Below are 144,179 nucleotides of genomic sequence, written 5' to 3' on the forward strand. Positions count from 1 at the left end.
ATTTTAAATACACATTGATGCTTAAGAAGCAAAAAGTAAATGATTTTAAGAAAGTTTGAGTTCTCCAAACACCTTTTTTTTTTTTTTTTTTAAAGAGAGCTCCTCTGGAGAAAGGGAACATGTCTTATTTATCTCTGTTTAGTACCTAAAATATGATTGACCAGGGTCGAATAAATGAATAAATGAATGAATGAATGCATGAAGATCTTACTCTCACCCACTATCTGGAGCTCTTTACCCAGTATTTCTCCTGCTATAATAGCAGGACCTGTACACGGTGAATGTAGCTGCCTTACAACCATGGATGCCAACCACAGATGCAGACATTTTAGTATGTGATTAAGGACAGAATAATCCACTTAATGTGGGTTATGGGAGATATTTTGCAGGAACCAAGGGACAGGGGTTGGATTTTAGTTTCCAAAGATAATGTCTTTCCCAATTATTTAAAGCCCTCAGTTCCTTGGATCACACCCAGACAGAAATAAGCCTTCTTAACTCAGGATTGTCTCTTGCTCACATTTTCAGCAGAATCCTGACTCTAGTAGTCTGTTCAGGTGCTTATGTAACAGGACACTGTGGGGTTGTCCAGCTGGATCTTTGTTGAGTAGAGACCAACTCAATTTCTCCATCTATAATGGAGAAGTGCTTTTCATTTACTAGATTTTTGCCACCAGCTAAGTTGATTAATCTATCCCATCATTCAACAAATGTGCTTGGCTTGGGGTTACCATAGTGCTAGCAATCCTCGCTTCTATCAAGTCATTGCTGCCTAGTGAGGTTGGAATATGAAGCAAGCTATTATAGTGAGGTTTCAGGGAGTACAGACTGATATGGGAGAGTGTGGCAGGTGAACTTAGCCTAGAGGAGTAGAGGTGATGGACAGAAGTGACCTATATGTTGATACCCAGGGTATGAGCAGGAGCTAAACATTTGGGATAGGAAGGAAGAAATGAAGCTGGCACAAAGAACAGCATGGATCAAGGCCCGGAAGCAAGAAAGAATATGCTCTACTGAAGGAAGAGAAGCAGTGAGTGTTTGGATCGGTGGAGTGCCTTTGTGGGCTGCTTGTGGGTATATATGTGGGATGGAGTGTGATGGGAAATGGGGCTAAAGAGGCAAGCAAGGGTGGGACCCCCATAGGGGGGTGTGAATCCTCCTAGGAAATTTGCATTTATCCCCAGGTCACTTGAGGAAGTCTTTGAAAGTATTAGTGGGTCTGATACATTTTCCAGTTTCCTTCTATCATACCAGTGAACTCCCTCATCACTATGTGTGTGCCTTATCCTGACCTAGCATGTCTCTGAGCAAAGTGCCTGCTTCTTACTTTGTATCCTTTAATGCTAACCACAGGAGGGTCCTAAGTGTTGTTTTATGTACTTCTTCAAAGAATAGTATTTTTCTACCAAGACTTCATCAGTTAAACTCTCCTGGTCACTCTGCTTCAAACCTCATGCAAGGGTCTACTCATTATACTGTCTTCATCTGGGTTCTTCCTGCCTAGAGCCGAAAATACAGCCTGAGCTGAGAATAGCTGCCCTGCTGGGCCTCACCAGTGGTATCACAGTGGCAACCACCCCAGCAGCCATGGGTCAAGCCATTATTATGTACTTGTTCTATTCCCATTAGTATATTGGCTACATTTATACTTCATTGCCAAGGCTCTTACCATGAGCTGTCACTCACAAGGAAGGCTTTTGAGGGGCAGTGTGGCTAGAACATGGGATTGAGGGTCAAAGGAGCTGGTCTGAATCATGGCCCCTTCCTGCCCTCTTTTTGTGACCTTGGGTGAGTCACCTGAATCTTAGTTTCCACAACTGTAAATGAGGACAAACAAGAGCACCTGCCCTGTCTGTTTTCAGGGCGGTGGTAAGATCAAAGAAGATCATGCGTGGGAAAGTGCTTTGTAAAGTTCTATGAAAGAGTGGGTTTTCATTGGCACTCTGGGCATTGCTGGCCTCATCAGTGGCTACGCCACCCCTTTCTGTCACATCTGAAGGTAGATAGGGCTCAGGAGTTGTGCATTTCTCACCTTCCACAGCTAATCACTGCCCTCCTGTCTGAGGCTTGCAAATTAGGTTTCATTTTTCTCGTGACTTTTGCACCCGAACACTAATGGATAACCCAATTAGAAACCATTAGTCCCAATGTAAATATTATTTTAGGTCAAAATTGTTGAGAGTAAATAACTTTGTCGACACAATCCACTTTAAAACACTTTCTGGTGGACCTGTGGTGTACACACCTGATCTTCTTCCCTTGTATGTAATTATGTTCTCAAGCTTCTGTTGGCATTTTCTGAAAAGTTAATGGAATGATATTAAATTCTAGTTCCTATTTTCCTCTAAAAAGTTTTTGCCAGGAAATCTTTAAAAATAGATGGATGGATGGATAGATAGAGATAGATAGATAGATATAGATTGATAGATAAAGCAGAAGAAAAAAGATTGTCCCTCTTCAAATAATTGCCCTCTAAAATCCAAAACACTGACACAACAGCACAAAGGGGAGATTAAAGGTTTGAAGCATTAGGATAAACATGAAATTTAGAGATTTTTAATCCTCTAATCGTATTCTCAAAAGGGATTCTCACTGTGTCCTATTCCCATCCATTATACATGCTGGGAGTTCCTCTCCTGGCAACAATGGACCATATTAGAATGTCCAGGCATTTCTATCTAGGTCACCCTAAAGAGAGCACAAGGGACCCTTCAGAAGAGATGGAACCCTCACAGGGCATGTCCTCCCTAAAATCTTCCTCGAGCATTTCCCTCCCTGTCAGCTGCAGAGGGTGCTTCTCTCTCCTTGTTTCCAAGGAGTCCCTATTCCTTTTCCCATTATTCTGCGTTGACTGCACATCCTTAGTTATCTCTCTGCCTCCCTACAGTAGATTGTAGCTTCCGGCAGTCAGTAGGATTCATCCACCTTACACACTGAATGACTAGCTTCTGGATAGAATGCATTTCACAAGTCATGCAGGGCCACCACCTCAGACACTCAGCAGCCCTCACTAGGGTGACTCTAATGGTCTTCTAACTTGTTTTTCTGACTTTCCCTAATCACTCTCCCCATGGGAGCCAGGAAAGACTTTAAGATGTAAATCAGATCAGTCCTGCCCCTGCTTAAAACCCTTCCATGAATACTCTTGTCCTCCTGGTATATCCATACTCCTTCACCAGGCTTAGGGGACCTTTCAACACCTGGGCCTAGCTTAACTCTCCAACCTTATCTGCACAACTTCTCTGCTCCACTCACAAAGAAATCTCCACCTGCCACTGAACCACAGTAACTCCCTGAAACATCCCACCCTCTCACGTGATTGGAGTAACTGATATTTACTGAACATTTGCTATGCCAGGTACTTTCTCTTTGCTCAATCTGCATTCCTTTTTTTTTTTTTTAATTAAGATTTTTACTTTTAAGTAATCTCTGCACCCAACATGGAGCTTGAACTCATGACCCCAAGATCAAGAATCACATGTTTCACCGACTGAGCCACCCAGGAGCCCCTCAATCTGCATTCTTTTCTTTCTTTTCTTTTTTTTTTTTGTGCTACTATAGCTTTTTTTTTAAAATTTTTTTAAAAATTTCTTTTCAGCATAACAGTATTCATTGTTTTTGCACCACACCCAGTGCTCCATGCAATATGTGCCCTCCTTAATACCCACCACCTGGCTCCCCCAACCTCCTACCACCAGCCCCTTCAAAACCCTCATGTTGTTTTTCAGAGTCCATAGTCTCTCATGGTTCACCTCCCCGTCCAATTTCCCCCAACTCCCTTCTCCTCTTCATCTCCCCATGTCCTCCATGTTATTTATTATGCTCCACAAATAAGTGAAACCATATGATAATTGACTCTCTCTGCTTGACTTATTTCACTCAGCATAATCTCTTCCAGTCCTGTCCATGTTGCTACAAAAGTTGGGTATTCATCCTTTCTGATGGAGACATAATACTCCCTAGTGTATATGGACCACATCTTCCTTATCCATTCGTCCATTGAAGGGCATCCTTAATAAACCCCATAGTAACCCCATATCATAGTTATTATTATGCCCCTTTTGCAGATAAGAAAACTGACACCTGGAAAGGAAAGGAAAGGAAATTAGTCCATGCCAGACAATTAAAGGCAGTTAAAGGGTTAGAATTAGGTCTGTGACTCTAGGGTCTGAGATTTTGCCTACCATGTTTTGTCAAAGATGTGGTTCTTAGGCGGAAAGAACTTATATCTCCCTGAGATGTGATTGTGCCCAGAGAGATGAGTGCCGCTGAAGAGAGATCTGCTAAGTGTCCTATCCAAAGTAAATTTCAAAGGTGCTGTAGGAAGTCAGAAACAGCACAGCAATTTCAATTTCAAGAATCCAAGAAGGCTTCACTGTTACATTTCAGAGGATAAAAAAAGATTTGCACCTAGAGAGAGAAGAGCCCATTCTGAGCAAGGGCATCACTAGAGTAGGGTTGGCAGAAGGGAAGGAAGGCCTCAAGTATGTCAGCAGGGGAGAGAAAGCCTCCCTCTGGCTCTGGCGGAAGAAGAGAATCTGGGGGGAGGCCTGTTGGAAGAACGTGAAAAGGGCTGGGAATATTGGGGGGAGGTCAGTTACAAGAGGCTCTCCAAAGCCGGGCTGAGAAGCATCTGGTGGATGGTCTGAGAGACACTGATCACCTTGCAGCAAAGAGCTGGTCTGATTCTGTGTTCTTTGGGGGAGAAAAAAAATACAAAATTTGGGGTGGGTGACCAGGGGGAAGGAACACCCAGTGAGGATGCTTTTACAAAAATTCTGACTTGGGACAGGAGCAGGGGCAGTGTAATTGTAAACCAAAGGCCTGGTCCTATAGGTATTTAAAGCCACCTTGGGCTATAATTTGTGTTTTAATGACATTGCTGATTCTGCTGTTACTGATGTCTGGGGACCTCAGAGGCACTTCCCAGTGCCTGGGTGACCAGAGGGCTCTGTGGTACTTAAAAGCCCTCTGTTAGGCTCAGGAACCTCAGGTCTCAGACCAGGCCTTGCCCCACTGGTGGGATAGCCGTGGGCACCTCTTACAGCTTCCTGGGGCAACTTTCTGCCTGGGCTTTTTTCTGTTTGTCATACCCAATGACTGGCTCATGGAACCCACCCAATCAAACAAGAGTTTTAATAGCATAGAAATACTCTTTGAGGACATTTGAGTGACTACCATGTACACAGTGCTGTGGGTAACAGTGAGATAAGATCCAGGGCACCTGGGTGGCTCATGGGTTAAGTGTCTTTCTTTGGCTCGGGTCATGATCTTGGGGTCCTGGGATTGAGCCCCTCACTGGGCTCTCTGCTTGGCAGAGAGCCTGCTTCTCCCTGTCCCTCTGCCTGCTGCTCTTCCTGCTGTGGTCTCTCTCTCTCACTCTCTCTCTCTGTCAAATAAGTGAATAAAATCTTAAAACAACAACAACAACAACAACAACAAAACACTGGGGTAAGATCATGCCACTCATCACTGCTCCCACTGGAGTTAGAGTGGTGTGCATGTGTAGTAGAGGCTTTACTTAAAAGCAGAGAGGAGAGAGAGGGGCATCTGATGAGCACCCTGGCCAACAGCAGGGGTGAATCAGTTTCCACAACAGCACCTGAAAGAAAAAGCCCTCTCGATGCTGATTTGCTCTTCAGGTCCTTTGTACCAGTACACTCCACCTGTTCAAAACAAGTCAGGGGCCTCCATAGTCTTTAGCCAGGAAGAGAAGGAATTAGAATCTTCCATGGGAGGATTTGATCTAAGTGGATCCGACAGCACAAAACAAACACATAGTAGGACTTCACCAAATACCAACAGAATCAATCTGAAAAAATTCAGCTCTTTTTTCTTTTCTTAACTTTCATTCACTTACTCATTTACTCTACATTTTATAAGCAGCCACTCGCAATGTGGGTTTACTTGATTGTTGAATTGAATAGACTCTTAGCTCCTTCTTGGGAAGACATAGCTCTGGTTCATCCATGGATCAGTAGGGCTGACCTAAGCAGTGGTGCAGGACTGAAGGAGGAGAGCACGTGCAGCTGAATGAGTCAGGGCTGAAATCCAGCCTCTGCTTTGCTGATCCAGAGCGGCTTGAACCTGGAGGACTTTGTCCTTAAAAAGCACAAGGGTCCTGTCTATGTGTGAAGTTGCAGCCCAATGAACTGTGTGTTCCCAGAGGAAGCCTGTTTTCTAATTATGCAGGTCAGAGGAACAGTATTCTATGCTATGTACTCTTTAAAAAAAAAAAAAGATGTATTTGTTATTAGAGAGAGAGTGAGGGGAAGGGGCAGAGGGAGAGAGAGCATCTCAAGCAGACTGAACACAGAGCCTGACACAGGGCTCAATCTCACGACCCTGAGCTCATGACCTGAGCCAAAATCACGAGTCAGATGCTCAACTGACTGAGCCACCCAGGGGCTGCACGTGTGTGTGTGTGTGTGTGTGTGTGTGTGTGTGTGTGTGTGTTTCTTTTAAGATTTTATTTATTTATTTGACAGAGAGATCACAAGTAGGCAGAGAGGCAGGCAGAGAGAGAGGGGGAAGCAGGCTCCCCGCTGAACAGAGAGCCTGATGTGAGGCTTCATCCCAGGATACCAGGATCATGACCTGAGCTGAAGGCAGAGGCTTAATCCTCTGAGCCACCTGGATGCCCCATGTATGTTCTTTCTGCTATCAGGAGCCATGTGCGTTATGGGTCTGATGTGGCATTGCTCTAGCTGCGTACTGGGTGTACTATTTAGTCCTTCCCCATCACTGAAAGACAAATAGGGCAAAATGCCGACTCCCAGTCTCATCAGTCATTTAGGTAAATGTATGTTAAAGACACATGTACAGAGAGAAGGGACACCTCCTCCATGCAGGGTAGTGAGGGAAGGCTTCCAGGAAGCAACTCCTGAAGTTTTGAAAGATGAGTAGGGTTTGCCCAGAAGTGGAAGCGTGGGAACATATTCCAGCTCAGGACTAGAAACCTGCCTGGACATGATGGAAGTTGGGGAACTAGAGGACGTGGGCGTGAGAGGAACCTGAGCCCATAGCCTTCTAGATGCAGGTGAGATGCATCTTTCCTGGGAGGTCTTCCAGAATCCTGGCTGAAGATGGGATTGTGATTTCTTCTTTACTGCCTCTGGACCTGTGATCAACTCCCACTGTTGTATTTGCCACACAACACAGCACACACTTCTAATTCAGGACTTGCCCCCATCCGTGGGGAATACATCCCCAAACCTCCCGTGGATGTCTGAAACTGCAGGTGGTACCAAACACTACACATACTATGTTTGTTCCCATACATATAGACCTAGGATCAAGTTTAATTCAAACATTAGGCACAGTAAGAAATTAACAATAACTAATAATAAAATAGAACAATTATAATGATGTACTGTAATAAAAGGTATGTGAATGTGATCACTGTCTTAAAATATCATCCTTCTTGTGATGATGTGAGATGACCATGCATGTTGAAATGAAAGGGGGTGAGTTTTGCAGGTGCTGTGAGGTAGTGGTAGGTGACTATTGACCTTCTTACATTAATTATGTCAGGAGGATCATCTGCTTCCTGGCAGTCGCTGACTGTGGGGACCTGAAACCTCTGGTCATGGGGGGCTACTGTATAAACAATTCCATGATAGACCAGAAGCTTGCTGAGACCAGAGAGCCTGTGTCTTCTTCATTTTTGCTTCCTCAGTAAATAGTATAGGCCCTGGAATAGCATAGATGCTTAAAGCATATTTGCTCAAATGAGTTCACACATGGAGAAGGTGCCTACCTCTTTAGAACTGATCTTGGGGACTAATTATATCTATTACATTGATTTATTATTATCTTTTAAAAAGATTTTATTTATTTATTTGTCAGAGAGAGAGAGAGAGAGCAAGCAAGGGGAGCAGCAGAGGCAGAGGGAGAAGCAGTCTCCCTGCTGAACAAGGAGCCCGACGTGGGACTTGATGCCAGGACCCCAGCATCACGATCTGAGCCAAAGGCAGACACCTGACTGACTGAGCCACCCAGGCATCCTGATATATCTATTACATTAAGGCCTCTAAAAACTTTCTTGAATTTTCTCATAAAGACATTTGTACCTAATCATATGATCATGTATGGACGTATAGATATATGTGTGTGCATATATACATATATATGTAGGTATACATATACTGGAAGAATTCATATTAATGACTTCTGGGGAGTGGATTCAGAAGTGTATGGGGATGCTATTTCAGGATGATTGAATATGGCTGTCCATGTTGTGCACTGAACAATTCTAGGGGACCATTCATTTAGATGTGAATCTGTACTTTATAAATTTAAACGAAGAGTAGCAAAGATGGAGAAATTATGACACTGTAAGTGATATTTTCTTTCTTTCCAGGATTTTTCTGTATTTTGCCAATATGTTCAAAATGGGTGGGCATGGCTTTCATATTCAAATATTGCTAAAACTATTGAGCTGTGGACAATTTCAAATGCTGAAAGTATAAAGAAGAAAATAAAAATGAGCCACATTTGCCAACCAGAGGGAGCTACAGTTAACATTTTACTTCATAAAGTTTTATTATATAATTTTTTAAAATTTTAAAGTGGTGTTTGTTCTTTGAATAATTTTGGATAATTCAGAAATGTACAAAGAAGAAAGTTAAAATCATTTCTACCTCATCACCCAGAGATGATCCCTTATTAACATTTTGTATGTTTTCTTCCACCATTTTTCTTTCTCTCTCTTTTTTTAAGATTTTATTTATTTATTTGATGGAGAAAGAGACATTGAAAGAGGGAACACGGGAGAGGGGGTGGGAGAGGGAGAAGCAGACATCCTGCCGATGTGGGGTTCAATTCCAGGACCCTGGGATCATAACCTGAGATGAAGGTAGTTGCTTAACCGACTGAGCCACCCAGGTGCCCCATATTTCACCATTTCATGATTGATACAATCATAACTCCCATTTGGTGTTTCATTTGAGCCAAGCAATGTGCTGAGTGGTTGGCAGACATTATCTCATTTAATTCTGACATAAACCTGAGGTGGGAATTGTCAGCTTCATCTCACAGAAGATATAAACCAAAGGTTAAGAAACTTGGATCAGTTGTAATTTGAACCTAATGTTGCTTGACTCCAAACATTCTTCATGATTCTCTCTTCTCTTTCAGAGTCATGTGTGTAGTTACACACTCACACACTCGTGCGGGTGTATACATATACACCCCTACATATACATGCTACACCTACAGACACATACAAGTTGTGATTACACTGTGTCTTCCATTTTGGTGTCTTTTATTTATCTATCTATCTATTTATTTATTTATTTTAAAGATTTTTTTTTTTTAAAAGATTTTATTTATTTATTTGACAGAGATCACAGGTAGGCAGAGAGGCAGGCAGAGAGAGAGGAGAAAGCAGGTTCCCTGCTGAGCAGAGAGCCCCATGCGGGGCTCGATCCCAGGACCCTGGGATCATGAGCTGAGCCGAAGGCAGAGGCTTTAACCCACTGAGCCACCCAGGCGCCCTATTTTAAAGATTTTATTTATTTATTTGACAGACAGAGATCACAAGCAGGCAGAGAGACAGGCAGAGAGAGAGGAGGAAGCAGGCTCCCTGCTGAGCAGAGAGCCTGATGCAAGGCTCAATCCCAGGACCCTGGGATCATGACCTGAGCCAAAAGCAGAGGCTTTAACCCACTGAGCCACCCAGGTGCCCTTATTTTTTAATTTAATATTATATGGTGAGCATTTTATGAGGTTAGTAAAAATGCTTTTAGAAAGTATTTGATAAACTTTGCTTTTTTTTTTTTTAAGTTAAATCTTAAGCAAATCAGTCTTGAAGCTCCATTTTCACTGACTGCTGGCCTTTGTCATCTGGCCTCCAGACCACCTCCCTGTGCAGTCCTCATGGTCCCACTGGGACTTATCCTTTAGTTTTTCCTCATCCATTTCTTCCTCATCAACCTGGGAGTAGAGGAAGCTAGGTATGCTGTGGTCACTGGGCTCAGAAGCTGCAGAAGAAACAAAGTGTCACAATGCTTCATTTCATGGTGGAACCTCATACAAGCATTACTCCACAGTCTGAGAGCCTTCCTTGCATGTATGTGTGTTTGTGTGTGTGTGTGTGTGCACGCGCGTGTGTGTGTGGTTTCATGTGAATAACTGTCTGGCTGAGAAGGCATTTTTCAAATCAAGAAATTTAAGGACAGGTTAAGCAATCGGGATAATATAAAATCTTCAGTGAGGGTTGCAACAAAAACTAGGGCATAAGGCACCAAACTTTTAGTAGAGTGCAAACTGTTCACATCTAAAGTGGAACAGATCACTGCAGGCTTCTGCAGCTCCGATATGCTAATGATATATTGGCATTCCCAGGGGGATGCCGAGTATGGAGTGATTCTCTCCACTGGAATAAGTGGAATTCTTATTCCACTGAGAACCTGTTGGTGTGGAGGCAGCCTCTTTAGCTGAGTCTTGTTCTGTGCTACAGTTTGGGAAATACTATTTTATAGGGTTTTTTGGTACAATGTTAATTTGGTAATTTAATGTCATTCAATAACTAACTAGTTCCTTGCTACATAAAGTATCGTCCATGGACTGGTGGCATCAGCTTCTAGGCACACCTTAGGAATACAGACTCTGCTCTCCCCTGCTCCTCCCCCCACTCCAATCCACAGATTTGGAATCTGCCCTGTGATAAGATTCCCAGGTCATACACAAGAGTATTCAAGTTTGAGACAGATGCCCTGCTATGAAGGACACTAAGTTCTTAATGAAAGGGAAGTCGCCTTACAGAGTTTCTCTGATGTCATAAAGTGTGTTTTATGGACATGTTAATTTAAGGTGCGTGAACACAGGAAGTAGAACATGTATTTGAATACTGCCGGCCACAGAGCATGGCCTTGGCAGGCATGTGCTGATGCCCTTTCAACAAGGACCCCAAACAACTGTGAGCCCCCTGGTTTCTAAGCCCTTTTTCTTTTCCTTTTTAGGAGAGCATGCATCCATCCCCTAGCATGTCCACATTTGGAATCAGAGCGATCCATGCAGCCACATCCCATTTAGCTAATAGCGAGGCCTCTAGAGAGGGGTTTCAGCTGGGAACACACAGCTAAAGCCCCTTTAATGGCCCAGTCAGCTGTCAGGGCTGTAAACACATTTCTTCCCATTCAGAGCCATTTGCCCCTCTCTGTGACCTCCTGTGGCTCTCGGACCCTGGCCACGTGGCCCAGATGGCATAATCCGTCAGGCCAAAGCAGGTGACAGTGGGGCTTGCTGTTAGGTAATCAGTGACTATAATTAGCTGGGGTGGAAGCGATAATGGGACCAACTGCAGGCTGGGGCCGGGGGAGCCCTGGGTGGGTGGAGTAGCGGCAGAGAGAAAGGCTTGCTTGCTCCACTCCCCTGTCTTCCTTTCCCCCTCCAGATGATGTTTACAGCACATGGAGTGGGTGCATGTTTGGGCGAGGCAGACACTTCATCCTCAATGACGAAGGTCAGGGCTGAGCGCTAGCAATTTAGTAAGTGAGTGGTCTGGCAGCTGACCAATTTTATTTCAAAGAAGCCATTTCAGAAATCTATGTTTCAGTTTGATAATTACTTGGCTACAAGGACCTTGTGGGACCAAGGGCAGGGGAGGTTTGTAGAGGACTGGAACATGAGTCTTGGGGGTCAGACACAGGCATTCTGATCCTGCTTAGCCACCCACCAGCTGGGGAGCCTCAGGCTGGTCAACCAGCCTCTCTCTGCCTCCAGCAGAGCAGGTCACACCAATCCCCTCGTGGGTCCTTTGTTGGGGTTAAGTCAATAGCACTGTCAACACAATATGGTCTGAAACACACCTGACACATCACCTGACACGTGGTTGGCACTCTGAAAATAGTTTTCGTCTCCTCTCCTTCTCAATAGGTATGACTGTGTACGTGATGTCAGTAAAATAGAACCAACCAACTAAAAAAATCACTCATAACAAGCCAAATAAGGTCTCTTTGATAATAGATGACATTTAGTTATGTTTATCAAAAAAGCAGCTGATAAGTGAAATTGGCTTTGGTTGGAACTTCTATCAGGAGAACAGTCCCTGTATTTTGTAAATCAAAATGAAAGAGATGGGGGAGGGTGGTCAACTAAGAAACACTGAAGCATTGTTTGTTGTTTGCCATTGTGTTGCTGGTAGCTGGTGGCTGCTTTCTGACACAGCACATCTTGTGGGGTTTACCGGAAACGAAAACATCCTGGAAGCTTCTTCACTTTGGGTTAGTTGAAGTCATAAAATAAAATGTATCCATCTGTCATCTATCCTGCCCCTTCCCCAGAATTATTGTTTTCTTCTTTTCCCTCCCTTTATTAAAAGAAAAAAATATATATATAAATATCCTCAGAGAGGCAAAAAGGAAATAAAACCACCTATATAATTCCAGAAATGACCAGTTAATCATTTGGATATCTGTTCTTCTACATCCCTCTAAACACATATACACGTATATCATTTTTTTCATCAAAATAGGTCACCTGGTCTCCTGGCACATGGTTTTTTCTTCCTGACTTGATATTTTGAATCTTATTCTATACGTATAACTATTAATCTATGTCAATAGGCATAGTTCTAGAACATAATTTTTTCCCAGATTTTCTATTAGTGACTCAATTAGCAAAGAATTCTACTCATCTTTTTCTACTACCTTTTTTTTTAATTGGGATAATTCACATACTATGAAATTTACCCTTTTAAAGTGTACAATTAATTCAGTGGTTTTTAGCGACAAGTTTGGACAATCCTGTTTCTGATTCAAGAACACTTCCATCACCCCCAAAAGAACTCTCTTTATTCGTTTGCAGTGACTCCCTGTGCCCTCCTTCCTCTAGCCCCTGGCTGGTAGTAGCTAGTACTGTAGAGATGGCATAAGTGATTGAACCGCTTCCTCGCCATTGCATTTATACATTGCTTATGACTACATATGACTTCAGACAATACTGTAATGATCACTCTGGAAATTTTGGTCCAATTAAATTATATTTCTGGGCTATGTTAGAAGTAATATACAGACACTATTTTAATTTGAAAATGAGTATTACATTTTTGGATGATGTGGTTTTGGGAAAATTTAGAATTAAATCTCAAAATCTGCCGAATTTATAAACATTCTTTGGGGATTTCCCGAGTGTGGTCATTGCAAAACTGCTTTTGCAAATACTGCCTGTGGAGTTTGCCAGTCGTTGGAAGTTGTGAAATGCTATTACTCCGCAGTTTCACAGCAGAGGCTGATTCCTGACTCCCCCTCCTAGAGTGACAAAGCTGTGTTTTGTTTTGTGTCTCTCTGAGCAGCATTAGGACCTTGTAGAAAGAGGGCAGGCAGAAGAGCATGGGCTGGAACCAAGTCTGTTCTCAGTTTCTAGGAGGGATTTTTAAAATTTGATTTAAAAAAATAGAACTTAATCTGATATAAAAGGAATTTGGAAACTATATTTTAAAAACCTTACATACATTTGTATATGTAGACCATATTTAAAAATTCAAAATTCATTCCAGTAACAATAATGATAATTATTATAACGACTCCCATGAATTAGGAAGTCATGCGTCTTTGAGGACCAGGTGTGGTGCTAAGTATTTCATATGCATTATTTCATTCAACAACTTGTGAAATCATCCATAGGATTGTTTAAAAAATGGAGGTTGGAAGTATTACACAACCTAATGATGGTCAAGCAACAAGTTATTCTGGAATCAGTTTGGCCGGTCCATTGTCCCTCAGTAATTTATCCCTTCCCAGAGCTTGACTCACACTCCCTGCACAACCTGCCCCACCCTGTCTCAACGCCAAAGCCAAGTTCTGCAGATCTTCCCTGAGATCCTACGCTTAGAAACAACCAGGGGAGTCCTGTGCCCTAGTAGAGAGAATGTTGTTTGGGTCTTGGTTCTGTCACTTACCTTGCCACTATGGGCAAGTTACTTAACCACTCTGTGGCTCAGTTTCCCCATTGCATGAAGTATGAAATGAAACTGTTAATTGTGCTCATGTGCTTCAAGATTGCCATGGAAGAGTTGGCTCAGCCTTGAGGTGACAGCACTGAGCCTGTCCCCTGAGGTCTTTACAGAAGAGGCAGTGGTGTTCAGCTAACCCTACCCCATTATTTCACACTGGGGAAAACAGAGGACTAGAAAGAGGAAACACATGCCAGCAACAGAATCTTTATAGTGATTTTACAAAATGATCTGTTTGGTTTCTGGTTGTTTGTCCAAAGCAGAGACTATGATGTTGTAGTAAGCAAGCCTCCAAGCCTCTTTTCCTGCAGTCCATGCTCACTGGATTCTTTTATTTAGTCCTTGGTCTCATCCATAGCATGGAAATTACTGGGATCCACTGTGTGTTTGAGCCCCAGCTAGTTAGGCACTGTATTCTCAGTACATTCTGAAAATTGTCTTGCAAGGGATACCGACTCTTACTCATTCTACAGATGTGGAGAGTGAGACAGAAAAAAAGAAGCCATGCCAAAACCCAGACATATATGAAGGGACAGAATTGAGGAAAATTGCATCATGGTCAAGAGCTCCGCATTAGCTCATTGCATAGCCTTGGGCCCGTTCCTTAACCTCCTCCTGTCTCCATTACTCCAAAATGGAGTAATGACAGGAACTATCCTAAAAGGATGTGGCAAGAGTTATTAATGCTTGTAAAGTGCTTCAGAGAACGTCTGGCACATAGTATGAGCTCAATAAATGTCAGCCTTACACAAAACTAAACAAAACACGGTATGGTTTCATCAGCTTCCAAACCTTGTGTTCTCTGCTACTCCCAGATGCATCAAAAGAAACTGGGGGAATTGAATTCATACTAAGAAACCCCAAAACGATTCAGGATTGCAGGGCATTCGAAAGTGTGGCCTAGTTAGAAAGCACACTCACCCACATACACACACACAGTTACTTTTAATAGCTGGTAAGAGCCAGAGAAAATCCAATTACAGATGAATCAATCGATTAAAAAGAAAGGGGGCTGAAGAAAGGAAAGAATGCTGGAGAGACACAGAGCCAAATTACAGCTGGGTAATAGAATTACGGGTCTGTAGAAGGAACTGGGAGAAATCACAAAGGCATAAGGGCTGAGGACTCCTCCACAGCTCTGTAATGATTTCATTCTTTCTGGACCCCTTGAATCCAAAGAGCCCTGACTGGGCCAGCACCCCCAACAATGAAGCACATAGGAAATGACCAGAATTGTATTTGGCAAATCATATTTTTGCAAAGAAATAAACCATGTGTGGCCTCTGGAACAAGAGGATTATGTTTGGGTTAAACAGATGTTCAGGGTTAAGGATGAAAGCACAGAACCCAGATAATCAGTCCTGGGAGGGGAAGGTGAGAGTTGTGTCTTTGGTTTGGTAAAGATGTAGCTTTAGCTCCCGATTTTCTGTTTCCTAAGAAATTTTGTCTTTGCTCTCAAAGAAACATCTCATTGTTAACAGAATCTCCCTCTTGCATGCAAACACTTAAAAAAAAAAAAAAAGAATCCCACGTGCATTTTAAACTTTATTTCCTATTTTGGTGGGAGGGGGTGCAGAGAGGGAGGTGGGCTGTTAATCCAGCAACAATCTCTACAGCTGTGTCTATTATTGGTGGGTTCTAGAATAACATCCGTTTCTATGTATTTATGGAAAGGCGTCCTTAACTAGGCCACATAAAGAGCCAACGCATCTATAAATAAATTAAGGCGGCTGCAAGGCGCGGGCGGCTGCCCCTCTGGCTGTGGCCTCTTTGGCCCTGGCGCGCAGCTGTCGCCTTTGTGCCCGGCCAGGCTTGTCCCACCAGGATGGGATGCGCTCACTCCGGGGCGGGCGGGGCCGCGCGTGCGGGGCGGGGCGCACCTTCCCAGGCCCGCCTTGGGCTTGACACCAGTGCGGAGGGTGGTCTTCTGGTGGCCCAGGGTTGGCCACACTGGCTCTCGAGTCTCTGGCTCCGCTAGGCCAACCAGCGCAGGTGACCAGGCAGCAGTCCGTTCATGGGAGCAAGGTGCACCCAGCACCGGCTCAGGCTGTATTTAACAGATGGTGGTGTTGAGATTGGGGGTGGGGCTAAGGGCGGGGGATGGTACAAAACAACTCAACTCCAGCCACAAAATAACCCCGGATTTGTAAAATTAAAAGGTGGGAAGAGTCATGGGAATGAGGAGAACTTTTTTCCAGAATTTGGCAGCCCCATCCTTTCTTCCTACCCTAGGATGCGTGCTCCTACCAGGCTACTCCCTCCCAACAGAAATGAAGAACATAGAGTTATAGGGGCAGGTCTTTCCTGTGCACTCACTTGGAGACTGGAAAAGAAGAAAGCAATCCTTGTCACAAGAGAAATGAAGCAAAGAGCTTCTATTTACTTCGTAATCCTTTGTGGATTTCCTGGGAATCTTGTGCTGGGAATGACCTCACCAAAAGCACCAGTCCTTGGACCTGCAACGACAGTAATTCCTGTTCAAAAAGCAGAATCTCAGGTTCTCCAGCTCCACTGAATCAGAAGCTGCTGCAATTCAGGATTCCCAAGGGGTTATATGCACAAGCCGTTTGAAAAGCTGTGGTCCACTAGTTCTTACCCTGGCTGTGCATTAGAATCACCTGGAGTTATGGGTTGAATTGTGTCCTTGAAAAAGATGTTGAAAGTCCTAACCCCCAGTACCTGTGACTGAGAACTTGTTTGGAGATAGGGTCTTTGCACATGATCAGTGTCATTAGGGTGGGCATTAATCTAATATGACTTATAAAAAGGGGGCATTTGGACACAGAGGCAGACATGCATACAGGCATAATGCTGTGCGATGATGAAGGCAGAGATTGGAGTGATACATCTATAAGAAAAGGCATGACAAATATTGTCAGTAAACCATTAGAAGTTCAGAGAGAGCCATGAAGATTCGTCCTAACACCCTCAGTAAAAACCAACCTTACTAATACCTCCATCTCAGATTTCTGGGATCCACAAATGGGAGACAATGAGTTTCTTTTCAGTTAACCCATACAGTTTGTGTTACTTTGTTATGGCAGCCCTAGCAAACGGACATACCTGGATACTTGTAAGACAAATCCAGGTTTCTGAGCTATATCTGACATGTTTGCAGTCAGAATACACAGGGGTGGAGCTAAAGGACCTGCATTTTTTTTTTCAAGATTTTATTTATTTATTTGACAGAGACAGAGATCACAAGTAGGCAGAGGCAGGCAGAGAGAGAGGAGAAAGCAGGTTCCCTGATGAGCAGAGAGCCTGATGCGGGAATCGATCCCAGGACCCTGGGATCATGACCTGAGCTGAAGACAGAGGCTTTAACTCACTGAGCCACCCAGGTGCCCCTGGACCTGCATTTTTCAAATGTCCCTTGGATAATTCTGATGTAGTTGGTAGTGTGGGAATGAGTGGGCGTGCCCACATATCTTGTAGTAGTTGCTTCATTCTTATAGCATCCTTCCCAAGAGTAGATGCTTTTGTGTACCAGTCTTCTTGTAAACTTCTGGTGATGGGGAGCTTATTACCTGACAGGGCAGGCTGATCCATCATGGAATGTTTCAGTTGTTCAGAGAAATCTTTAAATAGAGCTAAAATCTCCTCTGATTTTCTCTATTATAAAACCTGAATGGAACCCCTGAGAGATTGAGTAACTTGCCCAAGGCCATACAATCCGTATGGGACCTATGTGGATTTGAATCTAAGCAGTTACCAGAGTTCATCCTTCTGTGATCACTTCAGTGACTCAGATGGCCCAAAGGCTTATGAAGGGCCATGACAGCTGTGGTGGTAGCAAGACCTCCGCCAACCCTGAGAGACTCAGAGACCCAGTGTCCCTCCCTGATACTTACCCCTAAGATGGGAAGGTGGGGTATGAGGTTAGAGGAGGGAACTGGCTTATGGGATTTGCTATATGTATATCCAGAACCTAGGCGAATTGAGTGGGGAGGCCAGGGTGTGGATTTCATTCTTATGTCAGGGCCTACTTCTGATCCTAACTCCCTGCATGACTTTGGGCATGTCTAGTGCTCTCTGGCCCTTAGTGTTCACATCTGTGAAATGGGGATAATAGATGATGCCTTTCCTACTTTGAAGCAGCCTTGAGGGGTTCCAGTAGGATCACACACAGGAAAATGCCTTATGAAGCACAGATGTGATTATTATTAGCATGAGAAGAGAAGTTAGGTGTTTCCATGAAAGACTCTTCTCACTAGGGCAACTTTGGCAGTTGCTCTTCTTAATCAACCATTTGACTTCTGCTCAGTTTCTAACAAGCCATATCTAGGCTTGAGTGGAAGTGTGTGTAGGGAGGATTATTCAAAGGTAAGGCCTTGTAGAGAGCCATAAGTCTGGCCATATATTTCCCTCTTCCTGGATGTATCCCATAATGGACCCATTTTCCAATACCAAGAAAGGCATCTCCTTCTCTTTTGAAGACATTGCAACTGAGTGGCATTTTCTTGGGGTCAGGGCTCCCTGTCCCTTTCCCTAGAAATCTAGATTACCCCCACTGTCTGGACCTGGCTCATTGATCATGGTTCAGTAGTCTTGATACTGTTATTTTTCTCATCCCCACTTTTTCTCATCGATTTCTTTATCAGTTGTTTCTGCAAATATTCCCTTAGGGCTTACTTTGGCCCAGACTTACTGCTGGGCACTGGGAATATGGAATGGATTAAGATGAGTTCTGTGTTCCAGGAACTCAAAAGCAATCCCATCTAAGGTCTGTATGTGGTTCAGCTTCCCAAAGCTGTTCACAGGGCCTCACAGTGAACATTTTCCTCCTTCTCCAATTCCTTTGCAATATGGTAGACCAGGAAGAGATCACTGCTGAGGCAGAAGCTCTGTTTGCCTCCTTGCTCTGTGACTTTGGGCAAGTCACAGCTTCTGTGAACCTGTTTGGTCCTCTGTAAAATGAGTTCAACAATAGCAATGTGAAATAAGATTCGGTAAGAATTTATTATAAGCCAGAGACCATTCTAAGTGCTTAACTTATATCAACAATTAACAACTATAAGAGGTAAATGTTATTGGTGTCTTCATTTTTCACATGGGGCCACTGAGGCACAAAATCTTTACTAATTTCCTAGGTCAAAAAACTAAGTCTTTGCAGAACCAAGAGATAAGTACAGGTTCTCTGGTTCAGGAGGTTGAGTTCTTAACCACTGTCCTATCCTGTCTCCCTAAGCTGACCATCACCAGACTTTGCCTGAGGGAGCATGTGAACAGGCATAGCACTCTGTGAAGTGCTACCCAAATGAACACAGGATGAGGCGAAGGTGAAGAAGATGATGATGATGATGATGATGGAGAAAAATAGACTTCGTCTTCAGTGAAGGAATGAAATTTCTTACAGGGTCTTATCTATCCACAGATGGATTGAGGGAGGGAGAGAGAGAATTACACACAGATGACATAGTCCTGTATAACACAAATTGGTATGCCAGTACAAAGTTGAGGAAATGATGCTGCCATGTCTGTTTTCACCCCAGCAAAAGTCTAAGGTTTTATTCTCTGGAGAGGTCTCTGAACTTCAGCATACCAGGCACATACCCTAACCTTAGCCCTAACATGGACACTAACCCTAGATCTGAGAGGAAAAAAGGTCGATGTGGCATGAATATATATATAATGGGATGTTGGAATATTCCTCAGTCATATAAAACTGAAATCTTGCCATTTGCCATGACATGGGTGGGGCTAGAGAGTATTACATTAAATGAAATAAGTCAGTCAGAGAAAGAAAAATACCACATGATTTCACTCATATGTGTAAATTAAGAAACAAAACAAATGAGCAAAGGAACAAAAACAGGGAGAGAGAGAGGCAAACCAAGAAACTGACTCTTAACTCTCTTTTTTTGTTGTTGAAGATTTTATTCATTTATTTGAGAAAGAGAGAGGGAGAGAATGAAAGAGAGAGAGCATGAAAGGAGAGAGGTCAGCAGGAGAAGCAGACTGCCTGCTGATCAGGGAGCCCAATGTGGGACTCAATCCTGGGACTCCACGATCATGACCCAAGCCAAAGGCAGTCACTTAACCAATTGAGCCACCCAGGCACCCGAAACTGACTGTTAACTCTTGAGAACTCACTGCTGGTTACCAGAGGGGAGGCAGGTGTGGGGTGGGGGAAATAGGTGAAGGGGTTTAAGGGGGGCATTGTGATGAGTACCGGCTGATACATGGAAGTGTTGAATCACTATATTGCACACTCAAAACTCATATTACACTGTAGGTTAACTAGTTGGAATTTAAATTAAAGTTAAAAAAAAAAAGGTGAGGGAATATAGGCTCCGAGAGGTAATATGCCTTGTCCAAGGTCAGTCAGTGACAGAGCTTGGATTTCACCCAAGGACTGTCTGATTTTGAAGCCAGTGCTCTTCTGACATCTCTCTACTCCAGGGCAGACAGAAGTCAGCAGTTCTGGTCTTTAGTTGAAATTCAGTCCTCTCTCCTGTTCCTGCCTCCATTTGTCAGCTAATTGTGAAGCAATTTCTATACTCATGGAGAATTCAGCAAGAACAAGGCCATAATTCCTTCCTTTAGGGAGCTGAAGCCTTAAAGTATTATATAATCTTATCTCCTGTGAGGAACAAGACTTACCTAAGGAGTCCCCACTTTCAAAGAGAAGGAGAAGCTTCTCTCCTCTTCCCCCCTCCCACTCTCCTATTTGCTAAAATCTGGATTTATTGGTGGCTTCCACCAAATGGACTTGATCTGTACAACCTGAAGGTCAGTTTAGCAAAGCCAGACAGGCTGTCTCCTTTCAACCTCAAGGTCTCAGAGGAATAGGTAAAGTAAACATAATGTTATTCCCAATTTCTTTGTTGCTGAAGAAGATTGGCTTTACACTATTATGTCCTGGGCTACTTCTAAGACGTCACATGTTACAAATCAGAATCAGGCCAGTGTGTGTGAAGTGAATGATAGTGGAAAAAAAAATGCACATCAAACAGGTCAGTATAATAGTGATCAAAATAAAAGGGACTTTTTTCCTTCCAAGGGGGACATGTACAGATTTAACTAAACACAAGCAAACATGTCCAGGGAAAATTTAGGGCTCAAGATAGTCAGGCAAGCTTCATTAGAGAGTAAAAGGAAAACAGGACCTATTCATCCCTATGTTGTGCTAGGCAGTGAGGCTAGACCCTACCCCTGCATCATCTCATTTAATCTTCCTGGAAACCCTAAAATGAATATATTATTATAAAACAGAGATGAGGATTATTTGAGAGGATGTATGTAAGACACTTGGTCCATTGCCTGCTCAAGCCCATTACTTGTTCAGTAGTGATGGGCGTTATTACTTCTGCTTAAATTCATTTGACAGACAAGGAAGCTAAGGCTTGGAGAGATTTGGAAAATTGTCTGTAAAATTATGAGTGTAAGGAGTGGCAGGCAGGAGTCCGACACAGACCTATTGGGTCCCAAGGATCACTCCAACTCTTCCTGCAGTGCATGGTGCCACCAAGCTGCATTTTTTTGGAGGAAGGACAAAAACAAGATATTTCTTTTACTAACTTTTCTAAAAAAGACCTGCAGTTCTGATTCCCGTGGTCTAGCTCTGTTCCTGACCTGTGTTTTTCTTTTCTCCTCTGATTATCTAGTCTCAATTAGAAGCCACCATATAGTTTCTTTTGTGATCCCTGGTTAGCTCCAGTCTTAAAGGAAACCAGAAGACCCCATCACTATCAACCATTGTCATTATCATCTGCTACATGGCTTTTCTCAATCCCCAAGCTAAGCGGGTCCTTCTTGTCATTGTGACTCATACCTATCACCTGTCCCTCGCCCTGGGGCCAAACAGGGTTATGAGTCATTCTGGCTTCTGACAGTCTCGAAAGAACTATAAATTTAAGTCCAACCTTTCAAGGTCAAGTAGCACCATACTTTTTTAAGCCACACCATTGTGGTTGGCACACGCCTTCTCCTTCAGCCAAGGAGAGCTCCATGCCTCTATGGGTTTTTCCTTTTTAGGTAATTGCTCCCTCTTTGTCCCACCCTGAGATAATCCTCAGTCAGTCAAGGGGACACTCCTGGATCAGAGGTCAGGTCACAGATGTTCTAGGGCTGAGATCACAGGTGTTTTCTGGGTGTTGGAGAAGAATTAGAGACTGGAAACCAAGTCCTATGTCAAGTGCAGCTTATTAGGAGTACCAGCAAAAGCAGGGACTCCCTTAGTGCTGGGTCATTAAAGGCCATTGGCCCTGTGGCTTCAGAGACAGGTTATAATTAGCAGACAGCTCATCCTGGAGGGAAGCAGAGAATGAGCCTCAGAACCGGTCCTCCAGCCTCTGGTTTGGCATCCCTCCAGCCTGCCCCATTGTCATGTCACTCTCATGCTTAGGATCTTTAATAACTTCCCTTTAACATCTATTTAACAAGAGGAAGAATATTTATATGGTTTAAATGGGATGGAAAACGCATACACACACACACACACACCTTCTTTCCCCCTCTGCCTCCCTGCTTCATCTGACCCACTTCTCTTGGTCTCTAAGTTTCAACTCTGCTGTTGTCTCTTCTGATTTCCCAGGCTGAGCTAGGCGTCTGCTCTGTGTATTCCTCACGCCCTCTGGGCTTCCTGCAAGCCCAGCCCTCACTGCACTTCCTTGCACTTTGCTTTTCTATTTAATCATCTATCTTCTCAACATTGCAGTAAGCTTTTCAAAGGACAAGACTCTGCACAAACTACATAGTAGGTGTTAGAAATGATGGGTTGATATCACACAGTAGGATGATGGAGAAAGTTACCTGTGTCTCTTTTTATGCCACTGTAGATTTCATTAAAAATGAAGGAAAGATGTCCCTTTCTGTGTTATTGAAGATCTGAATTTTCTTTACCCTTAATGAAGGTAATAAATAGATTTTTTGGGCTTCAGGGCTAAAAAAAATAAAGCGGGCATGCCCTTCTTTAATTCAGTTTCATGAAATTTAGTTGAAGGTACAGACCCATTGAAGTATAGTCTAAAGTGGAGAAGGACTTCTTCAAGGTTCGAAGAGAGTGGAAGCCCAATCAATGTGATGGTTTTGTCTTCTCAGATATTGTCAAGGCCAGGGTTGTGGGCATGTTCGGTGAGTTGCTCCAACTAAAAGACAGTTGATGGCCTTCATGGTGATCTGAGGCCTGAACGTTAAGAGCAGTGATCTCAGGAGCCCTGGCAATATTCCTTGTGATTGGGGTGGTGTAGAGGGAGAGTGGCTACTTGCCCAACCACCACTTTCTAGTGGGACCATGATAGTTGATCAAAGAGTTACAAATAGTAGCATTAGAGATTGGAAATGAAGTTGTGGTCTCCTTACCAGCCCACTCTCTGCCCACCATTTTCTTGGGTTTAGTAAGCTCATTATCCAAATGAAAGGGAATGATTGAAGGTGGGGATGACTGAGATTGAATTTCATTGAAAAGTAAGGGTTTTATGGGGGTATTTTTGGATCACAAAGAATCCTCATGAACAAAGAAAGCGAACCACTAGTCTTGCAAATGAATCAGCTGGAATGATCCAGTCCAGTAGGCATATATGAACACTGGCTTTAGGTTTGGGGCTAGGAATATCATGGTGGATAAGCCATGGCCCCTTTTCATGGTGTTCACTTACAGTCTATGGAGTAGACTAGATGGCCACACAATCAGGGATTTCACTATAACTTGGTCTAAGTTGAGGAAGAGAGAAGCACTGAAGGGAGGAAGGCTTATCCTGGGCTAAAGAAGCAAGGAAGGTTTTCTGGAGTATATGGTATTTGAACTGATCCTCTGAGGTAAAAATGAACTAAATTTGTGATAAAAAATAAGGAGGGTATTCCAAGCATGGGTGACAGAAAGAGATGGAAATGTGAGTGAACAATCCTCAGTATGAGGAGATCTATATGTAGTTGGATGTTGCTGGAAGATGAAATGTGTGAGCTTAATGGTGAAAGATGAGATTAGAAAGTTGACAGGTCCTGAGTCAGATAACCCTGTTCTAGATCCCAAGGATGATGAGCAGAAATCACAGAGGGTTTTAAGCAGGTCACATTTCAGCTTTAGAAAGATAGATTAATTAATGCAATGCTGTGTTCTATTATAGATAAATCCTAAAACCTCAGTGGTTTAAACAAGATTATTTCTCCCAAGTGTCTAAGCCAATTGGTGGCAGTAAGGAGTCTGCTAAGGGTCTCAGGTTGACACTGAATCTGTCCTTTTTAACAGAAGGGTCCCAAAGCCATTAACAATGGCTTCCAAGTCATTAACATCATTTCCAGCAGACTGAGGAAGGAAGCTGAGAAGGTTTTTGCAGAAAGTTTTTAAGGATTAGGCCAGGCATCACTCCCGTCCATATTTCACTCTCCAGCACCCAGTTAGCTCAGTCACATCTCAGCAGCTAACAACAAGGCAGCCAGGCAGGTGTTACCAAGGTTTTGCCCTGGAGGAAGGGATACCAGTTTGGTGAATGGCTAGTCCATCTCTGCTCCAAAGCATCTCTTCGGATCAGCAAAAAATTGATTTAAAGGACACCAAACAAAGACTGTTGCATTCACCCATGTTACAGAGGATTTTAAAGGGGTAGAAATAGAGATTAGAGAGATGTTATAAGAATCCTTATAGAGATAGAACTGCCAGGCCTAGAAGTGTGGACTGGGGAGGAAGGATGAGAAAGAGGAAGGAGGTGACCCTGGGATTTCTGGTCTGGTTGATGATGCATTCTGGAAAGACCAGGAGTTACAGGAGGGAGGTGTGGAAGTGGGTGGAGGGATGGAAGTGAGTGGAGATGGCAAATATGGTTTTAGGCATGTTGAGTATGTATAGTTCATGGAACGTGTAAGTGGCCATCCAAATGACAAGCTGGGCTCAGAGAAAAGACCAGATTAGGGAGATGGAGGAGTAGGAAAGGTTAACATATACAAAGTCAAATTAATATGGGTTCCTTCACTAAGGCAGGGAAGAGACAAAAAGAAATGGCAGACAGGGAGAAGAACAGAACAGATTCTCCAAAAGATCCAAACCATATAAACATTCTGGACAATGTCACATGCATTTCTCCTATAGAGTGTCTTTACTTGAGTACATGTGTGTTAGTCCTCGCCAGGGGCCAGGAGCTATGCTTTGTGCTCTCAAGGAGCTCAAAATTTGCTGAAGGCAAATGGTTGGTCTCTCATAGATGGATCATCCCCACAAACAGGGAAAAGTTTCCTATCCAAGGTCAACTGTGGGTCACCAAAGTTGTAGTAGTAGAAAGATGTATGATGTAGTAGAAAGAAAACAGGCTTCAGAGGCAAGAAGTAAAATATGCTACCTAATAGTGGTAGGCCTTGGGTGATAATATAGATTCTCTGAGCTTTGCTTCTTTATTTATTAAACAAGAGCAATAAGAGTAACATTGGGTACACTAGGGGTAACCTGCAATAATGGGAGTTATTGATATTAAATATGCAGTGTTCCATAATAATGGCAAGATGATGATGATGATGATGATGATGATGATGATTGCAGCTAATAGTGGCTACTATGTGTTAGGACTATCTAAGCACTTTACAAATACTCTGTTAATCCTCTTAACAACCCTGTGAGATAGAATTATTATATTTTTTCTTTTGACAAGTAAGAAAACTGAAGCAGAAGAGGCATCGGGCTTGAAGATATAACTGCTTCTGGATGGGCAACATTGAACACATCTCTGAGAATAAACAACTGTAGGAGATGGGGGGTGGATCAGAAAGCACTCACTGTCCACTGGGAAGGAGCCTGGAAACAGAAAATGATGTGAGGTGTTAAAGTGTGTGGAAATGGGTGGGAGAGAAGTAGGAGACAAATGTCACTACTTAATATTTGGTCAGGGATGGCACAGACACCAAATGGCTCATGTGTTCATTCAGCTATTCACTGTCCTCTTATTGATCATAACTCTGTGGCAGGCCATGGGTTGGGCTCAAGAATGCCCCCCACCCCCGACTTCCAGAAGCTTCTAGTTGATTCCAGGAAGGGCAGAGTGATGGGTGGGCAGAAATCTATAAGAACTTTTCTTTTCTTTCTATCCACCCTATAATGGATGCATAAGTAGTTTTTGTTTGTTTGTCTGACATCCATTTTCTTTCTTTTGTTTTTTTTTTAAATATTTTATTTATTTATTTGACAGAGAGACGAGAGAGCACAAACAGGTAGAGCAGCAGAGGGAGGGGGAGAAGCAGGTTGCCCACTCAACAGGGAGCCCGGTGTGGGGCTTGATCCCAGGACCCTGGGATCATGACCTGAGCCAAAGGCAGTCAGTCACGCAACCAGCTGAACCACCCAGGTGCCCCTTAATTTTTCTTTGGGGAATTACTCCTCAGCCATGCTGTGTAGACTCATAGGGTTGGCCAGATAACTCTCTCTAAAATTTGCTTTTGAATGGAGTGACATGGTGATGAGATGAGTCTGTACCTCCTTCCTCTAGACTCCAGCACTTTGAAGAGACTTTCCTTTTGTTCTTGGAGCTTCAAGGCCCTGAACTGCCCACTTTCCTTTCTTCATTGTGTGTTTACCCATATCACATCTCTATGTATACAGGTATATGTAACATACACACACACACACATTTTTTCCCCTTATATTGGACAATTGCTTTCTATTGCTTACAACCAAAGACATTTAATATACCCTTTTCTGACCATCTTTCAGCCTCGGTTTTCCACCTGTAAAATAGGAATGGTGAAACTTGCTACTTACCCTCTGGAGGTTGTATAGATTAAAGGTGTACGTCAATAAAATGCTTTCAGATGCTTGGATAAAAGTTGCTGGGGAACTACAAAGTCTCCATTCCCATTTTAGCTGTACTTTGAAACGGAGACTTTCTTTATACATCATAAGACAGCTTTTACCCCGAGAGGATATGTTCCTCATTTTACTGTCTCTGTAAACAGTTCAAGGATTGCTCCATACTTGCTGCGTTTCCAAAGCTACCACTGGAGATGAAAGCCCAGCTTTATTGAGCGTGCTATGCTACGGGGAGGAAATGTTTTCATTATTGCTATTGTATTAGTTAGTGATAAGGAAGTTGGCTCAAATTTTCAGGTTGTTGCTCTGTTAGTTCTTTAGGGTAAATATTTACATTCTTTCCTCAAATTAAAAAAATGTAAAAACCCCACCAATTTTAGAACAGAAAGAGCTGTATCATCTTAGAGTACTTGACAATTCTGAAAGTATATAACATTATACAAAACCATAACACCTTATAGGTTCTATGATATTTTATGATTTTCAAAACACTTATACTTTCCCTTGGACTGGTCTTGATTCTAGAGTATCCAACAGATGCCAACTACATATAAGACTTCTGAGTAATTAGTTTTAAGTGAACCATTTTTACAACATGCCAACATGAAAGTTGTACATTCTCATCAGAAAAAAATTGGAAATGCAGAAAGGTAGAAAGATAAAGAAAAATATATCAATATTTCAATGGGTTTGCTGCCCTAAAACAACCATTCATTAAATTTTCATGTGTACAATTTTCCTTTTTTTGTCACAATAATTTTATAAGTATTTCATGTTAGTTGATAAATTTGATATTCTGTGGCTTTTTTTCCTTTTATATAATATCATAATTCTAGCAGTTTTCTATTGCCACCCCAAGGCTCATCAGATTAAAATAAGAACCATCTATGATTGCTAATGAGTTCAGAGGTTAGCTGGAAGGCTCTTCAGGTCTGCTTGCACGTGGGCTTACCCATAGGTCTGTCATCAGGTGATTGTGGTGGAGTAATCTAACTTCTTTGGGGGTTCACAGCTACCTTACACTTGGTCTGTCATCCTGTAGGAGGCCAGCCTAGATTTGGATGTGTGGTAGTGGCAAGATTCCAAGAGAAAAAGAGAGAGACAGAGAGAGACAGAGCACAGAAGAGTGAGAGGTAGGTACAGCTTGTTGCTGCTGACATAAGTCATGAGGCCAGCCTGGATTCAGAAGCAGGGAAGAAAGCCCCTGCCTCTAAGGGGATCCCTTGTCATTTGTAATGGTCAGAGATACAGGAAGTGCTGAAGAGCCGTATCGAGAGTTTGCAGTCAATCCCCCGTAATAACAGAAGCACACTTCTATATTACTTCATAGACTTTTTAATGACTTTGTAGTATTACAAATGCCATCTGTGATGGCACCATCACAGATAATTTGAACATTTCCATATTTTAAGACATTTTGGACTTATCATTTTGTTTTCCAGGGTACAACACACAGGTTTGTAGAGAGAAAAGCCTTTCCACTTGAGCTTATTAATTTAAAAAAAAATCCCAATATAGAATCATAGAAATTAATATATTGTTTAAGAGTTTATAAATATTTTTATCCCTTTTTCCTTCATTATTGCAAAACATTTTGTGAGGGGCTCATACACATTACAGTCCACATCAGTAGTATACAAGTGCTCATTTCCCTGGCCGGCCACCAGGATTGAATACTTAAACCAAAAAAACTCTGCTAAAACAAATAAAGAACTTCTCCACCCCCAGCATTTTATTGATGTAGTTGGCATTTATTTAATTGCTAATAAAAGTTAAGAGGAGGAGAGCCCGAGAGAGAGAGAAAGAGAGAGAAACAGATTTCTCTACTCAAACAAGCTTAGGAAATGCTGTGTCGTGCTCCCATCTTCATTATTCACAGTGGACACGCTCTGAAGATTCCCACTGTAAAATCTCATGTTCAACTTTCATGTCGAGTCACTGTTTTCCTAATTATGTTGATCACAGAACATTCATTTTTTGCATAGCTACAAGCAGCCCCTTGGAAAAACCTTTAGGGGGATATTTCCTGAAGAAATGTTGCCTTAATAAAATAGAGTAAGTTTTCTTCACGGTGGGAATTTGAGAGACCATGGAAAAGCAGGAGTGGTACTAGACACCAGCTTTTGGTCACTTCTACAATCATGCTAAACTTCACGAAAGAGAAATGAAACTTGTCAACAAAAATATTCAGCTTCTCCTTCCTCCTGCTTGTTCTTTTTGCAGTGATAACCTCAAGAGCATTCAGGCTTTGTTTTAAGGGATGCATTCTTTTCCAGAAATAGCAGGCTACCATTTTTCTCCTCTTCACATTTCTACAGCTGGACATATCTGACAAGTGGTGCAGAGACTAAGGAGCTGGGACCTCGGTGCTCCAGGTGTGGTCTGCAGAGAGGAACAGCCTCTGTACCACTTGGAAGCTTGGTAAAAATGTAGGATCTCAGGCCCCACTCTGATCTCCTGCATCAGAGGCAAAACAAAGAGAAAGGAAGGAAGGGAGGAAGGGAGGAAGGGAAAAAAAGAAAATAAAAGGATTGAACCACGTGTGGGAGGCATGATGCTGTTTCCTGCTCCTGTTCCAACCCTTGTCCTTGTCTTGGGTTCCAGATTCCCAAACCTTGATCCATCCCTAATTCTGCCTTGGGAGTCTCGCCCTCTAGTCCCAAATGGCTGGTATAGCAGCTCAGGCTCCTTTCGTGTCCTGGTCACCTCTTTTGTCCTGAGTCTTCAGTCCTATTGCTTCCTGGAAAGAACCATCTCACAGTATACTGGCACCTGCCCCCCTTTGCCCTAATAGAGGGAGACAGACCTGAAATGTCTTGGTCATTTTGTGGTCCAGAACCAAAGACCTGTGTACCCCAGGACAGGAGACTATCCCAGGCTCCATCTGCTTTCTCATTTCTTGTCTCTTTCCCAGACTATTCCTTTCAGGTATTCCCTCCCCCTGCTGTCCTTTAAAAAGAGACTCTGCCTCAGTCGAACTTACAGAGCAGTGACTTTATTGTGCCAGGTCCCTTGCTCTAATCATAGTATGACAAAGGCACTGTATTCAAGAATCATATGCATTTACAACATGGGGTCATTTCTTAATAGCTTCTGGGCTATTAGCCTGAGGATGGCAGGATATGGAAGCCAGTCAGAGTTATAAAGTACCAACTAATGGCTTTTAAGTGAATTATCTCACTAACATACCATCCAGAAGTAGTTAAAAGCATAGGTCATTGTTCTGACACTAACTAGCTATGTGACCTTGGGGAAGTTACTGAACCTTTCTGTGCCATAATTTCTTCCTCTGTAAAAGGAGGATAAAGGTAATTCCCATTTCTTAGAGACAGCATTGGCTGCAAAATTTGTAGGAACTAGTACTAATTGAAAATGTTGGACCCCTTGTTCAAAAGTTGTTGAGAATTTCAAGATGGCCCTTCTGCGTGCAGGGACCTAGGCAAGTTGAGGCTGTTCCTCCTCAAATTATTAGCATAATTGCTGTACCCAGGATATAGTAAGAATTCAGTGAACTCCAGTTATCAATAAAGCTTTGAGAAACATATATTACTTGTCCTATTTTGCAATTGAAAGAATGGAGGCTCTGGATAGTGAAACAACTTACCGGACAAGATCAGACAGCCCAGTGGCTGAGCTGAAACTCACCTGGGGTCTGCTTTCAACAGGAATGAGCAGGAATCCCTGTGAGGAATCTCCAGTCTGGAGAGGAAGAGTGCCTGGGGCCCAGGAACCCATCCACTGCCCTCAGTGTCAAAAGGGGAGAGAGTTACATATTTTACTTCTATGGCACCTGGGTACACTTACTAATCAAAAGGAGGACTGAGAGCCTTTGACCCAGGCTGGGCTGTTTATGACATCCCAGCAGAACTTTTAGCTTATGTTGGTCAGAAACTGAAAACCAAGCACCATTTCTCAGGCCTGTGGTTTCCTAAGTCCTTGAATGAGGCCATCCTACATAGAGAACCAGCTTTGTTCCCCCGCCTCCCCCATTAGGTAGGAATGTTTCCTGTCTTTGAACTGCAATAGTTCCTGGTCTCCAAAAAGGGAAGAATAACCTGAAAAACTCCCTTGAGCTCAGGATTCCAGAAATCTGGCTGGTTAGCCTGGTCAAAAATTATTGTGTGTCCAACCAGGAGCCCCAGTGTAGGTGATATATACTGAGCCAGCACATGGAGGTGTCTTGTATGATTTATCTCTACTTGGTGGGAGTGCATTCACCAATAGAAGTTGATTGTTTGCTCTGGCCCAGAAAATGTGTTCAGCACTTTACACATGAGCTCTTTTAATTCATCTGCTAGGCCTGAGGGGCAGGCATGACCATTCTCACTTTACAGATGAAGACACCATAGGCAGAGAGGATGGCCACATGCCTTAGTCCCACGACCTAGGAAGGGGTAGAGTCAAGTTTGCATGCGGGTCTCTCTGGTCAGACCATACCATACTATATCATTCTATACCATACTTCTACTTTTAACCACTGTACAGTGAGATTTTACAATTAGGATGGTTAATTTTACGTGTCATTTTGACTCGAGTACCCGGATGTTTGATCAAATATGGTTCTTGATGTTTCTGTGAGGGTGTTTTTGGATGAGTTTAACATTTAACTCAGTGGCCTGAATAAAGCAGGTTGCCCTTTCTCATGTGGGTGTGTCTCATCCAATGAGTTGAAGGCCTGAGTAGAGGAAAACGCCTGACCCTCCTCAAATAAAAGATAATTTTTCCTGCCTATAGGCACGAACTGAAACATTGGCTATTCCTGGGTCTTCAGCCTGGGGGTCTTCAGACTGGAACTGAAACTTTAGCTCCCCGGGTTCTGCTGCCCTCTGACTCACCCCATATATCTTGAGACTTGCCAGTCTCCATAAAAGCCAGTTCCTTACAATGTATAAATCTATACCCTACTGGTTCTGTTTCTCTGATTCTTTCATACAATAATATTGATATTGTAGGAACTGTGCTCAGCACTTTGGAAATACAGGGGCACAGCAAAGACAAGAAGATAAGAGTTCCTATTTTCAAGGCACTCACGGTGTGGGGAAGAAAGTTAACAGCCCAGCCGATGGATGTATTGCTGTTGGGCAGTGAGAAGAAGTTGGTGAAGCAGAGCAGCTAGGAGATGGGGTTTTAGGCAAAAGGACCAATGAGGTTAAAGGCAACAAGGCAAAAGGGCACAATTGGGTTGGGTGCATTTGTGAAAAATTCTGGAAGGCTGAAATTGACAGTATCCATCAGGTTCCAGTCAGGAAAACAGAAATCACATTCATTATTTTAACAGCAAGCCTCCACCTAGGAAGACTGGTTGAAGCAGGTATTGGAGGGCTAACAAAGTAAAACCAAAGCCCTGAGGTAGCAGAGACAGTTAAGTATGGGAAGCAGCAACCACATCTTTGGCTGTGGGGCAAGGGTGGTATTTGGGATAACCAGAAGTTATAAGCTTAAAGATGTTTCTTAGGGGCTTCTGGGTGGCTCAGTCAGTTAAGCATCTGAATCTTGATTTCTGTTTGGACTCAAGAAACAATGGCAGAAAAACACAGGGACCCAGACTTCTGATCTTTAGGAAGTACTTTTGTGTAGGGGAAGTTAAGAATTCTGGCCTTAAAATAGTCCAAAGGGGCCAGGGTTCAGATGTTGACTTTGCCAACTACTTCAAGAACTGTGACCTTGAATAAGACATTTAAGCTCTCTGCTTTACTTCCTTCCTTTATGTAATCAGGATAATCATGATATCCAGTAGAAAGGGTTAAATGTGAAAAATGGCTATATGATAAATATCTTGGGGCACCTGGGTGGCTCAGTCAGCTAAGTGTCTGACTTCTGATCAAGTCATGATCTCAGGGTCGTGGGATGAAGGCCCATGTGAACTCCATGCTCAACAAGGAGTCTGCTTGTCCCTCTGCCCCTCCCAGTGCTAGTGTGCTCTTTCTCTATCTCTTTTCTCAAATAAATAAATAAAATCTTAGAAAAAAAAAAAGAGAAATCCTTACCTTCTCTATCAAATCTTTGCTCAGGTATCCACCTCTCAGTTCAGATTTTCCTTATCACTATTTCAGATTGTACCCTCTTCATCCCTGCACTCACCATTCATTTTTTTCCCCTCACATACTTTTTTCTTCTTTAAACTTTATCATCTTAAAACTTACAATTGAACTTTTCTTGTTTATTGTCAATCTCCCTAACTGGAATGTGAGCTCCCTGAGAACTGAACATTTGTTCTGATTTACTATCTAATGCATAATTGCTATTCAATAAATATTTATTGTATGAATGAAAAACCTTGCCTAGCAAATAGTAAGCACAAAGAAATGTTTGCAATCACTAATAAGATGATCATTATTTTACTAGAGTTTTGGCCTTCCATAAACACACTGTCACCACAGGAATGAACTTGGTTCTATAAAAGTGAGATGTTAACCTACTTTGAAAGTCTCTCAGGAGAACTAACTGAGCTAGAGTTCCAGGACCTCAATAATAGCTTGAAAATTTTAGTTTTTGGACATGTATTAGGACATCTCTCAAAACTAGCCAGTGGGGGAGTGGCACCTGGATGCCTCAGTGAGTTAAGCATCTGACTGCTGATTTCAACTCAGGTCATGATCTCTGGGTCTGGGATCAAGACCTGCATGGGCCCCATGCTCAGTGTGGGAGTCTGCTTATCCTTCTTCTTCTGGTTATCCCCCTGCTCATATGCTCTCTCTCTTTCTTATTCAGATAAACAAACAAACAAATAAAATCTAAAAAAAAAACAAAACAAAACCGCAAGACAAAACCAAAAAACAGGCCAGTTGGGTTGACTCTGTGGCCGTGACTGAAGTAAAAACATCCTTCTTGGCCCACTTTCCTTTCAGTTATGATAAAAAAAAAACAAACAAAAAAAAACAGAAAAAGAACTTTCATGGCTAGAACATGCCAAAAAGACACTAGTAACATGCTAACACCTCCAGATGAACCTTCTCCGTTTGCCCTCCTTTAATTGCAGGTAGCAGATTAAAATCTTAGCATTCCAGAGAGAAATTGTAGTACCTTATTATATGGTACATTAATAAAAAATACTACTAACTGCTACTTCTACATGCTTTAATGGATAAAACTGATTTATTATTATTTTTATTTATTTATTTATTTATTTAGCTTAATGAAGAAAACAACCACTTCCTTACCTTGAACTGAGTGCGTGTATTTCTTTTTTTCTCTCAGTGTGGCCAGTGTTGGCCACATCCTGATACGTGTTGGCTATATGGTCAAGGTTAAACATACCCTCATAGTAGAGAACATTTTGGCATTCCTAGTGTCAACCACCTGAGTTGGCTCCTTAGTCACAAACTAAGAAAGAGGTGGGTGGCTTGCATGGACAATGAGTTTACTCTTGTTTTCCATTTATAACCTACATGTGAGGCATCCAGCTACCTAGGAGGTCACTCTCAAGTAATGGGAGTTAAAGACAGGCTCTGTTGCCTGGGGCTGGTGGGTGCTAATAGTGGTGGTGGCTCACACTGATTGAACATGCCCTGTATGCCCAGACATTCTGGTCAATGAGTGGTCTCATCAGCTTTCACAGTAACTCCAAAAGATCAGTAGGTGCCACAGTTACCTTATCTTACAGATAAGAAACTTGAGGCTTAGAAGAATTAAATGAGTTTCTCAAGATTGCACATCTAGTAAGTAAAGCTACTGGGATATGAATTGTGGTTCTGACCCCAAAATCATACTCTTAGTCGTTTTTAAACAAGTCAGAGTACTAGAATCTATATCTTGCTGAGGTTAGTTTTCCTTTGGTAAAGTCTTTTTGGAGGAACATTTGAGTCCTTTCTCAAATGTACAAACAGAGGAAAATGGGCCCTCTGCTCTTCCCTGGGTCACAGCAAGAAAAGAGGGCAGCGTCCCCTGAAGCTAAGTACAGGGATGGCAGGGTATTAGTGATCTCTTTCTGGGGTAGGCAACCCATGGACAAGTTACTTTGCTTCTCAGTTCCCCTTTTTTCTCATCTGTGAAACATAATAGTAGCCAACTCATGGGGATATTTTAACAATTAAATGAGATAATATATGCAAATAACTTAGCACAATGCCTGGAATGTGGTAAGCCTTACTAAACTTTTACATGTTACCAAGGAAGTAGTAACAAGGCTTTTTCTTTTGCATAAGTTACTTCCCTTTCAGTGAGGCTTCAATCTTTATCATAAACATTTTAGACAATCTCCTACAATCACATTTCCCAAAATGGGTTTGTTCTTTGTATCTTGGAGCCAAAACGCTCTGCTCTGAATGAGTTCTAGGATCAGTTGTGTTTTCGAAATACATTTAAAATTCCTTCCTTTTTGAAAATTAAATGCTCTGAGAGTTTTATAATAAAAACTTTGTTAAAATTTGTTAAATTTGGTTTCACACAGCATTTTATCAATGCTTCTTTTAAAAAACAATTAACTAAAATATTTTTAAGACTTTATTTTTCTTCTTTAGGGCAGTTTTAAGTTCACAGCGAAATTAAGAGGGAGGCACAGAAATTTCTCATACCCTCGCGCCCCATCAACATCCCCCATCAGAGTAGTGCAGTGGTCACAATTGGTGAATCTATATCAACACATCATAAACACCCAAAGTCTGTAGTTTACCTTTGGGTTCACTCTTGCTATTGTATGTTCTGTGGGTTTGGAATAAATGTGTAATGGTGTTCATCCATCATTATAGCATTGTATGATAGTATTTTCACTATCCTAAAAATCCTCTGTGCTTCACTTATTCCTCCCTCTTCCCCACCCCCCACAATCACTGGAAACCAGTGCTTTTTTTTTTTTTTTAAAGATTTTATTTGTTTATTTGACAGACAGAGATCACAAGTAGGCAGAGAGGCAGACAGAGAGAGGAGGAAGCAGGCTCCCTGCTGAGCAGAGAGCCCGATGCGGGACTCGATTCCAGGACCCTGAGATCACGACCTGAGCCGAAAGCAGAGGCTTTAACCCACTGAGCCACCCAGGCGCCCCCAGTGCTTTTTTTTTTAATTGTTTCCATACTTTGCCTTTTTCAATGTCACATAGTTGAAATCATACAGTATTTCAGGTATTCAAATTGCCTTCTTTTCCTTAGTAATAATCATTTAAGTTTCCTCCATGTGTTTTGCTGTCTTAATAGCTTATTTCTTTTTAGTACTGAATAACTTTCCACTGTCTTGATGTACCATAGTTTATTTATCCATTTACCTACTGAAGGACATCTTGGTTGCTTCCACATCTTGGTAATTATGGGTAAAGCTGCTATAAACAGCTGTGTGCAGGTTTTTGTGTGGGCATAGTTTTCGACTCCTTTGGGTAAAGACCAAGAAGTGTGATTGTGGATTATATGGTAAGAGTATGCTTAATTTTATAAGAAAACTGCCACACCCTTCCACAGTGACTGTTCCATCTTGTCTTTCTATCAGCAATGAATGGGAGTTCCTGTTGCTTCACATCCTCACTAGCATTCGGATTTGGTTATTTAAATATCTCATTGTTGCTTTAATTTTCATTTCTCTGATGACATACGATATGAAGCATCTTTTTCATATGCTTATTTGTCATCTGTATATTTTTTTAATGAGTTGTCTAAGGTCTTTGGCCAACTTTCAATTTTTTTTAAATTGAGTTTTAAGAGTTCTTGGTGTAAATTTTAGATGGTGGTCCTTTATCAGATGTGTCTTTTTCAAGTGTTCTCTCCCAGTCTGTGGCTTGTTTTCTCATTCTTTTAACACTGTCTTTCCTGGAGCAAATTTTTTCAATTATAATGAGGTCCAGCTTGTCAGTGATTTCTTTCATGGACTGTGCCTTTGGTGTGGTATCTAGAAAGACATCACCACACCAAGGTCATCTAGATTTGCTTCTACATTATCTTCTAGGAGTTTTAGAACTCCAACTTTGTTCTTCAGCCTCAATACTGTATCAACTATTCTGAGTCTTTTCGCTCTCCATATAAACTTTAGAATCAGGTTTTTAATAGTCACAAAATAACTTACCGGAATTATAATTTCTGAATGCTTTTCATAATTTAAAATTTTTTTTTAAAAAGATTTTATTTATTTACTTGACACAGAGAGAGAGATCACAAGTAGGCAGAGCAGCAGGCAGAGAGAGAAGGGGAAGCAGGCTCCCTGCTGAGCAGAGAGCCCGATGCAGGGCTCAATCCCAGGACCCTGAGATATGCCTTGAGCCGAAGGCAGCCGAAGCTTAACCCACTGAGCCACCCAGTCAGCCCTCTGAATGCTTTTGATATAGAAGTTCCTTTTTTCACCTAGTAGTTAGTTACTAAAATTCTTTGGAATATACTTTTGAAATGGCACTGTATGTAATTTGCTAGTTATTTGTGTATGAGCCTCTTCAGTTAATTTTCAAGTTTTGGTTAATTTTCAAGTTTCTTTCTTTTATATAAAGATTTTATTTATTTATTTATTTATTTATTTATTTATTTGACGGGGTGGGGCACAAGCAGGGGTAGCATCAGGCAGAGAGAGAGGGAGAAGCAGGCTCCCTACTGAGTAAGGAGCTTGATGTGGGGCTCAATCCCAGGACCCTGGGATAATGACCTGAGCTGAAGGCAGACGCTTAACCGATTGAGCCACCCAGGTACCACAGTTTTCAAGTTTCTTGATCATACTGTATATGACTCTTAATATCCACCATAGAACTGGGCTCATAGTAAGTGCTTAGCAAAACAAACATTGCTCAGGCAATTCACTGGGTTCTGTGTTCTATTTCACAGAGAGAGCCCTTCAGCCTAGCCTTTTGTGAAATGACCCCACCTTTAGGCAGGCAATGTAATGTCATGGAACAGTGGACCAAAAATCTCTGTGGCTTTCTTTCCTTATTTATAACTTTGGTGTCTCAAGTTAAAAAGCTTCTGCCTTATTTTCTACCTTTAAATTCTTTGTAATCATGAATTAGGGACATTAAAGTTGGTGAAGTTCTACCATACAAATATGCAAAATAAAGGGAGGGGATATAATCTTGTTGAAATAAATGAAGATTAACAAAATGAGAAAAACAAAGACTGTTAGTTAGTTCAGAGCTTGTTATAGAAAGGGGATCAGTCACCATCAGTTGTGTCTTGGCAGACTCAAAGGCAGCCAAAGTGGAGAAGCTTTAGAGTAGAAAGCAGAGAAAGCTTCAGATATGTCCTGATTGGAGGCTTTGGCATGGGAGAACTTTAGAGTGGATAACTACAAGTGGATCATCCCATGTGATGGGTTAGGGTTCATATTTGGCTTTTTCTGGTGGGTCTTAAGTTAGTAACAGGGACAAAAATTAGGTAAGCTATCAGCTATTAATCAAATCCTAGCCATTTTGGGTTGATTGTTACAGTGGTATGGTTTGGCTTCCTGGAGTGTTGCTAGAGATAGTAATCCGACGTCCTACAAGTGTGACTTAGAGCAGCCTGGCCTCCTGGACTGGTTACCATAGATAAGGATTTATTTTCCCAGGCTAGTCACTGAAGGTTTGGGGTCAGATTTCTATTTTTATGTCTGGTCTGGTCCTCATTAACTGTGTAAAATTCTCAATTCAACCCAACTCAAAATAAGTCAAGAGACTGTACCCAGAATCATGGTTTGTGTTGTTAATAAAGACAACAACAGATAAACTACAGGTATTTCCAGATTTATTTTCTGGTAGTTCATGAGTATTACAAACCATTTGTGGATGCAATGTTAGCATTTTCTGATTCTAGAAAAGATGTCCTCTAAACCCTTACAAGAGTTGTGAGTTTCCAAAGATATAAAGGACATTTTGGTGTCCGTGGCCTCAGAATTCTTCTGTACTCTCTATCATTCCTGTGGGAACTGGAATTCACAGAGATTTAACTCCTGGTGCTGATTATTTCTCAGAGTATCAATTAAGATTGGACTAGGCTTGGTATAACATTTCTCAGAAATTTTGAAATAATTCTTAGGATCTCTGCTTATTATATTTTCTTTAATAAGAAAAGAAAGAAGTTACTGTCCAAAAGTCCATACTCTCTGGCCTATGGCCTTTTTTATACAACCTGAGCTAAGAAGCTCCCCACCCTGCCCCCACTACATTTTTAAATAGTCACTGAAAAAACAAACACAAACCAGAAAAAAAACACAAAAAACAAAGAAGAGTATGGGATAGGAACTGTAGGTAACCTGCAAAGTCTAAAATATTTACTTTCTGTTCTTTTAGAGAAAATGTTTGCCAACTCTGATCTTGGTCAATTAATAGAAAGCCTTTGTTGGATTTTAGAAGTAGGGTCTTTTTTATTTTCAGTGCAGTAGGAGTGGTGAGGTTGTGGGTGCTGTCTGATATGTCCATACTGTGGCTGTAGAGGAAACACGAGTCTTAACCTGTCAGGCTGGACAAGGATGGAGCAGCTGGAGGTGTTCTCAGAGGATCTGAGATCAGCTGACTCCCAGGAACTGTTGACCTGAGAGTTTCCCTTTGTGTTTTAAACCATTGTGCCTCCTCTCATGTAACCTCTGCTTGGGCTGGTCCTGCTGCTTTTTCAGGTCTAGCCCTTGCCCTAGCTGGAGAGGAGTCAAGATTTTTAACGTTTCAGGGGGTTCTCATCCCAGAATCCCAGAGCCCAGTCCTTCTGTGTAAAACCCAAAGCATGTTTTTCTTACCTTTTCCATTTCTGCGTGGTTCAGGGAAAGAAAGAAAAAAAAGGAAAGCTGAATTGACTTTCTGAGAAAATGATAGAGTGTAGTCATCAGACATGTGGGGACAATGTATAATAACATCCTCAAAAATGCTTACAGCATTACAGTAAGTGAAAATGTTGGACACAAATGTGGATAAACAGCATAGTCCTACCTATTTAAAACAAATAATAGACAACCAATAAAATATGCTTCAAAACAAGGTATCAGGAAGGAAATACTTCAAAGTTAATGGTGATTGCTACAAGGAATTGGATTTTTATGTTATGTTTATTTTTCTTTAAGTTTTTCTATACTTGCAAATTTTCCCACCAAAAACATGGATAGTTTTAAAATCAGATTTATATAAAAAATAGTTTGACCTAGCACTACTTGGGTGTATTCTAGTCAGAAGAAAATATATACATTTATACTCAAATGTCTTCCTGGGAACAGATGGAAAGTAGATCCATAAAGATGTAATTTGGATCCAATTGTCAAAGTCAGCAAAAAATGGCAGAAATGAAAACAAAACCAAAAACAAAAATAGTATTAGGGGGCCTAGAATATTCAGGTAACTGCTTCCATTCTCATTTTACTTGGTAGGTGGAGATCTTTTTTCTTGCTTTAAATGTGTTGATGTTGGATCTACTAAGAATTATAGTTGGCCAATTCCTTAATATATTCAATTTTCAAAACATGGAACTTCAAGTAGAAATAAAAACCCTGAATGTAGTTGAAACTTGCTGATGCTTTCTTTTTTACATAGGACAAATCCATTGCTTCTCATATTTATTTTAATTGCTTCTATAAATCGATTAGAACAATAAAAGCCCAGAAGCCTGAATATCAGGAAGGAAAGGAGACTTGGTTACAACCTGTTGATAAGTCTTTGAAATACATGTTTACTTTGAGCCACAAAAGTGCTGTGTCTCAGTATCCTTTTCTCCTTAATAATGGAGAACATTGTCTTCTCAGATAGATGGCCTATGAGTTGGCAATATGGCAGCCCTGCACCTTTTCAGGGCACTGTCATCACTTTATTTTCACAGATCTTGTTTTTGTTGTAGCTTACTCCTCTTCCCTCCTTGGGCCATGTTTAGAAGTGAGCTATCAGAGTATATCACTCTGCATTTACTGCCCTCAAGCTCAGCAGGGCTCTCCCATTGTTGGCTGCTCCCTGCCAGACCCTATAACCCTGTCCTTTACTCATCTACTCACTTGCTTGCTGACTTAAAGATTGTAAGCTCTTTGAGGGCAGGGACCACACACTATTCTTTATATTCTGAGCAGCCACTGCAGAGCCTAAAATGTAGGCTTTGATATAGTTTCTTAATTGAATGAGTATAGTGAAACCAAATTAAGTAATAAGAGTACTTACTCTGTTTGAAGCACTGTTTTACGTATGTCGCCTGCATTAATTCATGTAACCCTCATAAAATATAGTCTGAAAATTCTATTCTTATTCCATTTACATGTAAATGAGATGGAAGTACAGTCGTGATCATAGACCCTCTTTGTTTAGAGCAGAGGCTGTTAAAAGCTGCATTTTTCTTAATACTTCCCTCCTAAATCCACTGATGATGATGGAGGAAATTATCCCACGGAATGCCCTTCACCTTAACCCCAGGCAAGGTAAGGCAGTGTTTGAGCACAATCTTGAGTCTAAACAGAGATCTTCCCTCTGTTAACCTCACCTAAACTATTCCTCATTTCTCAGCCTGTTTGTGTGTGAGGATGCCTGGTATCCATCCAGAGCCTTAGCAGTCAAACCAGGCTGGTCCCCCATGTATGTTGTGAACAGGCCCATGCACACAGGCTGCTGGAGTTTGGACTGTCTTTAGGCCTTTGTCTTGAACCCTATTGCTTCCCCACCCCTGATCTCTCTCCTTCCTTTCTTCCAACCTCTAGTTTCCTGCCCTCTGTCCCTCTTGGCTTTGTTTTCAGCTCCAGCACCTCTAGCTTTTTGGAATTTTGCAATGGGCCCTTGGCTTCCCAGGTTGAGCCTCACTGCATGTAGCCAGCACTCACCCTGGGCTTTTCTGCTCCTGGAAGCTTTTGGCAAATGTCCTGCCAAACCAAATTCCAACTTAAGTCCCAACCCCCAGTGCTGCTGTGGCCCTGAAGGCAAGGATGGAATTCCCCTAGAGCTTTTCACATGGCTAAACAGATAAATTGTGTGATGTGTTTATACATCTCTAGTTCCAGAGTGGGAGTGGGAGAGGGTGGCCATAAAGCTTTCACGATCAGACTTGGCTGCATCACCCCATACCTATCAGCGCTCTTCTTTTTTCACCAAAACTCCCATTTGTCTTGTCTCAGGGCCTTTGTACACCCATTCCCACTGCACAGACTTTTTATCCCCACTCTAACCCCCAACTCTGACTTCTGCTTATCTTTCAGGCTTCAGTTTTGAGGATGCCTCCCTTGGGGAGTCTTTACTCCTTACAACCTCCACCCTGGCCTGGATCATGTGGGTGTCTTTTTTCTTTTTTCTCTGTCATCTTTTGGTGCATCTCCATCATCATCATCATCATCATCATCATCATAGCCCATGTTCACAGGGGCTTCATCTAGCAGACAAAGCTTGAGGACTTTTATAAGGATTAACTTGGTGGATCTTCCTCAACAACCCTGATGACAGATACCATTTTTACCTCTGTTTTACAGATGAGGACTCTGCCTCAGAGAAGCTAAATGACTTGTCTATTGTATGGGTGATCAGGTGTAGTCAGGGTTTGAACTGAGTTGTCTGGTTCTGCACCACTTGGCATAGCTACTGTCAAATGTCTCTTGTGTGAGGCATTTCTCATACTGTCTTGAATCATCTGGTTACTCCTCTTTTATCCATAGGTACATCCTAGCATGCAGGACAAATCCCAATAAAAATTAAGCTCAATAGGGATGCCTGGGTGGCTCAGTGGGTTAAGCCACTGCCTTCGGCTCAGGTCATGAACCCAGGGTCCTGGGATATAGTCCCGCATCAGGCTCCTTGCTTGCCAGGGAGCCTGCCTCTCTCTCTGCCTCTGCCTGCCTCTCTGCCTGCTTGTGTGCTTTCTCTCTCTCTCTTTCTGACAAATAAATAAAATCTTAAAAAAAAATTAAGCTCAATAAGTGCTTTTTGTGGAATGAATACCTGAATTCTAGTTATATCTATTTTATGTCTCACAAATTCAAATCAAACATTCCTGATTCTTGGGGCGCCTGGGTGGCTCAGTGGGTTGAGGCCTCTGCCTTTAGCTCGGGTCATGATCTCAGGGTCCTGGGATCGAGCCCTGCATTGGGCTCTCTGCTCAGTGGGAAGCCTGCTTCCCCCCCACCCCGCCTGCCTCTCTGTCTACTTGTGATCTCTGTCAAATTAATAAATAAAATCTTTAAAACAAACAAACAAACAAACAAAAACAAAACATTCCTGATTCTTGATTTTATGAGATCAATTATAACCAAACAAGAATAGCCAAGCAACTGGTTTGTTGTCCTTGGGTTCCTTAATGATTTTGTGTTAATTGGTCTTCTTGAATATGAACAATTTGAGCTCAAGGGAAAGTGTTGTCTATCCCAGCCCCAACCCCTGTGTTTTACACAGTAGGAGACTGGGGTTAGAGTGTTTAAGTGACTAGTCCTTGGTCACACAGGAAGCCAGTGGCAAACAGGATGCCAGGTCTGCTGGTTCCAGTCCTGTGTCTTTTCTCTGTGCCTGGTCAAACAGAAATTACATAAGAAATCACATGAGGGAACGTAGTTAAAACAAACACCAAGTCTGTAACTGATTTGATTATGACCATAAACAACATGGGAAGCATGTGGCTCCAGTGCTCCCTGGGACTGTCATCAGCCCAGAGTAAACAAAGGGCTTCTGACAGGGAGGCATGCTTGGCCCAGAAAGGGCCCAAATACTGCAAAGCTCTAAGAGTGTTTTGTTTACAGTTTTTTTTTTTTTTTTCCTGTGTTACCTTGGGTGCACAGCTTTGCTTCTGTGGTCTCCTTGCTAGTATGGCAGGGGATTATGGACTAAATGTTTGTGCACTCTAACACCTGCCCAGATTCACATATTGAGGCCATAACCCAGAGCATGATGATATTTGTGGGTGGAACGTTAAGAGGTAATTAGGTTTAGATGAGGTCAAGAGGGTAGAGCCACCATGATGTAATTAATGTCCTCAGGAGAAAAGGAAAAGAAGCAAAGAAACTAGAGCTGTCTCTCTCTCTCTCTCTACCAGGACACAGTGAGAAGGCAGGAAGCAAGCTCTTACCAGGAGCCGACTCTGCCAGCACCTTGATCTTGGACTTCCAGCTTGTAGAACTGAGAGAAATAAATGTCTGCTACTTAAGCACCTGAGTTTCTGGTATTTTGGTATAGGAGCCCAAGCTGATTAAGACTTTTATGAGCTTGGTCTTGAACTCTCCTTCTGGCTCTGAAATTCTCACGTTCTTTCTCAAGTCTCCCTCCGTTATTGGCTGTGTTTATTCCTGCCACTCTGCTGTCCCCCAAGCTATTGCTCCTCTCTGGTATGTTTTCTCCAACTCTTTGCCATTATTCAGTCTTCTGCTAACTTAAAGACTGAGTATAAGTCTCAGCTACAGTGTGGAGGAAAAACAATGCAATGAAGAGAAGATACTTCTCTTCATTTCTATATGACCTTGAGCAGGTGCTTATTTAACTTCTCCATGCCTCTATCTCCAAAGTGGAGTTAATCATACCTATAGGATAAGAGTTGTTGTGATTATTACATGGAATTGAATATGGAAAGTTCCCAGAAAGACCGAGAACCAGCACAATTTTCCTATCAAAGGACAGACAGTAAATAATTAAGGCTTGTGGTGCATACAGTCTCTCAGCTTTACCATTGAAGGGCAAAAATAGCCATGGATGATATGTCAATGAATGGATGTGGCTACGTTCCAATAAAGCTTTATTTATAAAAACAGGTGGCAGACTGGATTTGCATCTCCTACCTGCAGCACTGCACTTTTCAGTCCCTTGTATGTAATAAATGACGATTCTCACTACCTTTTTAATCCAATCTTCAGGCTGTTTTAAACTGTCTCTGTCTTTCTATGAGGCTCCTCCTTACCTTCTTACCTCACCCTTCCTTTCCCAGATAGTGGGAATTTTGAAGTCAGTGTTTCTTTTCTTTCTCCTCATCCAGAGTTCCAAATGCAAGCACTAGTAGATGGGCTGTATTTGTTGAAATGAAATGAGAAAGAGTCCCCCTTATTCCAGGTTTAGAATCCAGTGTCTGAGAGCCCCAAATGCAGTGGTGTGGGCCTGGTGCCATGGGAGAAGAAAGCCTTTCTGAGGTCTAAGGGCCCCTGCAGACTGGGCGGGGCTTTGCTTTATAAAGAGGTGCTGTGCTTTGACATTAGTGAAAAGCCCCAGCTGGCACACTGGGGAGCTGGCCAGCGGCAGGAGCTGGCATGTGGGTTCACTGCAGAGGTTTCCTTGTCCTGCTAGCGCGCCTCTGGCTCTGCTGATAGGGGCCATTGTTCCTTGTCCATTGTGTGGAGGGCAGGGTGTTTGGGGCTATGGGCAGGGTTGGGAGCAGCCGCTCATTTCACAGAGCTCAGCTCAATGAAAACAGAAAGATAAAGAGCCAGAAGAGGAGGAAGAAAGTGCCCACCATGTTAATGTGCCAGGTCGGAAATTGAAGTGACCTGCCGGGCGAGCGTTCTCAGAGTAAGGATGACATTTGCTGCGAGGGGCTCTTGGGCTTGTAATGGGAAATGGGGTTTTAGATGTTGGTAATTGAATGCACAGAAATTCAGTAACCCATCTGGCAGTTATTCTGCTAATCTCAGTATCCTGGCCAGGGGACAGGCAGGAACAAAATTGTGTTCTCTTCTCTTAATCCCCATTGTAGTTCCCACTGGACTCGGCAGGCCCCAGACCTGCAGATTTGTCAGGGATACTCTGCTGGGCTCAATGGCTCAGGGAAGGCCCTAGAAATGCCACTAACTATCCCCAGAGCCTGAGACACAGCCAGATACCAGGAAGGGACAGGAATGAGTATGGAGGGATGGAGGACCCAGGCCTTCAGAGTTATTTGGGCTTGGGTTGAATCCCAGCTCTACATGGTCAAGGTATAGAACTTTGTCTCCTTTGAGTTGAGAGATGGTTTCTGGGGACCAGCTTCCAGGATTCACATTTGAAATCTGTCACTTACCGGTCCTGTGATTTGAGTACATTACTTAATATTCTGTGCCTCTGTTTCTTTATGTGTAAAGGGAACAATACTGTGCCTCCTCAAAGTGTTGTTATGAGCATCCAGTGAGCAAATGAGTACACACACACACACACACACACACACGGAGAGACCTTGCTGCACGTAGTGCACGTTTGTATGGATTTATGACTTTGGTTGTTATTTCCTCACACATATATGGGGATAATGCCATCTGCTTTTAGGTGTGCTGTAAGGATATGATGAAATGGTGAATGTGAGGTCCTCTCCCCTGCGTCTGGTACATAGCAGGTCCTTAGTGAATGCTGGTAACTCTGTGCATCCCTTCACTATAGACTGGTTGCACAGCATGAGGATAATTGACAAGAGTCCTGAATTACAGATTTGGCTCTGTCTCCAGTTAGGTGCATGACCTCAGGCCTGTTACTGCCCTCTCTGGCCTTAGATGTCCTTCCTCTAAGATGATGAGGTCAGACTGGGTTCACTCTTTCTGCTCTAATATTTGGGCTTCCCAGAAGGTCAGGGAAACTGACTATAGGTGGCTATCTTGTAGAGATTTGCCTTTTGCAGTAGCTCAACTTTAGATGGTAGAGATCCCAGGCAGGATGTTTCAGTGGATGTACACTGGTGAAACGTGGCAAGACAGGGCACCCTGTGCAACCCACCATACTTTCTTCCAAAGTAGGATAACCAGGCTTCTGCAACCTTTAGTGGCCCTGAACACATCATCATCATAGAGGTAGTAAACATTTACTAAATGCTTTATACATGATAAAACATGTGGTCATTACAGACACCCCATGAGGAGCATACCATTATTATCCCCATGTTGCAGATGAGGAAACAGGACACAGAGAAAGTAACCTGGGGGAGGAGGGTGGGTCACACATGAGCTCTGTGGAATGGGCTTTGATCCCAATAGTTAGAGTTCTGAGGTTGCCTTTTCAGCCTGGGTCCAATCTGGCAAGCCAGTAAATCATTAGGCCTTAGGGTGCAGGACATGCAGTGAGGTGGGGCTGTGCAGGGGGCAGGCACACTGAATTGGTCTGGGGCCCATCCCACACCTGCTGGAGGCCAAGGATAGATGGCATGTTTTCCTTGTTGCCCCAGCCTGGTTAGAGCTTGGAGGGTCAAGTAAGAGCACTGTCTTTAGGAGACCCAGGAGAGGGAGGAGAGAGACTTACTGCTGAAAGGACACACATAATCATCACTAGTCTCCTTAATGCCATTCTTATGAAGGTGATGACATGTGTTGGTCAGGGCATGGGCTGGTACTTGGACATGAAAAGGCCAGTCTTTGCCAGAGATCTTGAGGCACCTGGAGTTCAAGAAGACACTGGACTGAGAATCAGAGATCCTGCAGAGGTTCTACATTGTTTATATCTGTATTCCAAGAAAGATCACATTTTAACATGATGAGCCTTTGGGGACTTTGACCACTCAATCCCCATTGATAGGTCCAAAGTTAACCTCTTGTGGTTCTCTGGAGAAGAAAAGCAAGAGAGTGCTCATGTGGTGTCCAGAGAATACACAGAATGTGGTTCCCCTGCTTCTATGTCTATTCCAGACCCCTTACAAGTTCCATCATGTCTTTAACACAACTGTCTGAACACCTAACTTTTTGCTCAATACAAAGTTCCCATTTTGTAGGTGAGGAAGCTGAGGCATAACCATTAGTCAATAGGTTATGAGCACACAGGTTGTGGCACAGCTGAGATTTGAACCTTGGTGTTTCTTTTAAGATTTTATTTATTTATTCATTTGTTCATTCATTCATTTATTTATTTAGAGCACAAGTGGGGGGAGGGGCAGAGTGAGAAAGAATCTCAGGCAGACTCTCTGCTGAGCATGGAGCCCAACATGGGGCCCAGTCCCATGACCCTGAGATCATGAACCAAGCCAAAATCAAGAGTCGGATGCTTAACCACCTGAGTCACCCAGGTGCCCTGAACCCTGGTATTTCTGATCATAAATCTCTGCCCTTGACAGCTCCACTCTACTGGCCTATATGGGAAAGTCTGTACCCCCTAGGCTTAACACACAAGGCGTTTCATGTCTTGGCCCAGCACTCCTGCTCACTCATGCCACTCGGCAGCTACAATAAGTTCTTGCTGTTCTGATGCTCTCCATCCCTTACGCATCCCTGCCTTGCCTAGGCTGTGCACCTGATAGGATTTCCCTTTGCAATTTTCTACTTGTCTGTTGACATTCCACTCATATGTCACTGTCATAGGGAAGATTTTTAAATTATTTTTCATGGACTAGTGAAGAGCGTCCAGTCTCTGTTCTTCCTGGATCCATTTGCACTGATCCAATCTTTGCTTCACACTTCTGCCTCAAAGAACTTTCTAGGATAGAAATCTGATCCAACATCTCTCTGGCTCATTAGCAGCTCCCTTTTATTCTTAAGATGCCTGGCATAAAAGACTAGTCCTGGTCCTTGACTGCCCCTCTTGAATCTCACCTCGCCAGCTCCTCCTCTGCTGACCATCCCCATGATAAACTCCTTTAATTCTCTGTCAGCAACTCGCTCTCTCACCTCCTTCCTTTCTGTCTCAGTCAGCTCGGCTGCTACAACTAAATACCACGGACTGACTGGGTGGCTTAACAACAGAAATGTATTTTCTTTCAGTTCTGGAGGCTGGATTTTCAAGATCAGGATGTCAGCAGGATTGGACACTGGTCAGAACCCCCTTCCTGGCTTTCAGATGGCTACCTTTTGGCTGTGTACTCACATGGCAAGAAGAGAAAGAGGACACTGATCCCATCCTGGAGGCCCCACACTCTTGACATCATCTAACACTAATTACCTTCCAAAGGCCCACCTTCAAATACCACGAAGTTGGGGATTAGGGCTTTAATATATAAATGTACATATTCTTTCTATAGCACCTTCTCACACACAACTCCTCCTTCCCGGGAACCCCTCTACCTCTGTCTACACTAACAAATGTCTCCTCATTCTTATAGTCTTGGTTTACCCATCTTTTTCCCAGGGAGACATCTCTCTTATAAACCCCTGTATGTGCTCCTATAGCTCCCGCAGTGAAACTCTCCACTTCTACTTGTTGATGTGTCTCTTCTCTGGAAGATGGCGAGCTTCACTGGGCAGGTAGCCAGGCCACCGTGGCAGAGATCCTGGTACATAGCAGCTGCTTAATGAGTACTAGGTAGATGGTTGGACAAATGAGTATAGTGGCTTCTCAAGATCATGTTGAGAATTAAATCTGGTGGCTTGGGATTCTAAATTTACCATCACAAACCACTTCTCTGTTCTTGGATCCTGCTGGCATGCTCATTTCCTCCCCCAGACATTTTCCCTGGTTGCTTCCACCTGTACATAATATTAAAAACCATATAATTGTACATCTGAAACTAATATAACACTATGTTAGTGATATTTAAATAAAAATATGAAATGGTGCTTTCTAATCTTGTCTGTACCTTTTAGATATTAGTAGGCGCTTATGCTCTTTATATTTTGTCTGCTAGCCAAGTCATGCATTTTGGCTTCTTTAATTTTTTTCTTAAATAAATCTCTTCATATTCACTTTGGATTCCTTCCAATTTTCATAGTTTTTGGTTTTTTTTTCCCTCCTCTGATTTTCTAATTTTTTTTTAAGATTTTATTTATTTATTTGACAGACAGAGACCACAAGTAGGCAGAGAGGCAGGCAGAGAGAGAGAGGAGGAAGCAGGCTCCCTGCTGAGCAGAGAGTCTGATGCGGGGCTCGATCCTAGGAACCTGGGATCATGACCTGAACCGAAGGCAGAGGCTTTAACCCATTGAGTCATCCAGGCACCCCTGATTTTCTAAATTTTTAAAGAAAATGCTATTATGTTTGAAAACACCAGCTTAAAAATACAGTTCAGTTGAAGTCCATATACAATTATTGAACCTGGTGCTTATGGTAGAAGGATGAGCAAGGCATGGTTCCAGTTTTCAGGGAGTATACAGTCTTGTATCTCTGAACTCTATATGCCTCTGGAATGTAGGCAAAAGGTGTTGGGACATTTTTTGGCACTGGATATCAAGCAGATGTGAGCAAAAAGTTTCCAACCCTGTGTGTTTGGGTGGCTTCTCCTAGAACCTTCCTCTCCTCTTTTATTCTTTATGAAGACCCACACCTGCAACTCTACATGCCTTGGGAATATTTAGGAGACCCCGAGCTCCCTGGATACCTATTTATCAGAACAGACCATGGCCTCAAGTCAGAAGACCTGGTTTTGTGGAAAGTCATTCTCTTTGAGTTAGGCAGTCCTGGATTTGGAATCCTGGTCATGCTGCTGCTGCTTAAAATTTTATTTATTCATTTTAGTGAGAGAGAAAGAGAGAGCAGGGGAGGGGCAGAGGGAGAGGAGAAGGGAGAGAGAGAATCTTAAGCAAACTTCCTGCTGCGCATAAAGCTCAATGTGGAGCTCAATCCCATGAACCTGAGATCATGACCTGAGCCAAAATCAAGAGCCGGCTACTTAACCAACTGAGCCACCCAGGCACCCCTTGGTTATGCTTCTTTAAGTGTGTGTTCTTGGCTAAGATTTACAAGCTCCCATTTTACTCACTGTAAAACAGGGATAATAATCACTGCCTTATAGTGTTCTTATGAGGATAAGGTGTTGTGACAAAAGAAAAGTTTCTGGTACATGGCAATTCCTCAGCAAATGCTGCTTCTCATCCAAACCAGTGGAGTGGTATTTAGCTGTGGCCTGACTTTTGTGGCTACACTGTGGGTTTTGTCAGTGGCCATGTGCATGAGCTGCCTTATAAAGTCTAGGTTATACCATGGTTTCTACGAGGTTTGGACAGGTTAAGTCATTGACTTAGGATACAAATCTAGTATGAATGCAGTCAGAAGTGAAGTGTATTAGAAAGAGTCTTATATTTAACTAAGTGAAAGACACCTTCAGATGTATTATAACCATTTTGGAAAATGCCTTGCTTGTACAGGCCAAGATAAAAACAACAACAAAAATTATCAGGTCCTGATACATCAGGACTTCTTTCCATCTATGTATTCTGCCATTCCACCAGGCTTTATGGAGCTCCTATTAGGTGCCAAACACGGTGCAAGTGAACCTGTAATCCCTGAATTAATCATGTAATTAATCATGTAATTCCAGGTGTGTGTGTGTGTGTGTGTGTGTGTGTGTGTGTATGTGTCTGTGTGTGTGCTCTTAGTGTGTAGGCAATATGGGGAGGCATAGACTGTTATAGAAATAAGCAGAGGAATTATGGTGGGGGGGTAGAAAGAGGGGAAGCTGACACCATTTTGGGTGTCAGGAAGGTTGTCTGGAGAAGATGATCCAATAGACACATTCCTGTTTATAGCGATGCTGGGCCTATCAGAGTAGGCTCTAGTCAAGGAGCTGGAGGTTCCTAGAGGTTATAGTTTTGCCACAAATTAACCCTTCCATTGATGATTTCAGGAGCCTTAGGGGATGAGCCAGGGAGGGAGGAGGTGAGAGAAATCATTTGGAGTAGTGACTGTTAACCAGCTCCATAGAGGCTTTTTATATTTTGTCATCCAGCATTGCCACTCATCTATTACTTTGCCTGTTTATGAAGTTTAGAACAAAGTTACCAAGATTACAAAAATCCTAAATCTCTTACCAGAGGCACCGATCTGAATCTGACTGGTTTATTTTCCCTCTCTTGCTTTTTAAAAATAATGTTTTAAGGTTCTCTTTTCCATCAGCTTTACAGATATTTCTTTACAGTTTCTTGTTAAATAGAATCCCTGAAAAAGTTTTGAGTAACTCAGTCACTGCATCACCTGCATGAGTGGGTCTGTTGGGTGGCTTCCTTCCTTTCCTTACAGAATCCTGCCTAATATACTGTAAATCCCTCAGCTTGTCTTTTGATCCTCATTGTCCATTATTTCAAAGCATGGTGTATTTTCTTCTTAGTCTCTATATTTATCATAAGTAACACAGGAAGTGCCTGATGCCTTCTGCTAATCTCCATGAAGATTTTTGGGGAGGAAGGGCACAGTCAATTCTGGAGGATGAACAGTGCAGACAGTAACATGTCAGAGTTGGGAGAAACTGAGTTGAAGCACTAAGCCTTTCCTGGTTGACTGCTTGACTGTGGGCTAGTTAATTTCTCAGGACTTTATAAAAAGTAGAGATAGAAATTGTGAGACTTAAATGAGCCAGCCAAGTTGGTTCAGGTCTTTCTAGACGCAGATTTTATGACAAGATTAAACATGCAAAGATTTTATTGGGGAAAATTCCCGTGTGAAAGGAAATAGGGAGCAAGTTTGGGAAGGCTGGGAAAGCCTCAGATATAAAGGGGTGAAGGAGAGGATGTTGTATGGACACAGCGTAGACCGCTGTTTGGTCTAAGCAATGGTTGACCAAGTTGCTGGGAAGTTCTGCACCTAAGCTTGTTGGGAAAGGAGTGCCAGAGCCCACATACTCAGGAAGGGATAGCATTTGGGCAGAGTGGAAAGGCAGCCTGCGATGGGACATGGCTTTGGTGTCAATGAAGTGGGCTTTAGGTGCAGCATCTGGGGTCCGAGTTTAGTTGTGCCTACTGCTACTGCTGTGGAACCTGAAAGTTTGTCCTGATGGTATCACAGTTCCTTACACAGTTTGCAGCACAGAGGTGACTCTCCACTATTCAGATCTGAGGTGATATACCATTTCCAAAACTTGGGAGGCAGAATCCCTCTACATCAAACAGAAGCCTTAACATTGGCCTAGTATGAGAAGGTGTTGAGTATAGTGAGTGGCACATGGGAGATACTAGGGAAACATTTGAAGGGACTCAAGTATGATGGAAAGAGCATATCTGCATTCAAATCCTAGTCATATGATATTACTTCTGGCAAATGTTCAAAAATATCTTTAATCTACTACAGAGAACTGATAAGATATCAGTGCCAGACATAGTGAGTGAGGAGCGTGTGATATCTCCTGGCTTTGGCCTTTCCTCTTTCTCTACCCAGCCCCCATTTCCTTCCAGTCATCTTCATTTGCTTAGGTAATGAATTTATCAAAGCACCTGCCATAAGGCTCAGACATAGCGACTGTGTACCACATGCCTAATCCTGGAAGGAGTACTTATCTTCTTAGAGAATGTGCCTTCAAGGGTGTAGTTTATTTATGATGTAGAAATCCTGAGATTCCAAAAGCCAAGGGCAGTAATTGAGCAGGGAATGGGACCATGACATATATCAAACCTCTGTCCATTCTTCTACCTGGTCATGGGTTCCCTCTTAGAGATGTTGACCCCGTTCATAGGCTTCTTTAATTTGGTGACCTAGCAGCCTCTTTCTACTTTCCATTCATTTATATATGTAACAAATAATTGAGAGATAGCTCTGTACCAGGCACTGAGTTGAGCATTGCTATGGGGAAGTTATTCTAACAGAGTGTCTCTGTTCGGAGTCTTCCAAAAGCCACGGGGAGGGAAAGGAAATCAATGAAATATATTTCATCTTAGCAGGAGTTAGCAAACTTCTTCTATAAAGGACCAGATAGTATTTTAGGCTTTTGGGGCTATACAATCTCTGTTGCAACTACTCAACCCTGTTCTTGTAGCCCAAAGGCAGTCATAGACAACATATAAATAAAAGAACAGACATGAATTATAATAAAACTTTATTTATAAAAACAGGTGTCAGTTGAATTGGGGCTATGAACCCTGGTTTGAGGACCCCTGATCTAGAAGTTCTCTGCTGTGTGCGGCAACTGAGGCTCAGTGACATTGGGAACCCACTGGAATTATCTCTCTTTCCATCTGTCCTACTGAGGAGAAAAAGAGCTGGCAGGTTCATCTGTCAAATCTCTTCCCTCAGAGTTTAGAGGTTTGTTCCCCCTGGCCAACCCTAAACACAGCTAGCTTACCCCAGGAGTTCTGGGCATGTTCTATGGCCAGAGAATACCCTTGAGCAGAGAGGTATGGGACCCCACAGTAAGTGCTGAGCTGTCTACAGGTGGCCTCAAGGTAGACCAAGGGCACCTGGGCAAGGCACCAACAGTACCTCTTACAAAGAGATTTCTGTCTAGTGGTGAGATAAAGCAGGAACCTCTAAAAAGTGAAATCATACTTCATGTGGTCCAGAGGCCCTGGCTAACTATTAGGGAAATGCCACAAGGCATTAGGAAGTATTATACAAATATTAGCTAACATTTATTAAACACTTACTATAGAACAAGGAGTGTGCTAAGCACTTCAGATGTATTAACTCAAATAATCCTCACAACAACTCTGTGAAGCAGGGGCTATTTTATTCTCATTTTACAGGTAGTTAAACCGAGGCTTAGAGAGCTTACACAACTTCTTCAAGGTTACACAGCTAATAAGAAGGAGGATGTCTTGTGTAGCCCAGCATTTTGTCTCCAAAACTTCAAAGATGGATTCAGGAATGCTGTTGAGTGAGTCAATGGTATATTGACTTGCTAGGGCAGCCTATAACAAAATGCCACAAACCAGGTGGCTTAAGACAACGGATATTTCTTAGTTCTGAAAGCTAGACATCCAAATCAAGGTGTCCACAAGGCCATCCGCCTTCCAAATGCTCTAGAGAGGATTCCTTCATTGTTTCATCCAGCTTCCAGTGGTGGCCTTCAGTCTTTGGTGTTCTTTGGTTTCCAGGTAGATGACTCCAATCTTCACCTCCACCTTCACAAGATGTTCTCCTTGTGTGTCCCTGTTTCTCTTCTCTTCTTATGAGGATGCCAGTTTTATAAGATTGAGGGCACATGTTAATCCACTGTGACCTCATCTTAAACTAATTACATCTGCAAAGACCCAATTTTCAAATAAGGTCACAACCTCATATACCAGGGGTTAGGGCTTGAACATATCTCTTTGGGGGACACAGTGTAAACCATCACATTGGGCCAGACACTACGCCAGAAGCAGGAATGCAGAGATGAAGGAGGCATGGTTCTGTTTTGGTGCCAATCATGGGTTTGCCAATTTAGGGGTTGATGGGATGATTCAGAGAAATAAGCAGACAAAGGGAATATAAATGTAATCAGTTCTAGAGTAGTTGCATTTTCAAAATGCAAATTACAGTAGTCAATTTGGTTCCTCTAATTTTTATATTTAACTTTATTTTTTCCCCATCATTTACTGATTCCTGAGGTTGGTTACACATTAGTGAGATGAAGTTACAATTCAAATGGTGGTAATTGTCACTTCTAGGCAAGGATGACTCCTCTGGGCCTCAGTTTCTTCATCTGTGAAAGAGTTGGTAGGACACATTATTGGTTTTTAACTCTAGCAACACACTAGAATAACCTGGGGAAATTTAAAACTACTGCTGATTACTGGATCCACCCTTAGGGATTCTGATTCAGTTTGCTGAATTGGAATCCAAACATCAGTATTTTTAAAACATTCCTGGATTATTCTAATACGCAGCCAAGCCAATGACTACTGGTGCTCAAAGTCCTAATGTCTTACCCGCTCTGCCAATCTTGGGTTCTAATCAGTTATACACTTTCTATCCCAGGTTGAAGATGCCCCTATGGGTTCTGCAAGAATGAATTTGGGCAGGACTCTGGAGGGGTTATCTTCCCTGTCTGTTAACTCAGTGCTGCTCTTTCTAGCAGAATATAGACCCTGAAATCCTCCCGAAGAACATGTCTGCAATCAAATGCTCTGTTTGAGGGAACTGTCACCAAGTCAAGAGAACAGATACAGAGATACCAGCAATTGTGAATTAGGTGTTAATTGCTTCCTGGCAAAGCCAGCCCTTTTGATGGGAGAAGGCTCAGAAACCATACAGATTACCCAGGCCAGCATGTTCCTCTTTTTTTCTGGGCTTTGGAATCCAGGTGGTGGAAGACCTGGATGGGGGCGGCAGGGAGAAGATATTGTTGGTGGCCAGAAGTTGGAGTGCTAATTATAGACAGAAGGCCAGAAAAGGCATGGGATATTTTAAAGTTTTTTTTGTTTTTTTTTTTTAAAAGTCTTTTTCCTTTGTCATATCTGCAGACCAGGCTATTTCTAAGTAAGTTAAGAATGCCATCTTCATTGTTTGACCCATCTAGGCTTAAAATCCCCCTCCACCTTCCTTCACCTGTGACCTTGGAGAAGTTATTTAGCTTCTCTGGGTTTTTGTTTCGTTATCAAAGTGAGTGTAACAGGCTAGCACTTCATTGGGTGATTGTGTGACCATGTAAGGTTACCTGTGAGGATTCGTGTAAAGCATCTAATAGGATGGTATCTGGCACACAAAAACACATAATCAATGTTTGCTGCAGCTGAGTTATTGTAATTATTGTCAGTTCACAAGCTTTGTAGGGGATGAGAACAGAAGATAAAAGACACTGACACCAGATTTGGGCCAGGTGCTGGGTTAAACAAGTTATATGTATAGAATTTCATTTAATATTCATTATAAATGTGTGAGTTAGGTATTATTATTTCTACTTTACAGATGAGGAGACTGAGGCCCAGTGAGGTTAAAGGTCAGACAGAGGTGTGTTGGTGAAGGCTGGATCCAATAAGTCAGCTTGACTCCAATCACACTCCAATCCACAGCACATAGAGCTGAGTGAAATTGGGTTAAAAGGAAACAGGGAAACTTGTACTGGAAGAAAGATTCCATATAGAAACAGCCTGGGGTGTTTGTGCTATGTGTGCATGTGTGGTCATAGTGACTCCTAACCAGAGTCTGATTACAAACACATTGAGTGAGATTTTAGGGTAGACCACATGGGTGTTGGAGAGTGGGAAGCAGTAGCACAGGGTGGTAAGGGATTGTGATGGCAACTTGAGATCTCTTCATCCATCCACCTTCCCCTTGAGGCATCTGATGGGATGTAAGAGACACTTCAAATGTCCACCAGTAAGTCTATACCCTTTTCTGTGGTAGGCGGGCACATTCCCCAAATCACATTCAGAAACCCAAAAGGAATTTCTGGCCTGAGAGGGCTGGGGAGAGACTCTAAAAGAGCCTGGTTGGTCTCAGCAATTTAGTGATTTCTTATTAGGCTAAATCCTCCTTTCCTGTCTACATTGCCCATCCTATATGCCTTAGAAAGCCCTTCTCCCAACTTTTTTTTTTTTTCTCTCTAATAAGTTAATCAGGACCATCTCCATGGTCCCTATTCCAAAACATAGCCTCAGTGGACAGAGAACCTGGAAATACTCAGTGTGTTCTGCAGCATAACAGCCCCTGGAGATGTTCATGTCAGAACCTGGGAATATGCTAGGTTACAGGACAAAGTACAATGAAGGATGCAGGTAGAACTAAACTTGCTATTCAGTGGGCTTTGAGAGAGAGAAAGAGAGAGAGGGAGAGAGAGTAGGCTGGATTAGCCACAGGAGCCCAATATGATAACAAGGGTCCTTAAGAGTGGAGGAGACTGGCAGTGTGAGAAGCACTCAACCTGATTTGCTGGCTTTGAAGATGGAGGAAGCCTGCCAGGAGGCAGGGGGAGCTGACAGCAAGGAGACAGATTCTCCCCTAGAGTCTTCAGAAAGACTGCAGCCCTGCTGAACTTGATGTTAGCCAATGAGACCTGTGCTAGGCCTCTAGCCTGAAGAACTTAAGATAATAAATGTGTGTTGTTTAAAGCCCCGAAGTTTGTGGTGATTTATTACGGCAGCCATAGGAAGCCAATATGCTTGGCTGTGCACAGGGCTGGAGGGACACCAAACTGGCCAGAGATTCTGAACTGCAGGAGTGGAGCAGGTGGAGATGGCTCTGTTTGGAGGCCCCATCCAAGCATAGGAAAACACAGTCCAAACCTGGGAAGTGGTAACAATTTTTTTCTAAAATAAGAGTAAAAATTCTACTGGGAAGATCTCTTTGGGAAAGTGGGTTTTGAACCAAGCTGTGTGGTTCTGGAAACTAACCCCTTCGCTTCAGCTCTGTGACCTGGGCAGGTTACTAAATTCCTGTGAGTGTCAGATTCCTCACCTATAAAAAGCCATATACAGGGTGTCCAATTAAGACGTCCATCATCCCACTGCTTATCTCTGAGTTCCCATGTTAGCTAACGACAGAGGTGTTCTGGGGAATTATAACCAAAGGGAAGTATTCAGTGCTGAGAACACAGTCAATGGTAACTGATATCTTTCCAAAGGCACATGTCCCAGGCAGACTACAATTTCGTTTGTCTGAATTAACCATTAAATGCTCTTTAGAAAGAAATACAATCAGTGTTAATGCAGTGCCCTATGGTAAGAACTTCAACTTCTGGGAGTGGAATTTTAGTAGGATGGGCCATGATGAATGAGGAATCAGGATCAGACCTACTGAGAATATTGTTTGTAGAAATGCACACTTAAATAAACCTCTATCCCTTATGAATTTCAAGTTCAATCCTCAATTAACCAACAAAATCCCTATTTTTTTAATTAAATTTGCTTTATATTCAGTAGTGACCTTGACATCAGAATGACAATCAGATGCTTAGCTGTGTGCATCTCCACCTTTATTTCAAAGTCAGTATTCCCAGGCCTAAATTCCTTACCTATCCACAACTGCCCCGAATCTGCCCATCCGGAGCCTCTAATCTCAGTGAGTTTAAGCCACCCAGTCTGTGGTATTTTGCTGTTAACAGCCCAAGCAGAGATGCAGTGAGATAAAGTCTGAACACGTCAGAATGGCATGACATACACTTTTCCTTGTAATTCCCATCCATCTGACAGGTCACTCACAGCTGTTTTCTCATAACTGAGATTCCTGACCTATTGTGCTCTTTGGGGCATATGTTCTTCCCTCTGCTCCAAGTACACTGGTTGGTTCCCTTCCACCCTTCATTATTTCCTTTAGTGTATGTGGTTAACGTTCCATTTTGTGTTTTTATAGTACTTGAGACAAGCCTATCTCACTGTAATAAAATGTATTTTAATTACTCCTTATCTATTTCCCCCAACTTATCTATTCCCTCAATAAATTGAGAGGGAGAGAGGAGCTCTGTCTTATTCATCTTTGTAATGTGCACAGAACAGATTCTAGCACTTGTAGATTTCATAAAAATGCCTGTTGAATGGATGAGTCTATGAAAAAATTATACATGAAGCAAAACCTCCCATTGCTCTTAGAATATATCTCAATCTCCCTCATTTGGTCTCCATGCTTTTCTAGACTCATTTAATTAGACCTCCACTTGGCATCAGCCACCAGAGCTGCCTGACACTTCCAGTCTGCCTCCTATCCCAAAGCCTCTGTGCCCCTCTGTTCCCTCTGCCTAGAATGTGTCCCCTGGTTTAACCAGTCTTAAGCCACAAGTAGCTACCCATTTTTCAGCTTGTAGCTAAATGTCTCCCCAGGGGAAGTTTTCTTGACATCTTGTGCCCTAGACATGATTGTTTTACCTATGCTTTGCTCACAGGGCACCTTTCTGGTCTCTTCCCAATACTTAAGTCCAGTGTGCTGTAGCATGCTTGTGTGATTATAGAGTTAAATTGGCCTCCTGACTAGACAGCAAAGTCTCTGAGATCGGGGAGGTTTGCTTACTGGCTTGTGTGTTTTGTTTTTGGCCATCTCTCCTCAGGTCACAGTGCCCAGTGCCCAGACTGCAAAGTTAAGTTGCAAGAGACAAAGCAAACTCTGAGTTTTGCCATTTTATCTTTACATCATTTAGTTCACTTAAAGTTATCTAATAATAGATGAGAAAAATCAGACCGTATTTCTCACCTTCACCCTTGTATCCCTTGCTTTCTGTCCACAGTTGAACAAAGTCTACAGTGTTTGGGCTGTGAGGAGTAGGCTTAAAGGCAAAGGCTGTTCATGTGGCCCCAAAGCTTTACTGAGAAGACCTTTGGAGGTACTGGGGCTCATGCCTTGCCTTGAAGGGTAGGCAGAGTTGGACTGTAGAGAAGGGAAGTGTTAAGAAAGAGCAACACGGCTCAGTGGTTGTTTTGGCTTTAGAATCTGACTCTGTTCAAATCCTGGCTCTACTTCTTCCAGTCAGAGTGACCCCAGACCAACTCATTAGCTTTTGCATCTCAGTTTTCCCAATTGTTGAAATAGAGAGTAGGAATAGTCCCTACCTAACAGGGTCATTATGAAAATTAAGTGAGCTAAAAAATGTAATGGGCTTCAAATAGTGCCCGTCACATAGGATGCATCTAGGGACAATTATGGATGCTAATATTAGCCATTCCTGATGTTTTTAATACATGGAAAGAAGCGTCAATTATTGTATCATGCCTGAACTTCTCCCTGGAGGAAAGGAGTAACTCCTCATTGTAGAGTTTAGAGGGAGAATTTAACTATGCACGGAAGCTTCTTTTCCTCTTAGAGGCTAACTGGGGGGACATGTGTATGACTCAGCCCCTCCAGACTCAGGTTTGCCTTGCCTCAGAGCTGCATGACTGGTGGATAATGCTGACTGATCCTGGGACTCAGCATTAAAAAGTTCTAGTGCCTGTAGATATAAACTCAATTCTCTAATATTAGCTTAATAATGATGAAACTTTGGCCCCATCTGCCTGCCTCCTTTCTCTTATTTATCCATTGATTTGGAACTTAAATAGGAGGAAGGTAACCATTTATTGGGGCCTATTGAAGAACTCCCATGGGATCACATTTAAATTGAGTAGAAAGGGAAGGGACAACAAATAACAGGGTCTTAGTGTCTGAAGAGCAGACGTCCATGCTGAGAAATTAGAAAACCAAAACAGAGTCGATGTGCTTTGGGATGACCAGCAGGAAAAGCAAACCAGTAGAATTTGCATGATTATGAGTGTGAGTTCCTAAATTTCAGAGTCCCCAGACAAAGCTAATCCTCAGTTAAGCGCCAGAAGATGCAAAAGTTGAAACTCAGAAAGTGTCATGGCATCTGTTTCTATCTCTAGAGAACTTATAATGAGCTCAGACCTGCAGCAGTGAGTTACTTCAACATATATAGTGTGTGTGTAGAAGCCAAAGGCATGGCATACAACACAAAGAGAGCACTCAGAACACAGAGTGCTCACATCAGAGAGAATTATGCAGTCAGTGGGATGCAAGGCCATCTAAACAGGGCAGCCATTCTCGGACCAAAGGACCATGACAGGCAGATGTCTGTCCAATGCTGCAAGGACCAAGTCATCTAACACAATTGTTTAAGATGACTCTTACACTAAAGTAGGAAACTAAACTGGGAGGATGGACCTTGAAACAAGGGGATGTCATCACAGGGTAGAGGGACATGGAAGCATGAGGATACAGAAAGGCAGGACACACAACTTGGTCAGTGCAAAATGGGAACAATCCAGTCTGGGCCAGAACAGATACTTCCTATCTACCACACCTGGTTAAGTATTTTTATGAGTGGTAATCAGAAATGAACATGAGACTACACTGCAGGTATCTGGTAGTTTGGGAGTGAATAACTTCATTTGAGTCACTTATTTAGTGAAATAGATTTATACGGCCCTCACTCCCCAATGTAATTTTAGATGGTTCTTAAGCCAACTTGTGCTGTTGTTATACCGCCTGTGTCAGAAGGTCCGCACAGGTGTGTTTAGAGCTGGGCAGATCCCGATGAACTGTTTCGGTCAGGTACCTGGCAGGCAGTGGAGGCAAAAGCAGCTGAGTCAATTATATTTATGGATTCATTTGCAGAAGGTCTTTCTTATAGTTTATGAATCCTGTTTCTAATCCTGTTTCCTCCCTTCTCCCCTCCCCCTGGTAAGGCATCACAGTGGGTTCTCTGGGCAGCTGACTCTGAAGGAAAGTTTAATAGTCCATGTTTATTGATGAGTTCTCTTGGGATGAATCCCCAAGGTGGGGGAAAGGAAGGGAGCAGGACTGAGAGTGAGGGGCAAGTTGAGCTGTGCTATCTCATCTGACACCTTCATCTCACCCCTCAAAATTGGCTCTCTGGAGCTAGAATGACTCTTCAGAGTTGTTCTGAATTAGGCCAAGATGGCCAGCATGTTTTATAATCTCACATTAAACTGTAATTGGATGAAGGGCTCCCAGGAAGGGGTGCAGCCTTGATTGAGGGGGCATCTCTGCAGCTGAGGGATGTGAGATCAGCCCTCAGCACTTTCAGGCTGGGATAGCAAGACTTTCATTGAAGGGGCATCTGGGCAGTGTCTGCCTCAGTCGGCCTCTATAGGCTATTTGAAGGACACCAATCCAAAACTGAATCTAAGAAAGCCATAAGACAGAGGAAAGAGAAAGTACTGGAATCAAGGAGGTCAACCATAAGGTTATGGTAAAAATTTAGAAATTTCTAAAAAAAAAATCTAGAAATAATGGTAAGAGTGGGAAGGGAGGCAAAGTTGAGAAGAAACTTGCAATGGCAATCAGGAGAATTAATCTCTCTGGAATGAATACAGACAATGAGGTCACCAAACACTGAACCTCCTACGGGTCTTCAGCTCAGACTTCAGTCTCATTTTCTTGATGGGAGAATGCTCTCAGAAAGCTGATACAACCAGCAGGTACAATACACAGAATATATTTCCTTTTAATGTTCCATTTTCTTCAGTTAGCTCTTTAGGCAGCTTTGTATAATTGTAGAGTGTTGAGAATTGATTTCAAATACTGGCTTTGATGAGTCTTTGCTGTTTGATTCTGGCCAAGGTTTTAACCTTTCTGAACTCCTCCTATAGATAAACTTCCTTATCTGTAAAATGGGAACAATGTTATCTACCCTCTCCAAGGTTGATACAAGGTTAGAAAGGCAGTAAAATACATGAAAAGCACTCTGCGCAGTGCCTAATACATAATACTTCTTTAACAGAGTCAGTTTTCTTTTCATGAAAAAGGATACTAAGCGGGACAGTCTAGACTGCTTCACTGGACTCAGTTTTGAGAGAAAATCTTGTGGAGAATGGCCTTTGCCCAGTTTTTATGTCCAAAACAATAATATAAATAAAACTTCTGGTTTTAAAGTGAAATAAATGCATGAAATGTTCAGCTTCCAGCTCAGACCTAGCATGTTGAAATCTGCCTGGAGCAAAATTTCATGGCTGAGCTATAGTCCCAGAAAATAACATTCTAAAGTTTGAAGTTCTGGATCAACCTTCACATTCCAGCCCTATTTAGAGGAATATTATAAGTCTACCATGAAGTGGGATTTGAGTTGATGAAGTTTTTGCTGAAGGAGAAAAGAAGGCCCAGGTAACAAAATTGATGTTGTTTTGTTTTAGTAGCTTCCCATCAGGTGAAAACTAGAAACTATTTCGGATGGAGAATGTAATAGGAATGTTTTGGATGAAACTCAGTTCTGTGACAGTGTCTTAAGGCCCCCACTCTGTGTAGGCCTCCTGCATATATAGATTTTGTATATCTAACAGAGGGCCCTGTCCTGAGAGATTTACAGTCAAATGGAGAGACAGCCATGAAAACTTTCCTCCAACCTAGCAGGGAGAAGGGGCTGTGATCTGACCCACTTTATTCACTAGACACTTGGGTCAGAGATTTTTGGACCTGTGAGTTCTTCATGGGTTTCAATACAAATGTCTGATATTTGAAAAAAAAAAAAAAAAAAAAGCAACTCCAAAGGGCAAAAAGAAAACTTCAATGTAAAAAATTAATAAATGCTAAGTTAAATGTTATGAAACTTTACATGATGTCAGCTGGTCTAGTGCAACTCAACTCACACGCATAAAATATTTATGCTTATAGTGTGTGTACATGTGTGTACATGCATATGTGTATATGTATACACAGAAGTATTTTATATATTTTATGTGTGTGTGTGTGGGTGTGTGTGTGTGTGTGTATCACAGGGAGAAAAGCCAGTAATTTATACTGGCTCAATTATAATTGGGAAGTAGTTTTATAATTCTTAGCATTTTCTTAAAACAATATAGCTACATTGGGATGTGGGTACATTTTATTTTAATAAAATATGTAAGAGGCCTCTGAAAACAAGAGTGTCTAGATCCTCCAAAGGTTTAAAAGTGACCCATGATGTATAGGAGCCCCAGAAGGATAATGTCTCCTTCCCGCCAGGGAGAAATTCCAAAGAAGGTCAGACTAGAATTGCATGTTGGTGGCAAAGTAGGCATTGTGACATGTCACAAATTTCACAACTGAGGAGAGTTTTGGAACCACATCGTCAAGTTTATCTGTGTATCAGGCATGTCTCACTTAACAGAATGCAGCTCAATGCTTCATGCCTGTGGCAACCCATGCCAACTCTTGGATGGGTAATAAGCAGGAACAGGCAAGTGTAGGGTCATTTAACTGACTTCTAATTGTTTCATGATTCTTGTTTGCAAAGGAACTGATTCCCTGTGACTCAACTGAAAGTAAAACAGTGACCAAGGGACAGGTCAGGGGACAAGCAGGTGGCCCAATATAAACATGCAGGCTAACTGGCACACACTACTGGGTCTGGGTCTGACCTCCCCGAGACACTGACAGACAATACCCTGGGGCAGGGCTTTTTCTTTAGTCTTCCTTGGACTTTCACCTTGTTCTGGTGGGAAAGAGAATCAGAATCTGAAAGAGGTTGTCACCATCCTACTTGCTGTTTTCCTGAAGAGTCAGAGAAATCTTGACCTGTTAAGTTTGCCTGGTTGGGATTTCAGAAGATTCATTTTTGATCTGGAGGCTCAGAGGCGTGGTGACTGGACCCGTGGGAATGGCACTGTGTGCAAGGCAACAAAATCTGCCTACTCTTCCTCTGGATCCATTCAATGCCTTTAAATGGTGGTTCTCCTAGTCAAACTGGACCTGTGATTAGGGGAAAGAGGCCAAAAGTATAATCCCTATATGACCCAATTATGAACGTGATGTAACAGTAAATATCAAGATGACTATGTTTCCCTAGGTGCTCATTTATTTACCCATCCTTTCTTTCATATACTACAAGGAGCTAAAGGAGTAGCTTCTTTTTCTTTATTAATTATTTTTATTAACACATAATGTATTATTTGCCCCATGGGTACAGGCCTGTGAATCGACAGGCTTACACACTCTACAGCACTCACCATATCACATATCCTCCCCAATGTCCATAACCTAGCCACCCTATCTCTAGCCCCTAACCCCTAGCAACCCTCAGTTTGTTTTGTGAGATTAAGAGTCTCTTATGATAAATTTGTCAAGGAGCAGCTTCTAATGAGTGCCCTCTATGGGTACATCCTTGGATAAGCGGCTCTTCTTACTTTTCTGTGATTTAATCTGTCTCATTCCTGCAAAGTAGGTCTTATTGGCTCATTGCAAAGTCAAGGAAATTCAGGCTTGGAGAGGTTAAGAGGAAAGCCAAGGTTACAGAATTGCGTCAGAGCCAAGATTCAAAACTGGGTTTAATGAATTCCTCAGCACTTACTCTCTTTCACAGCATGGAATATTGCTCTTGCATATTCTTATTGTCTACCTCTGCTTAACATAACATAAAAGTTAAAGCAAGTGATATTCTAAGAGGATGCCAATTTCCATTGTAAGCACTGGGAAAAAGAGATAACGGTCCCTTCAGGTAGGGTTTTTACACTCCAGGACTCAAACTCTCCTGGGGATGTTAACATGGGAACAACTGACCTTAAATTAATGCCAGGTCTGGTGAACTCCTCAAGTGAGCTGCCTGCCTGATTGCCTGCGGGAACAGAGGAAGAAGCAACAGGTTAGTTCTTAGGGACTTAGGAGGACTTCATGGGGGAAATGGTGTTTGGAATTGTATCTTAAAAGAAAGATCAGGTTCTTCTAAGCAGACATTGGTCAGGAAGGACCTTCTGGGGTAGATGGCTCAGGAGCAGAAGGGGAAGAGAGGCTGCCCATGTTGTACACTTGGGGGTAAGGAGTTATTCAGGGCAAAGGGTTTTGAATGGACCTCATGGAAGGAGGGCTGCAGGGAGGTTTGTAGGCAGGTGTGGGTGTGTAGACTTCCTTCTGTGAGGTCAGGGAGAGATGAAGGGATGAGTTCAGAACCTCTTAACCATACCAGACACCTGTTCAAAGTTTAGGTTGCAATGGAATCATAGGTGAGAATGTGGCTAGCCTTCCAGACTCCATCTCTATGGGAAACAAATTAAAAAATGGTCCTTTGTGGACAACCAGATGGGCCACCTTCTTCTGCACACCAAGGGCAGGTTTTTCTATGCAACCTTGCATAATCTACCCTGAACTTCATACCTCAGCCATCTCCCTGGTGTGGGATTTTTCCTCCTCATAATTCCTCAGTATCAGCCACTGTCTAGATCCTAGGCTTCAACTGGGAATGAGGTAGATAAAAAACTTGCATTTTGCAGAGATGTCCCAACAATACAAAGAGAAGCAAATGAAAAAGAAATTGTGATTGGTAGAAAGTAGTAGGAAGAAAATAAACACAAGAATGTGACAAAGAATGATGAGGGAGAGGGTGTTTGGGGAAAGCTTTTCAGGGAGGTGGTCAAGATAATTTTAATGCATGCATTTAATTTAATTTGGTGACATAGGCACTCCCTATATATTGTAAAATATTCCAAAATGTATAAATAAAGCAAAAGGAAGTCTCATTTTGACTCCTATTCTCCAGCCTCCTTTCCAGAGAAAAAACCCAAAATTGGTTCTTGTGTATTTTTGCAGAGATATTCTATGCATCTCAATCCTGTGTGTCTATGTGTAGAACAGAAGTGATACCATCCTGTATACACTGCCTGACATATTACGTTTACAATATTTCTTGGAGAACTTCCCATATCAGTAATCGAGTTGACCCACTTATTTTTAGCTGGTTTTACAATATTCTAGCATGGGTCCAGAACACTTACCTCTAATTCCCAAATACCAAAAGCCCTGAAAATTTAACTTTATCCCACATTTTGACACCCACACTTATCTAGCAGCAAAACTGACTTGGGCTGATATGAAAATATTTATTGTTTTGGTAATTCCACTTGGTTTCATGGGGTGTGCTTCTGAAGGATGAGTATGTGAGGTTGTTGGGCATTGCTCAGGGTCTCCTAGGAATGGAAGCATAAATCTCACTTCGGGTGAGACTCAAAGCATAAGGTATTTCTTTACTAAAATTAAAAAAAAATCTGCTTTCTGAGTTAAAACTGGTCCCAAGTGTTCTTAATTGAGAATGTAAATATTTATCATTTTATTTAAATTGTCCCTTTCGATGGACATTTTGTTTCCAATATTTGTTCTTACAAATAATGCTAATGCATATATGATTTCATGCCTGTGTGGGTTACCCATAAGGTAAATTCTTGAAAGAGGAATTCCATGGGTCAAAGTGTTTGGATATTTATAATTTTGCTCAGTTTGACCAAACTGTTCTTGCGCTCCCATAGCACTAAGAGTATCAATTTTCTGTCAGTGAGATTTTCATGTCTACAGAGTGCAATCAGCATTCAGCCAGCCAATGCTTCATTAGCTGAAACTCTCCATCAGCCAGGGCCATACTCTCCTGAACTGATGAGACTTGGTGATAGTGAGACCCACAAGGGTTTAACGACAAGAAGAGCAACTGCTGCTGAGCCTTGTTTGAGTATCAGGTGGAGCTGACTGCAACCTCACTCTTGGAAAATAGGCAGCTGGGTATACTCTATGAGGTTTAATGACAAAGTCATCTGACTGATCTTTTAACCAACAAGCCAGATGCCACACAGTGATAACATTGTGGGTCACAAGGTTTGCCTGAAGTGAAATGATTGCCTCATGTATTGTTTTAGCAACTGCACGGTTACCCTTGGTTATTGAATCAGAACACAATTCATTGCTTGTCTTAACAACAAAGCTTACTTGTTAAAGGAACATAATGTCAGGAAAGGATCCTGGGTTCAAGTCCCACTTTTTCTGGCCAGTAGCTGTGTTAACTTAGGCAAGTCACTTGACTGTCCAGAGATTTGGTTTTCTCACCTGTTTTATTAGAATCATACTCACACAACATTGTTCTTGTTGTTGTTGTTATTATTAAGATTAAGTAGGATGAATGTATTTTAGATACCTGGGATATTGTAGATACTCAGTAAATGGCTGGTTTTGATTTTGAAATCCTGAGCTAAGAGGCTTTAGATACCTGTGAATTTTTAAAAATTTTGTAGTAAAACAATAGGCCTACTACATTAGATTGTTTTAAAAGATGGAGTTGAGCAAGGTTTGGTATAAATGAGTGGGCCCCAGGGGGATAAATCCCTGGGAAAGCAAGGGGATGAAACATGGCTGACAAGAGGTCCAATCACCTATGGAACCAACATTAAGTGACCTTGTCTGAAAGTGATCACGCCCACAGTTGGGGTTTTCAGCATGGATCTGTGTAAAGCTGGGACAAGATTTGGATGAGACTCAAGGCATTCAGACTCAGGAGCAGAGCCAAAGGGGTGCTGCCAGGCAAGCCATTTCTGTTAGTCTCAGTTATTCTAGGATGTGGGGTTACTTACACTTACCTTACAGCTTCTCATTATTTCTACCTATGACTTAAATAAATGAGTGTAAAACAGGATTATTCTGTCAACTACACCATTTTTCATAATGTTAGGCTTAAATAACTAATGGTATACTAAATAGCTAGATATCCTACTCTCACCTTTAATTCCAGTCATCAAATTTGTGATTCTTCAAAAAACCAAGCATTTGGGGTGCCTGGGTGGCTCAGTTGAATAAGTGTTCAACTCTTGATTTCAGCTTAGGTCATGATCTCAGCATCATGAGATTGAGCCCCATGTCAGGTTCTGTGTTGCATATGGAACCTGCTTGAGATTCTCTCTTTCCCTCTCTCTCTGCCTCTGCCATTTGCCCCCCACCCCATTAAAAAATATAAGAAAACAAAAACCATGTGTTTCCTTTAAAGAAAAACAAGTACTTATTTTTCTTGAGCTCTTTTTTTTTTTAAGATATTATTTATTTATTTGACAGACAGAGATCACAAGTAGGCAGAGAGGCAGGCAGAGAGAGAGGAAGGAAAGCAAGCTCCCTGCTGAGCAGAGAGACCGATGTGGGGCTCGATCCCAGGACCCTGGGATCATGACCTGAGCTGAAGGCAGAGGCTTTAACCCACTAAGCCACCCAGGCGCCCCATTTCTTGAGCTCCTTTATAGATTCTTTGCACTACAACTGAAGGCAAATGATATTTGAAGATGTCTTCTTTTACCAAGCACTTTAGGCTCTAGTGGCTAAGCATGCATTCAGTGGAGTCATGCTGACAAGACTCAAATCCCCCACCTGCCACTAACTGGTGGTATGGCTTTGGGCAAATTATACAAATTCTTTGTTCCTCCATTTACTGCTCTGTACAATGAGCATTATAATACTAAAATCAACCTCAAGGGGGTTATTATGAGGATTAAATGCAAACCAGAACAAAGCAGAACACATGAAGCATTTAGAACAGTGCCTAGTGCATGATAAGCCTTTGGTAACTATTAATTCCCAAACTGAGTGCTTACTATGTGCCCAGGATTGTGTTAGACAATGAGATACAAGGGGTAGGGGCAGTGTTGATCTGACATTTAGTCCATAACTAGCAGCCCTCTTCGCTGAGTTTTGAAACAGTTGGGGAATAGGCAAGAGAATCAGCAGATGGAGAGCCAAAATGTTAGATTTATTATTGATAGTCTATGCAAAAGAACATATGTTATAGTGAGATTGCAAATGGTCTTGCTAACTCCCACCTCCTCTCTTGGCCTTGGGGTAGCACAACCTGGTAAAGTTTGAGTCTACAGTCCAGATCACCTAATTTAAATTACTCTTCTCACTTGTCCAGAGGGGGAAGAGAAGAAAGAGACCAAATCCCCAGGGCTTGAGGTTATGGTAGATGAGCTTCACCCAGCAGACCAATGACTTTGCCAGCAATGAGGTGAATGCCTCCACCTCAGAGAGAAGTTAAGGTGGAATGAGAAATCTGGGCATGGAGAAGAGGTCTTCCTATTCACTAAAGAAGGGGAATGGATTTTGTTAAATCATGATCATGTGAAATCAGTGAAAGGGAATCTGGCATGTCCTCAGAAAATAATTGTAATGTCAAATGATACCTCCTCTATAAAGACTTTTTATCACCATCATCTGAAGTTTTCTTCACAATGATCCCATAAACCAAATGGAAAAAAAAAGAATTATCATTAGTTGAGCACTCGCAATTTCTCAGGCAATGCATAAATGCTTTATGTGTTCTCTTTCAGATCACCTCATCTGCTCAAGGTCAAAGAAGCAGGACTAGAATGTTCCACATGTGACCATAGGCATAAGAGGAGAGAGTGGAGTGCTTATGGGAAAACAGAACTCTGCCTTATATGATTCTGAGTTTGTATACATGGCCTTTCCAAGATAACTATCATAATTCACATTTGTTCGGTGCTAAAAATAAAAGGAAAATAGTTTCACACAACTGCTTTAGACACATTAAATCCTTTGATCCTTAAGACAGCCTTTTGAAAGAGACTCAGTAATTCAGCATGTATCTTTGAGTGCCTACTCCATGAAGGGCAGAGAGCACAGGCCCTGAGCTGTAATGACAAGCAAAAGTAGACAAGACCCCCTTACCTTGGGGGAAATTTCAGTCTTTATAGGTGAGAAATGCCATCAAGAAGCTACAGTAATGAATGTAAAAGGACAACATGTATGAATCAAGAGGGTCCTGAGACATGTCTAGGAAATTGTATGAGAAGAGATGTATAGGGGGTGTATGCCAGGCTGAAGGAATAGCACATGCCAAAGTCCTATGGCTGGAGTGAGGAAAGAAAGCTAGCAGTATGGTTATCATCTGTCTCCATTTTGTAGATGAACAACAATCTTAGAGCAAGGCATGGTTTACCAGTATCACCACAAGTGGGTGGAGGAGCAGTACCTAGGAGGCTATAATTAACTTTCAAACTCTGTCACCCTGATGTCTTCCTCCATGCTAAACTTGTCTTAGCAAGAAGAAAAAGCTGGCAGGGGTACTGTTAGTTAACTTTTAATTTCAGTGGGAAGGAAACTCATGGGTGGATTTACTCTTTTGTAGTAACAAAGGCACCAGAAGTGTGTAACGAGAGCCAGACTGTGTTTTCTTCACCTCACCTACTTGCCACACAAAACCAATGCATAGTGGTGTCTTCTCAACTTCATGGCAGCCATATTTATGTTTGTAATTCCTTTTTCCATTCTTTAACTTCTCAGAACTTTTTAAAAACTGTGAGGAAAACTCCACTTACTAGAAAAAAAACATGGAATGTGTACTGTAAAGTCAAGGATACACACACACACACACACACACACACACACACACAGTAGTACTTTCATTTATCAATACTTTGTCCTGTGACTTGGAGAGATTCTCTGATTGCCCTCTACCTCACATCCCACAAAACCTGTGTACTTAACAGACCTTAATACACAGCTGTGAGAATCTGCTAAAGCTAAAGCTTTGATGACTTTCTTCTCCAGCAATGCACACCAACATACAGGTTTGCATGTGTTTTCAGGGGTTGCATATCTCAGCAAGCTCAGCCCTCAGTCCTTCCTTTATTCTCAGCTTCCTTTTAGACTCCCACCTCCTCACTCCTTGATTTCATTTTTGAATGTCAGCCCCTCCTTAGGTGCTTCAATACTCTCGGTAACTATAAAGAACAGTTGTCTGAGGATAGAAATCTTGCCTGCTTATAAGTGCTTACGCCAATTATTAGCTCTGTGACCTTGAGTAAATCACCTAGTCTTTCTGAGCATTAGTTTTAGCTTTGAGATGCCATCTATTGTTTAGTTCTTTGGTAGGGATTAAATGAATTCAGACATCACAGTGGATGAAGTGTGGTTGATAGTTGCAATTATTTTTTTTTTTTTTAAGATTTTATTTATTTATTTGACAGAGAGAGAGCTCACAAGTAGACAGAGGCAGGCAGAGAGAGAGGAGGGGAAGCAGGCTCCCTGCTGAGCAGAGAGCCCGATGCGGGGCTCGATCCCAAGACCCTGGGATCATGACCTGAGCCGAAGGCAGAGGCTTTAACCCACTGAGCCACCCAGGCGCCCCGATAGTTGCAATTATTAATGAATGTCTCTGTGTCTCATATTCACTGTCTATAAATTGAAGATGTTAGACCAAGTGATCTTTGGTGCTTTTTAGGTCACTCATCATACATTGGGTCCTCCTTTGACTTATTCCCTCTCTAACTCCATCTCAGCCTCTTACAAACACAATAAGCATAGCTCAGGACATTGTGAGGACCAACTTGGTTTATAGATGAGGTGCGTGCTGGCAGTGTTTCTCTGCACGAAGACTTAAATGAACCATCATTTCTGAAACTGTAAGTACTAAGTCCCCAAGAGTGAACATGTCTTTCTAAATTATAGTGCTAGGGGAAGAGGTGACTTTTGAGGCATTGGATCAGAGGAGAGTAGACTATAGGAGCATTTGAGAGTATTAAACACCCCTTTGGTATTTGCCCCTAAATCCCATCACTGGCCTGCTGGACTATTTTCAACCTAGGACTCCTTTGAGGAGTCCTTTGAGGACTGAGGACTGAGGACTCCTTTGAGCCTCCTTACACTGTGCAAAGAAATGAGCATCTCATAGGAAGTAGGGCACAGGAATAGAAAGTGAATCAGCTTCAGAGCCAGGGGATCTGGGGCTCCTCCCATCCCAGCTCTGCCACTTCCCTGTTGCATGGGCTTTGGAAGGTGATTCAATCTTGGTATTCACCATCTCTTTAATTTGTACATCTGAGAATAATATTAGATATGTATGTCTTAGGATTGCTTTGAGGATTCCATGATACACCGGCACCAACATATGTTCACAACAATCATGCAAAATAGAAAGATAGGTTTTGTATACCTTGGTATGGTTTTGGCTGTATCCAAACTTAAACATTTACTGACTGCCTCATTGTGTTAAGTGTTGGAAAATATGTGAAAAAGGCCTCTTATTTACTCTCAAGAAGTTCACATTCTATTTGACAGGTTGTTCCAATGTCATATATCCAGTACCAACTGGGGCTCCAAATTGTATGTCCAATGGCCAGTTTTTTAGTGGCCTCCTGGATTAGGTGGGACAATGATTGCTTAGTGTGGTTTTGCCCTGAGAAAAAGCAGGGTTGTGCAGGTGGCTCAGTGCATAGGCTGAGGCCCAGTAGAGCCCCCAGTTCTGATGCAGCTGTTGACATCCAGCACAATATCTTTGGAATGAGCAAAAACTTTTGCAGTTCTTCAGATGTTTTAAAACACCAAGTACATTTTGCAAAGTGTTCTCCCTTGAATATTTAAAATCATGTTTTATTTAAGGGAAATGACTTTCATAAATTTCTGACCCATTTGAGCTTTATATCATTGTAATATTCTTTAAGAGCCAATTCGTGTCCAATAAGGCTTTTCACCTTGTTTAATGACTTCTTCAAATTCTCTTTTCTTGCAATCAAAACTGTATAAGCCAATTTGAATGCCAAAGGGTTCAAGTTCAGTTCAGAGTGCTCAATTCATGAATTCTGAGAGAATTTTAAGTTGGTGAAATGAGTTCTGCTCATCCGTATTCAACTCTGTATTTCTAGCGATTAGCCTCGTGTGGACTCAGTGTGCACCCCATCTGAGGTTGGAAGAACTAGGCTTTTCACTGAATATTTGAAAATAGTGTAGGCATACCTTGCCTTATGTATATCTGAGATGTCCTAGGCAGAGAAACTGGCTTATGTCTCTAATTCTGAGCAACCAAGAAGGAAGAAAGGAAAAGCAACTATCTTCATCCTTATTAATTATGCTGTTTCAGCTTGATCTTATTTACTCTCTAGAACAGTCCTGGGAAGAAGGTATTATCTCCATTTTACTAATGAGGAAACTCATGCTCAGACAGGTTAAGTCACACAGCTGGAAATGGCAGAAAACATTGTCTTCTGAACTCAAGCTTGATGCCTCCTGAGTTTCATTTCCTCTGTGCATTACTGGCTCCATAATTTTCCACTGACGTAGGGCTGAGTATCTCTCCTAACCAGTGTGTCAGGTACCTACACTAAGCACATTACCTTACTTAATCTTTGCTGTAACTCCCTTTTACAGTTGAGGAAACAAAGTCTTGGTAATGTAAATCATCTGTCCCAAGTTACAGAGCAGGGCCAGGCAGACTTGGGTCTGAATCCTGGCTTTAACACTGTATTAATTTCCTGAGGCTATTATAATGAATGACCATAAGCTTGATGGCTTCAAACAACAGAAAATTACTCTCTCACAGTTCTGGAGGCTGGAAGTCTGAAATCAAGGAGCCACTAAGTCTGAACTCCCTCTGGAGGTGCTGTGGGAGACCTCCTCCCTTGCCTCTCCCATCTCTGGGTGTCATTCCTTGGTTTGTGGCCACTTCTCTCTCTGATCCATCCTCACTTTGCCCTGTCCTTGGTGTATCTTCTCTGTGTCTCTTACATGGATACTTGTCACTTGATTTAGGGCCCACCCAAATAGTTACAGAGACCTCCTCATCTCAAGATCCTCCATTTGGCTACATTTTCAAAGACAACTTGTTCCCAATGAGGTCACATTCATGGGTTCTGGAGGGGAGGCCATGCATGAGTCTGTCTTTTTGTGGGAACCACTTACTAGCTGTTGACTATGGGGCCTAGACCCTTCAACTGCCTCCATAGAATGATGGTGCCAGCAGCCCTAATCTCACGGGATTGCTGTGATAGAGAAGGGGTGGCTACCTATCCTCCCCTTTGTTTCAGCACTGAGTCCTCTCAGCTCACAAAATCCTCATCAAATGTCATCTCTGAGGCCACAATGGTAGGTTCTTACAGATTTTTTTTTTTTTTTTGTATTTATTTATGTGAGAGAGAATGAGAGAGAGAGAGCATGAGAGGAGAGAAGATCAGAGGGAGAAGCACACCCTCTGCTGAGCAGAGAGCCCAATGCGGGACTCGATCCTGGGACTCCAGGATCATGACCTGAGCCGAAGGCTGTCGCTCAACCAACTGAGCCACCCAGGCACCCTTGCCAGGCATTCTTTTAAACATTTTCAATATATATATTCACTGGTCTATCCCTCACCACAATTTTAGGAATATATTCTTTAATCTGGCAAAGAGAGAGTGAAAGGATCACCCAGCTAATAAATGGCAGAACTGGAATTTGAACCTGGAGTATGTCCATGACAGTGGAAGTGGGAGAAAAGAGGTGGAACTTCTAGGAAGTTCCAGTTGGTGAGAGGGGGAGGAAGGTAACTAGGTCTTCAATCGTACCTAGGTTCCAGATGTGGCTATATGATCAGCTCTTCCCTCACACCTGTCCTCTTCTACATTCTGTCACCTACGTGGTTGTGCAGCCAATGTTCCCAGGCCTGGCCTCTTCCAAAAGCCCTTTATATTAAGGAATATCAATGCCATTGTTTGTGTAGGGGTTTAACATCTAGACTCTGGAGTAATCCAGATAACTGGATTTGTTTCTCTGCTTTCCCCATTTTAATTCCCTGCTATTCCGGGCATGATTGGTGGGCCAGCAGTAGAAACTAATCAGAAATTCAGAATCTCAGGCCCCATCCCAGACTTCTTTAATCAGAATCTGCCTTTTACTGGATGAGTCTGACATACACAAGTTGATTTGTGGTGCATTAATATTTGAGGGGGTCTGTTCTTCCCACATAACTTTGAGCAAATTATATAATGCTGGCTTTATCCCCTTTTCCCCCCTTACTTTTTGCTTGTTTGTTTGTTTGACTCCAACAAGTTCTAGGTCCTTAGCAAAGCTACCTACCCTGAATGGGATGGTCTGATGGGCCTGTAACAGAGTTGGCATTCAGGAGCTTCATCCTGCCATTATCCTCTCCTAGCTTTGGTAAGACCGTTGCAGCTGCTACACATGTGTAATCTATATTTTGTCACTCACCACCATCTTGAAAAGGGTCTGGGAAGGTACCATCAGATAGTGAAATTTCTTACTGACAGCAAGTGAGTAAAGCCAGGTTAATTCTCCCAAGGACTTACGATGCAAACTACTTGCTTAACAACTTTTTTTCAAAAGGAAAATCTTGTAAATGATCATTTCTGAAAGGCTGTTTCTGAGCCTATGCCTGAAGACAGAGCATATGAATTCTCATGACAAATTTATTGTAAAATATCCACTATAATTTATTTTGGGGTAGTGAAATAGATTGTAAAAATGGGCATTATTTCCACCTCTTTGGCATGTAATTTTACAATTCCTTCCATCAAGAGGTGCACTCTTTCTCCTAGTCTTTGGATCTGAACTGGCCTGGTGATGTGCTTTGGTCAATGAATGTGGCAGAAGTTATGAAGTGCCAGTTCTGAGCTTTTACTCACTCTCTTTTGGGACCTTGCCCGGCCCCTGTGTAAACAAGCTGAGGCTAGCCTGCCAGAGGATGAGAAACCATGTGGAGCAGAGACAAACTGTTGAAATTGAGGCCATCCTAGATCAGAAGAACTGCCAACCTGCAGGTGAAGTGTAGACTCATGAGCCATACTTAACTGTTATTATTTTAAGCGTGGGCTTAAACACTGACAAAATGTTTACAACAAAATAGTGTAAAACTAATAAAAGCAGTAATAAAATCAGTCACTGAGCTTTTAGTGATCAATTATGAAGCAACAGCTGATACACTCCAATGACAACAGTTTTTTCTTTTTTTAATAGATGGTGCTTGCTGAGAAGGCTGAGCAATGCCATGCACCAGCATCTTGCATATTTTCCTCTTTTCGTCTCTCCATCTACAATGCCTATCATTTTATTGAACATTTACTCAGCAATGTTTTATAGGCCATAAAGTTTAATCCTTATATCTACCATATGAGATATATCTTATTTCCATTTGATGGGGGAAATAACCTGATTCTCAGAAGGATTGGGAGAATTGACCAAGCCTAAGGTCAGAGCTGATCCTGTCTGATCTGCATCCTACACCTGCACTTTCCAATCCCATGGCTTATTATTTTCCTGGCCAATTTTCAAGAGGGGTGCTTTCATGCCTTAATTTTGGAAAAGAACTTTCAGGGGGTTTAAATAACTTATCCAATTAATAAATGAAGAGTTGGTTTTAAACCTAGGATTCACTGACTCTAATACCTGCATTCACTGAGGTTCATTATTAAGAAATATATCCTAAATGGAGACGAACATGTTTATATCCATGCTAGAACCATGTTATTTCTTTGTTTTAGAAACTTGTTCTGCTCTGCTTGAATGTGTTTTAAAAGTCATGTTTTGCAAACCCCAAATTGTAACAGAAAGCAGGTTGTAAAGGAACTGGGGAGAGTTATTGCCCAGAAAAAACAGCTGGGAAGCATTTCAGTGTCAATCTTATTATTGCTTTTAAATTAGCAGTGACTTCAAAAGCCTTTGAAGTAGCTGGCAGGGAATGCTTGGATTGGGGAAAACAATCACTAGAGGGTATTCTCAGCAGGCATGTGCTTTATGAATGTTCCTCCTCTTTATGCCTTGGCACTGAGAAAGGTTGGAAAAGAGGTAGTGGGATCTTAGCAGGAAGCTTCTAGTTGATGTGAATTGCCAGGAAGACCCAATTAGCCTGTCCCTCTCAGTAGCAAAAACCCAAGCAGAAGGAATGAATTATTTGTGGCAGTGGTCAAAGCTGCTGACAACTTCAGAGACCACCCATGAGGTCTTTCCATGTGAAGCTGACTGGAAGGACCTGAGAGGCTCTAACCTCAGGGACTTCATGGATTCTAACATGAGAGCAGAGCTAAGTTAAATTAAATGGTAGCTCATAATACCTGGAGAAGAAGTGTCAAGATATGGTTGTTTCCTACCATGAATATCTGCATGAAGACTTTCACTGGTCATCCTCTAAGACTGGTTTTAGAGTTTACTTTGAAAACTCTGACATGTTCTGAGACTTCTTTCTATGCAGATAAACTCATTCATTTCTCCATGCATCCGTCGGTCCATCTGTCCATCCATCCAGCCAGCCAGCCAGCCAGTGTTTGAAGACTTCCTATTTTGTGTCTGATGTTATTAGACCTCGAGGATACTGACATTGTTAAAGTAGATAATAAGAAACACCCCCACCCACCATGATGCTTAAGTCTTGAGACGAGGGTTGAGACTGCCCAATAAGCAGACCAAGAATGTGCCTGGGCACCAAAAAGGGAGTACCAAGAAATTGTCAGGAAATAATTTGATATTTTTACATATACACAAATATTTTATCAACATAAGAAAACATCACAACTGACTTGAGCTTCCCTACATGTATTTATAGCATAGGAATTTTTTTATGTTGATTTAGATATCAGAAGTGAAACCATGATCTTTTCCAGACTTGGGGTATCAAAAGGTCATTTATTATCATAAAGAGGAAAACATGAGTAGTTATGTTAAGTGCTCTAATAAGGAATGCTTGTGAGCTGTGAAAGAAACCAGAAAAAAGTGTTAATCAACCTTGAAACTGGTGTGAGTGTGTGTGTGTGTGTTTGTGTGCGCGCGCACACACGACGGAGGGTGGTCAGGGAAGTCCAGTGGAGAATTATGGTTCCCTCCTGTCTGCTCTCATAGTCCCTAGGTCATACATCTATTTCAGTTCCTGCTTTGATCAATCACCTACGTGCCCATTCGTAGCAGATTCTATAGTGTCCCACCTATATATAACCTGTTGGCACCCATTATTCTAGTGCATGCCCATAGCATTCTACTATGGGCACCTGCAACTTTCCGCCTGTGTGGTTTTATGCATCCACAGATGGGAAACCAGAAGTGCAAGAGGGTTAGGATCCCTGGGAGCACCCTCACCTCAACTGAAGATGAATGGGAGTAAGGTGATAAGTAGCCCAACTTTATCACCCCTAGGTAGGATCTCTTCAAAGTTCTGCAACACATCCCCAATTTCTCATGCAGGGCTGATCCCAGCATTTACCAGCATGATAACACAGCCTATATCACCTTCCTTTTCTGGACAGTCTCACTTCCATACTCCTCTACCAGTTGTTCTGAGGTTATCTACAGATAGATCTCTTGTATCCCTATCCTGGTCTCAGAGCTGGGTTCTGGGAGAATCAAAGTTAGGACAATGACTTTCTTCTTCTCTCAGACCAGGCTGGGGGCAGCACAAAGCCTGACATATAGTTGGACTTCATAAATCTTGAACAAGTGAATCAATGAATAAATAAATGAATGGTGAAGTAGGAATGATGATGGCAGACTTCCACCCTTTGTTGTTTTATGAAACTCAAATGAATCTCATTATAATGGCATCTGGGAGGAGGAAAATATAATCTGTTTGGGAGGTAACTGACAGGTGATTTGGCTTCTGAGAAATAGGAGACACCAGTCTGGGCCTGGAAGAAAAAGATGAAGCTGTGTTGATGGCTTCCCCTCTCTTCCTTAGCGGGGATTACCCTCCCCTACTATACCTACAGACATACCAATAACAGCCTACCTTCCCTTATTTTCATAAGATTCAGATTCAAAGATTTCTTGGGAAGTGGGTCCTCAGGATAAAGGCTAAGGAGACCTAATAAATCCAACGTAGTCCTCACAAAAGTGGTGGTATCTATTTATTCATGTATTCAGTTCATTTGTCTGTAAATTTATCCATTCAGTAATTTACTTATTCATTAATTTGGTCATTCATTAATTGATTCATTTCCTCCCTCCTTGCTGACTTGAAAACTGTGGTTCAGAAGATCTGGTAATGAAGCACACGGTCCCTAGAGACTGAATACCTCGATGGGCATCCTAGCTGTTTGACCTTGGGCAAATTACTTAACTTACCTATGCTTTAATTTCTTCATTTGTAAAATGGGGATAAATGATACCCCTGGTTGAGAAGGTTAAGTCATTAGTTGTTTATGTGAAGTACTTAGAACAATCTCACATATAATCAAAGTCATAGCAATGACCCTTATCTGTTTGGACTGTGCTTTCCCCCGTCTTCTGTTACAACAACCCTAACATGGCCTCACCCTGACACCTAATTAGATTAGTAGCAGCACCCATATGCTGTTCTTTCCTACCTCTGGTTTGTGAATAGCCAAGAGTAGGGTCAAGGTGGGGAGAGGAGAGTTCAGCTCCCTGTAGCCAGCTCTGGATTGATCAAAAGGAAAGATGAGTCCCTCTTTTACCAGAAATGGAAATCAGAATGTGTGCAGAAAGGTGTTGTCCACTATAGCAGGAAACACATTCCTATAATTCATATTTCATTAACACTTTACAGTCCAATCAGCATGTTGAAAGAGCCCCAGACTACAAATGAACATTAGTATGGTTCATAAGAAAGTGTAGGATGATCTATGGGCATGTACATTGTAAAAATACCAACAACTCAACTTGATTAGGAAGCACTGGAGGGCAGTGCTTAAGAGCATGGATTCTGCTGCTTAAATGCCTGCGTTGAATCTTTACTCTATTATTTTTGGTTGACTGAGGTTAATGTGCCTCAGAATTCACATATGTAAAGTGAAGATGGTACAAAGTCCATGTGCCCTAGGGTTGTTGGGATAGCCAAATGTGCCCATCAATGCATGGAATTAGAGTAGTAACAACTCCTTGTAGCTATAAAGTACTTGTGTGCCCAGCACTGTTCTAAGAATTCTCTATTCATAGGAGTGGGCATAAACTGGATGCTTGCTTTAGTTTGACAGTAAACACCTAAAAAACCCAGCAACTTAGATAAGGTAGAAGTTTCTCTCCCTGTGGTCATCAGAGACCTAGGCTCCTTCATTGTCAAGTACTTCATTATTCAAGAACTATTTTCTATCCTCCAGGTCACCTCATGTTCCATGGCTCCTTCAATGTAAGTCAGCTCTCCTTAAGTAGTTTTCCCAGAGGCTCCCCACACTGTTTAAGCTTACATCTCATTGAAAAGAACTTAGTCGCTTTGTATTACCTAGCTGCAAGGTAGATAAGGAAATGTAGTGGATCTCAACTGAGCCTTCCAATGAGACTGAAGCCCCAGATGATACTTCAACTGCAACCCTGAAAGAATCCTGGATCCAAAGGGACCCAACTTAAATGTGCTTGAGTTCCTCACCCACAAAAAATATGTGATAACAAATGGTTGCTGTTTCAAGCTGCTAAGTTTTGGGGGTAGCTGATATATAACAATAGAGAATTAGTACACTAACATTCTTGAGATTTCCTGTTTTTCTGTTTTAAATGTTATAGCCTCAGTGAGTGTGTGGTCTGTGTTCCAACTACCAGTAGGCAGTAAGTTGGCAAAATGCTTTGCCACCACATAACATGGGACACCAGATTTCTTACCTGCAATATCCTCTGATAAATGCATTCAGTAAAGTTTCAGGATACAAAATAAATGTACAGAGATCTGTTGTATTTCTACACACTAATAATGAAGCAGCAGGAAGAGAAATGAAATATCCTTAATGTTTGCCTCTAGTGCCTTATCCAATGTCATATTTTAGATTCTATTTCTTGTAGTACCTCTCTTGCAAGAACTAAATTCTGCATCACTTAAGATAAGTCCAGCCACAGAAATTCCAAAATCATAGATACACATCGAAGAAGTTTATTTTAGTTTCATATAAAAGAAATCTAGTAGTAGCTAGTATAAGATTACTTTAGTTGTTCTGTATTCATCAGTGTCCCATGTTCCTTTCTGCTCTAAGACCTTGGTATTCATCATCAAGACCACCACATGGTCCAAAATGGCTGCCTTAGCTCTATGCACCATATCTTTATTCCAAACCATAGAAGGATGAAACAGGTAATTAAGTCATCTTAGCTGAATCAGTTACCCTTAAAGACTCCAAAGCAATGTTTCCCATAAGATATTTGTGTAATAGACAATAGGGTATTTAAAAAGTAGAAGACCTTGTAGGTCATTTACTCCAATGTCAATCAGAGAAAGACAATTATCATATGATCTCCCTCATATGAGGGAGAGGAGATGCAACATGGGGGGTTAATGGGGTAGGAGAAGAGTAAATGAAACAAGTTGGGATTGGGAGGGAGACAAACCATAAGTGACTCTTAATCTCACAAAACAAACTGAGGGTTGATGGGGGGAGGGGGATTGGGAGAGTGGGGTTGGGGTTATGGACATTGGGGAGGGTATGTGCTATGGTGAGTGCTATGAAATGTGTAAACCTGGCGATTCACAGACCTGTACCCCTGGGGATAAAAATATATTATATGTTTAAAAAAATAAAATTTATTAAAAAAAGAGAATTAAATGGCTTAAAACATACTGAATTTAGTAAGATAAAAATAAATGTAAGGTACTATTATCAATGGTAAAGTAATTTATTATTCCACTGAAAACAGTGAAAAGTAATTAGAGAAGCAAAGTTAGACTATTTGCCACCTAGATCCAAACACAGGTTTAATGAATGCCCTCAAGTTTTTTAGGCAGCGCAGAGGCTCAGGTCGGGCCCAAAAGTTTATGGGCTAAGTCGGTACACACAGTTTTATTAGACACCCACCACGTACTAAGCCCTATCTGCAGGTCTAGAGCATTAGGAATGGTAATACACAGGGACTGTCCTCAGCAAGTTCAAAGTCTAGCAAAGTTGTGACCTCAAAGTCTCTGATCTTATATCATGACCAAGTTCCCTCTCATCTTGAAGATAAATGCATTCATCTTTTCATAAAATTATTTACTGTGTATATACTATGTTCTCAACCCTGGGTAGGTGGCAGAGACACAGCAGTGAATTTATATTTTGATTTTTTGAGGTTTATCTACACTGTTCAAAAAGCACACATGCATACACAAATAATAGATAGGAAAAAGTGGATGTTCAAACATGGACAAGAGAATTCCAGAAAGAGACATCAGATTATGCAAAGGGATGGGGATGTGGAGATCATAGCATGATCTGAGACCAGGAGTGATATGACAGCATAGATCCTGGGGTAGGAAGGTTGATGAGGCTGGAGAGACAAGCTGAGAACAGAATGCCAAGGGCTGTCCTACTAGTCAGGATTCTTTTTCATCACAGAAATCCAACCAAGGGAGTGAAATGGGGTGCACTTATGTGGCAAAGCTTGGGTGTGGGCAGAACAGGGCATGACCCCAGAGAAACTGGCCCCAAGGTTAAAGATGCTTTATTGCCGAGATGGAATTTCCTCATGTGATAAGGAACATGATATATAGATAAATTTAAGTTTATTTCTTTCCAACCTAATGACTTTAAATAAAAGGGACTCCTTTGTTGAAAAAGAGTAAGTCCCAGGGAACAGTGATTGGCTTTGCTTGAGTCATGTGATCTTCCTGGATCACCAGTCACAGGAACTAGGAGATGGGAAATCTAATTGGCTTGATTTGGGTCACTTGCCTGTCTCTGTCTGTGGTGGGGTCAGGGTCTGTTTACAGAAGGAGATGAAAGAATCGTGCCTAGATCCAAATGAAATAATAGTCCCAGAGCCTTGAATGCAACCCCAGGGAGTTTGGGTTGCATCTAAGGGTGGAAAAATAATTTTTAGGTCTTAAGTAATAAGATGAAATGGTCAGATATGTGTTGAGAAAGAGTACCTCAGGCACAGGGTAGAAAGATGGCTGAGTAAGTGGAACAGATAGAAGCCAGAAGACCCATAGTGATACTAATGTCATAATGCCACAGTCCAAGTAAGGCCTTAGAACAAGAGCTGGTGCAAAGTTGCAGAGAATGTGGGTGGATGAAGGAGAGAACACAGGGGATTGATACTCCATTCCAAGTTCCAACTGGAGACAGATGAAAGCACTGGCCACTGCTGTATGAATTGTTGACAAGGTGAGTTGTTGATATGGTCTTTCTAGAAGTCATTCTGGTTTATCAGTTGGCCAGAATGCTAGACTTATGTTTTTACTGAAGTTAAATTTGGGCAAGGTGAAGAAAACCTGCTTTTTCTGATTAGGATTTTAATTTAATAAATATTGGGTAGCCACTATGTGCCACGTCTGAGGCTTGTTTGTATTTTTCAAGGTGAATAAAACAAGTCCCTGCAAGAAAAATGCAACATAATAATCCTATGTTTGGAAAGAATATATTGTATTTCCACCCATTATCTCCTTCAGTCTTTACCATTGGCCTACAGGGTAGCGTGAAAAACATTCTGACCTCTATTACACACTTCCCAGGAGAAGTGTACTGACTTTCTCAGCCCCCACATGAAAGTCCTCATCAGTTCTGTCCACTCTAATTTGAAACCCATAGGTTCTGTCTCTTTATTATGCCACAGGAACTGAGGGACTCCCCCAGGCAGCTGTGGAATGGTGAGGGCTGAACAATAGGCTCTCTGAGAAGTGTTTGTTGTGTGAATACTTCCACTGTGGTTGGTTTCAAATGATCAGTGTTGTTTGCATGCCGAGTTGGAAAGAGATGCATGAAGGAGTCTCTTCAATCTGAGGGTTCAAATGTCTCATCTGCCAGACTACAACCTAGGTCCTGGAGGGGAAGAGAATGGAGAGGAAGGGAGAATGGAAAGCCATCATCTTGGAGTTTGGGCTGCATGGTCTATTATGGGCTGAATTGTGTCTCCCACAAAATAGATGTTGAACTCCTAACCCCCAGGACCTCAGAATGTTATCTTATTTGGAAATGGGGTCATTGTAGACATAATTAGTTAAAATAAGATTGTACTGCAGTAGGGTGGGCTTCTAATCCAATATGAGTGGTGTTGTTATGAAGAAGACAGCCATGTGAAGACATTGGGATACCAGGGGAAGGTTATGTGAAGATGAAGTCAGATACTGGAATGGTGTATTTACTGGCTGGGGAACTGCTCCTGAGGCTACTAGAAACTAGAATAAGCAAGAATGGATTGTCTCCTAGGGGTTTCAGAGGGAACATGGCCCTGAGAACACCTTGATTTTAGGCTTCTAGCCTCCAGAACTGTGAAACAATACATTTCTGTTGTTTTAACTTGCCCAGTCTGTAGCATTTTGTTACAGCCACCCTAGGAAACTATGACCTCTGTGTGTTCTTGTACCCTACACCATGTGGTTTGAAGTATGACTGCCCTTGGGCAAAATCCCACTGTGTTTGTGTTCTATGGATCTAGTGCTCTTTCATTCCACCCCTCCATTTGGATCAGATTACAGGAGTATAGCGCAATGAACTAAAATAGAGGAGAGCCTGTTGGTCTAGGGAAGTAAGAAAGTTATCATATCAGATATAATTAGTTGACTATGCACTAGGTATCAGGTGCTATACTAGGTGTTTTTCATGTATTGCCACATTTGATTAATCTTCACAATAACCATATGACTAGGCATAATTGTACTTATTTTACAACTGGGGAAATTGAAACTCAATGAAACTAGGTCACAGAGCTGGATAAGGACTGCGGGGTTGTCAGTTTAGGTGTGTTATGTTAGACTCAAGACTGCACAATATCTTAGCTCTCCTACCTGTGGCCTGTTTATGGAAGTCTCAGTGGGCTACAGCTGCACAAATACCTCAAGGACTGACCCTTCTGGACCCAGAGGTAAGATAGGATCTGAGGATAGGGGAAGAAGATGGAGGATGGTTAGAGAAATCAGGTCAATTGAGTGAGTGACCTTGGGTCCCCTTAGTGAGTTCATCTACATCTAGTAGTTACTATTTCCATGTGGCAATAATAATGATAGACCCACAATTATATTATAATAATCTTAATCCCTTATGTGTAGATAGCATTGAACAGCTGTGATAGATTTTTCTTTTAGTGGCTCTCACAAGCTCTCTGGCTCTGAAGCCAGGCAGAACTGGGTTCATATTCCAGACCTGAAATTTACCAGTGGTCTCATCTTGAGCAAGTTGCTTAATCATTCATGAGTGTGAATTTACTTCCCTTACTTATAACCTCTTAGGGATGTTGGAGGGATTAAATGAGGTAGAGTGGGAATAGTATATAGTAGACATTAAGGGAGCAAGTTTACTCCCTCTGTTCTTATGAGAAAGGGTTTTCCTCAATTATTCTGGCCTCCCAATCCACTTTTACCTTCTCCATGGAATGTGTTGTTTGCTGATTCACGTTTCCTAATTGAGAGAAGCAAATTTACCAAAAGTTCCAAGCATGTGCCTCAGTTTCTCTATTTATGCTGGAGCAATTCTACGTTACTCTGTATTTGTCATGTTTACATCCCTCTTATGGGTTGAATTGTGTCATCCAAAAAAAAAAAATATTTTGAATTCTTGACCCCTAGCACTTGTGAAAGTTACCTTATTTGACAATAGGTCTTTGCGATTATGCTGAGTGAAATAAGTCAAGCAGAGAGAGCCAATTATCATATGGTTTCACTTATTCGTGGAGCATAACAAATAACATGGAGGACATGGGGAGATGGAGAGGAGAAGGGAGTTGAGGGAAATTGGAAGGGGAGGTGAACCATGAGAGACTATGGACACTGAAAAACAACCTGAGGGTTTTGAAGGGGCAGGGGGTGGGAGGTTGGGGGAACCAGGTGGTGGGTATTGGGGAGGGCACGGAGCATGGAGCACTGGATGTGGTGCAAAAACAATGAATACTGTTATGCTGAAAAGAAATAAAAAATAAATAAATAGGTCTTTGCATATGTATTCAAATTTAGATGACGTCATTAGGATGGGTCTTAATCCAATATGACTTTTTTTTTTTTAAGATTCTAATTATTTACTTGAGAGAGGTGGGGAAGGGGAAAGGAGGAGGGAGAAACAGACTCTCTGGCTAAGTAGGGAGTCCAACACAGGGCTCAATTCCAGGACCTTGGGATCATGACCTGAGATGAAGGTAAACACTGAACCACCCAGGTATTCCTTTATAAGAAAAGAGAAACACCACACGAAGACACAGTACACAGGAGGCAATGTTGTGTGACTATGGAGACCAAGACTGAAATGCTGCAGTTACAAGCCAAGGAATTCCTGGTGCTGTTGAAAATAAGGAGATTTATTATCATCTCTATTCTGAGGTGAATGAGTAGACAGGGAGGGGGTTAAGGGAGGTGCCTGGGTGACTCAGTTGCTTAAGCAACTGACTCTTGGTTTTGGTTCAGGTCATTATCTCAGGGTCCTGGGATCAAGCCCTGTGTCCCATGTTGGGCTCTATGCTCAGTGGGGAGTCAGCTGGAGATTCTCTTCCTCTGCCTCTGCCCCTCCCCCTGCTCATGCACTCTCTCTAAACAAACAAATAAATACAATCTTTTTTTTTTTTTAATTTTTTTTTAAGGAGTAGGCAGGAGATTATGAAAAAGGCAGAGCTAAGACAGAGAAGAGAACCAGTATGCATTGAGCACCATTACAAACATCTCATTTAATTTTGACACCTTGTATGGTGAGTGTTCTTGTTCTCACTTTCCAGGTGAGGAAATTTAGTCAAAGATAATAGATTCCCAGTTCAGGGCCCCACCATGAGCAAGTGGATGAGAAAATTTCAAACAGAGTTCTAATCATCTGCCTGTGATCTTTCTACTTTCTACAAACTGATTGAGGCCATAGGTAAAATCACAATCAGTGCTCATTATACTTTCTCTGAAATGAGGAGGGAGGGGAGCCTTGATTGAGCCCCCAGTGAACTTTTAGAAAGGTAGTATAGCAGAGTGATTAGGGTGAAAGCCCTGGAGCCATCCTGCCAGAATTCCAGTGCCACCTACCTTCACACACTGACCAATTGTGTGCCTTTGCCATGTGGCTCCATCTCTCTGGTTTGACATGTGGCAATAATGGGGACAGGGATTATAGAGCTGTTGTCAGATTAAATGACAATCACATAAAAACACTTAGAACAGAGTCTGTCCCACAGGGTGAACAACATAAGTGCTTGTTGCTACGATTATTTTTTATTATCCAATATGTGACCTGTGGCAGGACCCCCTTTCTACCAGAGAAGGCATAATGAGCCACCAGGATGGCTGTCTCCTATGCATGGTTCCCAGGACGTGCTGCTGGTCTGCTTGCTGCCACTGTGATTTCCAACATCTCAGCTGAGCTGGGATGTTATGTTTCTAATTAGGCAACTGTCTGGTGTGTGGGCTAATAGTATCTTTCACAAGGCTTTTTAGTGATACAGGGTGACTGCTGTAATGTTCATAGCCATTCATAAAAGCACAATCAGAAGGAAAGTGCTAACATGTAATTTGCGGTCATGACTTCCAGCACTAATTCAGAAAATGCCTCTGTGGTCCCAGGGTTTGGGTCTCTGTCTGCTAGTTCTCTGAAGGGTGTTGGACGCCAGTACCCTGCCCAGCTGCTCTGTCTTCCCATCAGGACTGACTGCCTCTGGGGAGCTCCTTAACTTCTGAAATAAGTGTTCTAGGGTGTCCCATGTAAATGGTGTCATTTGGGAAACTGTCACTTAAGACTGTGAGGCTGTGCTGAAGCAGAGGAAGAACAAATTGAGTATAATGGTTTTTTTTTTTTTTTTCAGGATGCTTACTTTGTTCTGAATTCTAGTGAGTATTTTTCTAGGACCAGAATGACTGACTTTCACCTGATGGCCAACCATATTTTCTTTGTCTCCTGGGATGTGTTTATCAGAAAAATGGGCCAGACAGTAGACAGAGCCAGTTCAACTTTGGAGATTTTGCTCATGGATCATCATGCACAAGGGATTAGAGCACATGGATTAGAGTTTTCTTTCTCAAAGGAATTATTGGCCTTTTTGGCCCTGGAGAAAGACCCAAGCACATCTTTATATTTCTCTCTGCTAGGACATCCAGTTCTTGGACTTAATAATTCTAAATACAGAGGTCTCTCATTTAAATAAAAACATCGCAAATCATACACAATGTTCTGGATTTAGAGGGGATAAAGGGAATCTCCATCGGATGTGTAGTATGTTTGAGAGCTGCATGTGAGGATATAGAAAATAAATGAATTAATCAAGTAAAATCTATAGATTTCAAGACATGAATTTCACACAATTGATAGAAAATAGACAAAATGAAATAGAAATTGTTACACCTGTATCCTACACAAATAGATTAGAATGCAGACACTCACACTCACAGCCCTATCTTCCCATCGGATCATTCACACAGATGAAAGGGATCCAAAAACACTGTTTTCTCTCTCCCATTTCTTTTATCTTAATGATATGTAGTAGAAATTTTCATATTAGTACCTACCATTCTTTTTATATTATTCTAACACATTCTTTCTAATGGTTCAAGGTATTTCATTGTATAAATGTATCTTAATCTAAATCTACAATCACCTAAAAATAAACATGAAGATTGTTTTCAGTTTGGAACATTTTACTTTTCTATTTCTTCTCCAAGCATTACTGCAATGAATATCCTTAGACATAGCTTGCTGAGTGCATGTGTGTGTATGACTGTAGAAAACATTTCTTTGGAGTGGAGTTTCTGAGCTAAAGGGTATTTACTAGATACTGACCTTTTGCCAAACTGACCTTCAAAACGTTTATTCCAACATATACTCCCATTACCACCATGTGGTTATATGTTTCTGCAAAATCTTGCCCACGCCATGTTTTGTAATCCTTTTAATTGTTGCCAATCTGTTAGGTAAAAAATAAACAAAATATCCTGTTGTTTTAATTTGCATTTACTAAATCACTGTGTGAGGTTAAGCTTCTGTTCATATCATTCTGAAGGATTTGTTTTTCTTTTTCTGAACTGCGCTCATAATAGGTGCATAATAAATATTTGTTGAACAATTAAATAAACTGTTGTGCAATTGTTCCTTTTATTAGTAGTCTGAAGGAACTCTTTATAGAATAAAAACATTAACACCCTTTGATATAGTTGCTACAAGTATTTATTTTCCTCTTTACTATTTGTTTTAATTTTGTGGGTTTTTTGGTAGGAGGTATTTAGAAATTTGGCTTTTAGTTTAATATAGTTACATTTTTTATTATTTTAAGAATAGTTTATGCTTTTTTAAATTTTGCTGAAAGCTTTCTCTTATTCCTCTTAATAAACACAAGGCCCTTATTATGCCTCCTTTCTTTTTTTATTTTTTATTTTTATTTTTTTAATTTTTTTAAAGATTTTATTTATTTATTTGACAGAGATCACAAGTAGGCAGAGAGACAGGCAGAGAGAGATAGAGAAGCAGGCTCCCTGCTGAGCAGAGAGCCCCATGCGGGGCTTGATCCCAGGACCCTGAGATCATGACCTGAGCCAAAGGCAGAGGCTGTAACCCACTGAGCCACCCAGGTGCCCTTATGCTTCCTTTCTGATGCTGACATTCCTTGTGTGATCTCCAGATGGTACTGTGGTCCCCAGATCATGCTCTGTTCTTCTTGAGTACCAAATCCCTTCCCTTCTCTGCCCATATTATGGCTACTACTTGGAGAAGCAGGGGAATTTCTACTTGCTCAAGGAAGCTTGCCTTTGATGAGTACTCCTAGGTATTGCTACCTGTCACTTTAATAATGTGCTAAGGGGCAGGCATGATCCCATGTACAAGGTATTATGGAAGCCCTGAATAAAGCCTGGGCACATACTGCAAAGTATCCTGGGTATAGAAAGTTGTTGCTGGAGAGAGGCTTAAGTGGCAGACTACAGAAGCTGATCCTTGTCCTGTAGGAGCTAGAGCAGGGCTTACTGGGCTTCATGCTTTCTCTGCAAGTGATAGATTGAGATGGTGGAACAAGGACAGTAAAGGGCCTTTCTCTTGTTCAGTAGAAATTCCATTTAGATATCTTTCTCTGTGGGTTGTTCTCCATCTGGGATTCATTATCTGTGGTTTGGGTGCATAAGACAGACCCGGCACCTACTGAGTTTACAGGGAAACCAGACTGTGGCCCTGAGAAAGCAGGCTGCAGTAGACCTGCCTTTGGACCAGATTCAGTGAGTCTCCTGCACACACCTCAGGCTGCCCATGGGAGCTGCTATTGCTGCCTGCTCAGTGTATTTCAGTATCTCCCTTCTTCTGATAACAGTATTCTATCATCCAAAGAGTACTATCATCCAAAGAGTATTTTCCCACTGCCACCCTCATGTTATTCATTACACAAGAAGGCAAATGACTCCATCTAGGTTAGGAATAGGCATCTTGACCAGATGCCCACAGGTACCCAGGACTCTAGGATCATTCACTATGAGGATGCTTTAATCAGAGCTCTCCCATTGCTTAGAGCTATAATATATTCCCTGTTCCAGTTTTTCTGAGGTCTGATATTGTTCATGTTTCCCACAGTGTCCATCCAGTAAGCACTTTTCTCCCTTTGCTTAACTTAGTTAAATTCTGTTGCTTGTTCTCTAAGAAACTTAGCAAAAAAACAAACAAACAAACAAACAAACAAACAAACAAACAAAAACTCACCAGTGTCAGTGAGTCACATGGAGGTCTGGGGCTAATCCTCTGGGGATCTCTTTCCTGGCAACTTGAAGCCATGGCACCACTTTTTGGATTTTCAAACATCAGGTTGGGGAGACTGGGTCCTCTTCCCATATGGGAAAATTGAGTCCCCATGGAGAGTTGGAGACTTGATAGAACCAAGGAATCCAGGAAATTTTTTTTTTTTTTTGATGTTTTTTGTAAGACAAACCATGGAGATTTTGCCCAAGCTGATTGGGAGCTGGTGTTCGAGATCCTTGGTAGTTTCTTGGAGTCAGAGCCAGGAAGCTCTGTCATCTGGTTGTGATTACAAGGCCCAGCATGCCCCACCAAAGGCCCTCTGGTGCCTTTCCTCTTTGGAAACACATTCAGCACATTTTTAGAAACCGCACTGAGAAGCCCTTCCTGAGAAAGTGACTAAACACTGCTTAATATTCTGAAAACATAAACAGCCGCTGAGAAGCCAGTCACAAGCTGTTTAGGGAAAGCTGACATGGCTCTGGGGGGAAGCCAGCTGTTGCTGGTATTTGATTGGTGGAGGTTGTAAAATTCCTTGCAATGTCAGTATTGTCAATGAATACATATTTAGCTCATTCTCCATCTTACATGCTGGAGCATTCTGGTTGGATTTGCGTCCTTCTGGACATTTTGGAGAGGTGAAGTATGCCAAGACCAGTGCTCCCTTTCCACGCTTCTCTCCCAGCATCTACGTTATGGGCTGATTTATGCCTCTTCAAAAAACATGTTGAAGTCCTAATCCCCAGTGCCTCAGAATGCGCCTTACTTGGAAATAGGGTCTTTGCAGATGTAATTAGTTCGGTTAAGGCCATGCTGGATTAGGATGGGCCCTTAATCCAGTATGATTGGTGTGCTTATATTAAGAGGAAGGAGAGGTCCACGGAGACCATGCTGTGCCAAGTCATGACAAAAGCAGAGACTGGAGAGATCCAGAAGCAAGCACGGATGACCATGGATTGACAGCCACTACCAGAATCTAGGAAAAAGCAAGGGAAGATTCTTCCCTCTACAGGTTTCAGAGAAAGCATGGCCCTGCTGACACTGTGATTTTGGACTTGTATCTTTCAGAACTGGGAGACAATGTCTGCTCTTTGAAGCCGCCCAGTCTGTGGTGCTTTGTTACAGTAGCCCATCTCCCCAGCTTGTACAGACTGTACCTCTCACCTCCATTCTTTCATTCTTTTGCTCATTAAGCATTCATTAAGCATCAACCATGTTCTAAATCTCGTATTAGGTTTTGGGGATACAGCAATCACAGGGCACAGTTCCTGCCCTCTAGAGCTCAGAACTAGGAGTCAGGTAGACACGGACTGGCCCACAGATAAATGCTGCTCTTCCTTAGGTTATTAGCATTTACTCTCCTTTACTGAACTATGAAGTTTGTGTGTGTGTGTGTGTGTGTGTGTGTGTGTGTTTGTGTGTGTGTCTGTGTGTTGTATCTTTAATCACATTGTTGTGAACTTTTCAAAAACTGTATTTTTCTCAACTGTTTTATCATGAAAATTTTTTTGTCCATATATGTTGAACAAACCATGCATTAATCACTTAGAAACCCACTGCCTAGATTCAAGGATTATTGACAGTTTGCCATATTTGCCTTTAAAGACCATATTTTTTATTTCCTTATATATAGAGGTTACATATTGTGTTCCATAAAAGGAGGAGCTGTGAAACTAACCTCTGTGAATTCAAATCCTGGCTTTACCATCTAGTTTGTGTTAGATGTGTTACTGTCTTCTCTGTGCCTCAGTTCCCTCATCCATAAAATGGGAATAACAACAGGACCCAGCTCGCAGGGATGTTGTGAGGAATAAATGCATTCATATATGAAAAGTACTCAAAACGATGCCTTTCAAGATATAAACATTCAATTAGTACTAGTTCTCGGAAACCAGCGGGCATCTTATTCTTAACAAGTGTGGCTAGGTAGTTCTTATGGTTGTGAATTATGGGGGCTCCTGCCCTCCTTTGATGCATCGTTTGGCTTATTCTCTGTTAGGGAATGTGCACTTTCCTTGTTAAGAATATATTTATTTTCCTGGAATTTCGGCAACTTTGTCAGGGATCTTGTTTCCTCTGCTTATCTCTGTAATTGCCAGAACTTTAAGCAGTACTTGACACCTAAGTGGGTTCATAGTAAGCATTCAGTAAATAGCCGGCTGAGTGAGCCGTACCTAACATGCTTGTTCATGCACTCGTTCTCTTACTCATTTGGCAAATGTGCATTGAGCATACCCTTGGTGCTAGTTACTTTACTATGTACAGAGCCTCCACTGGTGAATGAAACAAAGTCTCTTCCACCAAGAAACTTTATTGGTCTTATTGATATTTTATTTTCAATTCATCTGTGGTTTTATATATGCTTCATCTTATCAGCTAAACTGTAAAAACTTGGAGAACAGAGACGATGGTTTCTACTTTTCTTTTATAGAACACAGGAGTCATGATAAAGTCACACACATTAGACATCTTTAGAATCATGCAAACGTAGGAAGAGATTGCAACTCTTTCATTATGCTGACAATGAAAGTTTTACTTCATCTATTTTTAATCTCAATATCCTTGTTTGTCAAGTGGGAAAACAATGCATCAGGCTAATGCAAGAATTGAATCAAATACTTCACAGCACTGGTATGTAATGTCTATTATCAGTGGTATGAGAATTGTAAGGAAGAACTATTTCTTGTTTCTCCCCAGCTTCTGAATATTAGCATTTATGCTTCTTCACTGAACTATACTCTTTCCAGGGATGTAGTGAGTTTGAGGATAGATGTGCAAGAGGCTAATTTGTTCATTTGGTAATTTTCTGTCACTAAGTGCCTTACCCACCAGAGTACTTATAGAAGGGTTGATATGGATTTTTGTTCCCCCCAAATTTGTATGTTGAAGTCCTAACTCCCGGTACTTCATATTGTGACCCTATTTGCAGATAAGGTGTTTGTAAGAGTCTTCAGGTTGGAATGAGGTCGTTACTGTGGGCTTTCATCCAGTATGCCTATGATCCACATTAAAAGGGGGAACTTGGAGACAGACGGGTAAGTGCCATGTGAAGCTGCAACTATACTGTTACAAGCCAAGCAATTCTGAAGACTGCTACCAAGCCCCCAGGAGCTGGGGAAGAGGTAGGGAATAGACTCTCCCTCACAGTCTTCAAAAGGAACCAACCCTGATGAAACTTTGATGTTAGACTTCTGGCTCCAGAATTGTGAGTCACTAAGTTTCTGTTCACCCGCAGAAATGGGAAAAGAAAAATAATGACAATGACAAAATCTTGAGAAATCTTAGGAGATTATACATTTAAAAAATGTTGAAAACAAAAGCAGGTGTCAACCCAGGACATTTTTTCCCCACCATAAAAATTCCTCCTTGTTTGGATAGGGCACTGGGAAGGAAAAACTTCGTGTGTTAAAAACAAAACAAAACAAAACAAAACAAAACAAAAGAACAGCAAGAAAGTCATACTGAGTAGAACATAGTAATCAAGGGGGAATATGGTGGGTGCTAAAATAGAAAAGAGAGACAGAGGCTAGATCACACAAGCCATTGAAAGGGATTTAGATTTTATTCTGAGTGGATCAGGACACCATGGAAGATTTTATTCATTCATTGATCTCTTTGGCTCCTGTCTGGGTAAGCATGGAAGCATGACTACCAGTTAGGAGACAACTCCAATATCTAGTATCCAGTATCCAGCTGAATAATGGGCATGACTTATACTTGCATTCTAGAAGTAGAGATTGTATGTGTTTATATTTGAGATATGTTTGAAAATCAAGAAGAATAATGATAGACTGAGTAAGAAAAAAGAGGAATAGGGATAACAGCTAAAATTTTGGACTTAGCAACTCCTATGGGCTGAATTGCGTTCCCTCAAAATGTTGAGACTCTAGACCCAGTACCTCAGAAAGTAGATATATTTGGAGATAAGATCTTTAAAGATATGATTAAGTTAAAATGAGGTCTTGAGTGTGGACCCTAATCCAACATCATTAGTATACTTATAAGAAGAGAAAATTTGAACACACTTAAAAATATCAAATATGAGCTTGCACAGAGAGACAAACATGTGAAGATACAGTGAGAATGTGGTTATCTGTGAGGCAAGAAGAGACACCTCACAAAGAACCAAATCTGCTGACACCTCAATCTGAAACCTTTTGCCTCTAGAACTGTGAGAAATAAATTTCTGTTGTTTAAGCCACCCCATCTGTGATTTTTTTTTTTTTATGACAAGCCTAGTAATCTAGTAAGGCAACTGAATGGGTAGTGTGTCATTTATTAAAGGAAAACTCAACAGGACAAAGGCAGGTGTCCATGTTGGGTGGTAGGGATGGTGGTAGTGGATGGAAATCAGGAGTTCTGTTATGATCTCATTCAGACTGAGATGGCTGTTGGAGACCCCCACTAGGTAACTAGACAACTGAATAATTGTGGTGTTTGGGAACACTCAACATAAAGTTGGTATCTGCAGTGATGGATGAGATCACTAAGGAGGCCAGTGGAGAGAGAGGAGGCCTGAGTTACTTCAAGGTAGATGCTGAGGAAGAGACTGAGAAGGTGTCATAATCAAGGTAGGAGGAAAAACTAGGAAAGAGTGGTGTTCTGAAGACTAAGAGAAGGAAGTATTGAAAGAGGGAGGGGAAACCAACTGTGTCAAATGCTGTGGATATTGAGTATGGTGAGACAGAAAACTGACCATTGAATTTGGCAAGATGTAGGTTGTTAATGATTTTGAAAAGAGTTTCAGTGGATTGGTAGAGAAGTTTCTTTTTCTCCTTTCTATTTTTTTTTTTTCCAGAAAGAGAGAGTGAAAGAGAACCTAAGAGAGAGAGGACAGAAGGAAAGAGAGAAACCCAAGCAGACTCTGTGTATGTAATGTAATGGGGATGGAATGTAATGAGGGGCTTGATTTCACAACCCTGAGATCATGACCCCAGCTGAAACCAGGAGTCAGATGCTTTAACTGACTGGGTCACCCAGGCACCCCTGAGGAGTTGTATTTTATTTTATTTTATTTTAGTTTAGTTTTTATTTTTTTAAGGATTTTATTTATTTATTTGACAGAGAGAGAGAGAGGACATGCATGAGTTGGGGGGTGGGCAGGTACAGGAAGAGGGAAAAGTAAAGGGAGAAGTGGACTCCTCACTAAGTGCAGACCCAGACATGGGGCTTGATCCCAGGAAACTGAGATCATGACCTGTGCCAAAGCCAGAGGTTTAACTGATTGAGCCACCCTGATGACTCAAGAAGTTGTATTTTAAAGAGAAGCAAAGAAATAGGGAAGTGGGCACATAGAAATATAGGATAAGTGGGGACTTTTTTAGGATGGATTTTACTATGGCATACTCACATGGGGTTGGGAATAGTCTGGTATATGAGGGGATAATGATTCAGATGGGAGAAAAGACAATTGTGAGAACAAAATTCTTTAACGTGTGAGAGAGGAAAGAATCAAGCTCAGAGAATTGGCTTCATGTAGGAACAGGGATGTTTATCTTCATTAATTGGAGGCAAGTCAAAATATACAGGTACATATATAAACACTGGTAGAGATGAGGAAGTTCACAGCTGCTTTAGTTATCTGTTTTATAAGAAACTTGACCATCAGCTGAGAATAGGGGAAGAGAATAATTATGTTTGAAAACATCTGAGAAGATCTAAAATTGTCATCCAAAAGAGTGAGTGAGCAAATTCATTAAGGACATAAATCAGGGCTGTTAAACAGAACTGAGTGGATTTTGAATATTTGGGATCATAAGCTTAAAATAAGACTATTCAGTGCACTTGCGAGGTTTTTTTTTTTTTTTTAATCAGCAATATTCAAGGGATTGGGGTTTAATAGGAGCAGGGCTTTGTGATGTGGAATGTGACAGGAGGAGGAGAAGAAAGTGAGCTGCTTGAGTGCAAATAACATTAGGCGTAGACATGGACCATGACGGCGCCTGGGTGGCTCAGTGGGTTAAAGCCTCTGCCTTCGGCTTAGGTCATGGTCTCAGGGTCCTGGGATTGAGCCATGCATCGGGGTCTCTGCTCGGCAAGGAGCCTGTTTCCCTTCCTCTCTCTCTGCCTGCCTCTCTGCCTGCTTGTGATCTGTGTCTATCAAATAAATAAATAAAATCTTTAAAAAAAAAAAGAAATGGACCATGACATCTAAGGTGTTTCATACATATATGAAATGAAGTATATATATTAGAGGAATATAGAACATGGAATATATATATGTGTGTGTGTGTGTGTGTGTGTGTATTATCTATATTAATATATATGTATGGAGAAAGGTGTAGTGTGTATACACATGTGTATGTATGTATATATCTCTTCAGTAGAATGCATGTTCGATGAGGGCTGGGATTTTTATCTTTTTTGGCCCATTGTCCCAGTAGCTAAAACCATGCCTGGGACAAAATTAGCTCTCTTTAAATATTTGTTGAGTAGTATATGTATGGTGAAAGGAATAATGGTAGAGAAGACAAGGATGCAGGTGCTGACACCTTCAATGGAATGAGAGCTGTGATGGGGAGGGAATTAGCGAGAGCAATGTGGGTGTGTTGCAGAAAGTGGGATTGTTTGGCAGAGTGTACTTCAGGAGGAGTTGGAGTTTCTGGGGGCCAGGTATGGAAAAATGGTCTAGAAAGAGCAATGGGAGGAAACAATTTTCTATCTCTCCCTTCAGTTCTACAGTATATGTTAACAAAACAAGAGGACTGGCACCTTGAAAAGGTTGGGAAGGATGACAGACAGGTCCAGAGGGAGAGCACTAGTGAGAATGTAAAATTGAATAACCACTTTGGAAAACACATTGACGAATTCTTGGGTAGTAAAATATATTTTAATTATGCAACCAGCAATCTCACTCCTAGGTGTCTACCCAAAAGTGAAAACATGTGTCCATACAAATATTTGTCTGTTTATTATAGCTTTATTCATGACTTAAAAATTGGACACAACAAAAGTGTCCAGTAACTAGTGAATGGAGGAAAAAATTGTGGTATATTTATTCAATGGGATAATGCTCAGCAATGAGAAGGAAGGTATTAATGATACATCCAACAGCATAATAATGAATTATGCTAAACAAAAGAAGCTAGGCACAAAGGACGATACATTGAATCATTCAGTTTATATTAAATTACAAAAAAATACAAAACAATAGTGACAAAAATCAGGCCACTTGTTGCTAGGAGCCATGGGTAGAGAAGGGAATTGACTCAAAAGAGACATAAGGTTGCTTTCTGGAGCAATAGAAATGTTCTAAATCATGGGGGTCATGGTAATTACATGACTATATTTATTTGCCCAAACTCACTTAATTTTAAAAATAATATTGGTATATTTTATTTTATTTACATTATACCTAAAACTGATGAAAATAACTACCAGATATATATCTTGGCTTATTGTGTGTGTCCTCCACTGGAATCTAGAAGGTAAGCTTCTTGAGAGCAATGTTTAGAACCTGTATGCTTGGCACAGAATATATTATTAGTATTTATTAGAAGAATATATGTTCCATGTTTCTGACAATAGCTTTGAACTCAAATATTTCTATGAGTGAATCTGAATCTGGTATTCACCATTTACTACCTGTACCAATGAGGACAATATCTTTAATGTCTCTAAGCCTTGGTATGCTCATCTATAATGTTGGGATTAAAAATTGAATTTCTTTCATAGAATTATTATGAAAATGAAATGCTACACAGGATTAATATGCTTATAGCACTATATGTCATGTGGAGAGCACACATTAAGTCAAATTAATTTGGTATTATTTTTTCATGACTGTTTCACCTCAATTGCATATGACTGTTAAATTATTATTATTTGGTCATTTCTTAAGATCAGACTTTGCATTTATTTTTTACATTCTTCTTATTGTTTGAAAGTCCTGGCACACAGTAAGTGCTCACTAAATGTTTGTGGAATATTGCCTGATTCTTCAAGTGTTCAAGAACCATCCTTTCTCATGCCTGGGGATATGGATACATACTATTGTCCTTTCCTAGAAATGTTATCTACCTCCCTCATATCTATGCACACCTATATGTATACATACAAATGCTGTTTGTACTTACTGTTGAGGTTTAAGCAACAATTTCACAGAAACAAATGTCCCTGAATAGACTAGATTACCTTGTTTCATGCTTTCATAGCATTCAATACATTTCCCTTATAGCACTCACCAAAATGTGCAATGATACATTTGTATGATTATTTGGGTAAGTGTAAGCTCTAGGCAGGCTGAGCCCACAGCTGGGTCCACTTTATCTCTAGCACCTACTAGTGCATTAACATTTCTTGGCAGGAAGAAGGGAGTGGGGAGAGAACACCACAATAGCCTGGGATTGTCATGTAGGGAAAGGCTTCTTTTTTCTTTTCTTTCTCTCTCTCTCTCTTTTTTTTTTTTTTTGGAGTGGATAGTTTATTTGTTGTTGTTGTTGTTTTTCAAAGATTTTATTTGTTTGTTTATTTGAGAAAGAGGGAGAGAGAGACAGAGAGAGAGCAAGCTAGCAGGGGGAGGACCAAAGGGAGAGGGACAAGCAGATTCCATGCTGAGTGCAGAGCCAGACATAGGGGTTGATCTCAGGACACTGAGATAATGACTTGAGCCAAAATCAAAGTCTGATGGCTACTCAGCTACCCAGGCACCCCTGGATGGTTTATCCAAATTTGTTTATTTAGTTCTTACTTGGTTTTTTGGTTAAGCGTTAGGCCTGGGCTGAATTTCAGGTCGTTCAACAGTAATCATTAGTAGGATGAAAATATAGGTCAAAGAGAAAGAGAAATCAAAGAATCATTCCCGCAAAATCACCAGCTTTTAGGTCATGTAAGCGAGCAATCTTAAGCAATGATTGTGCTTAGGAGGGGTTGCCTGATGAGGGCCTAGGAAGTATGTTTTCCCAACCTGCTGACTCTTTTGCTCAGTGGTTTGCAATTGGTCCTATTTATGCACAGAATATTCCCATTTCCTTAGACTATTGTATAAAGCCTCTTCTGATGTAGCTTAAATGCATTTTCCTGCTTTCATGCATAGTATCCTCTTTCTCTCTTTCCAAAGAGGACCTTGTTCTATCCCTTTACTATTCAGACTCAAGGTTGAAACTCTTTGTTGTATGCCTGATCCATGAGCTTCAACAACTCCTTTTGAAACATGTATTCTAATTTTTACATGTAATAACCACAATATTCTTTTTCATTGTTACTGGAACTCACCTCAAAAAGTAGTTTAGAATCTACTAAGATGCCTGATGCATAATAGGAATTGAAAAAAAGTTGGTTGAAATTAATGTACATTCAAAATTTGGTTGATTATCTGTTATGGCCCATGTGGAGTCAAAGGAATTTCAGTGATTTTCTTTCATTTTATCTTTAGTCGACAATACTATAAACATGTTAGACAATGTGTATGGTCCTGAAGGGACAATGGTGAGGAAAATATCATTTTCTTTAGTCCAGTTGAGATGACTCAATAAGCAGTAGATTACAACTTGGCATGACTAATCCTACACTAAGGGAAGCTCAGTGTTCTGAGGCAACACTTACGAGGACAGATGGGGGGTCAGGGAAGGCTTCCCAGAGACATAAAGGCACTGCTCATCTTTCTTGAACCTTTTGCCTTTCTTGAAGGCAATTCCTTTATTTCAGGGGTAAATTCCAGCAAAGCTTTTCTATAGGGTGTAGAGACCAAGCATTACCACATACTAAGCCCTGTGCAGAGGCTTCCTTCATCATCATAACCTTCTTTGAGGTAGAGGATATCATGCTCATGAGAATATAGAGTCTAGAGATTGACTAGTTTTGCTGAGGACACACAACTGGTGAGTATGTGTCTCATTCTGTCTGGGTCCCAGTCTAGTGCTCTTTCTTATCAAAGGCAAAATGAAACGAACCCCAAATTCCTGCTTATGACAAAAACACTATGAAACTTGGCCTCCAATAATTATCTTAAAAAATCCAGTAGTGTAATGGTGATGATGGCAAGAGTGATAGCACAACCTCTAATCAGGACATGTGCTTTCAACCTTGATGGGGAGCCTCCATCAATGACCCCATCCATGCTGCTGGGGAGTTTTGTGCTAAGGAGTGTATCCAAGGTAGAATCACCCAGAATGAAAGATAGGTGCAAATGGAGGCCTTTGATCCCTGGCTTAGTTTATTTCTTTGCCAGGCAGGGCCTCTAAAGTTCAGCAACTGATATTCTAATTACTGCATATCACTATTTTTCCCATTTGTAAGACAAAGCTGTATTTTGATTGTGTTCAGTGAGTGTGGACAGATGAACACAACTAAACATACATCTTTGCCTCACTTGGTTTGTAGGGAGCTTTATCCAGAAGGATACTGGTTAAATACACACATAATATTTAGAAGCCTTGAAAGATAGATGTGTAAAATACGTAAGGACTATTTTTTTTACATGAACCTGAACTGGTATACAGCAACTGATTAATAACCTTAAGAATGAAAATGTCAGGCCTATTGCATAAATATTAGCCAGCAGACCTCAATTTGTTTTGGATAAGGATCAACAGTCATGCATAACGCAGAAGAAAGACACCTCTGACATTGAAAATCCACTCTAAATATCAAGATCTATTTAAACAAGACATTCGGAAACACAAGCAGTCTAATTAATAATCCATTATATAAGTAACATTTACTTATTTTAATTACTGTGAACTTCAATTAGGTCTCTCCCATAGTAACAAACACAAACCTGTTTCCCAGGTAAAGGTTTGTGGTTAATGTTCTTAGAAATCCGAGGACCTGGTGATGACTCAGTGCTCTGGTATAGGGCAACAAGCGAGTAGAACAGGGCCTGGCATGACACCCACCAGAGAGGTGGGGCAGGTGCTGTCTTACAAGCTCTTGTGTTAAAATGAAATCCTGAAATCCAAACTCCACTCTTCTCTGCTTAAAAACCTTTTATTCTTTTGCTGTTACCTTCAGAGGAGTGCTCAGACTTATTATTAGTCACTAGGTTAGTCTTCAGACACATCTGTTGCCTCCTCACACATTGACTGTGTGAAATTCCCTGGTTCTCAGGATCTTTCGTGCTCTCACTTGCCTTCAGTATTTTGCTCATGCTGATTCTGCCTGAAATTCTCTTCTTTCTTCCTTGAGCATAAACTACTCACTATTTAGAACTGGATTCAGTATCACCTGCCTGGGAAACCTTTCCTAGCCTTCCATTCCCATTTCTACCACATCCAGCTGTCACTCCTGAGTTGTGCCAGTGACCTCCCCTCCAAGCAGTCGAAGCACTCAGTGTTTACCATTGTCTTCTGTACCTGGAAGAACAACTCCTCCTTGGGAAACCAGTCTTTCTCTCTAGCTTGGACAGACAGAATTTCTCTTCCTTCCTTCCTTCCTTCCTTCCTTCCTTCCTTCCTTCCTCCCCTTTCCCCCACTACTTCCCCTCCCCCCAGCTCCTCCCCCTCCTCTCCACTCCTCCCCCTTCCTCAACTCCTCCCCCTCCCCCCTCCTCGTGGTTGTCTTCTTTGTCCTCCTTGTCCTCCTTGTTGTCGTTGTCCTCCTCCTCCTTCTTCTTCCTCTTTTCTTCTTCTTCTTCCTCCTCCTCCTCCTCTTCTTTTTCCTCCTCCTCTTCTTCTTCTTCCTCCTCTTCTCTCTTCTCCTTCTCTTTCGTTTTTTTAACGAACATTAGTAGATTTGCCCTAAATATTTTAAAAATATCATGAAAACTACATGATTTTAAGTGACATATAAAATCAAACAAAATAGGTTCAATAACCTGGCCCCCTCTTGCCACCTTCTGTGGACAGACAGATTCTTACATAGCCCTCTGTGTTTAGTGATAACAGGAAGACAGTCTACCAAAGAAATGCCCTAGATCAAAAAGTAAAAGGAAAAAAAAAAACACATTAAAATGGCTTCAAATCCTCTACTGACCTCTTAATAGTTAAGGGGTGGTCAATGGGAGCAGATGGTTCTATATGGAGCCTTGTTTCTCATAAATCCCTAAGGACCAAGGTCATAGTGTGAAGGCATGTAGCCATTGTTCTCCATAATACTGGAAGATGCTATAATCAATGGGCAATATCAATTAAGTAGATGTCATTGCTGTTAGGAAAATGTCCTCCTTACTTAAGATGGATCCAAACAACATTGTGTTTGAGAATTAATGCTTATCTCTAGAAAATGTGTGTTTATTCCCTTGATCTAATTAATAATCTTTCATTTGATGGTAAAGAAGAATGATGGGGCATTTCTGTACCTCACTCAGGAGAAGAGAATTTGAAGGATTGGAATGTTATGATAAATGTTGAAGGCCAGAACTCATCTTGGAATATCTTGCAGAAACTTCAGTTGGAAAGATTCAGACCTTGGAAAATGTACTGTTGTGTGATCCTTATGTGTTTTAGAGCTCCTGGGAGTAGAGGAAAACATTAGGCACTGGCAGGGCATAGATTCTATATCCAGAGCAACCCTTGTGGGTAAGGGTTAGGTATTGGCACTGAAGGTTTGAAGAAGATGGTCTTTTGAACTACAGGTTGGTGAATAGTCTGAGAAATGTTAACAGTTCAACTTTGCTTATAGTTTTCCTTTGCATTATAAGGATATTCATTTATTTACTGAGTCACTGCCTTTTGACAGGTCCTAGGTGCTAGAGATACAGAGAATATAGGCAGCAGAATGCTTCTCCTGAGGGGCTTAGAAACATGGTGGGGCAAGACATATAATAAATACAAAAACAAAGAAAGATATAGGATGGATTTAGGTCTTGATAACAGCTATGCAAGAAATATAAGTGCTTATTGTTAGAGAGCACTTCATGGAGTATAGGATATTAAGCTGAGCATCTTCAAGGAACAGGGAAGGACTTGTGATTTGGATCTAGAGAGTAAGGAGGAGAGAAGTCAGAGAGGGATTGGAAGAGGACAGCAGGAGCCAGATCTTGAAGACCACAGTGAAGATTTTGACTATTAATTGTTATAGAAATCTTGGTCAGTTCATGCAATACAGATGTGTTCTAATTTATATTTTTAAAAGTTGTTCTGGTTGTTAGGGGAGAATAGATTTTTGGGATAGGATGACAAAGAGTAGAATCTGAGAAATCAGTTAGGAACCTATTACATTATTCAAATTGCAAATAATTGTGCTTTGCTGGGATTAGGGTGATCTCATTAGCAGTGAGGAGAAATGGTTGATTTTGGGATGTACATGGCAAGATTTGCGGTTTTACTGTAAAATCTTATATTTTTTACTTTCCATGCATGATGCCTTTAAGTGGTATTAGGTCTGTGCTTATAGTTTTGTGCAGTGGTACTGAAAGGAATACAGTGTTGGGTCAAAGGCTGACCTACCCTTCATTCACCCACTGCCTGGACCAATCAACATATAGTAACAAGGCCCAGGAAGTCATGACTTAGAGTTTGAAATAGAACGAGCTACAGATTGAGAACTGGGAACAAAATATCAAGTGGGGAAAGAGTTGCCAAGATTTACCCCTCTGAGGAAAACGTGAGACAATCTACTTCTTTCCAAGATATGCTAGAGGAAGATGCCAATAGGGTAAGATGGCCAGAGGGATGGGATAGAATGGAAGGGAACCTATGCACTATACACTTACCTCTGATTTGTCATTGTTTGTTTAAGTCCTTCTCTAAAGTTTGATCACTGTAAAGGCAGAGTTAGGTCATATTCAGTTTCATGTCGTAGTAATTGGCATAGTATCTGGCACATAATGCTTGATAGCACTTAATGAATGGTGGGATTGTTTATTGAAAATGTATTGGTTTGAAGAGTTAATCTTTTTCTGACTTTTTAAGCAAGTGTGGCTGACACAATTTGGAATCAGGCATCCTGCCTTTTTTCCACTTTTGTATCTTGGCCATAATGTTGCTGCTCCATATTTATCACTATGAGATGGCAGAACCTTCTCCAGTAGAGACCTCTTTTTGCCCCGACCCTGCATGATGCAATTTGTATTGGCCAGAGGGAAGGCATATACATTGGCACGAAATGTGAATATGCCTATTAACATTTCTCCCAGAGAATGTGGTGAGCCTTCAGAATCAGCTCAGAGGTTCAGCTGGGGCCCCTGGTCAGCACATTCTTCGAGCTCCTGGAAAAGGGCAAGCAAAGAATATTTACAGCCATGGAGAAATGGCCTCATAAAAATGCATAAGGGTGTGTGCACAGAGTGATGACTTGGATGAAAAAAAGCAGTGTTTACATACTGTTACACTAAAAATATTCACACCTCATCAAATTGTCAGTCTTGTTTGCAGGCAACAATAGGATTTTTCCCTCTGTAAGGCAGTAAAGCTTTCGGCAGAGCATTGAGCATTATGTCTTATTAATCCTTCCCAGATCCTAGTGAGGTGGGTGGTGAGGGTTAGGTTTCACGCTTTATCAGAAGAAAATAGATCAAGATTCATTTTCTCCCCTCTTCCCTCGTGTGATATAGGATATTTGCCATCTCATGTTTGAAACTATTAGTCCACTGTGGCTCTTGGGGTTGGGTGTTCCTAATATCATCTGGTTTATCACACTTGTGTTGATGAGGAAAGGAAGTCCTAGTCCACGGCCTCTCAGCTACTTGATGGAAAGTCTAAGCCCAGTGCACTAATTTCCTACCCAGAAAAAAGCAGAATGAATTCGGGCATAAACACATATAAACACCTACTAGAGGTCAAGCATTTTATATGTAATAATTTTTGTAATCACAATGACTATCTTGCAAGGTTGGTTTTCCAGATAAGAATTATAAAGATCACCATTCATGTAAATTCTGTATTCAAACCTGCGTATATCATTTGATGCCAAAGTTAATGACATGAGATGTCCTGGTATCATCCACTTTGTATCCATTGGAGAGATTGGCACATAGCTGAGGCTTAGTAGTGTTTCCTTCTTGATATGCTCTTGTAGAGGAAAGATGCTGTGGATACACACAGGCCTGAATTCAAATGCAGATCTCTTCATTGCTAAGTTAGCACCTTATGGGTGGTGTAGAAAGTATGCCTGAACATCAATTTTCTCATCTATAAAAGAAATAAAATGCTCCAATGGCAGGATGGATGTGAAAATAAAATGAGGGAGCCCAAAGAAAGTGAACATCACCCAGAAGGATTGCTCCATACTTGGATTCTCCCCTGGATCAGTAGATTTCGGTGTTTTTTAAAGAATTCTATTAGAAAATAAATCCATGCTTTCCTGTATTATTTTGGATTCACCCTGTGATTTAACTTATTTATAGTGTGTTCAAAATGGGTGACATTTTTTCTGTTGATTTTCACTAGTTATTAGTCTCTACTTGCAGGGGTCATGCTTTCAAAGATCATCTCAGGTCATCAAGTCAGACTATTCAAGCTTCACGGCAGTAGGAACCATACTGCTGGTCCATTGACAACTGAATGTGTATTGAACATCTAGATATTGCATGGGATACGGAAAGCCAAGACATGGTAATCTCAAGGGAACCAACAGGACCACTTCACTATGAAGTGAAACCTTTGGATTCCATGAAACCTTTGGATAATAACCTCTTGTGTTTTAGTCTTCTTATCTACTATTATGGACATAGAGATAAAAAGGTTTGAGAAGATCGAGATAATGTGTATAAAGTACTTAGCAATGTCTGGCACATACTAAAGCTTTAGTAAGTATTTGTTGTTGATATCATTAGCTATAATACTTCATAAAAGTTAATGATTTCCAATACAAGATGGTATATAATTAAGCCATTTGCACATTTAATGTGTCTTTTTATGTTTTTATATTAAGTACTGAATAAAATATTAATTTAATAAATACATATATCATATAAAATGACAATAAAGGCATCTATATGCCATCACCTAATATTTTTGGAAACCACAATATGCACCCTCTCATCACATTCTTGTCCTCCTTAACAGAGGCAACTGCAATCCTGAATTTTATGTTAAGTCCCCCTTTCTTTTCTTTATGGTTATACCACTTGTGTTTACATTTCTTTTTTTTTTTTTAATGTTCAGTTAACCACTGTATAGTACATAATTAGTTTTTGATGTAGTGTTCAGTGATTCATTAGTTAGATATAATGCCTAGTACTCATCACAGCACATGCCCTCCTCAATACCTATCACCCTGTTACCTCTCCCCGCTCCCCATGGAAATTCCCAGACTGTTTCTCAGGGTCCATAGTCTCTAATGGTTCATCTCTCTCCGATTTCTCCCCTTCTGGATTTCCCTCCCTTCCCCTATGGTCCTCTGTGCTTTTGCTTATGTTCCACATATGAGTGAAACCACATGATAATTGTCTTTCTCTGCTTGACTCACTTCACTTAACATAATCTCCTCCAGTTCCATCCATGTGATGCAAATGGTAGGTATTCATCTTTTCTGATGGGTGATTAATATTCCATATGGACCATAACTTCTTTATCCGTTCGTCTGTTGAAGGGCATTTCATTTCCTTCGACAGTTTGCTATTGTGGACCTTGCTGTTATGAACATTGGGGTGCATGTGCCCCTTCCTTTCACTAGATCTGTATCTTTGGGGGTAAATACCTAGCAGTGCAATTGCTGGGTCACAGAGTAGCTCTATTCTTAACATCTTGAGGGAACTCCATACTGTTTTCCAGAGTGGCTGTACCAGCTTGCATTCCCACCAACAGTGTAAGAGGGTTCCCCTTCCTCCACATCCTCACCAACATTTGTTGTTTCCTGTTTGGTTAATTTTTGCCATTCTAACTGGTGTAAGGTGGTATCTCATTGTGGTTTTGATTTGTATTTCCCTGATGGCTAGTAATGTTGAGCATTGTTTCATGTGTCTGTTAGCCATTTGTATATTTTCTTTGGAGAAGTGTCCTGTTCATATCTTCTGCCCATTTTTGGACTAGGTTATTAGTTTTTTGAGGGTTGAGTTTGAGGAGTTCTTTAAAGATCTTGGAAATCAGCCCTGTATCTGTAATGTCATTTGCAAATATCTTCTCCCATTCCATGGGCTGCCTCTTAGTTTGGTTGACTGTTCCTTTGCTGTGTATAAGCTCTTTATCTTGATGTGTCTGCATTTCTTAAGAAAAAAAAAAATATATATATATACATACACACACACACATATATTTAGTTTTGCATGATTGTGACATCAATATAAATGAAATAACATTGCCATCAAACTCTGTTACTGACTTTTTTTAAAATTTTTTAATCATTTTTTAAAATTTATTTTCAGCATAACAGTATTCATTGTTTTTGTACCACACCCAGTGCTCCATGCAATCCGTGCCCTCTCTAATACCGACCACCTGGTTCTCCCAACCTCCCACCCCCCTACCTCTTCAAACCCTTCAGATTGTTTTTCAGAGTCCATAGTCTCTCATTGTTCACCTCCCCTTCCAATTTTCCCCAACTCCCTTCTCCTAACTCCCCATGTCCTCCATGCTATTTGTTATGTTCCACAAATAAGTGAAACCATATGATAATTGATTCTCTCTGCTTGACTTATTTCACTCAGCATAATCTCTTCCAGTCCCGTCCATGTTGCTACAAAAGTTGGGCATTCATCCTTTCTGATGGAGGCATAATATTCCATAGTGTATATGGACCACATCTGTTACTGACTTTTGTTTGTTGAACTTTGTATTCTGAGATGTGTCGGTGTTGTTCATGTAGTTTTAATTTATTCTCTTCAGTACTGTAGAGTATGCTGGTGGATAGATATGGCAGAACTTGTTAATCCATTTTACTCCTAATGGACATTTTAGTTTCTTCCTTTCAAACTTTTTATACTACTGTATCATACCTTTATCAACACAATTGTATAAATCCTTCATATGCATGGACAGGATTCTCCAAAGGATAGTTATTTGGAAGGGAAACATGGTTTATGGGACTTGAGCATGTGGACATTACTATATGATACTATTGATTGTTTTACAAAGTAAGTATAGCCATTTATACTTTTTCCTGCAGTATATAAGGGTTATAGTTGTCTCCCATCTTTGCCAGTACTCAATATTTTCATTCTTTAATTTTTGCCAATTTATTGGATCAAAAAGTGGTAACTTCTTATGGTTTTAATGTACTTTTTTTGAATTGAGAATATATTTTTATTATGTTTATAATTGAGAATATTTAAAGTGTTTACTGGTCACTAGAGTTTCTGCTTTTGTAAAGCACTTATTAGAGATTTTGCCCATTTTCTCCTGTTGTGTTGTCTTTAATTTATTGATTAATATAAATTCTGTTTACTGTATGAATACTAATTTTGTCATTACATATGACAATGTCATTACATATGACACACACATCTTCATTCACTTTGTGGTTTGTCATTTTAGTGTTCTTATTATGTTTATAGACAAACAGCTGTTCTTAATACTTTTAAGTAATCATCATCTCCTCATGACTTGTACTTTCTATTTCTTGTTTAGAAATCCTGCCCTTCATGTGATGTGATGAGTAGTGGGTGTTATAGGCAACTAATGAATCATTGAACATCGTTGAACATCAAAAACTAATAATATGTTTTATGTTCATTAGCTGAATTTAAATTTAAAAAAAAGTGGAAAAATGAGAAAAAAGAAACCCTGCCCTATCCAGAAATCATAAAGATATTCTGAGGTTCTCCTATATTGTGTTCTGAAACTTTTTTAGTTTTACTTTTAACATTTAAATTTTTATTTAAATGTTATACGGTGTGAAATAGTAGTCAAATGTCATTTTTGTCTATAAATGATTATTCCGTGATCATTTATTGACCAGTTCATCTTGTGCCACTGATATGTCATACTAATCCTGTCATAAATTAAGTTTCTGTAGATGTGGGGACCTGTTCCTGGGATTTTTTTTCTTCTCATGTATTTATTTGTCTATGTTGATAACATGACCAGCTGCTTTAATTATTATCAGCTAATATTGCTGTTTGGTATTCTGAAAGCCAAAGCCCACCATTTCTTTTCCTCAGGATAGTTCCTTGGATCTTGCTCTTCCATATAAAATAGTTTAGTCAACTTACCATGTTTCTGGAAAAATAACCCGTTGGAATGTTCTTAGATTACATTGTCTTTATAGATTTATAGATCAATTAGAAATAAATGATATAAATATTGAGTCTTACTATCCATGAACATGGCGTAGCACTTCTTTAATTTTGTTCTTTAATGTTCTTCAATAAAATTTTATAAGATTTTCCATAAAGCTACTTCCTCCCTCTGTTATATTTATATCTATGTACTTGATAATTTATGTCATTATAAATTGCTTTTTTATTTTTTTAAAGATTTTATTTATTTATTTTGAAAGAGAGTGCACATGAGTGAGGGGGAGGGGCAGAGGGAGAAGGAGAAGCAGACTCCCCACTGAGCAGGGATCCCAATATGGAACTTGATCCCAGGACCCTGGGATCATGAGCTGAGCTGAAGGAAGACACTAAAACTACTGAGGCCCAGGTGCCCCTAAATTGTTTCCTTTTTAAAATATATTTTCTTTCTATTCATTTTTTGTTATTAATTTATATCAGGAATCCCTGATATCTTTTGAGTTAATAGAGTTAAATAATCTGTCAATTTGAGTTTTTCTTTGTAGTTAATCATATCATCTGTGAATAAGAATTTTGTTATTTATTTTTTTATAAACTCATATAACCTGTTTCTTTTTCTGAACTTTCTATTGTACCAGGATTTCTAACAAATGTTGATTGAAAGAGATAATAGTAAGCTCTGATATGTCATTTGCAAATATCTTTTCTCATTCTGTCAGTTGTCTTTTGGTTTTGTTGACTGTTTCCTTTGCTGTGCAAAAGCTTTTTATCTTTGAATTCCCAATAATTCATTTTTCCCTTGCTTCCCTTGACTTTGGCGATGTTTCTAGGAAGAAGTTGCTGCACCTGAGGTCGAAGAGGTTGCTGCCTTGTTCTCCTCAAGGATTTTGATGTATTCCTGTCTCACATTGAAGTCTTTCATCCATTTTGAGTCTATTTTTGTGTGTGGTGTAAGGAAATGGTCCAGTTTCATTCTTCTGAATGTGGGTATCCAATTTTCCCAGCACCATTTGTTGAAGAGACGGTCTTTTTTCCACTGTACACTCTTTTCTGCTTTGTCGAAGATTAGTTGACCATAGAGTTGAGGGTCCATTTCTGGGCTTTCTATTCTGTTCCACTGATTTTTGTGTCTGTTTTTGTGCCATTACCATACTATCCTGATGACTACAGTTTTGTAATAGGGCTTGAAGTCTGGAACTGTGATGCTGTCAACTTTGGTTTTCTTTTTCAACATTCCTCTAGGTATTCTGGTTCTTTTCTGGTTCCATATAAATTTTAGGATTACTTGTTCCATTTCTTTGAAAAAAGTTGATGGTATTTTGATAGGGATTGCATTAAATGTGTAGATTGCTCTAGTAGTATAGACATTTTCACAATATTTAGTCTTCCAATCCATGAACATGGAACATTTTTCCATTTCTTTGTGTCTTCCTCAATTGCTTTCATGAGTACTTTATAGTTTTCTGAGTATAGATTCTTTGCCTCTTTGGTTAGGTTTGTTCCTAGTTATCTTATGGTTTTGGGTGCAATTATAAATGGGATCTACTTAATTTCTCTTTCTTCTGTCTCATTGATAGTGTATAGAAATGCAAGTGATTTCTGTGCATTGATTTTATATCCTGACACTTTACTGAATTCCTGTATGAGTTCTAGAAGTTGTGGAGTGGAGTCTTTTGGGTTTTCCACATAAAGTATCATATCATCTGCAAAGAATGAGAGTTTGACTTCTTCTTTGTCATTCAGATGCATTTTATTTCTTTTTCTTGTCTGATTGCTGAGGCTAGGACTTCTAGTACTATGTTGAGTAACAGTGGTGATAGTGGACAGCCTTGCTGTGCTCCTGACCTTAGGGGAAATTCTCTTTGTTTTTCCCCATTGAGAATGATATTTGCTGTAGGTTTTTCATAGATGGCTTTTATAATATTGAGGTATGTACCCTCTATCCCTACATTGTAAAGAGTTTTGATCAAGAAAGGATGCTGCACTTTGTCAAATGCTTTTTCAGCATTTATTGAGAGTATCATACGGTTCTTGTTCTTTCTTTTATTAATGTATTGTATTACATTGATTGATTTGTGGATGTTGAACCAATCTTGCAGCCCAGTAATAAATCCCACTTGCTTGTGGTAAATAATCCTTTAATTTACTGTTGGATCCTGGTGTCTAGTATTTTGGTGAGAATTTTTGTATCCATGATCATCAGGGATATTGGTCTGTAATTCTCCTTTTTGATAGGGTCTTTGTCTGGGTTTTGGGATCAAGGTAATGCTGGCCTTATACAATTAGTTTGGAAGTTTTTCTTCCATTTATATTTTTTGGAGCAGTTTCAGAACAGGTGTTAATTCTTCTTTAAATGTTTGGTAGAATTCTCCCGCGAATATCATCAGATAAAGGGCTAGTATCCAAAATCTATAAAGAACTTATCAAACTCAACACCCAAAGAACAAATAATCTAATCAAGAAATGGGCAGAAGACATGAACAGATATTTCAGCAAAGAAGACATCCAAATGGTCAACAGACACATGAAAAAGTGTTCAACATCGCTCGGCATCAGGGAAATACAAATCAAAACAACAGTGTGATACCACCTCACACCAGTCAGAGTGGCTAAAATTAACCAGTCGGGAAATGACAGGTGTTGGTGAGGATGCAGAGAAAGGGGAACCCTCCTTCATTGCTGGTGGGAATGCAAGCTGGTGCAGCCACTCTGGAAAACAGTATGGAAATACTCAAAAAGTTGAAAATAGATCTACTCTATGACCCAGCAATTGAAATCCTGGGTATTTACCATAAAGATACAAATGTAGTGATCCAAAGGAGCACGTGCAGCCAAATGTTTATAGCAGCAATGTCCACAATAGCCAAACTATGGAAAGAACCTAGATGTCCATCAATAGATGAATGGATAAAGAAGAGGTGGTATATATACACAATGGAATACTATGCAGCCATCAAAAAATCTGAAACCTTGCCATTTGCAACAATGTGGATGGAACTAGAGGGTATTATGCTCAGTGAAATAAGTCAACCAGAGAAAGACAATTATCATACAATTTCACTGAGATGAGGAATTTAAGAGGCAGGGTGGGGGGTTATGGGGGGAAGGGAGGGAAAAATTAAACAAGATGGGACTCAGAAGGGGGACAAACCGTAAGAGACTCTTAATCTTAGGAAACAAACTGAGGGTTGCTGGGGGTGGGTGTGGATTAGGTGGCTGGTTATGGACATTGGGAGGGTATGTGGTATGGTGAGTGCTGTGAATTGTGTAAGACTGATGATTCACAGACCCCTGAAACAAGTAATACATTATATGTTAATAGAAAAAAAAAAAAAGAGTAAGCTCTGATTTCTTATTTCAGATCTGAAGAATTATTTCAGGCATGATTTGGAGTTGGATTCCTCCAGACAAGATTTGTTCTGCCACTCTGAGAAGTTTTCAGTTAGGGGTTTTCAAACCACCTAATTACTGAGACTTAGGGCTATAAATATGATTAAGGACCAATTTGTGGTAAAGAATTTTCAGGGAACTTTTTTACTTTTCCCTAGTGTAGGGACTGGAGTGAGACTGGGAATGGGATTATTTTGCATTCACCCTTAAATTAACTTTATACATGTGGGAAATCTCCTACCAGACTCCCTACTTTGGGTGGGTCTTGAGGCTTGTCTTCTTACTAACAAAGGTTCAAGACCATTGTGGTTCAGCAAAAAACTCTGAATGAGAGATGACTTCAGTGCTCTGCTTGACATTCTGGAGTCGCCTTCCACAATTATGTTTTGACTTTCATGTATTCTTTCCTTGTCAACCCATCAGTGCATTTTAAAATAGTTTTTCTATATCATATACAGCATTTTTAATGTTTTTAGTTTTAAAATGTCTTTTTTGTCATAGTTCTGGAATCACAAGTCCTAAGTGTTCCTCTTCAACATACCTCTTATATATGTTGAGAATGCAGTGATGCAATGACAAGGCACCATCCTTGTCCTCATGGAGTTCACAGTAAAGCTGGGAGACAGGAATGTTAACAGGGTACTATTATACAGGATTATACATATTATCATAATGCTAGCCATGGAAATAGAGTTGGGTGGGCAGGACCTTCAGGAAAGATGGAGATGTATTTGCAGAAGTCCTGAGGTAAGAGGGTGGATCTAGAAAATTAGGAGAACTCTGTTTCCTACAGGCACTGTTGATTGCTCTTCATTCCTACTTTAGGAGGTAAGAGAAGCAGGTTTCACCATTAAGAAACAAGGGAATGATTGAGCACCTGGGTGGCTCAGTGGCTTAAACCCCTGCCTTTGACTCAGGTCCTGGGATTGAGCACCGCATCTGGCTCTCTGCTCAGCAGGGACCCTGCTTGCCTTCTCTCTGCCTGCTTCTCTGCCTACTTGTGGTCTCTCTCTGTCAAATAAATAAATAAAATTAGAATCTTTAAAAAAAAAAAAGAAAAAAAAAAGAAACATGGGAATGAATCTCACAGAGATTCACTGATTTGCTTATAAGGGGCTATTGGTAGCAAACTGAAAATCTGGTCTTTTGACTCAAAGTCCACCATTCTTTCTACCATGGATATGGCTAGCCCTGAAAGGACACTGAATCTCTTCTGATACATTCTTAGAGTTCTTGATCCATTGATCTAACTTCAGAAAGTACATGAACAGTTCTCAGGTTTTATCTGAAAGGTGACATATTTGGAGAATTTGTTTATAAAATAATTTTATTTTGCTGTCTTTCTCTATGAAAACTGGTTAGAGAAGGAGGGTGCTAAAGAAAGACAGGCTGAATCAGAGTTACTAGTGAGCCTTAAGCTGGGCTGTTAATAATAGGTCAGGAGGAGGAGGTTTCTGAGATTACAGCAAAGAGCTCCTAATCCTCTGCAAGCACTGAGATCTTCCACTACACTGGTCCAACAAGGTCCCACCCATGCTTGTCCTTTTTGTTTCCAGTGTTCTCTCTTTCACTGAGTCATCTTGGGAACTGGTTTATGTAACCTGAGCATCCAGTATCTCACTAAAGATTTAAATTTTGGCACTTGCCTCTCTGGATGTGATCAGTTGCTTTTTTGATTTATTGAGACTTGGTGTGATGACTTGTCCATGTTTAATTTCTGCTTGGAGATGGTTATAGATGGGGGTATTTTTAGAATTTGTATACATAAGATGCCTAGGAAGAGCATTAGCAAAATAAGGCAAAGGTGGGGAATGTTTCTGCAATTGCATTTGCATAGAGATCCCACAATTTGTACTGAGATTATTTGACTCCATTTTGCATTATTTTTCTTACATGACAATGAAACTAATTGTAGAACTTTATTCACTGAGCTCTTCTTATATGGATGAAATGAATGAACATATGTAAGGAACTTAGAAGATTGTGAGATATGGAGCAATTGTTCAACAAATGCTGGCTATAACAACAGTACCAATAACAATGTTTAACTGTTAGATTTTTTTTATTCTGGGTGATGTGTTCAGCTGATCATAATAACACTGCTAGAGAGGAGGGCTAGAATTCTTTCAGTTCTTACAAAAGCACCTGAGGTTTCCCACATATTTGGCTGAAACTAGAATATAATTGAAGGTGAGAAGAATCTTCTCACTTGCTCTAAATCTCTTCCAGGCATTCACAGTTCCTAAAATTTTGTCAATATTTGAGTATCTTATATAAATATAAGATTATATTTATATAAAGATACTCAAATATCTCAAAAAATATATATATATATTCATATCCTATATAGGATAGAAATTTGGAATCAAAAGACTTAGGATGGGGTCTTTGCTACTCTATCTTCTCCTTGTATGACTTTGGCTAGGTCTGTGTCAAGGCTTGGCAATGCCTATCTCTTCTCTCCTTGTGGATACCTCAGTTGAGTGAGAAGTTGTTCTTGCCCATGGTCTGTGAGTGGAAGTGATGGTGACCATCCACTTCTGGGCTGAAGCATTCTTCACTTTTCTGGGCTGAAGTTCTTCACTTTTCTTCTTCTCTTCTCCTGCAATAGTAGTTATCCAGGACTCATATTAAGATGACAGATTTAAAAGGGTGGGTAATCAGCTTGGAGTACCAATTCAACAGATGAAGGAAAATCATTCTTAGAGGGTCTCTCCTGAATTCAGATTAGAAGGATTTTGTGTGAAAAATAAACTTTTGTTACTTTGAGCAACTGAAATTTAGATGTGTTTTGCTAATTTTAAATATTCTGGCCTACCTTTGATTAATAATACCTCTTAATCTTTCTGAGTCAGTTTCTTCATCCTAAAAATATGACTAATGATATCTACACAATTGTGGGATTTTGTAAGGATAAAATTAAGCAAGTAATACATTCAAGCTTCAGGATAACAATAATGGCTCCTAAATGATAATTATTATTATTATGTTTAAGAGCCAGTGCATAGCCTCAGGGATTCTACACAGAGGTCACCATGAAAAGGTCCCTGCCTTCAAGGAGCTTGGGAAATGTTGAGAAATTTAAAAGATATACATTTCAAATTTGGCTTTTTTGATCTTTTCCAAGGTGTCATTGAGCAACCAATAACTGCTTTGTTATTTGGTCTTCTTCCTTAAGGAGGCAAACTACCCATTAAGTCCTGGATTACAGAATAAAGTACCATCTAATTACAACCACAAATAAAGATAACATTCACTTAAAAGGAAAAATGGGTACAATTTGTGAAAATATAAAAGTACCCTGGATAAATTGAAAATACACACAAATTGGGGGAAATAACATTGATCTGGAAGTGGCACGAAAAATTGGCATAGATAGAATATGAAACTTAATTGTGGTCTCTATATATTGAACCCAAAGCTATTGTGGAAGGTAGGATTTTCTTCTGTCTCTTTCCCAGAGCGCTGCGGTGGGAAGTTGGGAAGTTGGAAAAAAAAGTGATATGTGTTTTTCTTGTACTCTTCAGATGCTAACTGGATCCTCAACACAGGCAAAAATTAGTCTTGGTTATACACCTGTCCTGCCACTCTTTCTTCCAATGTCTTTTTTTCTGTCTCTTCTAATACCATATACCATTCCTCCGCCTGTATCTACTCTTTCTTTTGTAGTCAGATATATAAAGTGTCAAATGAACATCCTTCATTTGTTGATTTTTCTGGGAATCAGAGAAGTAAGCTTTCTTCTCCTCTATGCTACTTGTTATTGAACTTCATGGGACTTTTATGAGCTCCTATCTCCTCAGCCTATTTTGTAGAGTTGTTGTAAGGGTTAAAGCCTACTAGTTTAGTAGAGACTCACTGAATCTTACATCATATTGAAACTTATTATTTTTATTTTTTATTCAGGTATAATTAACATATATAGTTATATTAGTTTCAGGTGTACAGCATGATGATTCAACAATTTTATGCATTACTTAGTGCTCAGTACAATAAGAATACCCTTAACTCTCTTTGTCCATTTCATCCATCCCCCCCACTTCCCTTTGGTAACTACCAATTTATTCTCTATATTTAAGTCTGTTTTTTCAGTTCTCTCTCTCTTTCTCTCTCTTTTTTTTTTTGTTAATTTGTTTTGTTTCTTAAATTTCACATATGCGTGAAATCATTTGGTATTTGTCTTTCCTTGACTGACTTATTTGACTTAGTGTGCTACCCTCTAGATCCATCTATGTTGTTGCAACTAATAAGATTTCATTCTTTTTTATGGCTGAGTAATATTTCATTATCTATCTATCTACTTATATGTCTCTATCTCTATATATATCTATATCTGTTAATCTAATGATGGGCACTGGGGCACTTGGGTCGTTTCCAGGTCTTGCCTATTGTAAATAATGCTGCAGTAAACATAAGTGGGCATATATTTTTTAAAATTAGTGTTTTCATTTTCCTTGGGTGATATCCAAGGATCATTTGGTAATTCTATTTTTATTTTTTTATTTTTTATTTTTTTAAATTTTTACATTTTTATTTATTTTTATTTTTAATTTTTTGATTAAACTCCATGATGTTTTCCACAATGGCTACACTAGTTTACATTCCCACTAACAGTGCACAAGGGTTCTTTTTCTCCATATCCTCACCAACACTCATTATTTCTCATTTTTTTTTTTTAGTCATTCTGATATGTGTGAGGTGATATCTCATTGTTGTTTTGATTTACATTGCCCTAATGATTAGTGATGTTAAGTATCTTTTCATGTTTGCTGGCCTTCTGTATCTCTTCTTTGGATGTCAATTCATATCCTCTTCCCATTTTTATTTGGATTATTTGTTTTATTTTGGTGTGGAGTCATATGAGTTATTTATATATTTTGGATATTAACCTCTAATTGAATATATCATTTGCAAGTATCTTCTCCCATTAAGTAGGTTCCCTTTTTGTTTTGCTGTTGGTGTCCTTCACTGTGTAAAAGCTTTTAATTTTGATGTAGTCCCAATAGTTTAATTTTGCTTCTGTTTCCCATGCCAGAGGAGACACGGCTAGAAAATTTTTTCTATGGCTGAAGTCAAAGAAATTGCTGCTAATGTTTTTTTCTAGGAATTTTATATTTTCATGTCTCACATTTAGGTCTTTAATCCATTTTTAATTTACTTTTTTCTATGGTGTAAGAAAGTGGTCTAATTTCATTATTTTGTACGTAGCTGTCTCAGTTGTACCAATACCATTTGTTGAAGAGACTTTCTCCTTTTATATTTTCAGTTCCTTTGTTGTAGATTAATTGACCTTAAAAATGTGAGTTTATTTCTAGGCTTTCTGCTTTGTTTCATTGATCTACTTGTCTATTTCTGTACAACTACTATAATGTTTTGATTGCTTCAGCTTTGTAATATATTTTGAAATCTAGGACTATGATACCTCCAGTTTTGTTCTTTTTTTTTTTTTTTAAGATTGTATTTATTTATTTGATAGAGAGAGAGAGAGAACACAAGTAGGCAGAGCAGCAGGCAGAGAGAGAGGGAGAAGTAGGCTCCCCAATGAGCAGAGAGCCCAATGTGGGACTCAATCCCAGGACCCTGAGATCATGACCTGAGCCCATGGCAGAGACTTAACCCACTGAGCCACCCAGGTGCCCCTCTAACCGCCCCCCCCCAAGATTGCTTTGGCTATTCAGGGTGTTTTTTGGTACTGTAGAAACTCTGTGAAAAATGCTATTGGTATTTTGATAAGAATTGTATTACATTTGTAGATTGCTTTGTATAGTATGGACATCATAACAGTATTGGCTCTCCCAATCCATGCAATGTAATATATCTGTTTTTAAAGGATTCATTTACTTATTTTAGAGAGAGAGAAAAATCATGTGGAGGGTGAGAGGGAGTGTCTGAATCAGAGTCTGCTGAGTGCAGAGCTCAATGTGGAGATCCATCTCAGGACCCTGAGATCACAACCTGAGCCAAAACCAAGAATCTGATGCCACCCAGGCACCCCATGAGCATGTAATATCTTTTTTTTTGAAAGATTTTATTTATTTATATGACAGACAGATCACAAATAGGCAGAGAGGCAGGCAGAGAGAGGAAGGGAAGCAGGCTCCGTGCTGAGCAGAGAGCCTGATAGGAACTTGATCCCAGACCCTGGGATCATGGCCTGAGCCCAAGGCAGAGGCTGTAACCCACTGAGCCATCCAGGCATCCCCCGTAATATATTTTAATTTGTTTTTGTCATCTTCAATTTCCTTTGTTAATGTTTTATAGTTTTTGGAGAATAGGTTTTTTACCTGTTTGATTAAGTTTATTCCTAGGTATTTTATTATTTTTGGCTCAAATGTAAGTGGTATTATTTTCTCTCTTTTTTTTCAAAAATGTTAAAGAATTACATGAAAGAAATGCTAAGATCAGTCAAAAAAATCTTTGATAAGTTGGAAGTTTTTCCTGATGTATCCAACTCAGTTAGCTGAACACTCAGTAATTCCCCTTCCTCCTCCTCTCTTCCTCCTCCTCCTTCTTCTTCTTCTAAATTTGAGTATAGTTGGCACACAGTGTTACATTGGTTTCAATTGTACAACTTAGTGATTTCACAAGTTTATACATCATGTTATGTTTACCACAAATATAGCTAACATTTGTTCCATTACATTATTATTATAATATCATTGAATGCATTCCATTGCCCTACTTTTTATTCCCAGAATTTACTCATTCCATAACTGGAGACCTGTATTACCTTCTTCCTTTCACCCATTTTGCCCAACCTCCCACCCTCTTCTCCTCTGGCAACCATCAATTTATTCTCTGTATTTTTAGTTCTGATTTTGCTTTTTGTTTGTTTCTTCATTTTTAGACTCCATTTATGAGTGGAATCATATGACATTTGTCTTTTTAGTCTGACTTATTTCACTTAGCATAATACCCTCTAGGTCCATTCATGGTGTCTCAAATGGCATGGCCTCGTCCTTTCTAGGGCTGTGTAATATTCCTGTGTGTGTGTGTGTGTGTGTAACATTTTCCTTATCGTTTCCTTTTCCTTAGGTTGCCTCCATGTCTTGGCTATTGTAAATAATGCTGCAAAAGCATAAGGGGCATATATCTTTTTTGAGTTAGTATTTTCCATTTTCCCTGGGTAAAAACCCAATAATGAATTTATTGGATTACATGCTATTCCTATTTTTAATTTTTTGAGGGGCATTGTTTTTTTAATTTCTCTTTCACTTTATTATTAGTGTATGAGTTGTTAATTTTATATCCTGTGACATTGAATTAATTTATCAGTTCTAATAGTTTTTTGATAAAGTCTTTACTTGAGGAACTATTGTTTTGAAAATAAAACATAAATAAATAAAGCTGTACTTAGACATTACCTCACATTTGTGTATCTGGGGCAACATATAGTCTTTGATTCCAGGGCTGGAGAAGAACTTCGTACCGTGTAAGGGAGGAAGGATCTAACACTGAACACACATTAGGCTACTTATGTGCTGTCTTATATTATTACTGTTTTTTAAGGTAGTAGAATATGGTTTGAAAATGTTAATTAACTTGAGAAATGTCACACACCAAAGAATTATTTTACAGCTTTTCTCTTCCATTGCCTTCCTTGTTTTGCTCATTCAAAAAGTTGCACTTTTGGTCATACCAATGGCATTATCATTTCTGCTAAACAAGAGACATAGATAATTCATGAAAATAGTGAAAAGCAATAATAAATAGCCATTTTAAGCAACATTCAATTCTCTTTTTATTGAGATGGTAGATGTGTTAGCCAGAGGAATGTCATGATGGTTGAAATGTATTATTTACATTATGGTTTTAGTAATATTCAAATTAGCCTAAGGCTTTTCTAATACAGACTTTATGAACTCATAGGGTTCATAGGATCTCAAGAGGGTAACCACTGATATGGTCTAATCAACTCATATAATACATTCAATAACAACTGCCACAAATATGTTTTGATTTCTTATGTATTGAATTTAATTCTGGACCAGGGAGGTCCAGCCGCATCTGTATGAAGATTGCATCTAATTAGAGAAGAAAATTAACAAAATTTATAAGTAAATTATTTAGTATATTAAAAATGAGAAGTACTAGGGGGAAAATAAAATGAGGAAGAAAAATAGGGAGTGTGTGTTTGCAATTTTAAACAGAATGAGTAAACTGAGCAAAAACAAGTGGAATAACTTACTAATAGTCATGCATTTCAAAGGTGGCAGATAGAAAGTCAATTATCATATGGCTTCACTTACTTGTGGAACATAAAGAATAACATGGAGGACATTAGGAGAAGGAAAGGAAAGTGAATTGGGGCAAATCAGAGGGGGATATGGACCTTGAGAGACTGTAAACTCTGAGAAACAATCTGAGGGTTTTAGAGGGGAGGAGGATGGGGACATGGATGAGCCTGGTGGTAGGTATTAAGGAGGGCACAAATTGCATCGAGCACTGGATGTGGTACATAAACCATGAATCTTGGAAAACTGCATCAAAACTAATGCTGTATTTTATGGTGACTAACATAACACAATAAGAAATATATTTTTTTAAATTTGTATTTTTATATATATTTATTTTTATATATTCATATATAGTTCATATATAAAATATATAAATATTTTAAATACATAAATATATAAAAATATATAAACATACATTTTATATGTGTTTATATATTTATATATGTACTTATTATTATATATATCTTAATATATGCATATATACATATGTAATATACACACATTTGTATGTGTATATATGTATATATATGTATGTGTATGTATCTATATACATACACATACACAAATATAGTGGCAGATAGGAACCTGTTCTCTCTGCCCTAATTCATGATCTTACAGTCTGAAATTTTTATCAAAGCCAAACCCAGGACAAATCAATAGCATGAAATTTTTCATTGGTGCATTCTTCAATACCCTTTTGTTTTCAAGACAAAAGTCTTAAATTTGTTTAAGCAAAAATAGGTGAGCTTAGTGGAAGGATCTAAAGGTGTTTCACATAATGTATAAGGGCATGGGGAAAATATGGCCTCTAGGAACGTGAATGCGGTTGATAATTTCCTTAGCCCTACTCTCAGAGCAACCTCTTCAACATGGTTAGACATCTGACTGATAAACATATTGCCCTCAGTCCCAGGCAAAAACAGCCTCTGTTCTGTCCTGAGTATTGGGATTGTTGAACTTTTGGAGCCCTTGCCTCTAGGTCCAGTCATGCTGTCTGGTTGCAATGCTGTTTGTATCACTCCCTGATTCTTTGAACCTCACATGGAGTTGACCAGATGCCATTAGGAGCTCCAAGACTTGGACATAGAGGGCTGTTGGGACCCAGAGCCTGACAGGTTTCCAAAAGTAATCCTGGCAAGCAGATCATTCCAAGTGGCTGGTTCAGCATTTATTTTGAAGGATTATATGAGTTTGGGCCATGAAAAGGGACTGACGTTCTGGTTTTGAGTGATTCTCTCTTAGGTCAGAAAGAGGACAAGTTTGGATCATTATGATACACTGACAACACTGGACTTGAGTCAAGTGTATGGTTCTTGCATCTGCTTTTCCAGTCTGTGTCCTGATAATGGTGCTACTTCCAGTTTGCAGCATCTAGTGAGTAGGGGTGAAGAACAGTGCAACTGGAATTCTGTTGAATGAATTGGGATCAAGATTTTACTTTCTACTATTTGTAATTCTGAACACGTTATTTGACCTTTTTAAGTCTCATGTTTCCTTATTTTCAGAATGGGGAGATGAGATTTTTTAAGTGAGATATTTGGAAAGTATTTAGAATAGTACCTGGCACATGGTAAGCATTTATTATTATTATTATTATTATTATTGTTATTTTGGAAGGACTAAGAGATTAAAACATTTTATTCAATGTCCCACAGACAACAGCGTTCTGAATCAAATGTTCTCTGGACCCCATGGTCTTTTGATTATGCCACACTACCTTCTTGGGTTAAATAGGAGGAGGAGTCTAATAATAAAACCAATGTTATGATAGAGACAATTTGATAATTAAGTCTCTTAGTCTAGAGGCATTTTGGGTTTGCTGATGCTGACACACATGTTTCTAAAATAAAGCTCAAGTCCAAAGTGTTTGACAGACACAAAACAAGAGAACATTTACAATTCTGTTAAATGTTGCTTTTATTAGGAAAACACACACACACACACACACACACACACACACAAACACAAAGTTAATTTGCACTTTGAATTGCAAAATATGGACACTTAAGTAAATGTAACTCACAAAATGGAAATTATATCAAAGTGCAAAATGCTGGAGGGAAGTAATCAGCCCTTATATTGCTCACAATAGTAAATTAAATTCAAATAGTTATTCCTGCCACATTCAGGCTGTGATTCTAATTATCCTCAAATCTGGGGGTTCTAAGTTCAAGATTTCACAGTCATTGTAATTTTTATCCCATTAACCATGTAACAGAATGAGCTTTATGTTAGAGTTTTCCAGATTATAAATGGTGTGAGGCTGCTGAATGGGGACAGGAGTGACAAATAGAGTTATAAAGCTGCTCTTAGGCATTTAAATGTTTGGATATGACTTTTCTTAAGGGATTAAAAAAGATCTTACTTCTTATTCTAATTTGTCCAGTATATCAGTTGGCCAAGAAGTACTTATTGGGTATTTATTATATGTCAGTCTCAGTGGTATATACTAAGAAGGAAGAAAAAGAAAGAATAGAGGAAGAGAGGAAGGAGAAAAAAATTGATATAAAATGCATACTTTAAGAATGTAAGAATTGACAAAAGCATGCATGAATCAGTAGTTGTGTGTGTGTGCACGTGCATGTGCATGCAGACGCACATGCACACGTATTAAGAACATCACTATGGAAGAAACTGCTTCAATGGGGAAGTGACACTAAATGAGAATTGGCTTCACCACTAATCAAATATGGCGTTTGTGGAGAAAGTCTGTCATTTCCAGTGGTAGATGTCAGTGAATGGCCTTTGATATTTTAAGTAAATAGGTACGACCATGAAGGAGAGCCAAACTTTAGTCATCTTATTTCAGCAAGATGTAGGCTGCACATGAAAAGAATGCAGGTGCCTATCAAGTTCAAAGGTCAACAGAGTTAATGGGAAAATGCATTTTATTATCTTAATAAATGCAAAATGCAATCGTAAGATTAACCTGATGACTTAGGTATGTAGATCATGGAGTGGCATTGTGTTGAGCACAAGGGCCTTGAGACAGGCCCTTCTCAGTTATGAAGCTCCCATTGTATACCAGGTATCAGATTGAGAATGTTTCAGTTTAAAATTATAGAAGTTTTGAGGAAAATTGAGTTTCCCAATTAATACTTTTTTGTGTGTGTGCTAAGAAGTCTATACATACTTAGTATTTTAAATACATGTAGCATTTAAGAGACCTTAGTGTGTGACTACATTTCAAATGTATAATTAAGGACATTTCCTCACTAAGACATGTTTTTAAGAAGGGAGAGATCTTTGAGAAGTTTAATAGTGTCTGTCCTTTGCCATTGTTGACCATGGTAGACATTCTCTAGTATCAAATAAAAATGATGGGTTTCTGGAATAGCAAAGGCCAGGTGGTAACACTTAACCAATGAATCAAGGTAGACATCATCGCCATATGTGCATAAAAGTCAAGGTGGCAATCAAATGCCTTGGCTCACAGGACAGAGTACAACAGATTTGATGGCTATAGATTGTGCTGTTGCAGAAAGCCAGGTGGATGACTAATTAGTTTCTCCTTCCTCTATCCCTTCCCTTCCCCTTTCCCCTTCCGGTTTCCCTCCCTCCCTTCCCTCCCTTCCCTTTTTCCTTCCTTCCTTCCTTCCATCCTTCCTTCCTTCCTTCCTTCCTTCCATCCTTCCTTCCTTCCTTCAATAGAAAGTTGTGTTCTCTCATTTAGTTTAAGTTAGTTCAAAGACTGAGAGTCCATTAATTGAACTGAATTAAACTTTCCCAGGAAAATTAGAATGGGTTATGGATGAAGGTGACAATAAATCTCAATTATTGCCTTGAGACTTCAACAGAACTGTAACATGTTCCTATATTGAGTTTTATAGGCAGAGTCATCTGCTATCACTTGGAAGGAATTCTGTGACTGTCTGCTCCCAATTTGGAACTGTGTGGTCTAGTGTGTAGACAATGCCACATGTGGCTATTGAGCACTTGAAATATAATTGGTCTAGTTTGTGATATGCTAATAAGTTTTGAATGTCACATTTCCCATTAATATTATCATACTAATTACATTTTAAAATAATAATATTTTGGTTAGATTAGGTTAAACAAAATACAATACTTATACTGGTCTTGCACATTGTTACCTTTTCTAATGTGGTTACTGGAAAATTCTAAATCACATATGTGGCTTGCATTGCGGTTCTGTCTGAACTCTAACAAAGCAAAAGGATAGAGAGAATAAACGGCACATCACAACTTTGTCCTATACAGGGCAACTGTATCATTCATCCCTCAAACCAGGATATTAGAAGAGCAGAAAGCGGCACTGTGATAATGATGGTAGGGTAAAGGGCATGAACCAGGACTCAGACAATTGCAGGTATGAGGTCACCGTTTCGAGAATAAGGTGAGTGTGGATGCCACACAGAAAGGACAGATGAGGACTTCAAAAGTAGGGTTTACTTTAGGGGATTTTTTTGTCCTTGTATCATACAAAAAAATGAAGTTTTGTCTGCCAGCTACATGCTCATTCTACTCTTGTTTCTTGTTTCTAAGGGGAAAACTTGACTGAAACCCAGGCTCTAAGAACTTGGATGGCAGAAGTTATTACAGATCATTTGGGTATATTAAACATAAGTACATCAGAAATGTACAGATTGCATTTCTTTTAAAACACACACAAGCTTAAAACTTCATGGGAAATGTGCTCGGCAGGGGCTGCCTTGGGTTTTCCAAATCCCACATGTTTTTGTACATTTACACTCATGCACGCATGTTAGATGACGATCTTCAAACTGAAACCTGACCCAGCTTCCTTTGCCCAGAGAACTCAGTCATCTCTCTCTTTTTTTTTTTTTTAAAGATTTTATTTATTTATTTGACAGAGACAGATCCCCCCTCTCTCTCTGCCTGCCTCAGTCATCTCTCTTAATGTCCACTCTGGGTCTCCCACTTAGGGACAACGTCCCAAAGATCCCAAAGAAGTAAGCACTTCCCTTAATATGAAATTGGGGAAATGAACCCAAAAGAAGGAAAATAATCTAAAACATGAGAGGAGTGTGGGTTTTTGTAGCATCTCCCCTCAAAAGAGCCACAGAAACTGGTGGCATTGTTCTGTGAAGATGTGGAGGCAGAGAAGAGAAATTTTCCCAACCACCAACTTCTGCCTTTCTGTAGGCTTGGGAAGAGACTTCTCAAAAATCTCTCCCTTTTTAGCCCTATTCCCTGGGCCCTGAGCTGCCCTCTAAAAATTTGTGTTTTAATTCAGGACTCTCAGTCACATGGTATGAACTTGGCCTTATGTGACATGAGAAATTCAGCAATTATTGTCACATCTCTCCACTTTAATTTTGAACTTGGAGACTCCTTTTTCTTTTTTTAACATCTTAATTTAATTTATTTTTTTTCCCGTCTTCCAAGATTCATTGTTTATGTACCACACCCAGTGCTCCATGCAATATGTGCCCTCCATAATACCCATCACCAGGATCACCCATCCCCCTACCCTCTCCCCCCCAAAACCCTCAGTTTGTTTCTCAGAACTTGGGGATTCCCTTGACTGAAATATCCTATCCTTCATTTTCCCAGCAAGCTACTCTTACCACCTTGGAGATGAAGCTCAGATATTTCTCTGCCTCAGGAAGCCCTACCTGATCTCCTCAGAAGGGATGGATCCTCATAAGGGATCTCATAAAGCTTTATGGACACACTTCATTGCAGTGGGCTGTATTCATTGATTTCTTAGTCTATCTCCTTACTCCACAGGAGATCCTTTGGGGAAGGAAGGGCTACGTACCCCTCCCATCTTCTTATTTCCAGAGTTTGTCACATTGTAGCTGATCACCAACCTGCCATATTCACATGGTCCTTTTTATCAATGGAAAATTGTTTTGTCATAAAAGAATTGTGACCTAACAAAAATCAGAAGAGGTTGTCAAGTGACTAGTAAAGTTCCATTTTATTCATGAAGCTGTTGAAACTCTAAAAGCTGAGTGACTTTCCCAGTGTTACCCAGTGTGAGTTGTTGGAACCAAGAGCAAAGCCCAGCATTTACTCCAAGGTCCAGGTTTTTTTTATTTTTTATTTATTTATTTTTTACTAAGCTTGCCTGCTTGTTGAATTAAACACAGACATATCAGGCCACAGACAAGCACGTTTTGAATTTTGGATCTGATCTTACTCTAAAAAAGTGTTTTGACTCCAGGGAAGTCTGCCAGGAAGAAGCATGTGAAAAGCAATAAAACTCTTAAGCAAAAAAGTTCTCAAAATTTTAAGGCAGGAGTGTAAGGTCTGTGGGTGGGACACATGAAGTCCTTGAATCCCCTAAAGTTTTTTGGCAAAATCTCATATATGTGAGTATGTTTCTGGGAGGAGGATGCAAAGATTTATCACATTCTCAAAGGGTGAATGTACCTAAGGCCTTGTTCCACCCCTGGGCAGAGGGACCATTTTGCACTTCCTTGGGGATCTAACTATCACCTTGTGGGCCAATTTCCTCCTGCAGGCCTCCTCCAAGGGCCAGTGGATGCCAAAGCCTGTGAGGAGGGGTCTGTATGGCCTGCTGGCATCCTGTGTGTTAATGCTTCTGCATTGCAGGCGAGCTAATCCTTCTCTTAAGCTGCTTGGCTGAGCTCCTTTGCCAGATCTGATAGAAGGATTTAACCTTTCCTTTTTCCCTCTTGGCACACACTCAATGGAATCCAAATAAAGAATTAAAGAGACTTGAAAGGGACTTTCCATTACCAAACAATTCAGTTTAAATTTCCGACCTTTCCTCTACCTTTTTCTTTGTTTTTCCATTCCCTCCTTTCTTCCTCTTCAACTTTGGGATTCAAGGCTGGCATAAAAGCCCCTGGGGACATGTGGAGAGCCAGAGACTGGGAACGTGAGTGGAATTTTCCGAATTAAGGCAGCTTATTGGCCTTAGTTGCCAAGCAAACTAGGGAGGCCTGGCTTTCAGGTTATGCCTGGGAGCAGGAGCGCTTTGACATCTGGGGGAGAGTTTTGGCCTTTGTGGCTGGAGCAACATGTGCTCTGGAATCACAGAAGTTTTTGCATCTTTCACAGGTCACCTCCCACTTTCCTTGCCCTGTCTTTGCTTCTGCTGCTCAGAGAACATAAAGTTAGCAAGTCTCAACTGAACAACCACAGGGTCAGAGATTTTCCTGAGATCTCAGGGTGATAATAGGAGCTAGAATTTACTGGGACCTCCTATATGCAAAGTTCCATACTGACACAACAATGCTAAGGGGTGGGCCTGACATTTTTCCCTATTTGATTAATGAAAATACTGGGGCATAGAGAGTTAAGTACATTACATTTCCAAGTTCTCATAGATAGAAATCCAGGTAGTCTGTCTCAAGAGCCAGAAAAAAGTAACCAGAGTGAAAAGGGAGCTTAGTTAGCAAGGGTCTAGAACATACAAAGAATCAGCAAATCTTAACTATGATGCTGAGGAGGAGGAGTCAGAATAAGGAACCAATGTGCGTCTTAAATCTAAGTTTTAAAAATAATATTTGTTTCTTCTTCCCCTAACAATAAAACAATAATCCATTGTTTATGGTCACAACTTTGGAATTACTCCTCCCAAAGGTATAGAAGGTTTTATAAGATAGTTTTTTCAAATGTACTAGGGAAACTTAATTCACATGGTATATAAAAAGATATAAAGCTGTGATCACCAAGACAGCATGGTACTGGCACAAAAGCAGACACATAGACCAGTGGAACAGAGTAAAGAGCCCACATATGGACCTGCAACTTTATAGTGAACTAAATTTCAACAAAGCAGAAAAAAAAAAATCCAGTGGAAAAAAGACAGTCTTTTCAATAAATGGTGCTGGGAAAATTGGACAGCTATGCATAGAAGAATAAAACTTGAGCATTTTCTTAAGTCATACACAAAGATAAACTTGAAATGGATAAAATACCTCAATGTGAGGGAGGAATCTATCAAAATCCTAGAGGAGAACATAGGCAGTAATCTCTTCGACATTGGCCACAACAATTTCTTTCAAGACATCTCTCCAAAGGCAAAGGAAACAAAAGCAAAAAATGAACTTTTGGGACTTTATCAAGATCAAAAGCTTCTGCAGAGCAAAGGAAACAGTTGACAAAACAAAGAGGCAACCCATGGAATGGGAGAAGATATTCGCCAATGACAATACAAAGGGCTGATATTCAAGATCTATAAAGAACTCCTCAAACTCAACACTCAAAAAATAATCACATCAAAAAAATCACAGCAGAAGACATGAACAGACACTTCTCCAAAGAAGACATACAAATGGCTAACAGACATATGAAAAATGTTCATCATTAGCCATCAGGGAGATTCAAATCAAAACCACATTGAGATACCACCTTATACCAGTTAGAATGGCCAAAATTAACAAGACAGTAAACAATAAGTGTTGGAGAGGATGTGGAGAAAGGGGATCCCTCTTACACTGTTGGTGGGATTGCAAGTTGGTGCAGCCACTTTGGAAAACAGTGTGGAGATTCCTTAAGAAATTAAAAATAGAGCTTCCTTTTGACTCTGCAATTGCACTACTGGGTCTTTACCCCAAAGATACAAATGTAGTGAAAAGAAGGGCCATCTGTACCTCAATGTTCATAGCAGCAATGGCCACAGTCACCAAACTGTGGAAGGAGCCAAGATGCCCTTCAACAGATGAATGGATAAAGAAGATATGGTCCATGTATACAATGGAGTATTATGCCTCCATCAGAAAGGATGAATACCCAACTTTTGTATCAACATGGATGGGACTGGAGGAGATTATGCTGAATGAAATCAGTCAAGCAGAGAAAGTCAATTATCATATGGTTTCACTTACTTGAGGAGCATAAGGAATAACACAGAGGACATTGGGTGAAAGAGAGGAGAAGGGAGTTGGGGGAAATTGGAGGAAGAGACAAACCATGAGAGACTGTGAACTCTGAGAAACAAACTGAGGGTTTTGGAAGGGGAGTGGGGGGTTAGGAGAACTTGTTGGTGGGTATTAAGGGGGGCATGTATTACATGGAGCACTGGGTGTGGTGTATAAACAATGAATCTTGGAACACTGAAAAAATAAAATTAAAAAGAAAGTAGAATAAAAAATACAGAGTTTGAATAGAAATATTTAGTATTTTTTTCAATAACAATAACTAACACTTACCGAAGGCCAACTAACAAATGGCAATTACTATTCCACACAATTTACTTATGCTAGCTCTTATTATTCTTCCCATAGTCCTGAGAGACACTTACTATTTTTATCTTCTCCTTTAAAAAAAATTACTTATTTATTTGAGAGAAAGAGAGAGAGAGAGAGTATGAGAGGGGAGAAGGTCAGAGGGAGAAGCAGACTCCCCATGGGGCTGGGAGCCCAATATGGGACTCGATCCCGGGATTCTGGGATCATGACCTGAGCTGAAGGCAGTCCGCTTACCAACTGAGCCACCCAGGTACCCTATCTTTTCCTTTATAGATAAAGCTAGGTAACTGAGAGGTGAAATAGCTCACCTGGGAACATGAACAGCTATGGAGTGGCAGAGCCAGTTCAAATCTATGTAGTCTGGCTACAGGGCTAGTCCTTTTAATTGCTCTCCTACCCAGTTGCCCTTATATGCCTCGGGTTCAGGAGTCCCTACTTTTGTGCTCATTCTTCTTCATGCCTATTCAGTTGATCAGTGTAGCTGTGCATGCTAATCTCTGTACAAAATCTGGGAATACAATACTTTTGCTAGGGTACGGCAAAGGAAGCTAGGTGTAATTCATAGCAAAGACTGAAGGCAAGAGATGGGAGATGCAGACAGCACAAGGGGAAGTAATTGAGATAATTTTTGTTTGGGGGAATGAATTCCGTGAATGAATGCCCCCATCTAGGAGGTATTCTATTGCCATTTGTTTAATACACACATGAATAGCTTATGTAGCTGGTTACAAATGCTGTGAGTAGAATATGGTAAATAAGTAGTGTGGGATTTTTGTTGCTGTTAGTCATCCCAATAGCCTTCTAAGAAAGTATATTTGGAAAGCACACATCAGAGCAGAAGTTCATAATATAATTCTAAACAAAAATTTCAACATGAGTGGGGCAGTAAAGGATCAGGTACCTCCCTGTTACACTGTCTGGGGCCATCAAATGTGGAGTATTGGATTGGAACATACCTCTGTACCTCCCCAATGATGATTATAGTCCTAGGCCAAACCCTTAGGACAACAAGGCATCATTGGTCTTGTGGAACATATTTTTTCTTACTGAATCTTGCTTTCTTTAAAGGGGTGCCTGTGTGGCTCAGTCATTAAGTGTCTGCCTTCAGCTCAGGTCAGGATTCCAGGGTCCTGGGATGGAGCCCCACATGGGGCTTCCTGTTCCGTGGGAAGTCTGCTTTTCCCTCTCCCATTTCCCCTGCTTGTGTTTCCTCTTTCACTGTGTCTCTCTCTGTCAAATAAATAAATAAAGTCTATAGATATAGATATATATATGGAACAATATAAGAACATATTGATGCTTGTGTTTCCTCTCTTGCTGTGTCTCTCTCTGTCAAAAAAAATAAATAAAATCTTTTAAAAAAAGTCGCATTTTACATCATTATGACAGGAACAAGTAAGTGGTGCTGTGGCCAGGGGATTGTTGACAGCAGCCCAACAGAGCTGAGCCATGAATCTGGGATCTTAACCCTTCTGCTTTCCAAGCACATATCCTCAGTTGAGGTGCAAAACTTCTTTAGATTTCTCTCTGTTTATTTTTTTCTGGATTATTGAAGGTAATCAACTTATTTATTGGAAAAATAGATGATAGAGTCATTAAAAATATTCATTCTTCCTTTAGGGTTGATATAGTGAAAAAAAATTCAAAATTGGGTATGGGAAGGCTGTGAAAATGGAATTCTTATTCAGTGTTGTAGCCAAGGAGAAATCTGTGCATGGAAAAGCAGACCCTTTTGGTTTGCCACTCAGTGCTTCTATCAATATGTTCATCATTATGACATTAGCTTCTCCAAGGATATCTGGGGTCTGAGGAAGAAGCCCCAGAACACTGATAGCTTTAGAGAAGGAGCAGTCTTAACTCTGAAAGTATTCTATTTTCACTCATTAAACAATTTCTAGATAAACCCAGACTCATTCTTTAATAGCCAACTAAGCAGGTTATAAAATATGTGTTTATGAATTCATCTCAGGCTGCATTCCAACCTACTGTTAGATAGGCTTTTAAAAGCATGTGCATATTGTATTATAGCTGTTAAACTGAATGTTTGCTACTATTACTCAATCTGCCAAAAATTGTCATTTAATTTAATAATATGATGAAAAGCTAAAAAGAAATGACATGGCTTAGTATATAAAGTCTGTTGTCACCCACTCACTCCACAGAGTCCCTCTTTATTTGGAGGCCCTTAATATTTCAGTTATAGTTGAATCTTATACACCCACAACCTCTTTGAGACCTTGTTACAGAACAGCTGTGTAAGGCCTGTAGAATAATTCTTTAACTCTAGACCTTATCCAGGAGAAGTTAACTACCAAATTTCTAAGAAAGAGTTTTTTTCTTAACTGTATAAGAAGGCATAAATCCAATAACTGCACTGAATAATTTTGTAGTAATTTATTATGCATAAGAAAAATCTTTATAAACGTGTTTATTGATTGATAAAGACAGAAGATAGTTAACACACACAGGGCTCTGTTTCAAATGCTTAATATGCATGCATTAGTTGCTTTTTACTGCATAAAAATTTACCACAACTTATCAGCTTAAAACAATACTTATTTATTACCTGTTCTTTTCTGCGCATCAGGAGTCTGAGCTGGGCACTAGGCTCAGGGATTCATCGGGTTGCAGTGAAGGTGCCAGCTGGGCTGTGTTCTCAACTGGAGGCCCAATTAGGGAGGAATCTGCTTTCAAGCTCATTCAGATGATTTCCCTATGGCTTTATGACTGAAGGTCATGATTCTAAATGGTTGTCAGCTGAAGGCCATGTTCAGAATCTAGATGCTGCCCACAGTTCCTTCCTGTGTGTCCTCTCCACCCCTGCCCCTGCCCCAGGCAGTTCACAACATGGCTATTTGTTTCTGCAAGGCCAGCAGGAAATCTCTCCCCCCCCCCCCCCCCCCGTGCTAAAACAAAGTCTTATGTAATAGAACTTTATCATGGGAGTGACAGTCCGTCATTATTCTATTTGGCAGAACCAAGTCATGGGTCCTCCTCATGCTCCAGGGGAAGGGATTGCACAGGACATAACACAAGGGGGCAGGGTTTATGGGGCCATGGTAGACCAAATACACAGCCCCATATAATTCTCAGAACAACTCTGGGAGGCACATTCTATTACTGTTAGTAGCACATAGAGACAAGGAAACAGGGACAACTTACAGAGCCAAGACAACCCAAACAGATGAAAATGTCATCTTCAAGTAAGTTGTTGTACCCTCGTATTTGGCTGTAAAACCTGGGATTTTAGCCACCTGCATTCAAACCACATCTGTGTCTCTATCTTAAATAACAGAGTAAAGACCTATTTTTGTTGTTTGCTGGACTCTTTTCTGGTACAAACATTTTCTCTTTTCATTCTGACATCAACCCCAATAAGGGACTCTTACAATCCCTGGTTTACAGAAGAGAACACCTGTACTTTAAAAGGTTACCGCTTTGTGACTCTGGGCAAGTGATTTACCTGAGCATTATTCTACCCATCTGTAAAAGGGGAAATGATAATAATTATTTCAAAGGATTGTTGTGAGGATTAAATGAGGCAGTACAGGCAAACATTTAACTGAGTGTTTGACTCAGATTATTAAGTAAGAGAATTCTCTCTCTCTCACACACACACACACACACACACATTTTAAGTATAGTTGACACACATGCTACATTCATTTCAGGTGTATGACATAGTGATTTGACAAGTTTGTACATTATGCTATATTCACCACAGGTATAGCTACCATCTGTCACCATATAATGCTATTATGATATCATTGACTATATTCCTTATGCTATGCCTTTTATTCCCATGAGTTATTCATTTCATACCTAGAAGCCTCAATTCCTCCCCAAACGCCCATTTTCCCCATCCCCCAATTCCCCTCATCTCTGGCAATTTTGCCTGTCTTTATCTTTAAAGATATAAAATTTCACAGCATGAGAGTAGAACAAGTTATTTTTAAGAATCTGTGTTTCCTCTGCCTCTAACTGGTTAGCTTGCTGAGACCCAGAAATATTCTGCACCAGCTATTCTGCTCCTGATGGCTTCTTATTTTGTGTATGCTCTTCTGGTCTCACAAATCTTCTCTGAGATCAATCAAAGCCTGAGTGGGCTTCATGGATACTATAGGTCATGACTGGGAAAATTGGATTCTCTGCCCATCCCCCTCCTCATTCTTCATCCCTTCCTTCTCCCTTTTCCCCTTTGATTTCCCCACTGGGATTCAGGACTAGACTATGGTTCTCCATTTCTGTTTCCTAGTTCCCCTCCAAAAGGACTCAATGAATATATAGAATATATAGAATATAGAATAAATAGAGAACTCATTTGCTCAGTCAGAGCTGTTCTAATGGATGGATGCTCTGCTGCCAGACCTTTCATAGGCTCTGCAGAGGTAGAGAGTAATGAGAATTGGTCTCTGTCCTCCAAGCCAACAAAAGTGAAAGTAAGAAGACTTTTCCATGCATAGCAGATTCTCCAGGATGGTTCCTGAGGCAAATAAGGAGACAGAAAGCAGAGACCTGTGACGATAAGAATTTTAAGAAAAGTCATCAGTTTTGGCACCAGGCCAGTTGGACTCTTGCTAGCTATGTGACCTTGGTCAAGAAATCATTCAATCTCTGGATCCTAGTTTCCTCACCTGTAAGAGAAGAAAAATAGTAATTTCTTCCTCAGATATTGCTGTAAAACCCAAATGATGAAATCACCAGAGGAGTGCACCGTGAGCTGAAAAATGTTATGCAAATGGGAATTAAGATACAGAATTGAGATAAAGTGCAGAAAATAAACAACTGAGAAAATCTTAACCTTTGAAAAATCCATGGCATTTGCATTTTATCCCAAAGTAATTGTCACATCATTTTTTCTTTCAATGCAGATATTTTAAAAATTATTATCACACCATTTTCATATGATTTCAAAGCATGGGAAAGCTTACTCTGAAATCATGAAACATCTTATTAGTTTTTATATTAAGAAGCAGGAGAATGTAGGTGTGTGATGGGAAACACTCCCCACATCTACAGACATAATTTGTGCCTCCCCTTTATGGCTTCGGCTGTGGTTATTCAAATCTAAGTCTATGTTAGAAGAGTCTTTGAGACTCCCCCTCCCTAACCCCCCCCCAAAAAAAAAACCAAGAAAACATTTTAAGCATATCCCATCTAACCAATTGTAACAACCCATGATAAAATGTTCATCCTTGGAAGGAGGACCCTTGTGGGTAATTAGTTAAAATAAGGGAAAAAGGTAATGCAATTTGTGGAAAAAATCTAGTGTAACCCTTACTTGATTTTGGAGACAGAATTAGATTGCTTTTGCCCAATGTGTGGTTGTGTCAACAAAGTGAATTTGAATAAACCCCAACAGATGGACCAAATGCATATTTTGCTTTGTTTTGCTTCAGTTTTATTTAAAAAAAAAAAAGAAAAAAAAGTTCTGATCAGACTCCATAATTGGATTTGATTTCACAAAGATTTTAATTAGATTTTTGTTATTTACTTTTACATATTATTTACATTTTTGTCCATTTTTGACACAAATGCCAAAAAATCATTTATATCTAAATTACTCATGTATTCCACTCTCAACCTTCTTTTTTTTTTTAATTTTTTTTCACTCTCAACCTTCTTATGAAGAAAATAGAACAAATCAAATTCTAGTAGAGAAAGTGAAGATTCATATTGCTCATCAGTGGAGAAAACAAAGAATTGTTCACAGTAACATCCTTCTAAACTGAAGACTGTCTTGGGTTAATGAAGAAAATATGCCTATTCTGTTTTGTTCTATATTAACTCATGTTGTTTGAAACTCATGTTGTTTGAATTCATGTGTTTTATTACGAGCTTGATTTGGAGGCAGGAAGAAGACATCACGTGGGAAAAGCAGGGCATGACTGAAATTTTTGGACCAGATGGTGACAGTGATGGTGATTCTCAGGCCTTGAGTACAAAGACAGCTCAGAGTTAGTCAAACGAACATGGACTGACCTTGTCTAATGAGAAATGTTGGGGAAAGTGCGGGCTTTCAAATGTATAGGGGACAAGGATGAACTTAATACCCTCTTTAGTTTTAAAAATTTATCTGACATACTATCCTCCGCAAAGGTACCCTAACCTATCAACTTCTTAATTTTTGAGATGACATGGGAAGGGTCAGCTGAAAGCAGTGGAGGCTGAGGAAGACACCCTGATAATGGCTACCATGCACTGGTTACTTAGTATGTACTAAATATGTTTATAAAGCACTTTAAGAGCATATTTTACTTACTCCTTAAATTTATCTTATTTGACTTGTACTAGGAGGAAGGTAGTCTTGTGTCTCAATTTTAACGACTAAAAAATACAGATCAGGGAGGTCAAGCACATTGTGAAAGTCACAGAGGTAGTCTGCATCAACATTTAACATTTGGGTTTCCTGGCTCCAGAGGCCCAGCTTTCAATTGATAGTTGCTATGTCCTGCTAATGGTTTAAGCCTACTTTGCCTCACTGTGGAAAGAATGAGATTCTGCTCTACTCTCTTTCATGTAAATTACTTTTTTTATATACATATATAGCTTATGTCATATGAACATTTTAATTTTCCGAAGTCTAGCATCTTCCACTTGGGTCTCTTTCTACTGGCTACCAAAGCCATTCCAAAGATATAAAATTAATTTTTCTTTCCAGATCTCCCATTTGCATTTTGCTTATTCAGCTACTCTTCTGCAAGATCCCAGTATTATTAAAGAATATTTTGTTCTCCTCTGTATAATTGCAAATGTCAGCATTTTTAGAAAACGAGATTACTGTATTTATCTCATTTTAAGCTATCATTTCTTAGTATCCCAACACCAAATCCATCCTTCTGTATTCTCCGTTTTAATTCTGGTCCTGGGACCTTACAAACTATACTTCTGTTCTGTTACCTATCACTATTTCTCTAATTCCTAACACTTTTTTTTTCTTTTTTTCCTGGTGAAGTACCTAGTGTGGCTTCTGTTTTTCAGTTGGACCCTGGCTGATACCTCTCTGAGACTCATTTGTCCCATTGTCCTTTTCAGTGTTTGTAATACATGATAGAACCTTCAGTTTTGGGGTGATCTTAGAGGGTATAAATTCCAAAGTCTGACGCAAGGGAGAGGTGATCTCTGAGGACTAGATGTCTAATCATGGACAACTCCTAGTAGAGAAAGTTTCCAGAGCACCGTGTTTTAAAATTATGAGGTTATATGGGATTGTATGTGAGAAAAGTTTGTGGTTACTCAGTGGTATCTACAAGTGATGTTGTCAGGCAGAAAATGTACATGCCAATCTGGAACAGAGATTCCTTATATAAACTTAAAAGAATGAACTCTTTCATTTGATTCTTGTTGTTGGATCACTTGTACATGTAACAACATCTTTGAGGTTTAGTTTGCCAACCAATGAGATGAGGCCAGGCATATGTGCCCTCATTGCTGCCACAACTTAAAGGGATTTCTGAGAAATAGATCCATCCATTTAATTATTTCATGTGTCTATTCTTTTATCCACCCATCCAGCTTTTCATGTATCTACCCAATCATTCCTTCATTTTATTTATTTCATTTGTTCATTTTTCTGAGATTCTCATTTCTTCTTAATGATCTGTTAGACTGAGAGGTAAAATGTGAGAAAAAAGATTATGTTAAGTGAATACACAATTTTTTCCATTCTCTATGGAGAAATAGGATTTTTGTTGAATTAAGTCTGGAAGCTAAAAGGAGGAAATCTGATAAAATTGAATAGATGGAAGGTCTTTTGGAGGGAGAAAAACTGATGAAAAAATGTGAAGTTGTCACTAGATAAAAGGATATGGAAAGGGGCACCTGGGTGGCTCAGTGGGTTAGAGCCTCTGCCTTTGGCTCAGGTCATGATCCCAGGGTCCTGGGATCGAGCACCACATCGGGCTTTCTGCTCAGCAGGGAGCCTGCTTCCTCCTCTCTCTCCCTGCCTGCTTCTCTGCCTACTTGTGATCTCTGTCTGTCAAATAAATAAATAAAATCTTTAAAAAAAAAAAAAGGATATGGAAGGGTCAGGAACATGAAATTGTTTTGAGCTGGGACGTGCTGAGAAATGAGAAGGTGAGGGTGAAGCAAACAGATGGCTATGGGCCCTTTTGGAAGAAAGGGAGAAATACATCAATATGTTTGTATGTGAGTGAGTGAGTGTGTGTGTGTGTTATTTTTAAAGCCTATTCCAGACTCCATGAAGAAAATGGAGATTATTAATATTCAACAACAGTTACTATCTATCAAAGATATTGGAGACTATTATTCACGTTCAATACTAAATATAAATCTGGGCAAAATTGCTACATTCCTAGTCAAGAATCCCCAATTCCCACTCATTCCCACTAACCACTTATAATTATGGTTATATACTTTATGCAAAGAGTAACTGGGAGCGGATGGTGTAAGTAACAGAGACATAATCAGATTTGTAATCTGGTTGCATTATGGACAGTTAGTCAGAGGGAACACTGTGAAAGCAAGTGGACATGGGAGGAGCTGTTGCAGTAATGGACCTGGGAGGAGCTGTTGCAGTTCCAGCTTCACTGGAGAGGAAAGAAATGCAACTAGATCTGTTCCTCTGAGGAGATCTTGGGCTGGGATATAGACGAATATAGGTAGCTGCATGGATTGCTGAATGGTCAGTAAAGTAAGAAAGAAAATATCTATTAATTTCAAAATGCATTCATGTGTGGTGTTGTATGACATAGAAGGACAGGGTAATGAATAGGACACTGTGAAAGTAGACAGTATTTCAAGATTTCAGATATGAAGGAGTATAGAGAATGGTACCTTGAAGAAGATAAGGAGCAATGGACAGTTTTGTTTCAATTGGGCAAACGTGAGAATATTTTCCTCTCGAAGGAGAGATATAAGTAGAAGAAGAGATTGGAAAGTGTGTTAGAGAAGGGGAGGGATAATTGATGAGCTCAATCCCTAAGGAAGTTGAAAATCATGAAGAGGAACTTTGGATGGAAGAAGAGATACTGGTTTCAATGTTATAGAAAGGGAGAAGAATGTGCAGGTGAAAAGGGTTAGTTTCCATGTTTTTAGTTTCTTGATTTGTTTTTGTTACTTATATTGTCTTCATAAGATAGGAGGTGAGGCAATCTGCTTGGAAAAGGGAAGGATTTGGAGGGCTAGTCAGCTGAAAATGGTGGGCCAAAAGTAGGTTAGGTTAACCTTCATAAAATGTGTGTGTGTACGTGAAAGAGAAAAGATAAAGACTCTAAAGGTAGCCTCAATAAAGACATACTTCTGAGTCCAGGGACTTTTCCTAATGAAGCATTTACTAAGCCTTCCTTCTTTCTTTGTTCTCTGCCTTCTTTCCTTCCCATTAGCCAATTAGTAATATTAAGACCCTCATCACTTAAGAAAAAATTAAATACAGTTTTAGAATTTTAAATAGACTCTATTCCCCTCTAGTGAACACAATATTAACTGATGTATTATGTCAGAGAATTGGGAAATCAGTTCTATGCCTTTTTATTACCATTGGTAACTGCTCAGAGAAAGCTAAATTTACCCCATTTATAGAACTGGAAAGATATTAAGATGACTATTTTTATCCTATTGCTGTGACTTGCCCTTTGCTTTGGAAAAAAACAAACAAAAAAAAAAGCCAGGGAATAAATATGCACACACACCTATAAACACACATGAAAAAACCTGATCTTACATATTTTTATTGATATATCCATCTACCCATTCATCAATCATTTAATAAGCTTCTCTCTGTAAGAGGAACTGTCCCAGACACTAAGAAGGGAGTATATGTCAGCCATAGTCCCTGTTTCAAGATCTATCAATCTAACTGGGGAAAAGAGACTAAGTGGAGAAACATTTCAATACAATGTGTTATGTGTTGCATATACAGCAACCCCACATACAGTGTTCTTTGGGCAAAGAGTTTGCAGTGCCTCACTGGGCACATTGCAGAATGCTTCATTGGGTCTGGGGTGATGAGTGAATAGGCATTCCTGGCTCCCGCTCTGCTTCATTCCCTCACAACAGAGCGAACTTATGAGAAGCTGTGTTTACACAAAAGATGTCCCCTTTAGGGATCTAGTATCATAGTAGGCAGCAGCAACCACCCAGGCTGGAAGATAGAAGATTGACAGATGGGAATTTCAAGATGTTCAGGAGTAATCTGAAAGGACAACAACAGTCACCATTTATTGAGAATTAATCTTATGACAAACAGCATGATGAAATATTTTAGGTGCATTATTATTATTATTATTATTAACAAAAATGATCTCAAAAAGGAAAAACTTATTATTAACACTGTCCAGATGAAGAAACTGATCCATGCATGCATTTATCGTATGTTTTCCAACGTTGAAAGGGTAACAAGTTGCGTCTGAGTTAAAACCTAGGTATCTGACCAAGCACCTGTTGGCTTCTCAGTAAGGCTGTACATGCCTTCATGCTTGCTCTTTTGTATGAGTTGTGGATGACAACTGGGTCAAAAACAAACTGAGTGAGCATCACTATAGGCTTGATCAATATGAAGATATGGTTGAAATTAAAATTGCAGTCTCTTATTTTCCAAGTGCAATATTGGTAATTTTCATGTCTATGGAATATGTTAAAAATAATAACGCTATCTTAATAAGTTTTATCTTTTTTTCAGAATTTTTAGTATTTTTCCACTCTACTTCTTTTTCAATTCTAAAATATTTTCAGCCAATGATTGATTCTCCTTTTATTAAAAATTATAAGGTGAAAGAATCTAATGTCCAATAGTAAGGGATTAGTTGGAACACCACAAATAACCTGCAAAAAAAAATACTTCTAATACTCTTATTATTGCATCTTTTATTGTATTTCTTTTATGTTTTCTTATTAAAAAAGTAACCGAAACTCATTAAAGAAAAATCAAAAAGAGCATCCATAATCTCCCCACTTCAGCATCCACTGTTAAAACAAACCATCGTGTACACCTAAGATCTTCCCAAATATCTCTCTATATTATTTTACTATAACAATGAAATTTTATATATATACTCTCTTGTTTTATTCCACAATTTATTTCAGACCTCTAAATAATTCCTTGATATTTAAGTTATCCCTACTGCTCACTACCAGAAGCTACACGGAACAGAAATAATTGGCAAAACATGATTTAGAAATGGACTAGCAGAAAAATAAAACTCACCTGGAGCATACTGAGAAAGAGCATTTTTAATGACCAATAACCTTATAGTGTTCCAATATTACCAATTATGTATTAGAAAAGCCAATTATCAAGGATATTTTCAAAATAACCTTTCTTTCCATTAAATGACTGCAGCAGGAGAGTGGCATGGACCATCTGCTGCCACCAACTCCTCCTTCCAGAGAAGATGAAGTATGTTACCACAGTCCACTTCAGCTTCCCAACAATCCTGGTACAAACAAAGATGATTTTGTGTAGTGTTTGTATCCCAGGGGCCATCCTTGACTGCTTTACCCCATATCCAATCTATCATCAAATCCTTTCTGCTCTATGTTCAACTTGTTCATGGTCTGATCACTTCTCAACACATGTATATATCATGTATGTATGTATGTATGATGTATTCATCACTCTAGCACAAGCCACTGTCTCTCTCTTAGCTGGTCTCCCTATATCCACCTTGCTCCTGTAGAGTCTATTCCTCACACATAGACCTAAGGGATCCTATTGAACTCTAGGTCTGATATCTCAGTCCTCTGTTCAAATGGCCTTTCATCTCACTGAGCACAAACAGTGAAATACTCACATGCCATGCAGTGCCCCACAATTTCTGCTCTTGATCCTGTGTCCTCTCTGACCTTATATCCTAATACCATGCTCCCCATTTCCTCTATTCCACTGGGCTCCTGGCTCTTTCCCAAACACACAAGACATTCTCCAACCTTAGAACCTTTGTGTTTACTTTAACACATGCCTGGAGGGCTCCCCTATACATCCACATGGCTTGGCACTTCATAGCCTTCAAGTCTTTGTTTAACTGTCACCTCTACACTGAAGGCTTCCCCCAATGACTCTGTTCACTTGCAGGCTTTCCCAATTCCCCATCCTTTTCTCTGTCACGATTTTTCTTTTAGCACTTACTAGCTAGCATCTTTCACATGGTATGTTAAATTGATTGACTGATTGATTGATTTGGCTAGTTTTCTCCAAACAGAATGTAAGCATTACAAGGACAAGAATTTCTGTTTTTTAGTTCACTGCTGTAGTCCCAGTCACATAGAGTTGGTGTTAACATACCCTTATTGAACAATAGCCTCCTTTCCTTACCTGCAGCTACAGAAGGCTCCTTCCATTGTTATAACCCATCTTATTATCTTTTGACATCCAAGGGTGTGGTGATAGAGAGAACAGGTTCAAGTTACCAGGATCCAGCAGGAAGGAGATAGGGGATAAATCCCATGTGAAGACTTTTAGCCAATCTGCTTTCCATGGGGAGATAGACATTTTTGTCACCAAGATCTAAACCTTGTCTCAGCAGCATTGACTCATGTCTTATTATGTCCCTTACCAAAGAGGAAAGGGATTGTTACATGTTATCAATGGAATATTATGCTTCTGTTAAAAATGTTTACGAGAAAGAAGTAATGCATAGAAACAAGGATATGATATTTAAAAATATAAATAAACAATAGTTAAGAGCTCTTGCTTTGGATCAGGATAATAGGGTTTGAATCCTTTCAGCTATTTGAACTTCAGCATATTTCTTAACTTCTTTCAGCCTGCAAATGTTGATTACCATAAGACTTTCCCAGTAGAAAGGGCTGAGTGATAAAATGAGATATGCCTGGAAAGCGCATAATACATGATGCTCAATGTTCAACAATTATAAGCTATTATTATCATCACTATAATTCTGCTAAGTGAAAAAATCAGGACACCAAATTTTATGCATATATCACGATGTGACAACACGGAGTCTTCACTAACACAGGGATTTGTAACTGTGCTTTGGAGCTGGGGGACTCAGACATTCACTGCTTGACACTACCTCAACCAGCAAGTTTCATGTTTTAATGTTTACCACTTGTATATACCAACCAATTCCAGTATCATTCAGTTTTCTTTTAATTGTAAGTGACAGACTCTCAAACGTAATAAAAAAAGAGGATTTATCGGTTCATAAAAACTTGGAAACATACTGAGTAGAGCTAGTTTTAAGAAAATTTAGTGGGTGCCTGGGTGGCTCAGTGGGTTAAGCCTCTGTCTTCCATTTAGGTCATGATCCCAGGGTCATGGGATTGAGCCCCGTGTCCGGCTCTCTACTCAGTGGGGAGCCTGCTTCCCTTCCTCTATCTCTGCCTGCCTCTCTGCCTACTTGTGATTTCTGTCTGAAAATAAATAAAATCTTAAAAAAAAAATTTAGGCTGAGGCATTCAAATGGAATGAAGCTTTCAGGATTCTCTTTCATTTTCTCTTTCTCCCTCTCTCTCTCCTCTCCTAGCTCTGTTTGTTTTGGTTTTGTTTTATTTTTCAGTCAGACCTCCCTGCACATGAAAGCAAGAATCCATGGCCAACCTGATAAAAGGATCTCATATTTCAGAGTAAGGGGATCCTTCCTGACAGCTCTAGCAAAATTCCCAGAGAGTTCTTCTTTTGGCTGGGCTTGGTTCACATGGCCAAGTTGTACAAATCACTGCGGCTTGGGCAAAGATCACTAGGAGACTGGTAGAACAGTGTGAGGCCTGTTGGACAACAGTGATATTTTATTGTTGTTATATAAAGGGAGGGTTTGGTTTTTCTGAAGAATTGTTAAGTAGACATAAAGAAAAAAATGTAAGGAAATTCTTCATAATATTAATAGTGATTAACATGCAGAATTCATGAAAGATGATTTATTTTTACTTTTACTTTAAAAAATGTTTCAAATGATCTTTAGTCATGATCCATTATTTTTATAATTAAAATGAGAAAAGAAAAAAAAATGGTCCTTGATAGGGTTGACAAGCTTATCAGATGGTGTGCAAATAAGTACATGTGACCCAAGGACTCTTC

This window comes from Lontra canadensis, unplaced genomic scaffold (genome assembly GCF_010015895.1).
Source record: "Lontra canadensis isolate GAN:19392208 unplaced genomic scaffold, GSC_riverotter_1.0 scaffold1, whole genome shotgun sequence".
In the NCBI taxonomy this organism is placed as follows: domain Eukaryota; kingdom Metazoa; phylum Chordata; class Mammalia; order Carnivora; family Mustelidae; genus Lontra; species Lontra canadensis.